The 119,946-nt window shown below is 46.3% G+C and overlaps 3 protein-coding genes across 5 annotated transcripts in view; 1 reads left to right on the plus strand and 2 right to left on the minus strand.

The window, feature by feature from the left end:
* LOC112246890 (ras-associated and pleckstrin homology domains-containing protein 1) overlaps positions 1-23,518 on the plus strand; it is a 123,192-nt gene extending 99,674 nt beyond the window's left edge. The window contains 9 exon segments of the mRNA XM_042320056.1: positions 3,579-3,689; positions 14,721-14,819; positions 15,956-16,076; positions 17,041-17,174; positions 20,947-21,099; positions 21,101-21,221; positions 21,224-21,920; positions 21,922-21,964; positions 21,967-23,518. Coding sequence (XP_042175990.1) covers positions 3,579-3,689; positions 14,721-14,819; positions 15,956-16,076; positions 17,041-17,174; positions 20,947-21,099; positions 21,101-21,221; positions 21,224-21,920; positions 21,922-21,964; positions 21,967-22,989 — 2,502 coding nt within the window. The 3' untranslated portion in view covers positions 22,990-23,518.
* Positions 23,519-44,926: 21,408 nt separating this feature from the next.
* LOC121846249 lies at positions 44,927-50,478 on the minus strand. The gene is made up of 3 exons (XM_042320115.1): positions 50,437-50,478; positions 48,391-48,606; positions 44,927-48,348 (listed from the first exon to the last, which is right to left on the minus strand). The coding sequence occupies exons 1-3, from the start codon at positions 50,476-50,478 to the stop codon at positions 47,491-47,493; spliced, it is 1,116 nt and encodes a 371-aa protein (XP_042176049.1). The 3' UTR covers positions 44,927-47,490.
* LOC121846223 (abl interactor 2-like) lies at positions 48,601-103,811 on the minus strand. 3 transcript variants are annotated; one of them, XM_042320058.1, is made up of 9 exons: positions 103,529-103,811; positions 82,540-82,707; positions 80,422-80,598; positions 79,686-79,786; positions 72,045-72,188; positions 54,788-55,428; positions 54,385-54,513; positions 51,846-51,956; positions 48,601-51,444 (listed from the first exon to the last, which is right to left on the minus strand). In XM_042320058.1, exons 1-9 carry the CDS (start codon positions 103,643-103,645, stop codon positions 51,269-51,271), a joined length of 1,764 nt encoding a protein of 587 aa, XP_042175992.1. In that variant the 5' UTR covers positions 103,646-103,811; the 3' UTR covers positions 48,601-51,268. The 3 variants fall into 3 exon arrangements, with proteins under 3 accessions (XP_042175992.1, XP_042175991.1, XP_042175993.1); XM_042320057.1 differs by having other exon boundaries at positions 54,788-55,431; XM_042320059.1 differs by lacking the exon at positions 54,385-54,513 and having other exon boundaries at positions 54,788-55,431.
* Positions 103,812-119,946: the final 16,135 nt, after the last annotated feature.

Genomic DNA, 119,946 nt, shown 5'->3' on the forward strand with positions numbered 1-119,946 from the left:
TGGCTCACTGGAGAGACGCTATCGGAGGCGGTGCAGCCAGCGGGTTTCTCCACGCATCGCGCCGACAGAAACAAACATCTTTCTGGTAAGAAGAGGGGCGGGGGCGTATGCCTTATGGCTAACGAGACATGGTGTGATGAAAGAAACATACAGGAACTCAAATCCTTCTGTTCACCTGATTTAGAATTCCTCACAATCAAATGTAGACCGCATTATCTACCAAGAGAATTCTCTTTGATTATAATCACAGCCGTATATACCCCCCCCCAAGCAGACACATCGATGGCTCTGAACGAACTTTATTTGACTCTTTGCAAACTGGAATCCATTTATCCGGAGGCTGCATTCATTGTAGCTGGGGATTTTAACAAGGCTAATCTGAAAACAAGACTCCCTAAATTTTATCAGCATATCGATTGCGCAACCAGGGGTGGAAAAACCTTGGATCATTGTTACTCTAACTTCCGCGACGCATATAAGGCCCTGCCCCGCCCTCCTTTCGGAAAAGCCGACCACGACTCCATTTTGTTGATCCCTGCCTACAGACAGAAACTAAAACAAGAGGCTCCCACCCTGAGGTCTGTCCAACACTGGTCCGACCAAGCTGACTCCACACTCCAAGACTGCTTCCATCACGTGGACTGGGAGATGTTTCGTATTGCGTCAGATAACAATATTGACGAATACGCTGATTCGGTGTGCGAGTTCATTAGAACGTGCGTTGAAGATGTCGTTCCCATAGCAACGATTAAAACATTCCCTAACCAGAAACCGTGGATTGATGGCAGCATTCGCGTGAAACTGAAAGCGCGAACCACTGCTTTTAATCAGGGCAAGGTGACTGGTAACATGACCGAATACAAACAGTGCAGCTATTCCCTCCGCAAGGCTATCAAACAAGCTAAGCGTCAGTACAGAGACAAAGTAGAATCTCAATTCAACGGCTCAGACACGAGGCATGTAGCAGGGTCTACAGTCAATCACGGACTACAAGAAGAAATCCAGCCCAGTCACGGACCAGGATGTCTTGCTCCCAGGCAGACTAAATAACTTTTTTGCCCGCTTTGAGGACAATACAGTGCCACTGACATGGCCTGCAACGAAAACATGCGGACTCTCCATCACTGCAGCCGAGGTGAGTAAGACATTTAAACGTGTTAACCCTCGCAAGGCTGCAGGCCCAGACGGCATCCCCAGCCGTGCCCTCAGAGCATGCGCAGACCAGCTGGCCGGTGTGTTTACGGACATATTCAATCAATCCCTATACAAGTCTGCTGTTCCCACATGCTTCAAGAGGGCCACCATTGTTCCTGTTCCCAAGAAAACTAAGCTAACTGAGCTAAACGACTACCGCCCCGTAGCACTCACTTCCGTCATCATGAAGTGCTTTGAGAGACTAGTCAAGGACCATATCACCTCCACCCTACCTGACACCCTAGACCCACTCCAATTTGCTTACCGCCCAAATAGGTCCACAGACGATGCAATCTCAACCACACTGCACACTGCCCTAACCCATCTGGACAAGAGGAATACCTATGTGAGAATGCTGTTCATCGACTACAGCTCGGCATTCAACACCATAGTACCCTCCAAGCTCGTCATCAAGCTCGAGACCCTGGGTCTCGAGCCCGCCCTGTGCAACTGGGTACTGGACTTCCTGACAGGCCGCCCCCAGGTGGTGAGGGTAGGCAACAACATCTCCACCCCGCTGATCCTCAACACTGGGGCCCCACAAGGGTGCGTTCTGAGCCCTCTCCTGTACTCCCTGTTCACCCACGACTGCGTGGCCACGCACGCCTCCAACTCAATCATCAAGTTTGCGGACAACAAAACAGTGGTAGGCTTGATTACCAACAACGACGAGACGGCCTACAGGGAGGAGGTCAGGGCCCTCAGAGTGTGGTTTCAGGAAAATAACCTCACACTCAACGTCAACAAAACTAAGGAGATGATTGTGGACTTCAGGAAACAGCAGAGGGAACACCCCCCTATCCACATTGATGGAACAGTAGTGGAGAGGGTAGCAAGTTTTAAGTTCCTCGGCATACACATCACAGACAAACTGAATTGGTCCACTCACACAGACAGCATCGTGAAGAAGGCGCAGCAGCGCCTCTTCAACCTCAGGAGGCTGAAGAAATTCGGCTTGTCACCAAAAGCACTCACAACCTTCTACAGATGCACAATCGAGAGCATCCTGGCGGGCTGTATCACCGCCTGGTACGGCAACTGCTCCGCCCACAACCGTAAGGCTCTCCAGAGGGTAGTGAGGTCTGCACAACGCATCACCGGGGGCAAACTACCTGCCCTCCAGGACACCTACACCACCTGATGTTACAGGAAGGCCATAAAGATCATCAAGGACATCAACCACCCGAGCCACTGCCTGTTCACCCCGCTATCATCCAGAAGGCGAGGTCAGTACAGGTGCATCAAAGCTGGGACCGAGAGACTGAAAAACAGCTTCTATCTCAAGGCCATCAGACTGTTAAACAGCCACCACTAACATTGAGTGGCTGCTGCCAACACACTGACACTGACACTGACTCAACTCCAGCCACTTTAATAATGGGAATTGATGGGAAATGATGTAAATATATCACTAGCCACTTTAAACAATGCTACCTTATATAATGTTACTTACCCTACATTATTCATCTCATATGCATACGTATATACTGTACTCTATATCATCGACTGCATCCTTATGTAATACATGTATCACTAGCCACTTTAACTATGCCACTTTGTTTACATACTCATCTCATATGTATATACTGTACTCGATACCATCTACTGTATCTTGCCTATGCTGCTCTGTACCATCACTCATTCATATATCCTTATGTACATATTCTTTATCCCCTTACACTGTGTATAAGACAGTAGTTTTGGAATTGTTAGTTAGATTACTTGTTGGTTATTACTGCATTGTCGGAACTAGAAGCACAAGCATTTCGATACACTCGCATTAACATCTGCTAACCATGTGTATGTGACAAATAAAATTTGATTTGATTTGATCATTACAGGGAGGTGAGTTAGGGCTCTATTGTCCCTCTAACCACTGAGTACCAGGCCATTAGGACCTGATGGAGGGACAATAGAGCCCTGAGTACCAGGCCATTAGGGACAATAAAGCCCTGAGTACCTGATGGAGGGACAATAGAGCCCTGAGTACCAGGCCATTAGGACCTGATGGAGGGACAATAGAGCCCCAAGTACCAGGCCATTAGGATCTGATGGATGGACAATATAGCCCCAAGTACCAGGCCATTAGGACCTGACGGAGGGACAATAGAGCCCTGAGTACCAGGCCACTAGGACCTGATGGAGGGGCAATAGAGCCCTGAGTACCAGGCCATTAGGGACAATAGAGCCCTGAGTACCAGGCCATTCGGAGATTACTGTGACTCAAGGTTACTGCGATTACTGTCATGACTGCCAGTGTGGTAGTATGGTCACCACAACAGCCCTAGTGCCACTCTGTGGATGGTGAAGTGAAACACATGACGGTCAACTCTAAATCTTTAATTTCTTCCCTCCTCCTCTCCTTCCTCCTCTCTGGCTGGCAGGCTTCCAGAGATCTGGTGTGTTTCCTGCAGCTGGATCATGTTAATGTGTACTACGGACAGGACTACCGCAGCAAGTACAAGGCCCCCACAGACTACTGCCTGGCCCTCAAGGTGAGAACAACAGCCCAGCTTGTACCGCATTAACTACCACCTAACCCCACAGAGTACTGGCCCTAACCCCACAGACTACTGCCTGGCCCTCAAGGTGAGAACAACAGCCCAGCTTGTACCACATTAACTACCACCTAACCCCACAGAGTCCAGGCCCTAACCCCACAGAGTCCAGGCCCTAACCCCACAGAGTCCAGGCCCTAACCCCACAGAGTCCAGGCCCTAACCCCACAGAGTCCAGGCCCTAACCCCACAGAGAAATGCCTAGTCCTCAAGGTGAGAGCAAAGGCCTCCACACCATTACCATCTGACCTCTGTTGCCTTTACTAACACCTGAACACTATAGGATCCCAAATGTCACCATATTCCCAATATCAGGGCTCTAAGAAGCCGCCGAAGAACATGACTGATGATTTTGTTCGTTTTTGTGCGTTTTGTGTAACTTTTAAAAAAAAAACTAATTGTGTACATAATGTTGCTGCTATACTGTCCTTTTATGACCGAAAAGAGCTTCTGGATATCAGAACAGAGATTACTCACCGCGGACTGGAAGAAACCTTTTCCTTTCAACAAGTCCGACGAGAAGGATATCCTGCTTTCACTGAAACAGGCCCAGATCCCCGCCTTTTGCGTGAACACAAGACGCAGGGAAAGGGGCCGCGGATCGGGGCTCCTTCTGAGAATCCACAGGCGAGCGAGTAAACTCCCACTGCCATCCCTTCTTCTAGCTAACGTGCAATCATTGGAAAATAAAATTGATGATCTACAATTTAAGATCATCCTACCAATGGGACATTAAAAACGAACATCTTATGTTTCGTGGCTGAACAACGATACGGACAATATAGAGCTACCTTCGCTTTATAGAGTTACCTTCGCTTTATAGAGTTACCTTCGCTTTATAGAGCTACCTTCGCTTTATAGAGCTACCTTCGCTTTATAGAGCTACCTTCGCTTTATAGAGCTACCTTCGCTTTATAGAGCTACCTTCGCTTTATAGAGCTACCTTCGCTTTATAGAGCTACCTTCGCTTTATAGAGCTACCTTCGCTTTATAGAGCTACCTTCGCTTTATAGAGCTACCTTCGCTTTATAGAGCTACCTTCGCTTTATAGAGCTACCTTCGCTTTATAGAGCTACCTTCGCTTTATAGAGCTACCTTCGCTTTATAGAGTTACCTTCGCTTTATAGAGTTACCTTCGCTTTATAGTTACCTTCGCTTTATAGAGTTACCTTCGCTTTATAGAGCTACCTTCGCTTTATAGAGTTACCTTCGCTTTATAGAGCTACCTTCGCTTTATAGAGCTACCTTCGTTTTATAGAGCTACCTTCGTTTTATAGAGCTACCTTCGCTTTATAGAGCTACCTTCGTTTTATAGTTACCTTCGCTTTATAGAGCTACCTTCGCTTTAGAGCTACCTTCGCTTTATAGAGCTACCTTTGCTTTATAGAGCTACCTTCGCTTTATAGAGCTACCTTCGCTTTATAGAGTTACCTTTGCTTTATAGAGTTACCTTCGCTTTATAGAGCTACCTTCGCTTTATAGAGCTACCTTCGCTTTATAGAGTTGCCTTCGCTTTATAGCGTTGCCTTCGCTTTATAGAGCTACCTTCGCTTTATAGAGCTACCTTCGCTTTATAGAGTTACCTTCGCTTTATAGAGCTACCTTCGCTTTATAGAGTTACCTTCGCTTTATAGAGTTACCTTCGCTTTATAGCGCTGCCTTCGCTTTATAGAGTTGCCTTCGCTTTATAGAGCTGCCTTCGCTTTATAGAGCTACCTTCGCTTTATAGAGCTACCTTCGTTTTATAGAGTTACCTTCGCTTTATAGAGTTACCTTTGCTTTATAGAGCTACCTTCATTTTATAGAGCTACCTTCGCTTTATAGAGTTACCTTCGCTTTAACTCCAACCCTGTTCCTGGAGAGATACCCTCCTGTAGGTTTGAACTCCAACCCCAGTTGTAACTAACCTGATTCAGTTTATCATCCAGCTAATTATTAGACTCAGGTGTGCTAGATTAAGTTTGGAGTTAACACCTCCAGGAGGGTCTCTCTCCAGGAACAGGGTTGGAGTTAAAACCTACAGGAGGGTTTCTCTCCAGGAACAGGGTTGGAGTGAAAACCTACAGGATTTCCTAATATTTAGCAAACCACACGGGCACACTCCAACACTAACATAATTTACACACACAGTATTTGTGTTTAGTGAGTCCGCCAGATCAGAGGCAGTAAGGATGACCAGGGATGCTCTCTGTTTCGTAAGTCCTCCAGATCAGAGGCAGTAGGGATGACCAGGGATGTTCTCTGTTTAGTGAGTCCTCCAGATCAGAGACAGTAGGGATGACCAGGGATGTTCTCTGTTTAGTGAGTCCTCCAGATCAGAGGCAGTAGAGATGACCAGGGATGCTCTCTGTTTCGTAAGTCCTCCAGATCAGAGGCAGTAGGGATGACCAGGGATGTTCTCTGTTTAGTGAGTCCTCCAGATCAGAGACAGTAGGGATGACCAGGGATGTTCTCTGTTTAGTGAGTCCTCCAGATCAGAGGCAGTAGGGATGACCAGGGATGTTCTCTGTTTAGTGAGTCCTCACGAGTAAACTCACTGTAGCTAGTTAGCAGCACCTGTAAACTCACTGTAGCTCGTTAGCAGAACCTGTAAACTCACTGTAGCTAGTTAGCAGAACCTGTAAACTCACTGTAGCTAGTTAGTACCACCTGTAAACTCACTGTAGCTAGTTAGCAGCCCCTGTAAACTCACTGTAGCTAGTTAACAGCACCTGTAAACTCACTGTAGCTAGTTAGTACCACCTGTAAACTGACCGTAGCTAGTTAGTACCACCTGAACACTCACAGTAGCTAGTTAGTACCACCTGAACACTCACAGTAGCTCCAGCTGGAATCATGCCTACTGCCCAAGGCATTGCTGGTGCTTTGAAAATACTGTATTCCAAATGTCTTCATGTTATGTTAGCCAGGGTTGGTTCTTGTTGTTGAAGAGAATAGTAGGGACAGGGTTAGGGTTAGGGTTATGTCTTCATGTTATGTTAGCCAGGGTTGGTTCTTGTTGTTGAAGAGAATAGTAAGGACACTGCTCGCTCCAAAATACCTTCTCATATACTTCACTTCCTGAAAGGGAGGAAAATAGATTTCCTTGTATCCTTTTGTGCCTCATCTTTCAAAACTTCACAGTCCCAGATTTTTAAAAACAGACTAGGAGCTTTAAAGAGGGGAGAGGTGGAGGGAGACTGGGGAGATGGGGGCTTCCGTTTGCCTAGTTGTTTTGGAACAACTGCAGTTGAGCAGTGATGGTGTTTGGGACAGATTCCCTGCAGTGATGGTGTTTGGGACACAGATTCCCTGCAGTGATGGTGTTTGGGACAGATTCCCTGCAGTGATGGTGTTTGGGACAGATTCCCTGCAGTGATGGTGTTTGGGACAGATTCCCTGCAGTGATGGTGTTTGGGACAGATTCCCTGCAGTGATGGTGTTTGGGACAGATTCCCTGCAGTGATGGTGTCTGGGACAGATTCCCCGCAGTGATGGCGTTTGGGACAGATTCCCTGCAGTGATGGCGTTTGGGACAGATTCCCTGCAGTGATGGTGTTTGGGACAGATTCCCTGCAGTGATGGTGTTTGGGACAGATTCCCTGCAGTGATGGTGTTTGGGACAGATTACCTGTAGTGATGGTGTTTGGTACAGATTCCCTGCAGTGATGGTGTTTGGTACAGATTCCCTGCAGTGATGGTGTTTGGTACAGATTCCCTGCAGTGATGGTGTTTGGGACAGATTCCCTGCAGTGATGGTGTTTGGGACAGATTCCCTGCAGTGATGGTGTTTGGGACAGATTCCCTGCAGTGATGGTGTTTGGGACAGATTCCCTGCAGTGATGGTGTTTGGGACAGATTGCCTGCAGTGATGGTGTTTGGGACAGATTCCCTGCAGTGATGGTGTTTGGGACAGATTCCCTGCAGTGATGGTGTTTGGGACAGATTCCCTGCAGCGATGGCGTTTGGGACAGATTCCCTGCAGCGATGGCATTTGGGACAGGTTCCCTGCAGCGACTGCGTTTGGGACAGATTCCCTGCAGCGACTGCGTTTGGGACAGATTCCCTGCAGTGATGGTGTTTGGGACAGATTCCCTGCAGTGATGGTGTTTGGGACAGATTCCCTGCAGTGATGGTGTTTGGGACAGATTCCCTGCAGTGATGGTGTTTGGGACAGATTCCCTGCAGTGATGGTGTTTGGGACAGATTCCCTGCAGTGATGGTGTTTGGGACAGATTCCCTGCAGTGATGGTGTTTGGGACAGATTCCCTGCATTGATGGTGTTTGGGACAGATTCCCTGCAGTGATGGTGTTTGGGACAGATTCCCTGCAGTGATGGTGTTTGGGACAGATTCCCTGCAGTGATGGTGTTTGGGACAGATTCCCTGCAGTGATGGTGTTTGGGACAGATTACCTGTAGTGATGGTGTTTGGGACAGATTCCCTGCAGTGATGGTGTTTGGGACAGATTCCCTGCAGTGATGGTGTTTGGGACAGATTCCCTGCAGCGATGGTGTTTGGGACAGATTCCCTGCAGCGATGGCGTTTGGGACAGATTCCCTGCAGCGGTGGCGTTTGGGACAGATTCCCTGCAGCGATGGCATTTGGGACAGTTCCCTGCAGCGACTGCGTTTGGGACAGATTCCCTGCAGTGATGGTGTTTGGGACAGATTCCCTGCAGTGATGGTGTTTGGGACAGATTCCCTGCAGTGATGGTGTTTGGGACAGATTCCCTGCAGTGATGGTGTTTGGGACAGATTCCCTGCAGTGATGGCGTTTGGGACAGATTCCCTGCAGTGATGGCGTTTGGGACAGATTCCCTGCAGTGATGGTGTTTGGGACAGATTCCCTGCAGTGATGGTGTTTGGGACAGATTACCTGCAGTGATGGTGTTTGGGACAGATTCCCTGCAGTGATGGTGTTTGGGACAGATTCCCCGCAGTGATGGTGTTTGGGACAGATTCCCCGCAGTGATGGTGTTTGGGACAGATTCCCCGCAGTGATGGTGTTTGGGACAGATTCCCAAAGCCATGACTACAAAGCCATGTCAATTATGAACATAATATTTAACTTTCTTTTCCTCAGGAAAGTAACCTAGTAAACAGAGAAGTTGATCTGTTCTGGTCTGATGGTAATGTTTCCATGTACTCCCTGATGGGAGTAACTGGGTAGAGCAGAGGGATTGAGGATGTTGGATCCAGTGATGATTTCAGCATTTAAATCTTGGTGAGCCAACAACAACAACAAAAAACCAAGTGGGATGCAAAGCCACAACACAACACAACACAACACAATACATTAATTGCACTATAACGGTGACAAGCGGTGCCCACAAACTGTTAGGGCCGACATAAAGCTGTCCCAACAGGAGTACCAACACCTTACCACTGTTACACCTGGCTATCAACAGAGTACCAACACCTTACCACTGTTACACCTGGCTATCAACAGAGTACCAACACCTTACCACTGCTACACCTGGCTATCAGCAGAGACCCAACACCTTACCACTGTTACACCTGGTTATCAGCAGAGACCCAACACCTTACCACTGTTACACCTGGCTATCAGCAGAGTCCCAACACCTTACCACTGTTATACCTGGTTATCAGCAGAGTCCCAACACCTTACCACTGTTACACCTGGCTATCAGCAGAGTCCCAACACCTTACCACTGTTATACCTGGTTATCAGCAGAGTCCCAACACCTTACCACTGTTACACCTGTCTATCAGCAGAGTCCCAACACCTTACCACTGTTACACCTGTCTATCAGCAGAGTCCCAACACCTTACCACTGTTACACCTGTCTATCAGCAGAGTCCCAACACCTTACCACTGTTACACCTGGTTATCAGAGTCCCAACACCTTACCACTGATACACCTGACTATCAGCAGAGTACCAACACCTTACCACTGATACACCTGGCTATCAGCAGAGTCCCAACAACATTCCCAACACCTTACCACTGCTACACCTGGCTATCAGCAGAGTACCAACACCTTACCACTGTTACACCTGGCTATCAGCAGAGTACCAACAGCAGTACCAACACCTTACCACTGCTACACCTGGCTATCAGCGGAGCTTTGTCTGGCAGCGAAGCAGTTCATTCAGCCTCATTTACTGCCTTTTAAAAAAACAAATTATTCGGGTGAGGCACATGGGATACTAACATCTTACTACACAACATACGCTTAGTATTACTTTTTTAGCTACAGTATACATATCTCCCTGGTATATTACATAATTTATGCAACAGCATACAAGACATTTTTGGACTCACCTTGTTGTGCTGTTCTCACTTGAACAGGAAGGTGGCGCGGCGGTCTTTCGTGGGCAAATTTAGTCATTGAACTCTGCCATTCTCTGGATTTACAGTGCTTTCAAAAACAACTGGACGCAGGATTTACAATTCAAATCATATTTTATTGGTCACATACATGTGACTAGCAAGTGAGTCTACGGGTGGCAGGTAGGGTGGAGGTGATATGATCCTTGACTAGTCTCTCAAAGCACTTCATGATGACAGAGGTGAGTGCTGCAGGGCGATCGTCATTAAGTTTAGTTATCTTTGCTTTCTTGGGTACAGAAACAATGGTGGCCATTTTGAAGCATGTGGGGACAGTAGACTAGGATAGGGGGAGATGGAATATGCCTGTAAACACACCAGCCAGCATGCTCTGAGGATGCGGCTGGGGATGCCGTCTGAGCCGGCAGCCTTGCGAGGGTTAACACGCGTAACTGTCCTACTCACGTCACGGAGAAAGAGAGCCCACAGTCCTTGGCAGCCGGCCATGTCAGTGGCACTGTGTTATCCTCAAAATGGTGATGAAAGTGTTTAGTTTGTCCGGAAGCAAGACGTCAGTGTCCGCGACATGACTGGTTTTCCCTTTGTAGTTTGTGATTGTCTGTAGACCCTGCCACATACATCTCATGTCTGAGCGGTTGAATTGCGAATCCACTTTGACTCTATACTGACATTTTGCTTGTTTGATTGCCTTGCGAAGGGAATAACTACACTGTTTCTATTCAGCCATATTCCCAGACCTCTTTCCATGGTTAAATGAAGTGGTTCACACTTTCAGTTTTGCGCAAATGCCGCCATCTGTCCACGGTTTCTGGTTAGGGTAGGTTTTAATTGTCACAGTGGGTACAACATCTCCTAAACACTTCCTAATAAACTCACTCACCGAATCAGTGTATACGTCAATATTATTCTCGGAACTTATCCAGGCCACGTGATCAAAATCTTGAATCTTGAAGCGTGGATTCCGATTGGTCAGACCAGCGTTGAATAGTCCTTAGCACGGGTACTTCCTGTTTGAGGTTCTGCCTATTGGAAGGGAGGAGCAAAATGGAGTTGTTGTCAGATTTGCCGAAAGGGTGGCGAGGGAGGGCCTTGTAGGCATTACGGAAGTTAGAGTAGCAGTGCTCTGGTGTTTTTCCTGAGTGAGTGCTACAGTCGATATGCTGATAGAATTTAGGTAGCCTTGTTCTCATATTTGCTTTGTTAAAATCCCCAGCTACAATAAATGCAGCATCAGGATATGTGGTTTCCAGTTTGCATAAAGTCCAGTGAAGTTCTTTGAGGGCCGACAAGGTTTTCGTAAACGGTGGGATGTAAACGGCCGTGGCGATGACGGAGGAGAATTCTCTTGGGAGATAATATGGTTGGCATTTAATTTTGAGGTATTCTAGGTCGGATGAACAAAATGACTTGAGTTCCTGTATGTTCCTAGAATTACACCATGAATCGTTAATCATGAAACACACCCCTCAGCCCTTCTGCTTCCCAGAGAGATATTTATTCCTGTCTGCAGAATCCTGTTGGCTTTACCGACTCTGACAGAGTATCCCGAGAGAGCCATGTTTCCGTGAAACAAACTACGTTACAAGCCCTGATGTCTCTCTGGAAAGAAATCCTTGCTCTAAGCCCATCAACTTTGTTATCCAAAGATTGAACATTAGAGAGTAATATACTCGGAAGCGGTGGGTGGTGCTCCTACTAAGTCGAACCAGCAGGCCGCCTCGAGTGCCTCTCCTCCGCCGGTGATGTTTTGGGTCGGCCTCTGTAATAAGTTCAATTGCTCTGGTGAGAGTGAACACAGGATCTGCTCAAGGGAAGACGTATTCCTGGTCGTAATGCTGGTAGTTCTGGTGAGTTACCGACGCTCTAATATCCAATAGTTCTTCCCAGCTGTATGTAATGACACAAAACATTTCCTGAGCTAATAATGTAAAAACAATTACATAAAAACAACATACTGCAAAGTTTTCTAAGAGTTGTGATGCTGCGTCTCCGTCGGCGCCATCTTCCGAGTTGAATGACCGTTCAAAACCTATTTTCACAGTCTTAGAAAGTTCCCAGTTGTCTTGAACACACAGTCTTAGAAAGTTCCCAGAGTTCCCAGTTGTCTTGAACTCACTGAAGTCAAGTTTTCATGGTTCAGAGTTAACAGTTGTTTTGAGTGCAGCACAAATCATGCTTCATTGACAGCCAATGTTGAATGTTTATCATTTTAAACTTGGAAAAGAGATACTTAATCCCAGATTTCGGACCACACAGCTGCTGGCACTGATTCCTTCCAAACCCCTCATCGTTGAATTTGCGATTTCCAACTTGTTGTGTAATGTTTATGTCCAATGGCCGATAAGCACCGATACGTTTTATCTATAATTTCTCTTCATTATTTATCTTCATATGACAACGATTAAAAAGGATTTGCCAGTAGATTGTCGACTTGATTGAGGATGATGACTGCTAACTAAGATTGTGAACATATGATGTTGACATGATCAGTCCAATCAAAGCTACTGTACATATAACGTGATTTGACATTTTATCTGTGGCCAATGACCTTGAGTCTTCTTGGATGGGCACTTCTAATGTAAATCTATGGCAGCACCCGATGGGCTCTCCTCTTATACTTGGCAGTGACATAGTCCCCATGAGTGACAGAACACTGAGCCAATCACAGCGCAACACACTGTATTTTCTGCTGGCTTTCCCCACCACCACAGAAAGCACTGAGCTAGACTGAAACACCTGAGTTTTGGAGCTGCCTTACTCAAGAAAACAAAAAATAGAACAATAAGATGTTTGTATGCGACTTTATTATTAACTCAATGATTTACATTATTTACAAACTGATATGTGACACAATTTAATGCCAAAATAACATGCAAAACAGGCAGAGCCCCACCTGCCCTGAATGACAGATCGTCAACTGGTTGGATCTCTACCTAGTCTGCCTTTCAGAGGAGCATATACAGCGTCACACTGCCATCTAGTGGCACAGTGTATAAACCTACTGAGAAATCATCTCTGCATTGCCTCAACTCACATCTCTGGGCTTTTAGCCCAATTTATCTATCAAGGTCCAAACCTAGGTAATCTTTTCTAATTTAAAAAATTATCTAAAAAAAATCTGTGCAGCCCAACACCGTGCAGGACGTTTGGCATTCGCCACTGACGCCCTGTGCTCTTCACAGATGAAAGCAGGTTCACACTGAGCACATGTGACAGTCTGGAGACGCCGTGGAGAACATTCAGGGGCAGAACGACAGATTTGTACCTTGTCAGCTCGGGGCTTGAACTTGCAACCTTTCGGTTACTAGTCCAACACTCTAACCACTAGGCTACCCTGCCGCCTCTACACTCTAACCACTAGGCTACCTGCCGCCTCTACACTCTAACCAGTAGGCTACCCTGCCGCCCCAAACAAGTTGGGTGTAAAAACATGCTTCAAAAGGAAACCGGGATGACTTCATTAAAATATAATTCAGTTATATTACCAGGTAAGTTGACATTCACAGCAACGACCTGGGGAAATACAATTTGATTTGATTTGATTTGGAATAGTTATTTGGGAGAGAAATAAGCCAAGCTGGGGATGATTAGGTGACCGTGATGGTTTGGGAATTTAACCAGGACACCGGGGTTAACACCCTTCTCTTATGATAAGTGCCATGGGTTCTTTTAGTGACCACAGAGAGTCAGGCCACCGGGGTTAAAACCCCTTCTCTTACGATAAGTGCCATGGGTTCTGTTAGTAACCACAGAGTCAGGACACCTGTTTAGATCATCCCATCCAAAAGACAGCACCCTACACAGGGCAATGTCCCCAATACTGCACTGGGATATATATTTTTTAGACCAGAGGAAAGAGTGCCTCCTACTGGCCCTCCAACACCACTTCCAGCAGCATCTGGTCTCCCATCCAGGAACTGACCAGGACCAACCCTGCTTAGCTTCAGAAGCAAGCCAGCAGTGGTATGCAGGGTGGTATGTTGCTGACCAGGACCAACCCTGCTTAGCTTCAGAAGCAAGCCAGCAGTGGTATGCAGGGTGGTATGCTGCTGACCAGGACCAACCCTGCTTAGCTTCAGAAGCAAGCCAGCAGTGGTATGCTGTGTGGTATGCTGCTGGCTTGTAGACTACTGTCTGTAATTTGTCTCAACATATTTCATGATGTTCCAAATCTGTGAATTGTTTATTGAGTAAGCGTTAGAATAAGCCGCCTCAACATTTGCAGCAGTCGGTGATAATATCTCTCTAGGAGCCGATCCGTCGTCAGTGTTGTGAAATAACTATAATGTTAACAAAATATTTTAATGGAGCTCTGATCCAAGAGCAGAGCCCCCTTTCTTTCGGTGGGATCTGCATCGCCACATGCTCCAACAACGCACTTAGCGACCATTCCCTCTGCGTGTTGTTTGGGGAAACGCATGTTACATATTTTGTCCGTTGTAGGAAATGTGCCATCGTTAAAAAAAACTCGTAAGTTCCATCGCTATCGAGAAACCGTGCCCAGATCTCAGTTAACCCAGAACTAAAACCTTGCATAATTTGGTCAGCAGAATCTGTCCCATGAGAGATTAAAGACACAAATCCAAACATGTTATCGTTGTGATGCATCGTCGTTACATGTTCTGTATCTATGCTGTCATTCATCATTAACATGTCCTACTGTCTGTCTGTTCAGCATCCTCAGATCCAGAAGAAATCCCAGTACATCAAGTACCTGTGTTGTGATGATGTCAGAACCCTACACCAGTGGATCAATGGGATACGCATCGCCAAGGTAACGTTACGTTTCCTCAGCAACAACGTAACGAGAGAGAGAGAGAGAGTCGAGGAAAGCAGAGCCATAGTCTGGGTACTCAAAGAACATCTTGGACAGAATACCTCAATGGCCAAACTTGATGTATTTGGCTGTGACTGAAAGCTGTGGGAACATTTGAGAAAGCTGGGCTGTATTCACGATCAACCAAACGGAACAAACCAGGGAGGGACCTATCTGAATTTGTTAAATAGATGCTCTAGTTTTCGTTGCAGAACGTTTTGCGCTTGGTGTAAACAGTTTCCGATGCAAACCATTTTGCTACGTTGCAAACCGACAAATGAATACACCTCTGATGTCTGTTGACTGACTAATGAATACACCTCTGATGTCTGTTGACTGACTAATGAATACACCTCTGATGTCTGTTGACTGACTAATGAATACACCTCTGATGTCTGTTGACTGACTAATGAATACACCTCTGATGTCTGTTGACTGACTAATGAATACACCCTGATGTCTGTTGACTGACTAATGAATACACCTCTGATGTCTGTTGACTGACTAATGAATACACCTCTGATGTCTGTTGACTGACTAATGAATACACCTCTGATGTCTGTTGACTGACTAATGAATACACCTCTGATGTCTGTTGACTGACTAATGAATGCACCCTGATGTCTGTTGACTGACTAATGAATACACCCTGATGTCTGTTGACTGACTAATGAATACACCCTGATGTCTGTTGACTGACTAATGAATACACTCTGATGTCTGTTGACTGACTAATGAATGCACCCTGATGTCTGTTGACTGACTAATGAATACACCCTGATGTCTGTTGACTGACTAATGAATACACCCTGATGTCTGTTGACTGACTAATGAATGCACCCTGATGTCTGTTGACTGACTAATGAATGCACCCTGATGTCTGTTGACTGACTAATGAATACACCCTGATGTCTGTTGACTGACGAATGAATACACCCTGATGTCTGTTGACTGACTAATGAATGCACCCTGATGTCTGTTGACTGACTAATGAATACACCCTGATGTCTGTTGACTGACTAATGAATACACCCTGATGTCTGTTGACTGACTAATGAATGCACCCTGATGTCTGTTGATCTCTGTGTCTCCAGTATGGGAAGACCCTGTATGTGAACTACCAGGAGGCTATGAAGAGGACTGAGGCAGCCTACGACTGGTCTTCTCTCTCTAGCTCGTCTATCAAGTCTGGATCCAGCTCCTCCAGCCTGCCTGGTGAGTGGTGGTGGACAGACACACACTCAGCTACAGCATAGCAGGGTCTATTTTTATTTCAATTCAGTCATTTCAGGAAGTACAATTCCAGGAATTTCAGTTTACTTCCTGTAATGACAGATTTGAAATGGATTAGTCCCCAACGCTGCAGCAGTTACCCACGTTCTTAGCCACAGTATATTATTTATAAGATTTGTAGTTGCGGGGCCTCCCGAGTGGTGCAGCAGCCTAAGGCACTGCATTGCAGTGTTGCAGTGTCACTACAGCCTGAGGTTCAATCCCAGGCTGTGTCATTACCGGCCGTGGGGTGCTCTAGCGACTCCTTGTGGCAGGCGCCTGCAGGCTGACCCTGTCGGTCAGTTGAACGGTGTTTCCTCTGACACATTGGTGCGGCTTTAGCAGGTCATGTTTCGGAGGACTCATGACTCGACCTTCGCCTCTCCCCAGCCCGTTGGGGAGTTGCAGTGATGAAACCTTCGCCTCTCCCCAGCCCGTTGGGGAGTTGCAGCGATGAGTCCTTCGCCTCTCCCCAGCCCGTTGGGGAGTTGCAGCGATGAGACCTTCGCCTCTCCCCAGCCCGTTGGGGAGTTGCAGCGATGAGACCTTCGCCTCTCCCCAGCCCGTTGGGGAGTTGCAGCGATGAGACCTTCGCCTCTCCCCAGCCCGTTGGGGAGTTGCAGCGATGAGACCTTCGCCTCTCCCCAGCCCGTTGGGGAGTTGCAGCGATGAGACCTTCGCCTCTCCCCAGCCCGTTGGGGAGTTGCAGCGATGAGACTAGATTGTAATCATGAAATTGGGGGATAAAATATTTAAAGAATAAATAAGAATATTGGTTCTTGCTATAACACTCCTCTCTCCAGCCTCTCACTTTCTTTCTCCTTGCTCTCCTCTCGCTCCCTCCCTCCCCCCTCTTCAATCTCTTTCTCTCTCTTTCTCCCTCCCTCCCTCCTCTCTCTCCCTACAGAGTCCCAGTCGACCCACTGCAGTAGTGATAGTGGTGTTGCTGTGTCAGAGAACAACCTGTCAGGCCACAGCCGCTCTCAGAGCCAGGTCAGCTCCATCTTCTCCGAGGCCTGGAAGAGAGGCACCCAGGATGAGGTACCAGCTCCTCCTGTACTGACACCCTCACCTTACCCTGTCACCTGTCTCTATTGACCTGCCTCAGTATTCCTCAACTGTCTCTATTGACCTGCCTCAGTATTCCTCACCTGTTACCTGTCTCTATTGACCTGCCTCAGTATTCCGCACCCGTCACCTGTCTCTATTGACCTGCCTCAGTATTCCTCACCTGTCATCTGTCTCTATTGACCTGCCTCAGTATTCCTCACCTGTCACCTGTCTCTATTGACCTGCCTCAGTATTCCTCACCTGTCATCTGTCTCTATTGACCTGCCTCAGTATTCCTCACCTGTCTGTCTATTGACCTGCCTCAGTATTCCTCACCTGTCTCTATTGACCTGCCTCAGTATTCCTCACCTGTCTCTATTGACCTGCCTCAGTATTCCTCACCTGTCTCTATTGACCTGCCTCAGTATTCCTCACCTGTCTCTATTGACCTGCCTCAGTATTCCTCACCTGTCTCTCACCTGCCTCAGTATTCCTCACCTGTCTCTATTGACCTGCCTCAGTATTCCTCACCTGTCTCTATTGACCTGCCTCAATATTCCTCACCTGTCACCTGTCTCTATTGACCTGCCTCAGTATTCCTCACCTGTCTCTATTGACCTGCCTCAGTATTCCTCACCTGTCTCTATTGACCTGCCTCAGTATTCCTCACCTGTCTCTATTGACCTGCCTCAGTATTCCTCACCTGTCTCTATTGACCTGCCTCAGTATTCCTCACCTGTCTCTATTGACCTGCCTCAGTATTCCTCACCTGTCTCAATTGACCTGCCTCAGTATTCCTCACCTGTCACCTGTCTCTATTGACCTGCCTCAGTATTCCCCATCTGTCACCTGTCTCTATTGACCTGCCTCAGTATTCCTCACCTGTCATCTGTCTCTATTGACCTGCCTCAGTATTCCTCACCTGTCATCTGTCTCTATTGACCTGCCTCAGTATTCCTCACCTGTCACCTGTCTCTATTGACCTGCCTCAGTATTCCCCATCTGTCACCTGTCTCTATTGACCTGCCTCAGTATTCCTCACCTGTCACCTGTCTCTATTGACCTGCCTCAGTATTCCTCACCTGTCACCTGTCTCTATTGACCTGCCTCAGTATTCCCCATCTGTCACCTGTCTATTGACCTGCCTCAGTATTCCTCACCTGTCATCTGTCTCTATTGACCTGCCTCAGTATTCCTCACCTGTCTCTATTGACCTGCCTCAGTATTCCTCACCTGTCTCTATTGACCTGCCTCAGTATTCCCCATCTGTCACCTGTCTCTATTGACCTGCCTCAGTATTCCTCACCTGTCACCTGTCTCTATTGACCTGCCTCAGTATTCCTCACCTGTCATCTGTCTCTATTGACCTGCCTCAGTATTCCTCACCTGTCACCTGTCTCTATTGACCTGCCTCAGTATTCCTCACCTGTCATCTGTCTCTATTGACCTGCCTCAGTATTCCCCATCTGTCACCTGTCTCTATTGACCTGCCTCAGTATTCCTCACCTGTCACCTGTCTCTATTGACCTGCCTCAGTATTCCTCACCTGTCATCTGTCTCTATTGACCTGCCTCAGTATTCCTCACCTGTCTCTATTGATCTGCCTCAGTATTCCTCACCTGTCTCTATTGACCTGCCTCAGTATTCCTCACCTGTCATCTGTCTCTATTGACCTGCCTCAGTATTCCCCATCTGTCACCTGTCTCTATTGACCTGCCTCAGTATTCCTCACCTGTCTCTATTGACCTGCCTCAGTATTCCTCACCTGTCATCTGTCTCTATTGACCTGCCTCAGTATTCCCCATCTGTCACCTGTCTCTATTGACCTGCCTCAGTATTCCTCACCTGTCACCTGTCTCTATTGACCTGCCTCAGTATTCCTCACCTGTCATCTGTCTCTATTGACCTGCCTCAGTATTCCTCACCTGTCTCTATTGACCTGCCTCAGTATTCCTCACCTGTCTCTATTGACCTGCCTCAGTATTCCTCACCTGTCTCTATTGACCTGCCTCAGTATTCCTCACCTGTCTCTATTGACCTGCCTCAGTATTCCTCACCTGTCACCTGTCTCTATTGACCTGCCTCAGTATTCCTCACCTGTCATCTGTCTCTATTGACCTGCCTCAGTATTCCTCACCTGTCTCTATTGACCTGCCTCAGTATTCCTCACCTGTCTCTATTGACCTGCCTCAGTATTCCTCACCTGTCTCTATTGACCTGCCTCAGTATTCCTCACCTGTCACCTGTTTCTATTGACCTGCCTCAGTTTTACCCCTAGGAGGAGTGTGACTGACATTCTGTCATGCCCGATTCCCACTGTAGGGTCAAACCGAGCCAGGCCGAGCTGTACTGGCCTGGTTGCACATCCACCATAGTGTCTGGAACCATACAGGGAAGGACAATATCATAGCCAGCACAGTGAGGTCCGGGTTGACCCTAGAATGTAGTCGGGACATCAGTGTTGCGGTGTCCAACGTGGACACTGTCATTTCATGGTCCGTTCCAGGGGTGACTGACTGTCTGTTGTCTCTCCCCTCCACTGTTCTCCCCAGGAGAGGAAGGTCAAGTTTCATACGGTGCCCCTGTGCACTGGAGGGACGGAGGTTTGAGGTTGGGGGGGTTACTCTCGTTTTAACATTAGACTTCTGTAATCCGCACGTTTCTTCAGAACACTAACAGAACTGGGTCACCCTTGGTAACAAGTGGTTTAATGTGTGGTCACTCTTGGTAACAAGTGGTTTAATGTGTGGTCACCCTTGGTAACAAGTGGTTTAATGTGTGGTTAATGATGTTTGCTAACTGAGGCTGTGAGACTCGTAACGGCCTGTTTCTGACCACACAGCACTGGTGTGTTACTGTGTTACTGTAAAGCACTGGTGTGTTACTGTGTTACTGTAAAGCACTGGTGTGTTACTGTGTTACTGTAAAGTACTGGTGTGTTACTGTGTTACTGTAAAGCACTGGTGTGTTACTGTGTTACTGTGTTACCACACAGCACTAGTGTGTTACTGTGTTACTGTAAAGCACTGGTGTGTTACTGTGTTACTGTAAAGCACTGGTGTGTTACTGTGTTACTGTGTTACCACACAGCACTAGTGTGTTACTGTGTTACTGTAAAGCACTGGTGTGTTACTGTGTTACTGTGTTACTGTAAAGCACTGGTGTGTTACTGTGTTACTGTAAAGCACTGGTGTGTTACTGTGTTACTGTGTTACTGTAAAGCACTGGTGTGTTACTGTGTTACCACACAGCACTGGTGTGTTACTGTGTTACTGTAAAGCACTGGTGTGTTACTGTGTTGAATGTACAGGTGGTCTGTTGAATGTACAGGTGGTCTGTTGAATGTACAGGTGGTCTGTTGTGGTCTGCTGAATGTACAGGTGGTCTGTTGTGGTCTGCTGAATGTACAGGTGGTCTGTTGAATGTTATGCATCAATGCAGTGCTACCAAAATAGGACACAAATGTCTTCCAGTGTTTTACCCAGTCTGGCAGTTTAAAATAACAATGTTTGCTTTCTACCATCTTAATAGTACTAATGTAACCACTTCTATATCATAATCTAACTCAGATTTCTCTCTCTTGTTTTCTCTCGCTCCCTCTCTCCTTCTCTCAATCTTCCTCTCGTTCTCTCTCTCCTGTTCTCCCTCTTTCGTTATCTCTTTCCCTCTCTCCCTCTTTCTCGTTCTCTCTCTTTCCCTCCCTCCCTCTCTCGTTCTCTCTCTCTCTCGTTCTGGCTCTCTCTCGTTCTCTCTCTCTTTCTAGTTGAGGATGGAGTCAGTGAGCAGACCCTACCCTCTGACGCTGCCCCCCATGCACCAGTCAGCCCCCCATCCCGAACCAGCTACACCAGTGTCTCCCCTGAATCCTCGCCCTCTCCCCCGACCCTCCCCTCCTCCTCCTCCTCCTCCCCCCCTCTCCCCAACCCCCTCACCAGGCTGCCCCCACCCTGTTTGTTAAGTACAGCACCATTGCCCGCCTGCAGGGTGGCGCCAACCAGACTGCCAATCATTACAATGTCCAGCCAATGGGGCAGCAGCAAGGCCCTCCAGCCCCCCTCCAGTCTGTCAAACCCAACTACAACACCATGCCATTGGCTCCCACTCTCCATAACCCTCCCCTCCTCCTCCCCCTGCTCCATGCCTTCTCCAGGCTCTGCCATGGCCTCTCTGAGACTTGGCCCCCAGCCCTGTTCCTCAGTTCATCCCCCTCCCTCCCCCAGGCCCAAACCCTGCCCCCCTCCCCCCCAGAAGAGGACCACCAGTGCCCCCTCTCAGTAACACTGGGCTGCAGCAGTTCCTGGCCCAAAAGTTCCCCAATATGAACTACGACTTCTCCGACCTGGATGGCCAACCTGTGTCCCCTCCTCCTCCTGCCCTCTCCCCCCCCATGTCACCTTCTGCACCTCCCAGAACCTTCTCTGGTGTTTTCCCACCCCAGACTGCTCCTAAGACCTTTGGTCCAGGGATTCCCCTGTCCCCAGTCTCACCCTCCCCTCCTTCTGGTCCAATGAAAAAGCAGCAGAGCTTCTCGACAGGTCATTCACCCAATCAGCCGCCTCCCACCATGCCCAAACAACACAGCTTCTCCTCTAAGACCCTCCCCCTGTCCGCCCCAATCTCCCCGACCCCCTCCCTGGTCAAACAGATAGTCAACCAGTTTCCCGGAGCTCCCCTGCCCCCCAGTCCCCCGGCCGTCAAGACCAAACCAAGATGGCAGCCAGGGGGTCAGATCCCCAGTCCCCAGAGTTCCCCCTCCTCCCCCTGAGGACAGCCTGGACTTCCCCCTCCTCCTCCCCACTCCGTCCCCACCCCCCGCTCCTCCCCTCTCTCCCCTGCCAAGATGGGCTCTCCTATTAAGAAGTCTCCCTCTTCCACCTCAACTGGCTCCTTCGGGAAGAGGGGGCCTCCTCCCACCCCCCAGCGCGCCTCCTCCATCAAGTCTAACTCCTCAGGGGAGTACCAGGAAGAGGCCCAGGTCCAGAGGCAGCCTAAGAAGGTGGAGTCTCTGGTCAGTAAGTTTGCCCAGCCTGGCCTCGGCTCCTGCAACTCCTCTGCTGCCTCCTCCTCTGGATCTCTTGCTAAGGACTTGGGGCCTCCTGCTCCTCCTAAACCAGGCAAGCTGAACCTGTCAGCTCTCCCTCTAGTCCTCCAGGGTCTACAGACAGGGCAGCACTGCCAGCCCAGTGGAGACTTCCCCTCTCCTCCTTCAGAGCTCGATTACTTCCCCCCACCTCCTCCCGACTCTGAGCTGCTCCCACCGCCCCCCCTCCTCTCTGAGCTCCACCCGGGGGCCCCCAGGGTCGCAGTCGTCAACCCCCAACCGCAGGCCACGCCCATCTCCCACCCTGTCAGCCAATCATCATGGAAGACCCAGTCTCTGAAGAAGACTCCGCCTCCGACACTGCACAGGCTGTCCCGGAGCAACACGGTCCAAGACCCCTTACCCCTGTCCCCCCCGCCTTTTGCCTGTCCCCTGCCCCCCACCTCCCCCGGGGTACCTAAGGGGGGCGGTACCCTCTCCTCGGTCCAACCCAACTTCCTGGAGGACCTGAACCGGACCTTGAAGAGGAAGTCCATCACGCGTCACGGCTCCCTCACGCGGCACGGCTCCTCCCGGCTGGAGCCCGTCTCCATGGACGACATGGCCCTCCCCCCTCCTCCCCCAGAGCTGCTGCTGGACCAGCAGAGGGGTGGACAGGGCGGGGGCCACGGGTACATGTCCTCAGGCTATGCAACGTTACGGCGGGGGCCGCGCCCTGCCCCGCCCAAACGGGACCAAAGCACCAAACTGACGGGAGAGTGGTAGCTAGGAGGTAGCAGGGGAAAGATGAGGACTAGGGCTGAGCTACCCAGGCTATAGACCCATCAAGGCTACAGACTGACTACAGGCTATAGACCCAATCAGGCTACAGACTGACTACAGGCTATAGACCCATCAAGGCTACAGACTGACTACAGGCTATAGACCCAATCAAGGCTATAGACTGACTACAGCCTATAGACCCAATCAGGCTACAGACTACAGACTGACTACAGCCTATAGACCCAATCAGGCTACAGACTGACTACAGGCTACAAACCCAATCAGGCTACAGACTGACTACAGGCTATAGACCCATCAAGGCTACAGACTACAGACTGACTACAGGCTATAGACCCAATCAGGCTACAGACTGACTACAGGCTATAGACCCAATCAGGTTACAGACTGACTACAGGCTATAGACCCATCAAGGCTACAGACTGACTACAGGCTATAGACCCAATCAGGCTACAGACTGACTACAGCCTATAGACCCAATCAGGTTACAGACTGACTACAGGCTATAGACCCATCAAGGCTACAGACTGACTACAGGCTATAGACCCAATCAGTCTACAGACTGACTACATGCTATAGACCCATCAAGGCTACAGACTACAGACCCTATCAGGCTACAGGCAACAGACTGACTACAGGCTATAGACCCAATCAGGCTACAGCCTATAGACCCAAACAGGCTACAGGCTGACTACAGACTATAGACCCAATCAGGCTACAGACTGACTACAGGCTATAAACTGACTACAGGCTATAGACCCAATCAGGCTACAGACTACAGACTGACTACAGGCTATAGACCCAATCAGGCTACAGACTATAGACCCATCAAGGCTACATGCTACAAACTGACTACAGCCTATAAACCCAATCAGACTACAGACTGACTACAGGCTATAAACCCAATCAGACTACAGACTGACTACAGGCTATAGACCCAATCAGACTACAGACTGACTACAGGCTATAGACCCAATCAGGCTACAGACTGACTACATCCTAAAGACCCAATCAGGCTACAGACTGACTACAGCTTAAAGACCCAATCAGGCTACAGACTGACTACAGCCTAAAGACCCAATCAGGCTACAGACTGACTACAGCCTAAAGACCCAATCAGGCTACAGACTGACTACAGCCTAAAGACCCAATCAGGCTACAGACTATATGGAGCCCACAGGCCGCTCTCCCCCAGGCCACGGTCGTATTCACTAGACACCAAACGGAAGAAAAAGGACTGAAACTGGGACTGAGGGACTGCCTGAACTTGTCCAATAAGAAACTATTTTTTGTTGCAAAAACGTTTCATTACGGTGAACACTAATGAGTACGACCCTGAACTCAGCCCGTCTCCTCTTCACTCCTCTTCTCTCAAGCCACACAGACAGGACTGAGCTAGAAGAAGAATCTTGTTCCTTGTAATCGCAGATTGTTATTCCTTTACTCTGTCTACATTATAATAACTCTATGAAAAGAGAGCGAGCCCCACCTATCAAGCTTTTCCACGTGTTTGTGGCGCTTTGCATTGAAATCTAACACAATATAAACAGGTACCATTTGGGGTTTGGAAGGGATGTCATGTGGGGAGTGGGGAGGAGGGTACATTTTGTGTTTTTATATCAGATTATTTAATACCTGAAAGATATTATTTTAAAGTTACGTTTTTAAAGCGTAGTGAGTGAATATGAACTGTGAGTAGTAGAGACTAGGGTTGATGTGGAGATGTCTCTGGTCCAGGGTGTTATGTGTGGCAGGTTCAGCTTCAGCAAGCCACACGTAATACCCTGGACCAGAGCTGGTCTAGAGACAGACGTGTGTGTGTATAGGAGCAGTATACAGGGAGGATCCCTGGTGTAGTTGGATATGGGACAGACAGACACTAGTGTAGTTGGATTTGGGACAGACAGACACTGGTGTAGTTGGATATGGGACAGACAGACAGACACTGGTGTAGTTGGATGTGGGACAGACAGACACCAGGCTAACACCCCCCATTTGGTTGTGTTTGAAATGGCTGCCTATTCCCTACGTAGTGCAGAGGGCCCTGGACTATAGTAGTGCACTATATAGGGAATAGGGCTCTGGTCTATAGTAGTGCACTATATAGGGAACAGGGCTCTGGTCTATAGTAGTGCACTATATAGGGAATAGGGCTCTGGTCTATAGTAGTGCACTATATAGGGAATAGGGCTCTGGTCTAAAGTAGTGCACTATATAGGGAATAGGGCTCTGGTCTAAAGTAGTGCACTATATAGGGAATAGGGCTCTGGTCTAAAGTAGTGCACTATATAGGGAATAGGGCTCTGGTCTAAAGTAGTGCACTATATAGGGAATAGGGCCCTGGTCTATAGTAGTGCACTATATAGGGAATAGGGCCCTGGTCTATAGTAGTGCACTATATAGGGAATAGGGCTCTGGTCTATAGTAGTGCACTATATAGGGAATATGGCTCTGGTCTAAAGTAGTGCACTATATAGGGAATAGGGCTCTGGTCTATAGTAGTGCACTATATAGGGAATAGGGCTCTGGTCTAAAGTAGTGTACTATATAGGGAATAGGGCTCTGGTCTAAAGTAGTGCACTATATAGGGAATAGGGCTCTGGTCTAAAGTAGTGCACTATATAGGGAATAGGGCCCTGGTCTATAGTAGTGCACTATATAGGGAATAGGGCTCTGGTCAAAAGTAGTGCACTATATAGGGAATAGGGCTCAGGTCTAAAGTAGTGCACTATATAGGGAATTAGGGCTCTGGTCTAAAGTAGTGCACTATATAGGGAATAGGGCCCTGGTCTATAGTAGTGCACTATATAGGGAATAGGGCTCTGGTCTATAGTAGTGCACTATATAGGGAATAGGGCTCTGGTCTAAAGTAGTGCACTATATAGGGAATTAGGGCTCTGGTCTAAAGTAGTGCACTATATAGGGAATAGGGCCCTGGTCTATAGTAGTGCACTATATAGGGAGTAGGGCTCTGGTCTATAGTAGTGCACTATATAGGGAATAGGGCTCTGGTCTATAGTAGTGCACTATATAGGGAATAGGGCCCTGGTCTATAGTAGTGCACTATATAGGGAATAGGGCTCTGGTCTATAGTAGTGCACTATATAGGGAATAGCTTGCTGTTTCAGACACAGCCTGTTTCTGTCCATCCATCTGTCTGTAGAATTCACAGATACATTGTGTTAATTCTATTCAAGATGTTTTGCAAAATGGTTAAAAGGCAGATGATTGGCTTATGTTTTAATGATCCTCTCAGATATTCATGGCTTTGATTGGACAAGATTAAACGGTGCACAGTGAAGGTCAAGCTGTACGATTGTCTTATGTTGATGGTGACGGGTCTAACCTGCTCTGTCTCTTTAGGTCACATTAGCTGTCCGTCTGTCTGTATATACAGCTGCAGCTCCTGTCTCCAAGGGCCTCCTTTGGCCCTGCAGACAGACAGACAGACAGGAAGTACACTAAACTACAGGAAGTGCTAGGACAGCCAGGTCATGTGACAGAAAATATTCTAGAATGAAGTGAATGTTCTAGAAGCATCTCTAGACCAGACCAGATAGCCATGTAGCTCCTGAGGGTGGACGTACGGAACGCCGTTTGGGTCAAAAAAGATACACTTTTAATTTGACACGTTAAATGACACAATTATATTATAGAATGTTGTGTGCTCTGAATTTACATGCGCAAGACAAGCTCACTACTCTTGACGTGTTTCTTGCGCTGTACCCAATGATTTATGAAAGCTCGGTCGGTCGATGTCCTCATTGTGGTTTAACAGACGTGTTTAATACGTACACTTTATTCTAATATTTATGAAATGCATATTGTTATATTTGGTAGCACTTATTTGTTTTCCCCTCGACTTCAATCCCATTCGATGGAACGGATGTGGGCGGGGCTAGGTCTACATAACGGTGCTAATTTAAAAAACTCACAAAAGCTCAGACGGAGGCCGATACGTAAAGCTCAGACGGAGGCCGATACGTAAAGCTCAGACGGAGGCCGATACGTAAAGCTCAGACGGAGGCCGATACGTAAAGCTCAGACGGAGGCCGATACGTAAAGCTCAGACGGAGGCCGATACGTAAAGCTCAGACGGGGGCCGATACGTAAAGCTCAGACGGGGGCCGATACGTAAAGCTCAGACGGGGGCCGATACGTAAAGCTCAGACGGGGCCGATACGTAAAGCTCAGACGGGGCCGATACGTAAAGCTCAGACGGGGGCCGATACGTAAAGCTCAGACGGAGGCCGATACGTAAAGCTCAGACGGAGGCCGATACGTAAAGCTCAGACGGAGGCCGATACGTAAAGCTCAGACGGAGGCCGATACGTAAAGCTTATTAAAGAGCAGTGTGCAGGTTTCTTGTTTTTTCTTTAAAACACAGCATTGGTAATAAGTCATTATTTGTTTGACCAAATGGGAAACATCTGCATGAGCATTTGAATTATGATCGGGATCAAACATGTTAGCTATGTAGTACAATATTCTCCCATGTAACCATTCCATAGGCAAGGGAGAAAGGATGGTGATGCTGCCGCCAGCCAGCTAGCCAGCCATATCCCAAGCAGTTATACCTGATTCATCCTAGCTAGTCAAAATACTGAATAATCAAGGAGGAAGGGGGGGAACATCCATCAGCTAGCTTTGTTTCTGACCTGTACTTTCCCAGAGTGAACTAACTAGGTATGCTTCACGTGGCAGGTGTGCGAGACAACACTTTACCAGCATCAATTAACCTCTCCTGCACCAGTGGGACGGTAGCGTCCCACCTCGACAACAGCCAGTGAAATTGCAGGACGCCAAATTCAAAACAACAGAAATCCCATAATTAAAATTCCTCAAACATACAAGAATTATTATTATTATTATTATTATCCACCGTTTTAAAGATAAACTTCTTGGAAATCCAACCACAGTGTCTGATTTCAAAAAGGCTTTACTGCGAAAGCACACCATGCGAATATGTTAGGTCAGCGCCTAGTCACAGGAAACCATATAGCCATTTTTCCAGCCAAAGAGAGGAGTCACAACAAGCAGAAATAGAGATAAAATGAATAAAAATGAATCATTAACCTTTGATGATCTTCATCAGATGGCACTTCATGTTACACAATACATGTATGTTTTGTTCGATGAAGTTCATATTTATATCCAAAAATCTCAGTTTACATTGGCGCGTTATGGTCAGAAATGCATCATCTCAAACAAACATCCGGTGAAAGTGCAGAGAGCCACATCAAATGACAGAAATACTCATAATAAATGTTGGTAAACGATACAAGTGTTATTCATGGCAATATAGATAAACTTCTCCTTAATGCAACCGCTGTGTCAGATTTTCAAAAACGCTTTACGGCGAAAGCACACTTTGCGATTATGTTAAGTCAGCTCCAAGCCACAGAAACCCATATAGCCATTTTCCAGCCAAGGAGAGTGTCACAAAAGTCAGAAATAGCATTAAAATGAATCACTTACCTTTGATGATCTTCATCTGGTGGCACTCCCAGGCCTCCATGTTAGACAATAAATGTTTGTTTTGTTCAATAATGTCCCTCTTTATGACCAAAAACCTCAGTTTTGTCCAGTAATCCAGTAATAGGTGTGTACACTCCAGACAAAAAGTTTTTTTAAGTACAATTTTAAGTACAATAAAAGTTAGAAACATACCAAACGATGTTTAAAATTAATCCTCCAGTTGTTTTTGTCATAAATAATAAATAATATTTCAACCGGACAAAAGCTTCATCAATAGGAAAGGAGAAACAAGAAAGGTGCGTTCACAATCAGACGCATGGCTGATGAATGGAGATTTCCACTGGCCACTGATTGAAAGTGCTGTATCTCCCTAATTTTTCAGAGTAAAAGCCTGAAACAATGCCTAAAGACTGGTCACATGTTGAGGAAGCCATAGAGCTCGTGAACTGGGTCCTAAGTCTTTGTATGGTGGATAGGCTTTCAATGGAAAAACAGCCTTTCAAAATAATAGTACTTCCTGGTTGGATTTTCCTTGGGTTTTCGCCTGCCATATCAGTTCTGTTATACTCACAGACATTATTTTAACAGTTTTGGAAACTTTAGTGTTTTCTATCCAAATCTACTAGTTATATGCATATCCTATCTTCTTGGCCTGAGTAGCAGGCAGTTTAATTTGGGCACGCTTTTCATCCAAAATTCCGAATGCTGCCCCCTAAATGTTTAGTAACAACTTTTTTAAAGTGATGAACGTTCAATTATAATGTGACTTGCAGTCATATTCAGGTCCTGATTGGTCAACAAGTAGTGTTATTTGACCCAAACGGCATTCCATTTGACACGCAGTGACCCAAACGGCATTCCATTTGACACGCAGTGACCCAAACGGCATTCCATTTGACACGCAGTGACCCAAACGGCATTCCATTTGACACGCAGTGACCCAAACGGCATTCCATTTGACACGCACATTGTTGTTTCACACTAATGCCTTCTCTTTTAATGTCATTAGGTCCCAAATTGCACCCTATTCCATATGCCGGCCCATATGCCCTGTTCCAGCGGGTTGTTATTGTACATCAAGCTGCCTCGATACAGAAACAGGAGATTGGCTCTAGCTCCTATGGTCCTTTCTGGCTCTGACCAGGTTTGCTTATTAAGTAAGGGAAAGGAATATTGCGCCCAGTGTTTCATTTATAGATCGAGAGGTGCCGTAACAAAAAGTGAGCTCGAGAGGGGGGTGACCTGGGGAGTTCTGAGGTACCAAGAACAAAAAGTTATTAACAAAAAGCATTGCATGCAGATCACATTTGTGGCATAGAGCAGTAGAGGAACTTACAGGAATTGCACACATGGAAAAACATGTTTAGTAGCCTTGGGTTCAGGAACTGCCTCATAAACGCATTTCATGCCATTCCTGACATTTCACCAGACTGGAGACTTTGGCATAATTTGTTATTGATGCTGCTTTCAAAAGAACTGAGAACTCGGAGCAAATCTCCAACTTCCAACTTCAGCGTGATCAAAACAACTGGGGGGAAAACGAGTTTTGAACAGTCATCGAACTAGGAACTCTGGCCTCTTTCTAGAGCTCTGACTTTCCGACCTGAAAATGACTGACGTCATGATTCAATCCTAGTTTTTTCCCCCACAGTTCCCAGTTGTTCTGAAACCACAGTGTTGTCTTGAATCCATCAATAGCCCGGCCTAGATGTGTGGAGACACAGTGTAGGCTACAATATGAGGAAGAAAGTATAGTCCTAAAAATGCTTTCCAATTTTACTGACTCACCCCCCATGATGCACAGCTCACTCACTGCTGATGGCTTATGGGCTCATGCCAAAAGCCTCTATCTCTCGTTTCAAAACAATATTTGGAAGTTGATCTAATATGTTGGTTGATTAAAGCAGACAGAGTATGGTCTTCTCTTTTCAGCAGGAGCCATTTTCTTTCCAACCAGTGTTTTTCCGTGGTTGTGGTTGGGAACGGACTAGTTTTTACATTCTTAGTAGTAAGAAGAGGCTGTAGCATGAACTAAGACCACATATGGCTGTGGTGATCTGTCTGTCTGTGTGTTGTTTGGTTAAAACCAGGCATGCCCATTGGTTCATCTAGTAAGTCAGTACCTAGAAATCTACAATCCACATTGAGGTCATTAGAGATCAGCCAAACTGAAATGATTTGTAGACTGGAAGGTGAACGTGTGTACTGCATCATACACAACGTTGTGTAGACTGGAAGGTAAACATGTGTACTACATAATTATACCGCTGCCTTTTACGTCTGTCAACAGGAAGTGACATCAGCAGCATTTAAACAGTTCTGTCCTTAATTTCAGGTCACGAACAACCAGATAAATGGTGAAAAACAACCTAAACATTATTAACTGAAGGTCAAAGGAGCTCTATAAAGTCAACAATATTCTTAGATACATTGCTGTAATGGGGGAAAATAAAAACCTAAAATGCATTTAAACTGAATAAAAATGTGCAAATCATACCAGTGCATTTTTGTGTCTGACCGAGTGTTTCTGTTTATATATGTAGTCACAGTTTAAACTTGCATTGTATTTGTTCCGATGAGGCTATGATGGGGAGAGCTGTGTGTATTGTGAAGTGTGTGTGTAGATCAATTAGTGGGAGTCAGGGTGACCTACACTACATTCCACTGTGCTGACAGAGGATCCGGCTCCCCATCTGACATTGGCTCCTGTGTGTCACCTGACCCCTTATTGGAGTTGTGATTGGCTCCTCACTGAGCCTGGATTTACAGTGTGTTCGGAAAGTATTCAGACCCCTGGACTTTTTCCAAATGTTAAGTTACAGCCTTATTCTAAAATGGATTTTAAAAATTAAAACATCTCAATCTACACACAATACCCTGTATAAATAGATATATTTTTTAAATGTAGCCTTTATATAACTAGGCAAGTCTGTAATGACGAAGTGATAACAGGTTTTTAGAAATGTTTGCAAAAAAAAACAGATACCTTATTTAAATAAGTATTAAGACCCTTTACTATGAGACTAAATTGATCTCAGGTGAATCCTGTTTCCATTGATCATCCTTGAGATGTTTCTACAACTTGTTTGGAGTCCACCTGTGGTAAATTCAATTGATTGGACATGATTTGGAAAGACATACACCTGTCTATATAAGGTCCCACAGTTGACAGTGCATGTCAGAGCAAAAACCAAGCCATGAGGTTGAAGAATTGTCCGTAGAGCTCTGAGACAGGATTGTGTCGAGGCAAAGATCTAGGGAAAGGTACCAAAACATTTCTGCAGCATTGAAGGTCCCCAACAACACAGTGGCCTCCATCATTCTTAAATGTAAGAAGTTTGGAACCACCTCTTCCCAGAGCTGACAGAAACATAAACCTTTTACCTCATAAGTAGACATTTGTGCAAATGATTAACAAAGTCCCTTCCACCAGGTGGCTGATGAGATGTGTTGGCACGACTGCCATATTGCATCTCCATCCCAAAGCCCTTGCATGGAAATGTACTTCGCCAGACTGCCAAGAACCTTGCCCTCTTCCAGGCCAAGGTGGTGAGACACGGCAGTGATGACACCATAGGCCTTGTTGATCTCTGCACCAGACAGGATGCTCTTGCCAGCATACTTGGGATCCAACATGTACGCTGTGACGTGTTTGGGCTTCAGGCAGAAGTCTTCACGCTTTTTGATGTATTTCAGAACTGCAGTTTCCTCTGCTTGGAGCAACAGTGAAGTGGGCAGGGCAGTAGGGATTTCTTACATCTGCAAGCACAGTCTGAACATCAGACAGGACGGCATTGTCTCCCTTAATCTGTGAAATGGCTACTGCTATAGGTTTCATCCTGCTTACCACTCTCTCCCAAAATACATAATCCAGGAGGATCCTCTTGATGGGGCTGTCCATATCGGCAGACTGTGATATGACCATTTCTTAGAGAGGCTCCTTCCCCTCCAGGAGACTGTCAAACATGAACATGATGACAACACCACCCCGATGGGTGTTTCTGGGCAGCTTCAATGTGGAGCTCTTAATCTTCTCACTTTGCTTGGTGAGGTAGATTGCTGCTATAACTTGATGACCCTTCACATACCTAACCATTTCCTTGGCTCTCTTGTAGAGTGTATCCATTGTTTTCAGTGTCATGATGTCCTCGAGGAGCAGATTCAATGCATGAGCAGCAGATTAGGGGAAAAAATGAGTAAAAAAACAAATACAATTCCATGTACAGATAAATAGTTAAGCGGTTAGATTAAACAACTCCTTTGTAAGATACATGTTTTAAAATGAAACGTATGGAAACAGGTGAAATAACACTCCTCAGTTAGCAGGCTCAAGCAAGCTAAAACCCACATGGTAGCAAAAACCAACTAGCAGAAATTGTTAACAAGTTAGAAATTATTTAAACACTCTTTGCTTTAGGCTACTATTTACTAGTTAACAAAAAATCATGTATGTCATATAAAATATATTCACCCCACCCAGTACTAAAATCAAAACTTACCAGAAAGCATGCAGTCCTTGGCTCAGACAGTGTACTAGTGTGGGCTCAATAGGATCTCATTAGTGTGCAAGATCTTGAGAATCAGCTGTACATGTGATGGAAGAATGCACTGTGCATGCAGAGGGTTGCAATTCCATTGAATTGGGGCTAGTTTAACCAGAATATGCCACAAGACCTAGAATTGCCTTATGTGTATCCCACAAAAAGGTTCACTGTTATAAGCTAACCTTTTTTGATGAATTTCAGCAAAATGTCCGAGATTAACTTCCCATGGAACATTTCCATAACCTTTCCGACTCTTTGCAACCCTAGTCAGGATCGAGAGAAAGATGAACAGAGCAAAGTGCAGAGAGATCCTTGATGAAAACCTGCTCCAGAGCGCTCAGGACCTCAGACTGGGGCGAAGGTTCACCTTCCAATAGGACAATGACCCTAAACACACAGCCAAGACAATGCAGGACTGGCTTCTTAAACGAGTCTCTGAATGTCCTTGAGTGGCCCAGTCATAGCCTGGACTTGAACCCGATCAAACATCTCTGGAGAGACCTGAAAATAGCTGTGCAGCAACGCTCACCATCCAACCTGACAGAGCTTGAGAGGATCTGCAGAGAAGAATGGGACAAACTCCCCAAATACAGGTGTGCCAAGCTTGTAGTGTCATACCCAAGAAGACTCGAGGCTGTAATCACTGCCAAAGGTGCTTCAACACAGTACCGAGTAAAGGGTCTGAATACTTATGTGAAATTTTAATTGTTTTATTATACATTTGCAAACATTTCTATGAACCTGATGTTGCTTTGTCATTATGGGGTATTGTGATGTCATTATGGGGTATTGTGATGTCATTATGGGGTATTGTGATGTCATTATGGGGTATTGTGTGTAGATTCATGAAGGGGGAAAAAACTGTTTAATCCATTTTAGAATAAGGCTGCAACGTAACAAAATGTGGAAAAAGTGAAGGGGTCTGAACACTTTCCAAATGTGCTGTAAATAGAGATACAGGGCTCATCGGCATCCTGCAAAAGACACAGAGAAAGAGCCTTCATTGTTACTTTATTTGCATTCAGATGGGAAGACAGGCAGACAGGAAGTGTTTAAAGCCTGAGTGTCCTCAACTCTCTGTGTACTTAATAATCGATAGGATAAGCTCTTTCTCTCTCCTCTCTCTCTCAATCTCTCTTCCTCCTCTCTCTCTCTTTCTCCCTCCTCTCTCTTTCAATCTCTCTCCTTCCTCTCTCTCAATCTCTCTCCCTCCTCTCTCTCTTTTTCCCTCCCTCCTCTCTCTCTCCTCCCTCCTCTCTCTCTCCCTCCCTCCTCTCTCTCTCTCTCCCTCCTCTCTCTCTTTCTCCCTCCTCTCTCTCTTTCTCCCTCCTCTCTCTCTTTCTCCCTCCTCTCTCTTTCTCCCTCCCCTCTCTCTTTCTCCCTCCCCTCTCTCTTTCTCCCTCCCCCTCCTCTCTCTTTCCCCCTCCTCTCTCTTTCTCCCTCCTCTCTCTCTTTCTCCCTCCTCTCTCTCTTTCTCCCTCCTCTCTCTCTTTCTCCCTCCTCTCTCTCTTTCACCCTCTTCTCATTCCTTTCTCAAAATTCCTCCATCTTTTGTTGATCTGTGGAAGCAGAACATCTAGATCATCAGAACCTTTCACCACAAAATGACATGTCTTTTCACTCTGTGAGGTCTATGAATAAACGGACAACATAGCTGTCTGCCAAGTGTACTGCATCATACTAGAGTTTTTAAAGGGTTGTCTGTTCTATTAGCAAACTATTTGATTAATTTAGGCCAATAATAAATAGTTTACAGATCAAATTCAATTTAGAAAAATAATGTTAGTGTGTAGTCTTTGTTGTGCAAAAACATGGCCTTTGGCAGGTACGTTCCATATGAAAGGTATTCCCACAGGGGGGGAATTCCCACCCGAGTACATTCCATATGAAAGGTATTCCCACAGGGGGGAATTCCCACCCGAGTACGTTCCATATGAAAGGTATTCCCGAGTAACTGGAATGCAATTCCCTTTATATGCACTTTTCCCCCTACGCGTATTCTTACCTTGAACTTCAGCATACTATTCGCGCTATTTGTTTGGGGTGTAAATATATACAAATGAAGGTGTGTCTACTAGAGGTCGACCGATTATGATTTTTCAACGCCGATACCGATTATTGGAGGACCAAAAAAAAGCCGATACCGATTAATCAGCCAATAAATAAAAAAATATTTAAAAAAAATGTAACACTTATTTTAACTTAATATAATGCCTCAAATAAATAATTAAACATGTTCAATTTGGTTTAAATAATGCAAAAACAAAGTGTTGGAGAAGTAAAAGTGCAATATGTGCCATGTAAAAAAGCTAACATTTGAGTTCCTTGCTCAGAACATGAGAACATATGAAAGTTGGTGGTTCCTTTTAACATGAGACTTCAATATCCCAAGGTAAAGGTTTTACGTTGTAGTTAATATAGTATTTATAGGACTATTTCTCTCTATACCATTTGTATTTCATATACCTTTGACTACTGGATGTTCTTATAGGCACTATAGTATTGCCAGTGTAACAGTATAGCTTCCGTCCCTACCTGGGCTCGAACCAGAAACACATCGACAACAGCCACCCTCGAAGCAGCGTTACCCATCGCTCCTTGCAGAGCAAGGGGAATAACTACTCCAAGCCTCAGAGCGAGTGACATTTGAAACGCTATTAGCGCGCACCCCGCTAACTAGCTAGCCATTTCACATTGGTTACACCAGCCATTAGGCTGATAGGCTTGAACTCATAAACAGCACTGTGCTTGCGAAGAGCTGCTGGCAAAACGCACAAAAGTGCTGTTTGAATGAATGCTTACGAGCCTGCTGCTGCCTACCATCACTCAGTCAGACTGCTCTATCAAATCATAGATTTAATTATAACATAATAACACACAGAAATACAAGCCTTTGGTCATTAATATGGTCTAATCCGGAAACTATCATTTCGAAAACAAAACGTTTATTATTTCAGTGAAATACGGAACCGTTCGGTATTTTATCTAACGGGTGGCATCCCTAAGTCTAAATATTCTTGTTACATTGCACAACCTTCAATTTTATGTCATAATTACTTAAAATTCTGGCAAATGAGTTCGCAATGAGCCAGGCTGGCTAAATTGTTGCATATACCCTGACTCTGCGTGCAATGAACGCAAGAGAAGTGATACAATTTCGCCTGGTTAATATTGCCTGCTAACCTGGATTTCTTTTAGCTAAATATGCAGGTTTAAAAATATATACTTCTGTGTATTGATTTTAAGAAAGGCATTGGTGTTTATGGTTAGGTACAGTCGTCCAACGATTGCTTTTTTTGCAAATGCGCTTTTGTTAAATCATCCCCCAGCGTTGCATCGATTATATGCAAGGCAGGACACGCTAGATAAACTAGTAAAATCATCAACCATGTGTAGTTATAACTAGTGATTATTATTGATTGATTGTTTTTTATAAAGATACGTTTAATGCTAGCTAGCAACTTACCTTGGATTCTACTGCATTCGCGTAACAGGCAGTCTCCTTGTGGAGTGCAACGAGAGAGAGGCAGGTTGTTATTGCGTTGGACTAGTTAACTGTACGGTTGCAAGATTGGATCCCCGAGCTGACAAGGTGAAAATCTGTCGTTCTGCCCCTGAACAAGGCAGTTAACCCACCATTCCTAGGCCGTAATTGAAAATAAGAATGTATTCGTAACTGACTTGCCTAGTTAAATAAAGGTATAAAAAAATATATATTTTTAAATCTGTGCCCAAAAATACTGAATGTTATAAAAACTTGAAATCGGTCCTAATTAATCGGCCATTCCGATTAATCGGTCGACCTCTAGTGTCTATAGATGCACCTTATTCTGACCTTGACTTAATTCCCCTCATAATTCCACCACCTTTGTGTGATGAAACAATGACTAAGGTCTAGCAACCTGTCAATTCCGAGTGCAAAAACATCTAATTTTTTTCTGATAGAAATAACACTATTGTCCATCCACTGCTATTGATAAGAGCTAGGTAAATGAGCGAGCTGTTAGGACCGGGGGATTGTAAACATATAAGACAATTGTTTCAGATCTATTTTACCTTATGATTGCTGGAGACAACTGTGTAAACAGTCATATGGCAGCAAACTGAAGCATATCGACATGGTACCTTTTCCACAGTGAGGTTTATGAAAACAGGGCCGTATAAGCATTTTTAGTCAGATCCTAATTCTGATGTCAACTTTTATGTTCCTTTTGATGGTATAGAATGTCCTTCTTGCCTTGTCTCTCAGATCGTTCACAGCTTTGTGGAAGTTACCTGTGGCACTGATGTTTAGGCCGAGGTAGGTGTAAATCTTTGTCTAGATATAATTTTTATGTGTTGTCCTGGCAACTGGACCTGTTTTGGAACACCATTATTTTTGAATTACTGAGATTCACTGTCAGGGCCCAGGTCTGACAGAATCTGTGCAGAAAGGAAAGGGGGATACCTAGTCAGTTGTACAAGATCTAGGTGCTGCTGTAGGCCCTCCTTCGTTGGGGACAGAAGCACCAGATCATCAGAAAACAGTTGACATTTGACTTCAGTGTAGGGTGAGGCCGGGTACTGCAGACAGTTCTAGTGTCTTCACCAATTCATTGATATATATATATATGTTGAAGAGGGTGGGTCTCAAGCTGCATCCCTATCTCACCCCACAGCTCTGTGGAAAGAAATATGTGTGTTTATTGCCAGTTCTGACCACACACTTAGTGTTTGTATTCATTGATTTTATAATATTGAATATTTATACAATTCTAGGTTCCCCCCCAACACCGCTTTCCATCAGTTTGTACACCTTTCTTGAAATCAATAAAACATGAGTAAACTTTTGTTTTGTTTGTTTGTCTATAAGGGTGTGCAGATTGTATACATGGTCTGTCGTACGTTATTTTCATAAGAATTCAATTTGACATTTGCTCAGGACATTGTTTTCACTGAGGAAATGTTGGAGTCTGCTGTTGATGATACTGCAGAGGATTTTCCCGAGGATACTGTTGACACAGATTCCGCAGTAATTATTGGGATCAAATTTATCTCCACTTTTGTGGATTGGGGTGATCAGACCCAAGCTATAGGCTTCTGTAGCCATGATAGCCAAACAAGTTGATTCATGATTTCTAGAATGTTTTAATTTATGCCCAGTCTTTTCACTGTATTTTTTAAAGTTTCTATCATGTTAAATATTAGCCACTACCGGTAGCCACCATCAGTTATCACTTTAGTGTTAGTTTCCTTACATTTATCATCATTCCATTATATTATTAGTTGACCTTTCTTTCTCCTGTCTAATCTGTGTAGTTGCATTAGTGGATCTTATTAGGCGTATTAAACGTTGGCCAATCATTCGTAGCCTATTGGATTCATTATGGGAACTCTGACCCTACATAGCAGTTTAAACCTGGTTTAACAACAACTGGACCGTTGTCGTCACAGTCACATGAGGATTATTAGTGTTGATTTACAGGACTACTGTTCCAACTACACACTTTTCTCACCTTCCAATATTTCATGGATTGAACAATTTAATATGTCAGCTTTCAGGATGAATCGAACCACTATTTTTGATTCACCAATATATTTGGTGAATATATTAAATATGATATAATATTATATATTTAATATATATTAAAGGCTTTCCAATCCTGTCTTTTCATTATTCAGATTTCCTGAATAATATACAAGATCAGAGTATTTCAATTGGTGCTGAACAGGAGATGAATATGTGTGTATTTACATGACATATTAATACATTAGTTACTTTCTGATCTCTAATATTCTGAACACTTCTCTCCATATATTCTAGAGACAATTATAAATTCAAGTTACACCCAATTTAAAAGGGATTTAGCTTTAGATAAATGTACTCAAACCCCTATTGAATGAAAATGATTTTGCCGGCGGCCAGCAAGTGGGAGGGTTTTCAGTAGTTGAATTATACTGAACAAACATCTAAATGCATACATACAACATTTTAAAAGATGTTATTGTGGTACAGTTCATATAAAGAAATTGTTAGGCCTTAATCTATGGATTTCACATGACTGGGCCACCCACTTGGCAGCCAGGCCCAGCCAGTCAGAATGAGTTTGACGTGGTTACACGTGGGCTTCGGTTGTGAGGCCGGTTAGACGTACTGCCAAATTCTCTTAAACAATGTTGGAGGCGGCTTATGGTAGAGAAATTAACATTCAATTCTCTGGCAACAGCTCTGGTGGACATTCCTGCAGTCAGCATGGCAATTGCACTCTCCCTCCACTTGAGACATCTGTGGCATTGTGTTGTGTGACACAACTGCACATTTTAAAGTGGCCTTTTATTGTCACCAGCACAAGGTGCACCTGTGTAATGACCATGCTGTTTAAATCAACTTGTTGATATACCACACCTGTCAGGTGGATGGATTATATTTTATTTTCAGGGGTGGGTCAGCTTAATATTGCGGAAAGAATATTGGTTCCATCAATGTAATTGTCTGCATCATTTCCAATCCCCCATATATTTTTGGGGTAAATATTTACATACCCATATATACATACACGTACCCATATATACATACACGTACCCATATACACGTACCCATATATACATACACGTACCCATATATACATACACGTACCCATATATACATACACGTACCCATATATACATACACATACCTATATACATACATACAGTGGGGCAAATACTTATTTTCCACCATAATTTGCAAATAAATTCATTAAAAATCCTAAAGTGATTTTCTGGATTTTTTTTCTTCTCATTTTGTCTGTCATAGTTGAAGTGTACCTATGATGAAAATTACAGGCCTCTCTCATCTTTTTAAGTGGGAGAACTTGCACAATTGGTGGCTGACTAAATACTTTTTTGCCCCATTGTGTGTATTAACACCTGAGTCAATACTTTGTAGAAGCACCTTTGTCTTCGGTATGTCTGGATCAGCTTTGAGTCATCTTCGGTATGTCTGCATCAGCTTTTCACATCTGGATTTGGGGATTTTCTATTATTCCTGGCAGATTTTCTTCAGCTCTGTCAAGTTAGTTGGTGGTAGAGAACAGCAATCTAAGTCTTTCCACAGGTTTCCAATGGGATTCAAGTCTGGGCTTTGGCTGGGCCACTCAAGGACTTTCACATTCTGGTTCTGAAGCCATTCCAGTGTTGCTTTGGCCTTATGCTTGGGGTCATTGTCCTGTTGGAATGCAAATCTGCACTCTGAAGCAGGTTCTCATCAAGGATTTGCCTGTAATTGGCTCCATTCATTGTTCCCTCTATCCTTACCAGTCTCCCAGTCCCTGCTGCTGAAAAGCATACCCAAAGCATGATGGGGATGCTTCCCGGTAGGAATGGTGTTAGACGGGTGATGAGCTGTGCCTGGTTTTCTCCAGACATAGAGCTTTGCATTCAGGCCAAAGAGTTTTCAGACAACAGAATGATCGAGTCTTTGTGCCTTTTTGCAAACTCCAGGTGTGTTGTCATGTGCCTTTTTCTCAGGAGTGGCTTTCGTCTGACCACTCTCCCATAAAGCCCAGATTGGTGAAGTGCTGTAGAGACTGTTCTCCTTCTGGCAGGTTCTCCCATCTCAGCCAAGGAACTCTGTAGTTCTGTCAGAGTGGTCATTGAGTTCTTGGTCACCTCCCTGACCAAAGTCCTTTTTGACCGGTGGCTCAGTTTGGTCGGACGGCCATCTCTAGACATAGTCTGGGTAGTTCCATATTTTTTCCCCATTTCCCAATGATGGAGACCACTGTGCTCTTGGAAACTTTCAACACTCTAGGAATGGTTTCATACCCTTCCCCAGATATATGCCTCATCACATCTCTGTGATCTACAGACAGCTCCTTGTACTTCGTGATAAAGTTTCTGCTCTGGCAAGTACCTGTCAACTATGGGACCTTATATAGACAGGTGTGTTTTTCTAAATCCTGTCCAAACAATAGAATTGGCCACAGGTGGAGTCAAGGTGTAGTGACATCTCAAAAGGGGTGTGAATACTTTTGTAAATATGAGATTTCATTCAATACATTTGCAAAAATGTCTAAAAACTTGTTTTCACTTTGCCATCATGGTGTATTGTATGTAGATGATTGAACAAAAAATGGATTTGGAATAAGTGAAGATGGTTGTATGAATTCTTTCTGTAGACGTAGTGGGAGAGCATACTCTTCCCCCCCACACACACACACACACATATACTCCCCCCACACAAACACATATACTCCCCCTAACACACACACACACACACACACACACACACACACACACACACACACACACACACACACACACATATATACTCCCCCCCACACACACACACACACACATATACTCCCCCCACACACACACATATACTCCCCCCACACACACACATATACTCCCCCCACACACACACACACATATACTCCCCCCACACACACACATATACTCCCCCCACACACACACACATATACTCCCCCCACACACACACATATACTCCCCACACACACACACACACACACACACACACACACACACACACACATATACTCCCCCCACACACACACACACATACTCCCCCCACACACACACACATATACTCCCCCACACACACACACACACATATATACTCCCCCCACACACATATATACTCCCCCCCCACACACACACATATACTCCCCCAACACACACACACACATATATACTCCCCCCACACACACATATATACTCCCCCCACACACATTTACTACCCCCCACACACACACATATACTCCCCCGCACACACACACACACACTCTCTCCCCCCACACACTCTCCCCCCACACACACACACACACACACACACACCCCCCCCACACACACATGCATATACTCCCCCCACACACACACATACATATACTCCCCCCACACACACATACATATACTCTCTCCCCCCACACACACACACACACATATACTCTCTCCCCCCACACACACACATATACACCCCCACACACACACATATACTCTCCCCCCACACACACATATACACCCCCCCACACACACACATATACTCTCCCCCCACACACACATATACACCCCCCACACACACACATACATATACTCTCTCCCCCCACCCACACACACACATATACTCCCCCCCACACACACACACACACACACCCCCGAGATGTTTTTGGTCTTTTTGTTTGCTAAAAACCCACTACTTTCTGTTCTGCTTCTGTAGCCAGTGCTTTATTGCGTGAGTAAAATGGCCAGTGGTAAGTTTAATAGGGCTAAATCAGCCGAGTTTGAACCTCCTACTCTGCCCTAGGGCCCTAGGACAGGGGCGGACTGGGACAAAAATTCAGCCCTGGCATTTCAACCACACCAGCTCCCCACTACTTAAAGCCACACAGGCAGTAATGCGGACACATAACATGGGCAACTATAGTACAGCGTTTCTCAGCTTTTACTGGTGAAACATAGTCCTCGGGTCACCGAGCTCATGTTCAAGACAAATACAGCCCTCTGTAATATTTGGGACAGTGAAGAATTGTTTTCTTATTTTGTCACTATGCTTCAAAACTTTTGGGATTTGAAAATCAAACAATGACTAGGAGGTTAAAGTGCAGACGGTCAGCTTTGTGTGTATTTTCATCCACATGGGGTGAACAGCATAGAAATCACATCACTTTATGGACATAGTGTCCCCCATTTTAGGGGAGAAAAAAGTAACGGGACAAATTGACTTGTGTATTAAAGTAGTAAAAAGGATTTGGGCTCATGTTCCTGGTAATGGCTACCTCAAGACTACCTATTTGTTGGATGCATTTTCTGTTTGTTTTGGTTGTTTCAGATTATGTTGTGGCCAATAGAAATTAATGGCCAATAATGTATTGTCAACCGGTAGAGTCTATGGACGTGGGCCACCGTGGTTGATGTTTTGTTTGGGTTACCACAGTTCCCCTGTGGATTTGAGCCGTGGGCTAACGAGCAGACTGCACATTTACAGTATCAAGATTACCACAGTTCTCCTGTGGGTTTGAGCCGTGGGCTGACGTGGTTCATCGACTCTGGTCGATGTTATGCAGTGCTCGTTTTTACCAAGTCACGATAGGTGTTCTGTTGTTTTGAACTGGCGGTTCCCTGTTACGTATAGGGACACTTCACAGAGTAAGTGTTGTTCTTGGAACTGTGGGTTGTAGAGACTTGGGCTGCTGTGGCAGCATGTTCAACACCTCTACATTGGTCGTTGACTCCCCATATCCTAGCTCTACACATCCTCCGTTAAACCTCGTTCCCTCATTCAGGGAACAGTAGGTGTATTCATAACTGTATGTTATACTCTGCACCAGCACAGGTAAACTTAAGAATTCAGCTCATAGAGCTCCTATAGTTTCTATATGTAATTCTGTTTCAGCCATTCAGACACTCACCTGACAGGGCAGAGACGGCAGTAGCACAATGATCAGTCCCCATGATACAATCTCTGAATTTCTCTGCTCTACGTCTTGATCGACCCCTTCAATTCTGTAATGGGTGAACGCAGGTAGTATTTGAACAGTTGTTTCTCAGTTCTGATGATAGCTGGTCTCTTGTGTATTTCTCAGTTCTGATGATAAGATGTGTCGCCAGGTAAACAGTATTGATATCAGACAGACCCTGCAACATGCCCTGTACACACACAGCGTAACCAATCATGCACCTACACACCAGCTCATAATGTCTGGATTGTATAATAAGTATTATAAGTATAATATAATGATATCCAACAGTACTATAAACATACCTGGTTAACCACTAGTTAGTCTGGGGTGTTCATGGTTAACCACTAGTTAGTCTGGGGTGTTCATAACAGTACTATAAACATACCTAGTTAACCACTAGTTAGTCTGGGGTGTTCATAACAGTACTATAGACATACATGGTTAACCACTAGTTAGTCTGGGGTGTTCATGGTTAACCACTAGTTAGTCTGGGGTGTTCATAACAGTACTATAAACATACCTGGTTAACCACTAGTTAGTCTGGGGTGTTCATAACAGTACTATAAACATACCTGGTTAACCACTAGTTAGTCTGGGGTGTTCATAACAGGAGGATGTCATCTCAGGACAGCCATTTTGTTTTTCTATACATTCAACCATCTTAGGTTTAGTAACAACCTTTCACAAGTGTTTAAATGCACTATTCACATGGTTAACCACGGTTCTGGCATGTTCATAATGGACTGCTGCCCGATGACATTAGGAAGTTATTTTTAATGATCTGTGGTTTCCAGGTTTAGGAGACAAGAGGAGACATAACAGGGTGTAAAGTCAGACCTGTGTTCTACACATCCTAGCTCTACAACCATCTGAAGATCTACACATCGTAGCTCTACAACCATCTGAAGATCTACACATCCTAGCTCTACATATCCTACCTCTACAACCATCTGAAGTTCTACACATCCTAGCTCTACAACCATCTGAAGATCTACACATCCTAGTTCTACATATCCTAGCTCTACAACCATCTGAAGTTCTACACATCCTAGTTCTACATATCCTAGCTCTACAACCATCTGAAGTTCTACACATCCTAGTTCTACACATCCTAGCTCTTATCGTCATGCCCGTCCTGGAGCTGCAAGGCTCGGCCAACGTATATAACAGACAGTGAAAACACACAGCTGTAGGAACTGTGCAGCCAAGGGTGTTCAGTTTCAATACTCTCATTGTATTGTAATATTTGATCTGTTTGTGTCTATGATCGACTGGGGGTCACAGGGAATCATGTTAAAATGGCTACAGTCTGCACTCTAAATGGGACCAATTCCTTTTCTAGTGCACTGCAATAGACCAGGGCCCATAGGGGTAGTGCACTACTATAGACCAGGGCCCATAGGGGTAGTGCACTACTTTCGACCAGGGCCCCTAGGGGTAGTGCACTACTTTAGACCAGGGCCCCTAGGGGTAGTGCACTACTTTCGACCAGGGCCCCTAGGGGTAGTGCACTACTTTAGACCAGGGTCCCTAGGGGTAGTGCACTTTCTAGGGAATAGGCTGCCATTTAGGATACATTCACCAGCCTGGGTAGTGTTCATTGGGGCACACAAGGGGAAATGTTTTAAAACAATTTCCCAATAGAAACCGAAAGAGTTTATTGTCCAAGTTGTCTCTCCCTGTTTGGTTGGTTCTGAAGACAGTAGAACAACGAGGTGGGCCGGGATTCAATCCATGGCTCTTTAGTTGGCAACGCGCCATTTAAAAGGTGATTTCTGATTGGGCCAACGTGTGAACGTGGTCTCCTGCCCTTTGAGGGGCCTATAACACGGTCGGATTTGAATCCCAGCCTCGGTCACATGCAGCAGTCACACATCATCAGTCCCCCACTATTTAAAATCATTTGTGTCCAAAATGGCTCCCTAATTAGTGCACTTCTTTTGAGCCATAGTAGTGCACTATATAAGGAAAAGGATGCCATTTGGGGCATGCCCTTCACATTACATACAGTTGAATATAGTCTTTGTGCATAATATAACACTTGCCGAGGCCACAGACAGAATTAGATCAAGTACAGAAGGTTTAAAGTTAGTGCTCTGCATTTTGTCCGATTTGACTTCTTAAAAGAAATATATACCACGGTCAGTTTGTCCTTCAAAGATAAACTAAAACTATATTTGTGTATCAATTTTTGTTATTGCTCTCATCAGTACCGAACAAATACAAAATGAAGTACTTTATTACATTCTACTAGGCATTACTGCGAACATGTGGAGATTGACCCTATTGTTTTTGCACTAGTGACCCAAATATAAAAACACTACCTTGCAATATGTAACAATATTTCTCGGTTTAATGTCCACCACAATACCGTCAAACACTTGTTAGGTAAAAACATTTTTAATCACTTCAGTTAATAAGTTAAACAGTGAAACCTCTGGTTTAGAATGACATCCACACAGGGCCGGCCCTAGGTATAAAGCAACAGAAGGGACTGCTTGGGGCCCGGGCCCCCCCACCAAAAAAATTGGAACTCGGTCAAAACTTACAGTTGAGATTTAGAATACACCAGGTGCAACTTCTAAATGTGGTTGTGTGGCAGTCACTCTATTAGCCCATGTCAGCTAACATTGTTTTAGATTAGTAAATTAGTGATCATGATTGAATCACCGACCGGGCACGCACCCAGGAGCACAAGACCTCCAGTGGGCCCCAATTGATTTTCTTAGTCACTCAACATCATTTTAACATTGCATATCATGGCAAAATGTGTAGAATTTCAGGAAATTAAGTGTAAAACTGTTTCTCTTCGGTGTCGTCCCCCCCCAAAAAAATATATGCTTTAGGTTAGGCCGGCCCTGTCCACACAACAAAATATTCAACACCTTCAGAGTGGAGGTTCATGTTAAAGGCTGAATGCAGACGTTTATGCATCAATATCAAATCCTTTCTGAGTAACAATTAAGTACCTTACTGTAATAGATTTCCATTCAAATGGGCACAAATACCTTTTTAGCAAAAAACTCAAGCAAGAATGTTTGAACTAGCTGTTATTAGCACTCTTTGTTATTGGTCTATTAACCAATTTACAGCATGGTGATGTCACCACGGAAAACCAAAACTCCACTCATGCAAATGTACTGATTAGAAGGTCCTTGTATTTTCAACCAGCAACTATCACCACTGATCACATTTACACAGTGTTAGTGTCATTGTCTGTTGTACAATATAAAACACAGGAAAAACAACCATTTAAGGATGTCCCTAAATATGATAAAACAACCAAATCTGATGGAAGGCAAAGCTCAAAAGTAAAACTGGTGAAATGTCAAACTGAAAAATCTGAACTATTGAAGCATGCAGTCTATGGCGTACCCTATACACAACATACCAGTCTATGGCGTACCCTATACACAACATACCAGTCTAGTCCACGGAGCTCTCCATACCAGTCCATGGAGCGCTCCATACCAGTCTATAGCGTACCCTATACACAACATACCAGTCTATGGCGTACCCTATACACAACATACCAGTCTAGTCCACGGAGCTCTCCATACCAGTCCATGGAGCGCTCCATACCAGTCTATAGCGTACCCTATACACAACATACAAGTCTATGGTGTACCCTATACAAAACATACCAGTCTAGTCCACGGAGCTCTCCATACCAGTCCACGGAGCGCTCCATACCAGTCTATGGCGTACCCTATACACAACATACCAGTCTAGTCCACAGAGCGCTCCATACCAGTCTAGTCCACAGAGCGCTCCATACCAGTCTAGTCCACAGAGCGCTCCATACCAGTCTAGTCCACAGAGCGCTCCATACCAGTCTAGTCCACGGAGCGCTTCATACCAGTCTAGTCCACGGAGCGCTCCATACCAGTCTAGTCCACGGAGCGCTCCATACCAGTCTAGTCCACAGAGCGCTCCATACCAGTCTAGTCCACAGAGCGCTCCATACCAGTCTAGTCCACGGAGCGCTCCATACCAGTCTAGTCCACGGAGCGCTTCATACCAGTCTAGTCTAATCCACGGAGCTCTCCATAGCAGTCTAGTCTAGTCCACAGAGCGCTCCATACCAGTCTAGTCCACGGAGCTCTCCATACCAGACTAGTCCACGGAGCTCTCCATACCAGTCTAGTCCACAGAGCGCTCCACACCAGTCTAGTCCACGGAGCGCTCCATACCAGTCTAGTCCACGGAGCGCTCCATATCAGTCTAGTCCACGGAGCGCTCCATACCAGTCTAGTCCACGGAGCGCTCCATACCAGTCTAGTCCACGGAGCGCTCCATACCAGTCTAGTCCACGGAGCGCTCCATACCAGTCTAGTCCACGGAGCGCTCCATACCAGTCTAGTCCACGGAGCGCTCCATACCAGTCTAGTCCACGGAGCGCTCCATACCAGTCTAGTCCACGGAGCGCTCCATACCAGTCTAGTCCACGGAGCGCTCCATACCAGTCTAGTCCACGGAGCGCTCCATACCAGTCTAATCCACGGAGCTCTCCATACCAGTCTAGTCCACGGAGCGCTCCATACCAGTCTAGTCCACGGAGCGCTCCATACCAGTCTAGTCCACGGAGCGCTCCATACCAGTCTAGTCCACGGAGCGCTCCATACCAGTCTAGTCCACGGAGCGCTCCATACCAGTCTAGTCCACGGAGCTCTCCATACCAGACTAGTCCACACCAGTCTAGTCCACGGAGCGCTCCATACCAGTCTAGTCCACGGAGCGCTCCATACCAGTCTAGTCCACGGAGCGCTCCACACCAGTCTAGTCGACGGAGCGCTCCATACCAGTCTAGTCCACGGAGCGCTCCATACCAGTCTAGTCCACGGAGCTCTCCATACCAGTCTAGTCCACGGAGCGCTCCATACCAGTCTAGTCCACGGAGCTCTCCATACCAGACTAGTCCACACCAGTCTAGTCCACGGAGCGCTCCATACCAGTCTAGTCCACGGAGCGCTCCATACCAGTCTAGTCCACGGAGCGCTCCACACCAGTCTAGTCGACGGAGCGCTCCATACCAGTCTAGTCCACGGAGCGCTCCACACCAGTCTAGTCCACGGAGCTCTCCATACATAACATAATATTCTGAACCAGAAAATAAAGAAAAGATGTGCCGATCCCTTCCACTACTGTCAGAGACAGGAAGAGGGTTGACCGGTGCCTTCCACTACTGTCAGAGACAGGAAGAGGGTTGACCGGTGCCTTCCACTACTGTCAGAGACAGGAAGAGGGCTGACCGATGCCTTCCACTACTGTCAGAGACAGGAAGAGGGTTGACCGATGCCTTCCACTACTGTCAGAGACAGGAAGAGGGTTGACCGATGCCTTCCACTGTCAGAGACAGGAAGAGGGTTGACCGATGCCTTCCACTACTGTCAGAGACAGGAAGAGGGTTGACCGATGCCTTCCACTACTGTCAGAGACAGGAAGAGGGTTGACCGGTGCCTTCCACTACTGTCAGAGACAGGAAGAGGGCTGACCGATGCCTTCCACTACTGTCAGAGACAGGAAGAGGGTTGACCGATGCCTTCCACTACTGTCAGAGACAGGAAGAGGGTTGACCGATGCCTTCCACTACTATCAGAGACAGGAAGAGGGCTGACCGATGCCTTCCACTACTGTCAGAGACAGGAAGAGGGTTGACCGATGCCTTCCACTACTGTCAGAGACAGGAAGAGGGTTGACCGATGCCTTCCACTACTGTCAGAGACAGGAAGAGGGTTGACCGATGCCTTCCACTACTGTCAGAGACAGGAAGAGGGTTGACCGGTGCCTTCCACTACTGTCAGAGACAGGAAGAGGGTTGACCGGTGCCTTCCACTACTGTCAGAGACAGGAAGAGGGTTGACCGATGCCTTCCACTACTGTCAGAGACAGGAAGAGGGTTGACCGATGCCTTCCACTACTGTCAGAGACAGGAAGAGGGTTGACCGGTGCCTTCCACTACTGTCAGAGACAGGAAGAGGGTTGACCGATGCCTTCCACTACTGTCAGAGACAGGAAGAGGGTTGACCGATGCCTTCCACTACTATCAGAGACAGGAAGAGGGTTGACCGATGCCTTCCACTACTGTCAGAGACAGGAAGAGGGCTGACCGATGCCTTCCACTACTGTCAGAGACAGGAAGAGGGTTGACCGGTGCCTTCCACTACTGTCAGAGACAGGAAGAGGGTTGACCGGTGCCTTCCACTACTGTCAGAAACAGGAAGAGGGTTGACCGATGCCTTCCACTACTGTCAGAGACAGGAAGAGGGTTGACCGATGCCTTCCACTGTCAGAGACAGGAAGAGGGCTGACCGATGCCTTCCACTACTGTCAGAGACAGGAAGAGGGTTGACCGGTGCCTTCCACTACTGTCAGAGACAGGAAGAGGGTTGACCGGTGCCTTCCACTACTGTCAGAAACAGGAAGAGGGTTGACCGATGCCTTCCACTACTGTCAGAGACAGGAAGAGGGTTGACCGATGCCTTCCACTGTCAGAGACAGGAAGAGGGCTGACCGATGCCTTCCACTACTGTCAGAGACAGGAAGAGGGTTGACCGATGCCTTCCACTACTGTCAGAGACAGGAAGAGGGTTGACCGATGCCTTCCACTACTATCAGAGACAGGAAGAGGGTTGACCGATGCCTTCCACTACTATCAGAGACAGGAAGAGGGTTGACCGATGCCTTCCACTACTATCAGAGACAGGAAGAGGGTTGACCGATGCCTTCCACTACTGTCAGAGACAGGAAGAGGGCTGACCGATGCCTTCCACTACTGTCAGAGACAGGAAGTCCATTATATTCAGCGCTACAAGGGGGAAAGTACCAATATTCTATGAATGCGTCTCAAATGGCACCCTATTCCCTAAATAGTGCACCCTATTCCCTAAATAGTGCACTACATAGGGAATGTGGTGCTCTGCATCTGCAGACCAGACTCACAGATCCGAGACATATCAGCCAACCCCTACACAGGCAACGTGAACATGGCAAAAAGCCATGAAGATAACCATGGTGACCACTCGTTTCTTTTCCTCAGGATAGAGGAGTTAGCATAACCCCAACACTCGTCTTTCCTTCCAAACACAGGGAATAAAACAGTTTTTTTTAAATTAAAACAGTTTATCCTTCATATGTCTTATAAATGATTGTTATTGGTAGTTATTACTTGTTGAGTTTCGATGGTGTATGGTAGTGTGTCTCTCACTTCACAGTGAGCAGAAGCCCAGTCTTGATTCTCCTCTTCTCTTTTCCTGAGTCAGTAATCAAGTCTCCTCCACCAATTATCTTCACTGTCTCCTTTTTACACCCCAATGCACGAATTAGTCTGCATGGTAGTCTGTACACCCCGTATACAGGTACACTAATTAGTCTGCATGGTAGTCTGTACACCCCGTATACAGGTACACTAATTAGTCTGCATGGTAGTCTGTACACCCCGTATACAGGTACACTAATTAGTCTGCATGGTAGTCTGTACACCCCAATGCACTAATTAGTCTGCATGGTAGTCTGTACACCCCAATGCACTAATTAGTCTGCATGGTAGTCTGTACACCCCAATGCACTAATTAGTCTGCATGGTAGTCTGTACACCCCGTATACAGGTACACTAATTAGTCTGCATGGTAGTCTGTACAACCCGTATACAGGTACACTAATTAGTCTGCATGGTAGTCTGTACAACCCGTATATAGATACATGTTATCCATGCATTGGGTACACAGCTATCTCCTCCCTGTTCTCTTCTGGGATGTGGTTCAGAGTGTGTCTCTGGGGTTGGGGCTTGGAGGGAAGGTGGCCTCAGTCTGCGTTATGCATGAAGGACCCTACGTAGTTACCAGGGAAGAGCCCGGAGGTACCAGTCTTAGTCCCCTCGTACCAGCCATCGTCATTCTTCTTGATCACATAGATGATACAGCCCTCGTTGAACGACAGCTCGTCCTCCTTGTCTGCTGCGTAGTCGTAGATGGCGACAACTGAAGAGGAGAGACGAGGCACAGATCAGTCAGTATTATCAGTTACGACAGCGCCTCATCTGCTGCGTGGTCATAGAGAGGAGTCAACAGGATTAGGTCTGAAGCACCGATGAACCATTTATCAAATCAGTATGATATGAGAACTAACCTATTGATGTCATAGGACAAGGGGTGGAGCTAGGGTTAGGGGTGGAGCTAGGGTTAGGGGTGGAGCTAGGGTTAGGGGTGGAGCTAGGGTTAGGGGGTGGAGCTAGGGTTAGGGGTGGAGCTAGGGTTAGGGGTGGAGCTTGGGTTAGGGGTGGTGCTAAGGTTAGGGTTGGGGCTAGGGGGTGGAGCTAGGGTTAGGGGTGGAGCTAGGATTAGGGGTGGAGCTAGGGCTAGGGGGTGGAGCTAGAGCATACCTTTCTCCAGGTAGGTGTGTGGCGCCCAGGGAGGGTCCTCATCGGCGTAGGGGTCACTGTACTCAATCACGGCCGACTCCTCCTCCTCTGCAGGAGGAGGTGCATCTGAGACTGGAGGAGAGGAGACAGACAGGAAATCGGTACCTGACAACTCTCAGACTGCACCATGCTCTGTCTGTCGGCGTCTGAGGCACGGGGAGGTCGTAACATAGGGCTCCATGCTGAAGGAATGGGATGGAGGAGCAACAAGGGGACAACGTGGACATCTCCACTACAGCTCCACTACAGCTCTCAGCATCACAGAGCTCACCACATGGACATCTCCACTACAGCTCTCAGCATCACAGAGCTCACCACATGGACATCTCCACTATAGCTCTCAGCATCACAGAGCTCACCACATGGACATCTCCACTATAGCTCTCAGCATCACAGAGCTCACCACATGGACATCTCCACTATAGCTCTCAATATAGGAAAGAGACAGAAGCCTCACTGGATACAACGGTAGTAGAACACCAAGAGGACATTGAGATCTTAAATAGAGCCCTCAGCGTGGACAGAGGCAGGTGGACAGACAGAGTATCATAGCGCTACGGGGAGGGGAGGACAACAGGGTGAAGAGAAGTGAAAAAGACAAGATGATGAATGGACAGAGAGACACACAGAACAAGACAAGAGGTTTGTTACTTTAGTGAGCTGCAGAAAAAACGCTGTCAGAAGCGAGCAAGCAGGAATGACACTCTGCAAAAAAATGCGTAATTAAATAGTTGCCAGCGGCAACGCTATGGATTTACGAACGCCCAGAGCGCACTCTGGTACTCCAGATTGAATTTACAAACACACCTGATACTGTAAAATGTCTAGCTAGTCATTTGTTATGCTAACAAGATATCAAGAGGTTGCATAGCAACAGCATCAACTTCCGGTAGACAGGCAAAGCGCTAGTTAGCTCAACTGAAAGGATATCCAGCATACTAAAATGAACTAATAGTATATACAGTGGGGCAAAAAAGTATTTAGTCAGCCACCAATTGTGCAAGTTCTCCCACTTAAAAAGATGAGAGAGGCCTGTAATTTTCATCATAGGTACACTTCAACTTCAAAAAAATCCAGAAAATCACATTGTAGGATTTTTAATAAATTTACACACAGATACCCGCCCGGTCTCCACAGACACGCGCCCGGTCTCCACAGACACCCGCCCGGTCTCCACAGACACCCGCCCGGTCTCCACAGACACCCGCCCGGTCTCCACAGACACCCGCCCGGTCTCCACAGACACCCGCCCGGTCTCCACAGACACCCGCCCGGTCTCCACAGATACCCGCCCGGTCTCCACAGATAGTTGGGTCGTAGTTCACTCCCTACCCTCCGCAGAGAGTGAATCAGTATTCTCAACGGTACTATACTATGTGAGACAAGCGATGGACAGGCCCAGACTGATGATCCAGACCCCCTTCACCAGCTAGCTGGGCCCAGCAGGGGGAACTCTAGAGTAACACAGTCTAGTGCTACTAATTACTGTCACTTGGGACCTCATGCTGGGCCCACACTGGTACAACACCACAGTCAGCAGGAGAGCAATTATAAACCTGCTGTTTCTGAAGGAAGACATGAAACAGCTCTATTAAGAGACATTGTTTCATACCCAACGGTCCCATCTCTGTGGCATACTGAGATTTTAAAAAACTACTTAATGGAAAAGGATGGTTTGAGCTACAGGGACAAAGGAGAAAGGATGCTCCTGAAAGGGGTGAGGAGGGAGTGATGGGAGGACGAGGGGAGAGAGGGTGATGTGGAATAAAGGAGAAAGGATGCTCCTGAAAGGGGTGAGGAGGGAGTGATGGGAGGACGAGGGGAGAGAGGGTGATGTGGAATAAAGGAGAAAGGATGCTCCTGAAAGGGGTGAGGAGGGAGTGATGGGAGGACGAGGGGAGAGAGGGTGATGTGGAATAAAGGAGAAAGGATGCTCCTGAAAGGGGTGAGGAGGGAGTGATGGGAGGACGAGGGGAGAGAGGGTGATGTGGAATAAAGGAGAAAGGATGCTCCTGAAAGGGGTGAGGAGGGAGTGATGGGAGGACGAGGGGAGAGAGGGTGATGTGGAATAAAGGAGAAAGGATGCTCCTGAAAGGGGTGAGGAGGGAGTGATGGGAGGACGAGGGGAGAGAGGGTGATGTGGAATAAAGGAGAAAGGATGCTCCTGAAAGGGGTGAGGAGGGAGTGATGGGAGGACGAGGGGAGAGAGGGTGATGTGGAATAAAGGAGAAAGGATGCTCCTGAAGGGGGTGAGGAGGGAGTGATGGGAGGACGAGGGGAGAGAGGGTGATGTGGAATAAAGGAGAAAGGATGCTCCTGAAGGGGGTGAGGAGGGAGTGATGGGGGACGAGGGGAGAGAGAGGGTGATGTGGGACAATGGGGTGAGGAGGGAGTGATGAGGGGAGAGAGGGTGATGTGGGACAATGGGGTGAGGAGGGAGTGATGAGGGGAGAGAGGGTGATGTGGGACAAAGGGGTGAGGAGAGGGGTGGGTCACTCACCTTCCGCCGAGATTGCTGCAGCAGAGAGAGGATATTGGGCGGGAAGAGGGGCCTCAGCCGATTGGGCCTCAGTGTTAGGGGCGCGGTCAGGTGCGGACGGTGGGGATTGGGTAGCAGGAGGAGAGGTCCCTGTAGCCCCACCAGCAGAGGAGGAGGAGAGAGTAAAAGAGACAAATAAAGGACAGGGAGGGGAGAGAGACAGCGAGAACTGAAAGATAAAGCAGGGTGTTGGACATACAGAGCAACACTGCTGCTGTGGGCGCTGGGAGGGATCCCTTCTTACCTTTCTACCTGCTCTAACAGAGCTTTGTTTCTTTAGCCTCAACCTCCAAAACTCAGGTGTGGTGTGTGTGACCGTGCAGTAGCTGGGTGGCCATAGAGAAGTACCTTTCCTGTGTGTTACCTGTTGGAGAGCCTGTTGGCATAGCGATGGGTACTCCAACAGAGCCACTCCCACTGTTCTCTCCACTGCTGTTGGGGTGACTGCCTCCACTGCTGCTGGGGTGACTGCCTCCACTGCTGCTGGGGTGACTGCCTCCACTGCTGCTGGGGTGACTGCCTCCACTGCTGCTGGGGTGACTGCCTCCACTGCTGCTGGGGTGACTGCCTCCACTGCTGCTGGGGTGACTGCCTCCACTGCTGCTGGGGTGACTGCCTCCACTGCTGCTGGGGTGACTGCCTCCACTGCTGTTGGGGTGACTGCCTCCACTGCTGCTGGGGTGACTGCCTCCACTGCTGCTGGGGTGACTGCCTCCACTGCTGTTGGGGTGACTGCCTCCACTGCTGTTGGGGTGACTGCCTCCACTGCTGTTGGGGTGACTGTTGGGGTGACTGCCTCCACTGCTGCTGGGGTGACTGCCTCCACTGCTGTTGGGGTGACTGTTGGGGTGACTGCCTCCACTGCTGTTGGGGTGACTGTTGGGGTGACTGCCTCCACTGCTGTTGGGGTGACTGCCTCCACTGCTGTTGGGGTGACTGTTGGGGTGACTGCCTCCACTGCTGTTGGGGTGACTGTTGGGGTGACTGTTGGGGTGACTGCCTCCACTGCTGATTAAAAACACACACACACGTTACAGAACACTGCTGATTAAAACACACACACACACACACTGCTGCGTAACACACACATTATAGACACACTGCTGATTAAAACACACACACTACTGTTCAGGGATGAGAGGACAGGACAGGGCTCGCACAACACAACTGACACGAGCTAGTCACCAGACAGTCCAATACTACTATGTAGCATCCGGATTAGTGTCCTTTTATAGCCTCTCTACTGTATATAGGCCAGCAGCATACCACCCTGCATACCACTGCTTGCTTGGCTCTGAAGCTAGCAGGGTTGGTCCTGGTAAGCAACATACCACCCTGCATACCACTGCTGGCTTGCTTCTGAAGCTAAGCAGGGTTGGTCCTGGTAAGCAACATACCACCCTGCATACCACTGCTGGCTTGCTTCTGAAGCTAAGCAGGGTTGGTCCTGGTAAGCAACATACCACCCTGCATACCACTGCTGGCTTGCTTCTGAAGCTAAGCAGGGTTGGTCCTGGTAAGCAACATACCACCCTGCATACCACTGCTGGCTTGCTTCTGAAGCTAAGCAGGGTTGGTCCTGGTCAGCAACATACCACCCTGCATACCACTGCTGGCTTGCTTCTGAAGCTAAGCGGGGTTGGTCCTGGTCAGCAACATACCACCCTGCATACTACTGCTGGCTTGCTTCTGAAGCTAAGCAGGGTTGGTCCTGGTCAGCAGCATACCACCCTGCATACCACTGCTGGCTTGCTTCTGAAGCTAAGCAGGGTTGGTCCTGGTCAGCAGCATACCACCCTGCATACCACTGTTGGCTTGCTTCTGAAGCTAAGCAGGGTTGGTCCTGGTCAGCAGCATACCACCCTGTTGGCTTGCTTCTGAAGCTAGCAGGGTTGGTCCTGGTCAGCAGCATACCACTGCTGGCTTGCTTCGGAAGCTAGCAGGGTTGGCCCTGGTCAGCAACATACCACCCTGCATACCACTGCTGGCTTGCTTCTGAAGCTAGCAGGGTTGGTCCTGGTCAGCAGCATACCACTGCTGGCTTGCTTCTGAAGCTAAGCAGGGTTGGTCCTGGTCAGCAGCATACCACCCTGCATACCACTGCTGGCTTGCTTCTGAAGCTAAGCAGGGTTGGTCCTGGTCAGTTCCTAGATGGGAGACCAGATGCTACTGGAAGTGGTGTTAGAGGGCCAGTAGGAGGCACTCTTTCCTCTGGTCTAAAAAAATATCCCAATGCCCCAGGGCAGTGATTGGGGACACTGCCCTGTGTAGGGTGCCGTCTTTCGGATGGGACGTTAAACGGGTGTCCTGACTCTCTGAGGTCATTAAAGATCTCATGGCACTTATTGTAAGAGTATAGCCGGTATAACCCCGGTGTCCTGGTTAAATTCCCAATCTGCCCCTCATACCATCACGGTCACCTAATAATCCCCAGTTTACGATTGGCTCATTCATCCCCCTCCTCTCCCCTGTAACTATTCCCCAGGTCGTTGTCTAATCATTTCTCCTCTCCCCTGTAACTATTCTCCAGGTCATTGTCTAATCATTCCTCCTCTCCCCTGTAACTATTCTCCAGGTCGTTGTCTAATCATTCCTCCTCTCCCCTGTAACTATTCTCCAGGTCGTTGTCTAATCATTCCTCCTCTCCCCTGTAACTATTCCCCAGGTCGTTGTCTAATCATTCCTCCTCTCCCCTGTAACTATTCCCCAGGTCGTTGTCTAATCATTCCTCCTCTCCCCTGTAACTATTCTCCAGGTCGTTGTCTAATCATTCCTCCTCTCCCCTGTAACTATTCTCCAGGTCGTTGCTGTAAATGAGAACGTGTTCTCAGTCAACTTACCTGGTAAATTTCCTCTACTGTATATAGCCCCTCTACTGTATATAGCCCCTCTACTGTATATAGCCCCTCTACTGTATATAGCCTCTACTGTATGTAGCCCCTCTACTGTATGTAGCCCCTCTACTGTATATAGCCCCTCTACTGTATGTAGCCTCTACTGTATATAGCCTCTCTACTGTATGTAGCCTCTCTACTGTATATAGCCTCTCTACTGTTATAGCCCCTCTACTGTTGTAGCCTCTACTGTATATAGCCTCTCTACTGTATGTAGCCTCTCTACTGTATATAGCCTCTACTGTATGTAGCCTCTACTGTATGTAGCCTCTCTACTGTATATAGCCTCTCTACTGTATGTAGCCTCTCTACTGTATATAGTCCCTCTACTGTATGTAGCCTCTCTACTGTATGTAGCCTCTCTACTGTATGTAGCCTCTCTACTGTATGTAGTCCCTCTACTGTATGTAGCCCCTCTACTGTATGTAGCCTCTCTACTGTATGTAGTCCCTCTACTGTATGTAGCCCCTCTACTGTATGTAGCCTCTACTGTATGTAGCCTCTACTGTATGTAGCCTCTCTACTGTATGTAGCCCCTCTACTGTATATAGCCTCTCTACTGTATATAGCCTCTCTACTGTTGTAGCCTCTACTGTATATAGCCTCTCTACTGTGTATGTAGCCTCTCTACTGTATATAGTCCCTCTACTGTATGTAGCGTCTCTACTGTATGTAGCCTGTCTTTTTACTGTTGTTTTTATTTCTTTATCTACCTATTGTTCACCTAATACCTTTTTTGTACTGTTGGTTAGAGCCTGTAAGTAAGCATTTCACTGTAAGGTCATACCTGTTGTATTCGGTGCATGTGACAAATAAACTTTGATTTGATTTAGTACTACGTAGTACTATGCATACTACCTCTTATTACTTCTAGTGTTAGTCTGACTAGACCTGATTGTTATTGACTAATGAACTGCATTGTTGAGGCAGCCCAGGATCCATAGCTTAGTGATGAGCTTTGAGGGCTCTATGGTGTTGACCGCTGAGCTGTAGTCAATGAATTGCATTCTCACATAGTTATTCCTCTTGTCTAGATGGGTGAGGGCAGTGTGGAGTGCAATAGAGATTGCATCATCTGTGGATCTGTTGGTGCGGTATGCAAATTGGAGTGGGTCTAGGGTTTCTGGGATAATGATGTTGATGTGAGCCATCCAGCCTTTCAAAGAATTGTATGGCTACAGATGTGAGTGCTACGGGGCAATAGTCATTTTAAATTTTTATTTTTATTTTATTTCACCTTTATTTAACCAGGTAGGCTAGTTGAGAACAAGTTCTCATTTGCAACTGTGACCTGGCCAAGATAAAGCATAGCAGTGTGAACAGACAACACAGTGTTACACATGGAGTAAACAATAAACAAGTCAATAACACAGTAGAAAAAAAAAGTCTATATACATTGTGTGCAAAAGGCATGAGGAGGTAGGCGAATAATTACAATTTTGCAGATTAACACTGGAGTGATAAATGATCAGATGGTCATGTACAGGTAGAGATATTGGTGTGCAAAAGAGCAGAAAAGTAAATAAATAAAAACAGTATGGGGATGAGGTAGGTAAAAAGGGGTGGGCTATTTACCGATAGACTATGTACAGCTGCAGCGATTGGTTAGCTGCTCAGATAGCAGATGTTTGAAGTTGGTGAGGGAAATAAGTCTCCAACTTCAGCGATTTTTGCAATTCGTTCCAGTCACAGGCAGCAGAGAACTGGAACGAAAGGCAGCCAAATGAGGTGTTGGCTTTAGGGATGATCAGTGAGATACACCTGCTGGAGCGTGTGCTACGGATGGGTGTTGCCATCGTGACCAGTGAACTGAGATAAGGCGGAGCTTTACCTAGCATGGACTTGTAGATGACCTGGAGCCAGTGGGTCTGGCGACAAATATGTAGCGAGGGCCAGCCGACTAGAGCATACAAGTCGCAGTGGTGGGTGGTATAAGGTGCTTTAGTGACAAAACGGATGGCACTGTGATAAACTGCATCCAGTTTGCTGAGTAGAGTGTTGGAAGCAATTTTGTAGATGACATCGCCGAAGTCGAGGATCGGTAGGATAGTCAGTTTTACGAGGGTAAGTTTGGCGGCGTGAGTGAAGGAGGCTTTGTTGCGGAATAGAAAGCTGACTCTTGATTTGATTTTCGATTGGAGATGTTTGATATGAGTCTGGAAGGAGAGTTAACAGTCTAGACAGACACCTAGGTACTTATAGATGTCCACATATTCAAGGTCGGAACCATCCAGGGTGGTGATGCTGGTCAGGCGTGCGGGTGCAGGCAGCGAACGGTTGAAAAGCATGCATTTGGTTTTACTAGCGTTTAAGAGCAGTTGGAGGCCATGGAAGGAGTGTTGTATGGCATTGAAGCTCGTTTGGAGGTTAGATAGCACAGTGTCCAAGGACGGGCCGGAAGTATATAGAATGGTGTCGTCTGCGTAGAGGTGGATCAGGGAATCGCTCGCAGCAAGAGCAACATCATTGATATATACAGAGAAAAGAGTCGGTCCGAGGATTGAACCCTGTGGCACCCCCATAGAGACTGCCAGAGGACCGGACAGCATGCCCTCCGATTTGACACACTGAACTCTGTCTGCAAAGTAATTGGTGAACCAGGCAAGGCAGTCATCCGAAAAACCGAGGCTACTGAGTCTGCCGATAAGAATATGGTGATTGACAGAGTCGAAAGCCTTGGCAAGTTCGATGAAGATGGCTGCACAGTACTCTCTTTTATCGATGGCGGTTATGATATCATTTAGTACCTTGAGCGTGGCTGAGGTGCACCCGTGACCGGCTCAAAAACCAGATTGCACAGCGGAGAAGGTACGGTGGGATTCGAGATGGTCAGTGACCTGTTTGTTGACTTGGCTTTCGAAGACCTTAGATAGGCAGGGCAGGATGGATATAGGTCTGTAACAGTTTGGGTCCAGGGTGTCTCCCCCTTTGAAGAGGGGGATGACTGCGGCAGCTTTCCAATCCTTGGGGATCTCAGACAATATGAAAGAGAGGTTGAACAGGCTGGTAATAGGGGTTGCGACAATGGCGGCGGATAGTTTCAGAAATAGAAGGTCCAGATTGTCAAGCCCAGCTGATTTGTACGGGTCCAGGTTTTGCAGCTCTTTCAGAACATCTGCTATCTGGATTTGGGTAAAGGAGAACCTGGAGAGGCTTGGGCGAGTAGCTGCGGGGCTGTTGGCCGAGGTTGGAGTAGCCAGGCGGAAGGCATGGCCAGCTGTTGAGAAATGCTTGTTGAAGTTTTCGATAATCATGGATTTATCGGTGGTGACCGTGTTACCTGTCCTCAGTGCAGTGGGCAGCTGGGAGGAGGTGCTCTTGTTCTCCATGGACTTTACAGTGTCCCAGAACTTTTTGGAGTTGGAGCTACAGGATGCAAACTTTTGCCTGAAGAAGCTGGCCTTAGCTTTCCTGACTGACTGCGTGTATTGGTTCCTGACTTCCCTGAACAGTTGCATATCGCGGGGACTATTCGATGCTATTACAGTCCGCCACAGGATATTTTTGTGCTGGTCGAGGGCAGTCAGGTCTGGAGTGAACCAAGGGCTATATCTGTTCTTAGTTCTGCATTTTTTGAACGGAGCATGCTTATCTAAAATGGTGAGGAAGTTACTTTTAAAGAATGACCAGGCATCCTCAACTGACCGGATGAGGTCAATGTCCTTCCAGGATACCTGTGCCAGGTCGATTAGAAAGGCCTGCTCACAGAAGTGTTTTAGGGAGCGTTTGACAGTGATGAGGGGTGGTCGTTTGACTGCGGCTCCGTAGCGGATACAGGCAATGAGGCAGTGATCACTGAGATCCTGGTTGAAGACAGCGGAGGTGTATTTGGAGGGCCAGTTGGTCAGGATGACGTCTATGAGGGTGCCCTTGTTTACAGATTTAGGGTTGTACCTGGTGGGTTCCTTGATGATTTGTGTGAGATTGAGGGCATCTAGCTTAGATTGTAGGACTGCCGGGGTGTTAAGCATATCCCAGTTTAGGTCACCTAACAGAACAAACTCTGAAGCTAGATGGAGGGCGATCAATTCACAAATGGTGTCCAGGGCACAGCTGGGAGCTGAGGGGGGTCGGTAGCAGGCGGCAACAGTGAGAGACTTATTTCTGGAGAGAGTAATTTTCAAAATTAGTAGTTCGAACTGTTTGGGTATGGACCTGGAAAGTATGACATTACTTTGCAGGCTATCTCTGCAGTAAACTGCAACTCCTCCCCATTTGGCAGTTCTATCTTGACGGAAAATGTTATAGTTGGGTATGGAAATCTCAGAATTTTTGGTGGCCTTCCTGAGCCAGGATTCAGACACGGCAAGGACATCAGGGTTAGCAGAGTGTGCTAAAGCAGTGAGTAAAACAAACTTAGGGAGGAGGCTTCTGTTGTTGACATGCATGAAACCAAGGCTTTTTCGATCACAGAAGTCAACAAATGAGGGTGCCTGGGGACATGCAGGGCCTGGGTTTACCTCCACATCACCCGCGGAACAGAGGAGGAGTAGAATGAGGGTGCGGCTAAAGGCTATCAAAACTGGTCGCCTAGAGCGTTGGGGACAGAGAATAAAAGGAGCAGATTTCAGATTTCTACAGGGGTATGGTGGGGTGCGGGTGCAGCGGAGGTAAGCCCAGGCACTGGGTGATGATGAGAGAGGTTGTATCTCTGGACATGCTGGTTGTAATGGGTGAGGTCACCGCATGTGTGGGAGGTGGGACAAAGGAGGTATCAGGGGTATGAAGAGTGGAACTAGGGGCTCCATTGTAAACTAAAACAATTACAACTAACCTGAACAACAGTGTACAAGGCATATTGACATTTGAGAGAGACATACAGCGAGGCATACAGTAATCACAGGTGTTGAATTGGGAGAGCTAGCTAAAACAGTAGCTAAAACAGTAGGTGAGACAACAGCTAATCAGCTAGCACAACAACAGCAGGTAAAATGGCGTTGACTAGGCAGGGAGGGTCGGATTAACTACACACAGAGCCTGAGTGCGGCTGGGACCGACAGATAAAACATAAACAAGCAGAATGGAGTACCGTGATTAATGGACAGTCCAGCATGCATCAGCTATGTAGCCAAGTAATCAGTGTCCAGGGGGCAGCAGTGGATGGGGCAGGGAAGCTGGACTGGCGAGTACAATGACTAAATAGCTTGTAGCTAGTTAGCTGGTTAGCTTCTGGAGGTTCTTGAGTGTGTTCTAAAAATTAAAAATAATAGCGATTCCGTATCACATTGGGTGAGGCAGGTTACCGGAAGGTATAAACAAATTAAAAATTGAAAAGAGATTGAAAGTAAATATGGGTCCAGTGAGTGTTTGTGACACGGCGATTCAGACGGTTAGCAGGCCTGTGCTAACAAGCTAACAGTTAGTAGGCCGGGGCTAAACAAGGTAGCAGTTAGCGGACCGGGGCTAAACAAGGTAGCAGTTAGCGGACCGGGGCTAAACAAGCTAGCAGTTAGCAGGCCGAATTTGCAAGCAGTTAGCCTTTGGGGGGGGCGTCGCGATGGGGTGAGTCTGTTTATGCCTCTTCATGCGGTGACATCGATAGACGATAGACCGGTCGTGGGTCCGGATATTGTAGCCCAGGAGTATGCTTCGGTGGTAGCACTGGAGCTCTGGCCGGGCTAGCTTCAAGCTAAGTGGGTGGAAACGCTAGCCAGGAGTAATCATCCGGGGTTGCGGTTAGCTAGTTAGCTAGTTGTGAAGATCCAGTTGAAAATAGGTTACCTTGGTGTTCTTGGACACAGGGACTATGATGGCCTGCTTCAAACATGTTGGTATTACAGACTGGGTCAGGGAGGTTGAAAAAGTCAGTGAAGACACTTGCCAGCTGGTCAGTACTCGTCCTGTGTAAAGGTCTTACTCACATCGGCTACCGTGTGTGTGATCACACAGTCGTCCGGAACAGCTGGTGCTCTCATGCAAGATTCGGTGTTGCTTACCTCGAAGCCAGCATAAAAGGCATTTAGCTCTGTTAGGCTCGGGTTACTGGGCTGCTCACGGCTGGGTTTCCCTTTGTAATCCGTAGTAGTTTGAAAGCCCTGCCACATCCGAAAAACGCCAGTGCAGGTGTAGTAGGATTCAATCTTAGTCCCGTATTGATGCTTTGCCTGTTTTATGATTAGTCTGAGGGAGTAGCAGGATTTCTTGTAAGCATCCGGATTAGTGTCCCGCTCCTTGAAAGCGGCAGCGCTTTAGCTCAGTGCGGATGTTGCCTAAAACCCATTGCTTCGGTTTGGGATATGTACGTACGATCACTGTGGCGACAACGTCGTCGATGCACTTATTAATGAAGCCGGTGACTATGGCATACTCCTCAATACCATCGGTAACATCCCAGAACATATTCCAGTCTGTGCTAGGGACAATGTAGCATACCATCAGTAACATCCCAGAACATATTCCAGTCTGTGCTAGGGACAATGTAGCATACCATCAGTAACATCCCAGAACATATTCCAGTCTGTGCTAGTCTGATCATATTCCATTCTGTGCTAGTCTGATCATATTCCAGTCTGTGATAGTCTGATCATATTCCATTCTGTGCTAGTCTGATCATATTCCAGTCTGTGCTAGTCTGATCATATTCCAGTCTGTGATAGTCTGATCATATTCCAGTCTGTGCTAGTCTGATCATATTCCATTCTGTTCTAGTCTGATCATATTCCAGTCCATATTCCAGTCTGAGCAACTTCCGGCGCCGACAGAGATGGCCGCCTCGCTTCGCGTTCCTAGGAAACTATGCAGTTTTTTGTTTTTTTACGTGTTATTTCTTACATTAGTACCCCAGGTCATCTTAGGTTTCATTACATACAGTCGAGAAGAACTACTGAATATAAGATCAGCGTCAACTCACCATCAGTACGACCAAGAATATGTTTTTCGCGACGCGGATCCTGTGTTCTGCCTTACAAACAGGACAACGGAGTGGATTCCATGCAGCGACCCAAAAAAACGACACTGAAAAAGAGGGAAATGAGGCGGTCTTCTGGTCAGACTCCGGAGACGGGCACACCGTGCACCACTCCCTAGCATTCTTCTTGCCAATGTCCAGTCTCTTGACAACAAGGTTGATGAAATCCGAGCAAGGGTAGCATTCCAGAGGGACATCAGAGACTGTAACGTTCTATGCTTCACGGACACATGGCTCACTGGAGAGACGCTATCCGAGGTGGTGCAGCCAACGGGTTTCTCCACGCATCGCGCCGACAGAAACAAACATCTTTCTGGTAAGAAGAGGGGCGGGGGCGTATGCCTTATGACTAACGTGACATGGTGTGATGAAAGAAACATACAGGAACTCAAATCCTTCTGTTCACCTGATTTAGAATTCCTCACAATCAAATGTAGACCGCATTATCTACCAAGAGAATTCTCTTCGATTATAATCACAGCCGTATATATCCCCCCCCAAGCAGACACATCGATGGCTCTGAACAAACTTTATTTAACTCTCTGCAAACTGGAAACGATTTATCCGGAGGCTGCATTCATTGTAGCTGGGGATTTTAACAAGGCTAATCTGAAAACAAGACTCCCTAAATTTGATCAGCATATCGATTGCGCAACCAGGGGTGGAAAGACCTTGGATCATTGTTACTCTAACTTCCGCGACGCATATAAGGCCCTGCCCCGCCCCCCTTTCGGAAAAGCTGACCACGACTCCATTTTGTTGATCCCTGCCTACAGACAGAAACTAAAACAAGAAGCTCCCACGCTGAGGTCTGTTCAACGCTGGTCTGACCAAGCTGACTCCACACTCCAAGACTGCTTCCATCACGTGGACTGGGAGATGTTTCGTATTGCGTCAGACAACAACATTGACGAATACGCTGATTCGGTGTGCGAGTTCATTAGAACGTGCGTTGAAGATGTCGTTCCCATAGCAACGATTAAAACATTCCCTAACCAGAAACCATGGATTGATGGCAGCATTCGTGTGAAACTGAAAGCGCGAACCACTGCTTTTAATCAGGGCAAGGTGTCTGGTGACATGACTGAATACAAACAGTGCAGCTATTCCCTCCGCAAGGCTATTAAACAAGCTAAGCGTCAGTACAGAGACAAAGTAGAATCTCAATTCAACGGCTCAGACACAAGAGGCATGTGGCAGGGTCTACAGTCAATCACGGACTACAGGAAGAAATCCAGCCCAGTCACGGACCAGGATGTCTTGCTCCCAGGCAGACTAAATAACTTTTTTGCCCGCTTTGAGGACAATACAGTGCCACTGACACGGCCTGCAACGAAAACATGCGGTCTCTCCTTCACTGCAGCCGAGGTGAGTAAGACATTTAAACGTGTTAACCCTCGCAAGGCTGCAGGCCCAGACGGCATCCCCAGCCGCGCCCTCAGAGCATGCGCAGACCAGCTGGCCGGTGTGTTTACGGACATATTCAATCAATCCCTATACCAGTCTGCTGTTCCCACATGCTTCAGGAGGGCCACCATTGTTCCTGTTCCCAAGAAAGCTAAGGTAACTGAGCTAAACGACTACCGCCCCGTAGCACTCACATCCGTCATCATGAAGTGCTTTGAGAGACTAGTCAAGGACCATATCACCTCCACCCTACCTGACACCCTAGACCCACTCCAATTTGCTTACCGCCCAAATAGGTCCACAGACGATGCAATCTCAACCACACTGCACACTGCCCTAACCCATCTGGACAAGAGGAATACCTATGTGAGAATGCTGTTCATCGACTACAGCTCGGCATTCAACACCATAGTACCCTCCAAGCTCGTCATCAAGCTCGAGACCCTGAGTCTCGACCCCGCCCTGTGCAACTGGGTACTGGACTTCCTGACGGGCCGCCCCCAGGTGGTGAGGGTAGGCAACAACATCTCCTCCCCGCTGATCCTCAACACTGGGGCCCCACAAGGGTGCGTTCTGAGCCCTCTCCTGTACTCCCTGTTCACCCACGACTGCGTGGCCACGCACGCCTCCAACTCAATCATCAAGTTTGCGGACGACACAACAGTGGTAGGCTTGATTACCAACAACGACGAGACGGCCTACAGGGAGGAGGTGAGGGCCCTCGGAGTGTGGTGTCAGGAAAATAACCTCACACTCAACGTCAACAAAACTAAGGAGATGATTGTGGACTTCAAGAAACAGCAGAGGGAACACCCCCCTATCCACATCGATGGAACAGTAGTGGAGAGGGTAGCAAGTTTTAAGTTCCTCGGCATACACATCACAGACAAACTGAATTGGTCCACTCACACAGACAGCATCGTGAAGAAGGCGCAGCAGCGCCTCTTCAACCTCAGGAGGCTGAAGAAATTCGGCTTGTCACCAAAAGCACTCACAAACTTCTACAGATGCACAATCGAGAGCATCCTGGCGGGCTGTATCACCACCTGGTACGGCAACTGCTCCGCCCTCAACCGTAAGGCTCTCCAGAGGGTAGTGAGGTCTGCCCAACGCATCACCGGGGGCAAACTACCTGCCCTCCAGGACACCTACACCACCCGATGTTACAGGAAGGCCATAAAGATCATCAAGGACATCAACCACCCGAGCCACTGCCTGTTCACCCCGCTATCATCCAGAAGGCGAGGTCAGTACAGGTGCATCAAAGCTGGGACCGAGAGACTGAAAAACAGCTTCTATCTCAAGTCCATCAGACTGTTAAACAGCCACCACTAACATTGAGTGGCTGCTGCCAACACACTGACACTGACTCTACTCCAGCCACTTTAATAATGGGAATTGATGGGAAATGATGTAAATATATCACTAGCCACTTTAAACAATGCTACCTTATATAATGGTTACATACCCTACATTATTCATCTCATATGCATACGTATATACTGTACTCTATATCATCTACTGCATCCTTATGTAATACATGTATCACTAGCCACTTTAACTATGACACTTTGTTTACATACTCATCTCATATGTATATACTGTACTCGATACCATCTACTGTATCTTGCCTATGCTGCTCCGTACCATCACTCATTCATATATCCTTATGTACATATTCTTTATCCCCTTACACTGTGTATAAGACAGTAGTTTTGGAATTGTTAGTTAGATTACTTGTTGGTTATTACTGCATTGTCGGAAGTAGAAGCACAAGCATTTCGCTACACTCGCATTAACATCTGCTAACCATGTGTATGTGACAAATAAAATTTGATTTGATTTTATTCCAGTCTGATCATATTCCAGTCTGATCATATTCCATTCTGTGCTAGTCTGATCATATTCCAGTCTGATCATATTTCATTCTGTGCTAGTCTGATCATATTCCATTCTGTTCTAGTCTGATCATATTCCATTCTGTTCTAGTCTGATCATATTCCAGTCTGATCATATTCCAGTCTGTGCTAGTCTGATCATATTACATTCTGATCATATTCCAGTCTGTTCTAGTCTGATCATATTCCATTCTGTTCTAGTCTGATCATATTCCATTCTGTTCTAGTCTGATCATATTCCATTCTGATCATATTCCAGTCTGTGATAGTCTGATCATATTCCAGTCTGTGATAGTCTGATCATATTCCATTCTGATCATATTCCATTCTGTTCTAGTCTGATCATATTCCAGTCTGATCATATTCCAGTCTGTGATAGTCTGATCATATTCCATTCTGTTCTAGTCTGATCATATTCCAGTCTGATCATATTCCAGTCTGTGATAGTCTGATCATATTCCATTCTGTTCTAGTCTGATCATATTCCAGTCTGATCATATTCCAGTCTGTGATAGTCTGATCATATTCCAGTCTGTGATAGGGAAACAGTCCTGTAGCTTAGCATCCGCTTCGTCGGACCACTTCTGTATTGAGCACGTCGCTGGTACTTCCTGTTTTGTAGGCGTTGTATGCATTTCTGTGTGTGGAGTAAAGGTGATCTAAAGTTTTATGTGTGTCTGTGTGTAGTAGAGGTGATCTGGTATTATATGTGTCTGTGTGGAGTAAAGGTGATCTAGTTCACACCTCTAGTTGCAAAGGTGACATGCTGGTGAAAATGAGACGGATTTCAGTTTGGTCGACAGCATATCATAAGGTATTGTAACTCAGGCGAGCAGAACCTCGAAACTTTGTTAAGATTAGAGATCGTGCACCAGCTGTTGTTTCGAGACTCCGCCCTGTCCCCTGAGCTTTTACCCTTCTGTCCTGCTGATGTATAAACAAATAAACCAGATTTGACCTTTTGTTTAACCCTTATTCTGACCAGGTAAGTTGACTGAGAACACATTCTCATTTACAGCAACTGTGTCCTTGTTCAGCCACGACTCAGTGAAACATAACGTGATACTACAGTTCTTCAGATCACGTTGATAGGACAGTCTCAAACAGAGCTTGTCCAGTTTATTCTCCAGTGATTGCACGTTCGCCAATAGAATGGAGGGTAGTGGCGGTTCATCATCTCGCCGACGTAGTCTCGTCGGGTATCCCGCATACCGGAAAATCTTTGCGTTACTTCAACGCTCCCATAAAAGCCAGCCCACCACTAGTTGTTGATGGGCAGATTTCTTCTACCAAACCTGAGCCAAATTAATAGAGCAACAGACGAGCATCGAGCCAGCGAGCCGGGCAGTACGAGCCAGCGAGCCGCACGAGCCAGCGAGCAGGCAGTACGAGCCAGCAGTACGAGCCAGCGAGCCGACAGGACGAGCCAGCGAGCCGACAGGACGAGCCAGCGAGCCGACAGGACGAGCCAGCGAGCCGACAGTACGAGCCAGCGAGCCGACAGTACGAGCCAGCAAAACAGCAGTGACCAGAACCCCAAATCAGTTTTGCTTTCTGATGTTTTTCAGCAGATGGTGCAAAGAGTGTTGCGCAACGTCAAATGTTTTACCAGAAAAAGAAAAAGGCTGCAACCGACTGCAAAGTCAACATTATGAATTAGACTTCAGACATAGGGACTCGTGAATCGACCATTGGTGACCCGGACTCAGCAATAGAGACCTGGGACCTTTTGTGACTCGACTGCACCACTGTGACTACAAGCATTGTAGGCCCCTCTACACCTCTGCTCTAAAGAACCAGCATTCCCTGTTTGTGATGTTATAATGACATCATGAAAGATAGACACCTCACAGAGAGTTAATGGGCGAGACGGCAGGTAGCTAGGTGACTGAAGGGAGAGAGAATCTCCACAATATCTGAGAGACATCTTTTCAGTCAGGAGGATAGGCCTCAACAGCTTTATCCTCAGTCAGGAGGATAGGCCTCAACAGCTTTATCTACAGTCAGGAGGATAGGCCTCAACAGCTTTATCCTCAGTCAGGAGAATAGGCCTCAACAGCTTTATCCTCAACAGCTTTATCTACAGTCAGGAGGATAGGCCTCAACAGCTTTATCTACAGTCAGGAGGATAGGCCTCAACAGCTTTATCCTCAATCAGGAGGATAGGTCTCAACAGCTTTATCCTCAATCAGGAGGATAGGCCTCAACAGCTTTATCCTCAGTCAGGAGGATAGGCCTCAACAGCTTTATCCTCAGTCAGGAGGATAGGCCTCAACAGTCAGGAGGATAGGCCTCAACAGTCAGGAGGATAGGCCTCAACAGCTTTATCCTCAGTCAGGAGGATAGGCCTCAACAGCTTTATCTACAGTCAGGAGGATAGGCCTCAACAGCTTTATCCTCAGTCAGGAGGATAGGTCTCAACAGCTTTATCCTCAGTCAGGAGAATAGGCCTCAACAGCTTTATCCTCAACAGCTTTATCTACAGTCAGGATGATAGGCCTCAACAGCTTTATCTACAGTCAGGAGGATAGGCCTCAACAGCTTTATCCTCAGTCAGGAGGATAGGCCTCAACAGTCAGGAGGATAGGCCCCAACAGTCAGGAGGATAGGCCTCAACAGCTTTATCCTCAGTCAGGAGGATAGGCCTCAACAGTCAGGAGGATAGGCCTCAACAGTCAGGAGGATAGGTCTCAACAGCTTTATCCTCAGTCAGGAGGATAGGCTTCAACAGCTTTATCCTCAGTCAGGAGGGTAGGCCTCAACAGCTTTATCCTCAGTCAGGAGGATAGGCTTCAACAGCTTTATCCTCAGTCAGGAGGGTAGGCCTCAACAGCTTTATCCTCAGTCAGGAGGGTTTCTCAGCTTCTCTACAGGGTAGGGTAGGTCTCAACAGCTTTATCCTCAGTCAGGAGGGTTTCTCAGCTTCTCTACAGGGTAGGGTAGGTCTCAACAGCTTTATCCTCAGTCAGGAGGATAGGCTTCAACAGCTTTATTCTCAGTCAGGAGGATAGGCCTCAACAGCTTTATCCTCAGTCAGGAGGGTTTCTCAGCTTCTCTACAGGGTAGGGTAGGTCTCAACAGCTTTATCCTCAGTCAGGAGGGTTTCTCAGCTTCTCTACAGGGTAGGGTAGGATTCACTAAGCTTCTAACGCCACTGCATTCGTCATCTGTTCAAGATGTTCAGTGACACAATTCTCTCTGAGGCAGATGGGAATAGGAGGTAATATGGCACAGCACGCTCTCCTCCGGTCCAAGGCATAGTTACAACAGCCAGATATCAAGATTGACTGTGTGGGTGGACTTGGACTAAGCTGAGAAAAATCTAAATCTCCATTTCTTTCCAGTGAATTCTCTGAGCTCCTAAAGCTCTCTGAGCAGGTTGGCCCTCTGGAGAGTACTGAAAAGGCTGACACAGCATACAGCAGGAGACAGAGACTTGAGTCCCAAAATGGCACCCTATTCCCTATATAGTGCACTACATTTGACCAGAGCCCTATAGGTCTCTATGGGCCCAGGTAAAACGTAGTGCACTAAATAGAGAGGAGGGTGCCATTTAATGCACAGGCCAAGACAGGGGGGTTCACAGAACCACCTCATATAAACTCAGCAGTGAAGTCACTTCAAAAGAAAAATTAAGGAGAAAAAAAGATTGAGGGCTCTGAGACCAGAAAGACTCCTGCCTCATCTGTTCCTCAGTGTTCAGGTTTCTGTTGAAAGGCTGGGAAAAGTGATTCTAGCAGCCAGTCAGCACTTCTTCATGGCTCAGTAAGTCATCCGTCATTCAGCAGGACAGGTCATGCATATTCCACAAGATCTTCCTGGGTAGTGCCATTCAACAGTAGCCTTTGAACAATACATCGGGTGTTGCAATCCTGCTCCAAGGACCCTGTTTTTGAGATGGGGTCCTGCATTCTTCTCAGCAAGATGAGAAGAATGCAGAATGGGCTCCCGAGGGCTATAAAGACCATAAATCTCTGTATCAGAGAGGCCTATAAATATATTTATTAGGTAGCACCATAAAATACAGAGGTCTAAGGCACAGCATCTCAGTGCAAGAGGCATCACTACAGTCCCTGGTTCGAATCCAGGCAGTATCACATCCGGCCGTGATTGGGAGTCCCACCGGGCGGCGCCGTCATTGTAAATAATAATTTGTTCTCAACTGACATGTTAAATAAAGGTTCAATAAAACAATTAATGAGAGTAGTAACTAATGGTTAAATAGACTTTTAGTGGTCTATGATCACATCGGAACCATGTCTCAGTCTAGAGAACGCAGAGAGAGAGAGGAGGGGTACCTGTAGAACACACACACACACAGAGAGAGAGAGAGAGAGAGACACAGAGAGAGAGGAGGGGTACCTGTAGAACACACACAGAGAGAGAGAGAGAGAGAGAGAGAGAGAGAGGAGGGGGGTACCTGTAGAACACAGAGAGAGAGAGAGAGAGAGAGAGAGAGAGAGAGAGAGAGAGAGAGAGGGGTACCTGTAGAACACACAGAGAGAGGAGGGGTACCTGTAGGTGTGTGTCCGCTGGTTAACTGTAGTGGTGAGTACAGGACTCTCCTGCTGGGCCATGCTGCGTGTGGGGCTGGGGACATAGTCGTTAGGGACCACAGGAGGACGAACGGGCTCCAGCGTCCGATAGGGGGAGTGGCGCCTGGACGAGAGGGGTGAGGGGGCAGTTTAACATCAACATTACACAACTGTAAAAGGAGAGATTGAAAGGTTTTGGTGTTATTGCAAATGAGAGACATTTTACAGTTGTGTAATGTTGAGATCACAGTGGATCATTACAAGGAGGAGAACTGGCAACATGAATATAGCTATGGTAGTGTGGAGGATCATAAAAACAGATACTATAGACTGGAGAACTGGCAACATGAATATAGCTATGGTAGTGTGGAGGATCATAAAAACAGATACTATAGACTGGAGAACTGGCAACATGAATATAGCTATGGTAGTGTGGAGGATCATAAAAACAGATGCTATAGACTGGAGAACTGGCAACATGAATATAGCTATGGTAGTGTGGAGGATCATAAAAACAGATGCTATAGACTGGAGAATCCACTCCTCTGGATCACCTGAGAAACTGTTAGCATCCTGTCTGAATGAATGAACACCTCTCTCTCTCTCTCAATTCAATTCAATTCAAGGGGCTTTATTGGCAAGGGAAACGTGTTAACATTGCCAAAGCAAGTGAGGTAGATAATATACAAAAGTGAAATAAACAATAAAAATTAACAGTAAATATTACACAGAGGTTTCAAAACAATAAAGACATTACAAATGTCATATTTTTATATATATATATATATATATATATATACACACACACACACAGTGTTGGAACAATGAACAAATGGTTAAGGAAAATAAATAAGCATAAATATGGGTTGTATTTACAATGGTGTTTGTTCTTCACTGGTTGCGCTTTTCTTGTGGATCTGTGTAATCTGAGGGAAATATGTCTCTCTAATATGGTCATACATTGGGCAGGAGGTTAGGAAGCGGAGCTCAGTTTCCATCTCATTTTGTGGGCAGTGAGCACATAGCCTGTCTTCTCTTGAGAGCCATGTCTGCCTACGGCGGCCTTTCTCAATAGCAAGGCTATGCTCACTGAGTCTATACAAAGTCAAAGCTTTCCTTAATTTTGGGTCAGTCACAGTGGTCAGGTATTCTGCTGCTGTGTACTCTCTGTGTAGGGCCAAATAGCATTCTAGTTTGCTCTGTTTTTTTGTTAATTCTTTCCAATGTGTCAAGTAATTATCTTTTTGTTTTCTCATGATTTGGTTGGGTCTAATTGTGCTGTTGTCCTGGGGCTCTGTGGGGTGTGTTTGTGGACAGAGCCCCAGGACCAGCTTGCTTAGGGGACTCTTCTCCAGGTTCATCTCTCTGTAGGTGATGGCTTTGTTATGGAAGGTTTGGGAATCGCTTCCTTTTAGGTGGTTGTAGATTTTAACAGCACTTTTCTGGATTTTGATAATTAGTGGGTATTGGCCTAATTCTGCTCTGCATGCATTATTTGGTGTTCTACGTTGTACACGGAGGATATTTTTGCAGAATTCTGCGTGCAGAGTCTCAATTTGGTGTTTGTCCCATTTTGTGAAGTCTTGGTTGGTGAGCGGACCCCAGACCTCACAACCATAAAGGCCAATGGGCTCTATGACTGATTCAAGTATGTTTAGCCAGATCCTAATTGGTATGTTGAAATGTATGTTCCTTTTGATGGCATAGAATGCCCTTTTTGCCTTGTCTCTCAGATCGTTCACAGCTTTGTGGAAGTTACCTGTGGTGCTGATGTTTAGGCCAAGGTATGTATAGTTATTTTTGTACTCTAGGGCAACAGTGTCTAGATGGAATTTGTATTTGTGGTCCTGGCGACTGGACCTTTTTTGGAACACCCATTATTTTGGTCTTACTGAGATTTACTGTCAGGGCCCAGGTCTGACAGAATCTGTACAGAAGATCTAGGTGCTGCTGTTGGCCCTCCTTGGTTGGGGACAGAAGCACCAGATCATCAATAGACATTTGACTTCGGATTCTAGTTGGGGGAGGCCGGGTGCTGCAGACTTTTCTAGTGCCCGCGCCAATTCGTTGATATATATGTATATATTGATATATATGTTGAAGAGGGTGGGGCTTAAGCTGCATCCCTGTCTCACCCCACAACCCTGTGTGAAGAAATGTGTGTGTTTTTTGCCAATTTTAACCGCACACTTGTTGTTTGTGTACATGGATTTTATAATGTCGTATGTTTTACCCTCAACACCACTTTCCATCAATTTGTATAGCAGACCCTCATGCCAAATTGAGTCGAAGGCTTTTTTTGAAATCAACAAAGCATGAGAAGACTTTGCCTTTGTTTTGGTTTGTTTGGTTGTCAATTAGGGAGTGCAGGGTGAATAAATGGTCTGTTGTGTGGTCATTTGGTAAAAAGCCCATTTGACATTTGCTCAGTACATTGTTTTCATTGAGGAAATGTATGAGTCTGCTGTTAATAATAGAGGATTTTCCCAAGGTTACAGAGAGAAACAATGCACACAAGTTGTTGAGATTTATGCTGATATGTGAACCGACACCATGTTAATACAGTGCAATCGGAAAGTATTCAGACCTCTGGACTTTTTCCACATTTTGTTACAACCTTTTGTTCCTCGCCAACCACCACACAATACCCCATAATGACATCACAACACCCATAATGACATCACAATACCCCATAATGACATCACAATACCCCATAATGACATCACAACACCCCATAATGACAAAGGAAAAACAGGTAATAGATTTTTTTGGAAATGTATTTAAAATTAAAAAAAATGGAAACATCACATAAGTATTCAGACCCTTTACTCAGTACTTTGTTCAAGCTTCTTTGGCAGCGATTACAGTCTCCAGTCTTCTTGGGTATGACGCTACAAGCTTGGCAAACCTGTATTTGGAGAGTTTCTCCCATTCTTCTCTGCAGATCCTCTCAAGCTCTGTAGGGTTGCACAGCGATTTTCAGGTCTCTTCAGAGATGTTCGATCGGGTTTAAGTCCGGGCTCTGGCTGGGCCACTCAAGGACATTCAGAGACTTGTCCCGAAGCCACTCCTGTGTTGTCTTGGCTGTATGCTTAGTGTCGTTGTCCTGTTGGAAGGTGAACCTTTACTCCAGTCTGAGGTCCTGATTGCTCTGGAGCAGGTTATCATCAAGGATCTCTACTTCGCTCCGTTCATCTTTCCCTAAATCCTGACTAGTCTCCCAGTCCCTGCCGCTGAAATACATCCCCACAACATGATGCTGCCCCCACCATGCTTCACCGCAGGGATGGTGCCAGGTTTCCTCCAGACGTGACACTTGGCATTCAGGCCAAAGAGTTCAATCTTGGTTTCATCAGACCAGAAGGCCCAAATTTGGCCCAGCGTTGTCCGGGTTAGGGGAGGGTTTGGCCGGCAGGGATGTCCTTGTCCCATCGCGCTTTAGCGACTCCTGTGACGGACCGAGCGCATGCACGCTGACACTGTCGCCAGGTGTACGGTGTTTCCTCCAACACATTGGCTTCTGGGTTAAGCGGCCATTGTGTCAACAAGCAGCGCCAGCCGGAGGGGAAGGCTGCCGTCTTATAGACTCTTAACCAACCACGCCATTTTGTTTGTTTTTTCGTGTTGTTTGTAACTTGTTTTGTACATAATGTTGCTGCTACTGTCTCTAATGACCAAAAAAAAGAGCTTCTGGACATCAGAACTGCGATAACTCACCTCAGATTAGAAAAAATAAATATTATTCAATGACTCGGACGTGAGGGATATACTACAGACACCCGACCAGGCCCAGGTTTGGTGGAAATGAAACAGATTTCACTGAAAAAGATCAGGGTGCGACGAGTGGCTAATCTGCCTTTAACTTACGTCCTGCTAATGTCCAATCGCTGGAAAACACATGGGACGAACTGAAAGCACATTTACCAAACGGGAAAAAAAACGAATATCTTATGTTTCACTGAGTTGTGGCTGAACGACAACATTAAGAACATACAGCTGGCAGGTTATACACTATCAGCAGGACAGCAACCTCTGGTACGACACGGGGCGGGGGCCTATGCAAATATGTAACCAACAGCTGGTGATATCTAAGGAAGTCTCGAGGCTTTGCTTGCCTGAGGGAGAGTATCTCATGATAAGCTGTTGACCACACTAGCTAGAGTTTCTGTGTTTTTCGCTGCTGTCGTCTACATACCACCACAGACCGATGCAACAACAGCACTTAATGAGCTGTATTCCACCATAAGCAAACAGGAAAATACTCATCCAGAGGCGGCGCTTCTAGTGGCCGGGGACTTTAATGCAGGAAAACTTCAATCAGTTTTACCTAATTTCTATGTTAAATGTGCAACCAGAGTGAAAAACTCTAGACCACCTTTACTCCAAACACAGCGACATGTACAAAGCTCTCCCTCGTCCTCCATTTGGCAAATCTGACCATAATTCTATCCTCCTGATTCCTGCTTACAACCAAAAATTAAAGCAGGAAGCACCAGTGACTCGGTCTATAAACAGGTGGTCAGATGAAGCAGATGCTAAACTACAGGACTGTTTTGCAGCACAGACTGGAACATGTTCCGAGATTCTGACGATGGCATTGAGGAGTACACCCCATCAGACCGTACGTACATACCCCAACCAGAAGCCGTGGATTACAGGCAACATATGTACTGACCTAAATGGTTGAGCTGCCGCTTTCAAGGAGCGGGACTCTAACCCGGAAGCTTATATGAATCCTGCTAAGCCCTCCGACATCAAACAGGCATATACAGGACTAAACTCGATTCGTACTACACCGGCTCTGACGCTCGTCGGTTGTGGCATGGCTTGCCAACGATTACAGACTACAGAGGGAAGCACAGCCGAGAGCTACCCAGTGACGTGAGCCTACCAGACGAGCTAAATAACTTCTATGCTCGCTTCAAGGCAAGTAACACTGAAACATGCATGAGAGCATCAGCTGTTCCAGACGACTGTGTGATCACGCTCTCAGCTGCCGATGTGTGTAAGACCTTTAAAAAAGGCCGCAGGGCCGGACGGATTACCACGACGTGTACACTGAGCATGCGCTGACCAACTGGCAGGTGTCTTCACTGACATTTTCATCCTCTCCCTGTATGAGTCGGTAATTCCAACATGTTTCAAGCAGACCACCATAGTCCCTGTGCTCAAGAACACTAAGGTACCTGCCAAAATTACTCCCGACCCGTAGCACTCACATCTGTAGCCATGAAATGCTTTGAAAGGCTGGTCATGGCTCACATCAACATCATTATCCCAGCAATCCTAGACCCACTACAATTTGCATACCGCACCAACAGATCCACAGATGATGCAATCTCTATTGCACTCCACACTGCCCTTTCCCACCTGGACAAAAGGAACACCTATGTGAGAATGCTATTCATTGACTACAGCTCAGTGTTCAACACCATGGTGTCCTCAAAGCTCATCACTAAGGTAAGGATCCTGGAACTCACACCTCCCTCTGCAACTGGATCCTGGACTTTCTGATGGGCCACCCCCGCAGTTTGTAAGAGTAGGTAACACATCCGCTATGCTGATCTTCAACAGGGGGCCCCTCGGGTGCGTGCTCAGTCCCCTCCAGTACTCCCTGTTCACTAATGACTGCACGGCCAGGTACGACTCCAACACCATCATTAAGTTTGCCGATGCCACAACTGTGGTAGGCCTGATCACCGACAACGACAAGACAGCCTACAGGGAGGAGGTCAGAGTCCTGAACGTGTGGTGCCAGGACAACAACCTCTCCCTCAATGTGATCAAGACAAAGGAGATGATTGTGGACTACAGGAAAAGGAGGACCGAGCACGCCCCCATTCTCATCGACGGGGCTGTAGTGGAGCAGGTTGAGAGCTTCAAGTTCCTTGGCGTCCATATTACCAACAAACTAGAATGGTCCAAGCACAGCAAGACAGTCGAGAAGAGGGCACGACAAAGCCTATTACCCCTCAGGAGACTGAAAAGATTTGGCATGGGTCCTCAGATCCTCAAAAGGTTCTACAGCTGCAACATCGAGAGCATCCTGACTGGTTACATCACTGCCTGGTACGGCAACTGCTCAGCCTCTGGCCACAAGGCACTAGAGGGTAGACTATCCCCCCATACACTGCTTCTACTCTGTTATTATCGGGCCAGTACATCGCTAGGGCCAAGCCATCCAGGACCTTTACACCTGGCAGTGTCAGAGGAAGGCCCTAAAAATTGTCAAAGACCCCAGCCACCCCAGTCATAGACTGTAATCTCTGCTACCGCATGGCAAGCGGTACCGGAGCGCCAAGTCTAGGACCAAAAGGCTTCTCAACAGCTTTTACCCCCAAGCCATAAGACTCCTGAACAGGTAATCAAATGGCTACCCAGACTATGCATTGTGTCCCACCAAACCCTCTTTTATGCTGCTGCTACGCTCTGTTTATTATCTATGCATAGTCACTTTAACTAATCCTATATGTACATATTACCTCAATTAGCCCGACTAATCGGTGCCCCACACATTGACTCTGTACCGGTACCCCCTGTATATAGCGTCCACAATGACTCTGTACCGTAATACCCTGTATATAGCCTCCACATTGACTCTGTACCGGTACCCCCTGTATATAGCCTCCACATTGACTCTGTACCGGTACCCCCTGTATATAGCCTCCACATTGACTCTGTACCGGTACCCCCTGTATATAGCCTCCACATTGACTCTGTACCGGTACCCCCTGTATATAGCCTCCACATTGACTCTGTACCGGTACCCCCTGTATATAGCCTCCACATTGACTCTGTACCGGTACCCCCTGTATATAGCCTCCACATTGACTCTGTACCGGTACCCCCTGTACATAGCCTCCACATTGACTCTGTACCGGTACCCCCTGTATATAGCCTCCACATTGACTCTGTACCGGTACCCCCTGTATATAGCCTCCACATTGACTCTGTACCGGTACCCCCTGTATATAGCCTCCACATTGACTCTGTACCGGTACCCCCTGTATATAGCCTCCACATTGACTCTGTACCGGTACCCCCTGTATATAGCCTCCACATTGACTCTGTACCAGTACCCCCTGTATATAGCCTCCACATTGACTCTGTACCGGTACCCCCTGTACATAGCCTCGCTATTATTATTTTCACTGTCATTTTACTTTACATTTTTTCTCCCTTTACTTATCATAGACTGTAATCTCTGCTACCTATTTTTTACCTAATAATTGCACTGTTCGTTAGGGCTTGTAAGTAAGCATTTCACTAAGGTCCACACCTGTTGCCAGACTGTGACGTTATTCCTCCTAGAGTATAGCTGTAATAGCACAGCCTTTTGAGACGCTCCGTCATCCCTTTAGCCAATCAGAGATCACAACACAGAATATCACTTCAGGATGTACATGTTGAGATGTTCCGTCATCCCTTTAGCCAATCAGAGATCACAACACAGAATATCACTTCAGGATGTTGAGATGTTCCTCTTCCCGCCCAAGTCACAGATGAGGAAACACAGTAGAGAAAACAACAGGACAGTTGGCCCTTCCACAATTTCCAATAGAAATAGGATTCTTGTTATTGCTATGGTTATGCCACCATCATGGATAGGGACATCACATACCCAATGGTTCCCATCCCTGGCATGGGGGGGCTGGGCGGTTTCTGGGTTGGGGGGTTGGTTCGAGGGAGACCTCCACCCATCTTCATATTCTGGCTGTTGACCTGTGAGGAGAGTCATATAGGAATCATTCAGCGCCCACACAGGAGTCAGTTATGACATCAGAAACCTTGCTACCACAGACACATCGCTATCAGAATATCCTTACCTTGAACCATAGCAACAGACATCCTTACCTTGAACCTTAGCAACAGACACATCCTTACCTTGAACCTTAACAACAGACACATACATTGCTGTCAGAACATCCTTACCTTGAACCTTAACAACAGACACATACATTGCTGTCAGAACATCCTTACCTTGAACCTTAGCAACAGACACATCCTTACCTTGAACCTTAGCAACAGACACATCCTTACCTTGAACCTTAGCAACAGACACATCCTTACCTTGAACCTTAGCAACCACTTAAAGCAGGAAACAAGAGAAGAGTGAGAAAAGGGAGAGCAGTGGGGAGGTTAGCGAGGAGAAGGAAGCCATTATAGAGAAATAACAATATCTAGTTATGAGAGTATGCAACATTAGCAGTTAGATAAGCAGTGAAAATGATGACTTATTGTCCATCTCTAAGAAGAGCTCTAAGCATGCAACTATTGAGAAATATACCACGGCATCGTATTCACACCCGAAGCATTACATGAGTAATAATCAATTATATTGTGTTCTTTCAACCTACCTTGACTCCATGGCCGATGTCATCCAGCACATTGTACTCTATAGGTTTACGGATGTAGCGTACTGGCCTCTCCGGATTGGCTGGAGCAACGATTTTGTGGGTGCGAGATGTGTTCTTATTGGTAGTCAGGATTCCAATCTCTCTCCTTGCCACCTTTTCCTTGTGGATGTCCACCGTCTGTATGGAGAGAGACAGACAGAGAGCGGTGGAGAGAGTGAAAGGTGAATGAGTTAAAAAATGGTCCTCAACATCCTGTGTCATAACCGGGCCCACCGAGCAGTGTCATAACCGGGCCCACCGAGCAGTGTCATAACCGGGCCCACCGAGCAGTGTCATAACCGGGCCCACCGAGCAGTGTCATAACCGGGCCCACCGAGCAGTGTCATAACCGGGCCCACCGAGCAGTGTCATAACCGGGCCCACCGAGCAGTGTAATATCCGGGCCCACCGAGCAGTGTAATAACCGGGCCCACCGAGCAGTGTCATAACCGGGCCCACCGAGCAGTGTCATAACCGGGCCCACCGAGCAGTGTCATAACCGGGCCCACCGAGCAGTGTCATAACCGGGCCCACCGAGCAGTGTCATAACCGGGCCCACCGAGCAGTGTCATAACCGGGCCCACCGAGCAGTGTCATAACCGGGCCCACCGAGCAGTGTCATAACCGGGCCCACCGAGCAGTGTAATAACCGGGCCCACCGAGCAGTGTAATAACCGGGCCCACCGAGCAGTGTAATAACCGGGCCCACCGAGCAGTGTATCCCAGGCATCCCAGGCTAGAGAGATGGTAATGATGTCAGTGTGGTTTAACCAGGCTAGAGAGATGGTAATGATGTCAGTGTGGTTTAACCAGGCTAGGGAGATGGAAATGATGTCAGTGTGGTTTAACCAGGCTAGGGAGATGGTAATGATGTCAGTATGGTTTAACCAGGCTAGAGAGATGGTAATGATGTCAGTATGGTTTAACCAGGCTAGGAAGATGGTAATGATGTCACAGGGTGGTTTAACCAGGCTAGGGAGGTGGTAATGATGTCAGTGTGGTTTAACCAGGCTAGGGAGACGGTAATGATGTCACAGTGGTCCAGCTGCCCTGTGAGAGTGGGATATCCCCGGGCTACTGTAGAGTAGCTAGTCACTTTATAACCCTGGTCCAGCTGCCCTGTGAGAGTGGGATATCCCCGGGCTACTGTAGAGTAGCTAGTCACTTTATAACCCTGGTCCAGCTGCCCTGTGAGAGTGGGATATCCCCGGGCTACTGTAGAGTAGCTAGTCACTTTATAACCCTGGTCCAGCTGCCCTGTGAGAGTGGGATATCCCCGGGCTACTGTAGAGTAGCTAGTCACTTTATGACCCTGGTCCAGCTGCCCTGTGAGAGTGGGATATCCCCGGGCTACTGTAGAGTATCTAGTCACTTTATGACCCTGGCCCAGCTGCCCTGTGAGAGTGGGATATCTCCAGGCTACTGTAGAGTAGCTAGTCACTTTATAACCCTGGTCCAGCTGCCCTGTGAGAGTGGGATATCTCCAGGCTACTGTAGAGCCTGTGTAGAGCCTGTGACGATAATGATGTCACAGTGGTCCAGCTGCCCTGTGAGTGGGATATCCCCAGGCTACTGTAGAGTAGCTAGTCACTTTATAACCCTGGTCCAGCTGCCCTGTGAGTGGGATATCTCCAGGCTACTGTAGAGCCTGTGTCACAGCTCAGAGGAGGAGCAGTAGCCTGTGTGCTCAGATGTGTGGCCATGGGGTGTCGTTCTCAGAGTGAGGGAGAAAGGGGAGGCGGCTTGACAACAGGAGAATAGATCAAAGTTCATCTGAAACACTGCCTGACTTGTCTCTTTCATCCGTCCCTGACTAGAACACATAACAGAGGAATGGAAAGATCAGGACAACTACCTATGACGTCAGAGTTGCGGATGTGTTCGACATGCAAGAGTGTCAAAATCGCTTTGTTGCTCCAACTGTTTTAGTCAAATAAATGTTATCCTCATCACTGTGTTTCTGCTTGCTTGTTTCGGGTCTAAGCCATATTACTGTAAAACACACAAAGACCACTGATAGTGTAGAAAACAGATTTATAAATCCATTTGACTGATTCATTAGATGATTGAAGATCTTACCTGAGAGATATGGTTGATGGAAGACTCCATGCGTTGGAGCTGCGACGCCTGGATATCAAGCATTTGGAGGACATTATTAGCCAAGGTGTTGATCAGATAGGCTACACTGGCCAGGGACTGGGACGTATAGTCCTTAGTCTCCTCCAGGGCTCGGTGCTTATCTGGGGACTAGACAGACAGAGAGCGAGAGAGAGACAGAGAGGTTACGTAATTGTCCACAAGGTCCAATGAATATTTGATGAGCGAAGGCGCAGGGGGACCTAGAGAAAGAAGGAAGGAGCGGGGGGACCTAGAGAAAGAAGGAAGGGGCAGGGGGAGCGAGAGAAAGAAGGAAGGAGCGGGGGTGGCCTAGAGAAAGAAGGAAGGAGCGGGGGAGCGAGAGAAAGAAGGAAGGAGCGGGGGGAACCTAGAGAAAGAAGGAAGTAGCGGGGGGGACCTGGAGAAAGGAGGAAGGAGCGGGGGGGACCTAGAAAAAGAAGGAAGGAGCGGGGGGACCTAGAGAAAGGAGGAAGGAGCGGGGGGACCTAGAGAAAGGAGGAAGGTGCGGGGGGACCTAGAGAAAGGAGGAAGGAGCCGGGGGGGACCTAGAGAAAGGAGGAAGGAGCCGGGGGACCTAGAGAAAGGAGGAAGAAGCGGGGGACCTAGAGAAAGAAGGAAGGAGCAGGGGGACCTAGAGAAAGAAGAAAGGAGCGGGGGGGACCTAGAGAAAGAAGGAAGGAGCGGGGGGGACCTAGAGAAAGAAGGAAGGAGCGGGGGGACCTAGAGAAAGAAGGAAGGAGCGGGGGGGACCTAGAGAAAGAAGGAAGGAGCGGGGGACCTAGAGAAAGAAGGAAGGGGCAGGAGGGGACCTAGAGAAAGAAGGAAGGGGCAGGGGGACCTAGAGAAAGAAGGAAGGAGCGGGGGGGACCTAGAGAAAGAAGGAAGGAGCGGGGGACCTAGAGAAAGGAGCGGGGGAGGACCTAGAGAAAGGAGGAAGGAGCGGGGGACCTAGAGAAAGGAGGAAGGAGCGGGGGACCTAGAGAAAGGAGGAAGGGGCAGGGGGAGCGAGTGAAAGAAGGAAGGGGCGGGGGTGACCTAGAGAAAGAAGGAAGGAGCGGGGGGACCTAGAGAAAGAAGGAAGGAGCGGGGGGGACCTAGAGAAAGAAGGAAGGAGCGGGGGGGACCTAGAGAAAGAAGGAAGGAGCGGGGGACCTAGAGAAAGAAGGAAGGAGCGGGGGGACCTAGAGAAAGAAGGAAGGGGCGGGGGGGACCTAGAGGAAGGAGCGGGGGGTACCTAGAGAAAGGAGGAAGGAGCGGGGGGAGCGAGAGAAAGAAGGAAGGAGCGGGGGGGACCTAGCGAAAGAAGGAAGGAGCGGGGGGACCTAGAGAAAGAAGGAAGGAGCGGGGGGGACCTAGAGAAAGAAGGAAGTAGCGGGGGGGACCTAGAGAAAGAAGGAAGTAGCGGGGGACCTAGAGAAAGAAGGAAGTAGCGGGGGACCTAGAGAAAGAAAGAAGGAGCGGGGGGGACCTAGAGAAAGAAGGAAGGAGCGGGGGACCTAGAGAAAGAAGGAAGGAGCGGGGGGACCTAGAGAAAGGAGCGGGGGGGACCTAGAGAAAGGAGGAAGGAGCGGGGGGGACCTAGAGAAAGAAGGAAGGAGCGGGGGACCTAGAGAAAGAAGGAAGGGGCGGGGGGGTACCTAGAGAAAGAAGGAAGGGGCGGGGGAGCGAGAGAAAGAAGGAAGGAGCGGGGGGGACCTAGCGAAAGAAGGAAGGAGCGGGGGACCTAGAGAAAGAAGGAAGGAGCGGGGGGGACCTAGAGAAAGAAGGAAGGAGCGGGGGGGACCTAGAGAAAGGAGCGGGGGGGACCTAGAGAAAGGAGGAAGGAGCGGGGGGACCTAGAGAAAGAAGGAAGGAGCGGGGGGACCTAGAGAAAGGAGGAAGGAGCGGGGGACCTAGAGAAAGGAGGAAGGGGCGGGGGGAGCGAGTGAAAGAAGGAAGGGGCGGGGGGGACCTAGAGAAAGAAGGAAGGAGCGGGGGACCTAGAGAAAGAAGGAAGGAGCGGGGGACCTAGAGAAAGAAGGAAGGAGCGGGGGGGAGCGAGAGAAAGAAGGAAGGAGCGGGGGAGCGAGAGAAAGAAAGAAGGAAGGAGCGGGGGGGACCTAGAGAAAGAAGGAAGGAGCGGGGGGAGCGAGAGAAAGAAGGAAGGAGCGGGGGGAGCGAGAGAAAGAAGGAAGGAGCGGGGGGGACCTAGAGAAAGAAGGAAGGAGCGGGGGGGAGCGAAGAAAGAAGGAAGGAGCGGGGGGGAGCGAGAGAAAGAAGGAAGGAGCGGGGGACCTAGAGAAAGAAGGAAGGAGCGGGGGGGACCTAGAGAAAGAAGGAAGGAGCGGGGGGACCTAGGAGCGGGGGGGACCTAGAGAAAGAAGGAAGGAGCGCGGGGAGAGAGAGTAAGAAGGAAGGAGCGGGAAGGAGCAGGGGGAAGAGGGCGTATCAGATGCTCAACATGCTCTGCTCACACCTACTGTAATGGTCAGGCCCTAAACCACACAAAAACAACACTAGACTCTATGGAACACAAAGCTTTTACTTTCTCATCCTGGAATATACAAGGTCAGAGGTCATCTGCCTTTGGCCTAAAGAGCAGGAAACCAGACTTCAAAGAAATTGGAAATATAGACATTGTCATCCTATAAGACACATGGTATAGAGTAGATGGACCCACTGGTTGCCCTCTAGGTTACAGAGAGCTGGTAGTCCCATCCACCAAACTACCAGGTGGGTGTTATAGAGGAGATGGACCCACTGGTTGCCCTATAGGTTTCAGAGAGCTGGTAGTCCCATCCACCAAACTACCAGGTGGGTGGTATAGAGTAGACAGACCCACTGGTTACCCTCTAGGTTACAGAGAGCTGGTAGTCCCATCCACCAAACTACCAGGTGTGGGACAGGGAAGAGACTCAGGGGGTTTGCTAATTTGGTATAGATCAGACCTAACTCACTCTGTTAAATTAGTCAAAACAGGAACATTTTACATCTGACTAGAAATTAATAAGGAAATTGTCTCAGAGAAAAATGTCTTCCTGTGTGCTACCTATATCCCCCCACTAGAATCCCCATACTTTAATGAAGACAGCTTCTCCATCCTGGAGGGGGAAATCAATCATTTCCAGGCCCAGGGACATGTACTAGTCTGTGGCGACCTAAATGCCAGAACCGGACAAGAACCTGACACCCTCAGCACACAGGGGGACAAACACCTGCCTGGAGGTGACAGCATTCCCTCCCACATATGCCCCCCTAGGCATAACTACGACAACATAACCAACAAAAATGGGTCACAACTCCTGCAGCTTTGTCGCACGCTGGGTATGTACATAGTCAATGGTAGGCTTCGAGGGGACTCCTATGGTAGGTACACCTATAGCTCATCTCTTGGCAGTAGTACTGTAGACTACTTTATCACTGACCTCAACCCAGAGTCTCTCAGAGCGTTCACAGTCGGCCCACTGACACCCCTATCAGACCACAGCAAAATCACAGTCTACTTAAACAGAGCCATACTCAATCATGAGGCATCAAAGCCAAAGGAACTGAGTAATATTAAGAAATGGCAACAACAAATTCAATCCCTTTTAGACAACTTCCTGGACAAAACGTTCCACTGTAATAGCGAAGTTGTAAACTTGGCAGTAGAAAATCTAAACAGTATATTTGACCTCTCAGCTTCCCTATCAAATCTAAAAATGTCAAGCAGACAATCTAAGAAAATTAACAACAATGACAAATGGTTTGATGAAGAATGTAAAACCCTAAGAAATAAATTGAGAAAACTGTCCAACCAAAAACCGAGAGACGTACAGTCAATAACACATTAGAAAACATTGTACATTGTGTAAGGCAATAAATAGGCCAGAGAGGAGAAATAATTACAATTTAGCATTAACACTGGAGTGATAGATGTGCAGATGATGGTGTGCAAGTAGAGATACTGGAAAAGAGCAAAAAAATAAATAACAATATGGGGATGATGTAGTTGGGTGGGCTATTTACAGATTGGCTGAGTACAGGTACAGTGATTGGTAAGCTACTTAAAGTTAGTGAGGGAGATATGAGTCTCCAGCTTCAGTGATTTTTGCAGTTCGTTCCAGTCATTGGCAGCAGAGAACTGGAAGGAAAGGCGGCCAAAGTATGAGTTGTCTTTGGGGATGACCAGTGAAATATACCTGCTGGAGCACGTGCTACGGGTGGGTGTTGCTATGGTGACAAGTGCGCTGAGATAAGGTGGGGCTTTACCTAGCAGAGACTTGTAGATGACTTGGAGCCAGTGGGTTTGGCGACGAATATGTAGCGAGGGCCAGCCAACGAGAGCATACAGGTCGCAGTGGTGGGTAGTATATGGGGCTTTGGTGACAAAACGGATGGCATTGTGATAGACTGCATCCAATTTGTTGAGTAGAGTGTTGGAGGCTATTTTGTAAATGACATCGCCGAAGTCGAGGATCGGTAGGATGGTCAGTTTTTCGAGGGTATGTTTGGCAGCATGAGTGAAGGAGGCTTTGTTGCGAAATAGGAAGCCGATTATAGATTTAATTTGGGATTGGAGATGTTTGATGTGAGTCTGGAAGGAGAGTTTACAGTCTAACCAGACACCTAGGTGTTTGTATTTGTCCACATATTCTAAGTCAGAACTGTCCAGAGTAGTGATGCTAGACGGGCGGGCAGGGGTGGGCAGCAATTGGTTGAATACCATGCATTTCGCTTTACTTGCATTTAAGAGCAGTTGGAGGCCACGGAAGGAGTGTTGTATGGCATTGAAGCTCGTCTGGAGGTTAGTTAACACAGTGTCCAAAGAAGGGCCAGAAGTATACAGAATGGTGTCGTCTGCGTAGAGGTGGATCAGAGACTCACCAGCAGCAAGAGCAACATCATTGATGTATACAGAGAAGAGAGTTGGCCCATCATTGCACAGCATTTCAACACTGTATTATCACACACACACACACACACACACACACACACACCATTTAAAATGTCTATTCCTTTGGAACTCGTGAGTGTAAACAAACAACAAATTATCTATTTAACTTGTTTTGGATAAACATGTATGTTTGGCATGCCAATAAAGCCCATTGAATTGAGAGAGAGAGAGAACAGTGTCAGTCAGTGAAAAGAGGTAAATGGAGACAGTTTCCTGGTTCTCTTCTCCGTCTCTAACACTCCACAGCTGTGATCTTATCAAACCTCTCATTAATCAACTCCATATTAGATCCATTGTGACAATTGTACCAAGCAGCAAAAGCTTTAGAATAAACCCTCCATTCTTTAGCACGTGATAATTAAAATCTTAACTTCCTATTAAGAAACACGTTCAGCTTCTGTTCATTATTTTTGTTATCTTCTCTTTAATAAGGGAAACCCATTGATGACATTTCCAAATGGTGTCCTGAGAACAGTTCAAGCCATGTGAGCAATAATTTCACTTACACCACTTTAAATAAATGACTTTAGAAACAAACCTACCATCAAAACAAGTGCACTTTTCATCGCTTTGTTTATCAGAGCCCTAAATTCACCTTTTGGGACCAAAGAATCCAGTTTTAGAGTGACCTGTTGGTCACACGGTCATTACCGTCACAGCCCTACGTCAACCCTGATCTCAGTACAGGCCTTAACCCTGATCTCCTCCTCTCAGCCTGATCTCAGTACAGGCTTTAACCCTGAGCTGTTCTCCTCCTCCCAGCCTGATCTCAGTACAGGCTTTAACCCTGATCTGTTCTCCTCTCAGCCTGATCTCAGTACAGGCTTTAACCCTGAGCTGTTCTCCTCCTCCCAGCCTGATCTCAGTACAGGCTTTAACCCTGAGCTGTTCTCCTCCTCTCAGCCTGATCTCAGTACAGGCTTTAACCCTGATCTCCTCCTCTCAGCCTGATCTCAGTACAGGCTTTAACCCTGATCTCCTCCTCTCAGCCTGATCTCAGTACAGGCTTTAACCCTGAGCTTTTCTCCTCCTCCCAGCCTGATCTCAGTACAGGCTTTAACCCTGAGCTGTTCTCCTCCTCCCAGCCTGATCTCAGTACAGGCTTTAACCCTGATCTCCTCCTCTCAGCCTGATCTCAGTACAGGCTTTAACCCTGATCTCCTCCTCTCAGCCTGATCTCAGTACAGGTTTTAATCCTGAGCTTTTCTCCTCCTCCCAGCCTGATCTCAGTACTGGCTTTAATCCTGAGCTGTTCTCCTCCTCTCAGACTGATCTCAGTACAGGCTTTAATCCTGAGCGATGTGCTGTCGGAGCAAGGCTCTCTCTCTCTCTCTCTCTCTCTCTCCTCTCCAGCTCTCCCTCTTTCACCATCTACCCTACCCCCCCTCATTAAGTCAACACACAGACCAATGAATCAGCATGGTTGAGTAATGAGCTGGACAATGTGCTGGGTAAGTATAACAACCTCAACCCTTTACACCTGATAAGGTATCAACACTGAAGACACCAGGGCAAATGTTATTTACAGATCAATCAATATACAGTATTATGCTACTCATAAGTATTTTTTTTTACCAAGAATACTTGTCTGGAGGGAGAGGGGGAGCAGCACATTCATACCCCAAGTCATACGACTACTAAATAGTTCAATATAAATCAACAAAAGTATTCAAACGCAACATGTAAAAAGTGTTGATCCCGTTTTTTCATGAAATAAAATAAATAAGTCCCAGAAATGTTCAATTCCCATAAAAATATTGTGCTAAAAAATGTGCTTCCTGTTAGTCATTTCTCCTTTGCCAAGATAATCTATCCACCTGACAGGTGTGGTATATCAAAAAGCTGATTAAACAGCATCATCATTACACAGGTGCACCTTGTGCTGGGGACATTAAAAAGGCCAGTAAAATGTGCAGTTGTGTCACAACACAATGCCACAGATGTCTCAGGTTTTGAGGGGGCATACGACTGGCAATGCCCGACTGCAGGAATGTCCACCAGAACTGTTACCAGATAATTTAATGTTTATTTCTCTACCATAAGCCGCCTCCAACATAATTTTACAGAATTTGGCAGTAAGTCCAACCGGCCTCAAAAGACCAAGTGTAACCACGCCAACCCAGGATGTCCACATCCGGCTTCTTCACCTGCAGGATCGTCTGAGACCAGCCACCCAGACAGCTGATCAAACGGAGTATTTCTGTCTGCAATAAAGCCCTTTTGTGGGGAAAAAGGGGCTTTACTGAGGACTTGGTTTACAAGACAAAACATGTCTCAGAGCCTACTTAAAATACAAGGAGGAAGTGACTAAGGGTAGACAGGAGGAAGTGATTCAGGGTAGACAGGAGGAAGTGATTCAGGGTAGACAGGAGGAAGTGATTAAGGTTAGCGACACCTTTAGTGTGCTGTATATTTCTGTCATTTAGATCCCCACGGGTGTTTCAGATACACAAACACAGCATCCCAAATGGCACTCTATTCCCTATATCGTACACTACTATATACCTGAGCCCTATTCACTATATACTACACTACTATAGACCAGAGCCCTATTCACTATATACTACACTACTATAGACCAGAGCCCTATTCCCTATATAGTGCACTACTTTAGACCAGAGCCCTATTCCCTATATAGTGCACTACTATAGACCAGAGCCCTATTCCCTATATAGTGCACTACTATAGACCAGAGCCCTATTCCCTATATAGTGCACTACTATAGACCAGAGCCCTATTCCCTATATAGTGCACTACTGTAGACAAGAGCCCAAAATAGTGCACTACTATAGACCAGAGCCCTATATAGTGCACTACTTTAGACCAGAACCCTATTCCCTATATAGTGCACTACTATAGACCAGAGCCCTATTCCCTATATAGTGCACTACTATAGACCAGAGCCCTATTCCCTATATAGTGCACTACTGTAGACCAGAGCCCTATATAGTGCACTACTGTAGATCAGAGCCCTATTCCCTATATAGTGCACTACTTTAGACCAGAGCCCTATTCCCTATATAGTGCACTACTTTAGACCAGAGCCCTATTCCCTATATAGTGCACTACTTTAGACCAGAACCCTATTCCCTATATAGTGCACTACTATAGACCAGAGCCCTATTCCCTATATAGTGCACTACTATAGACCAGAGCCCTATTCCCTATATAGTGCACTACTATAGACCAGAGCCCTATTCCCTATATAGTGCACTACTGTAGACAAGAGCCCAAAATAGTGCACTACTATAGACCAGAGCCCTATATAGTGCACTACTTTAGACCAGAACCCTATTCCCTATATAGTGCACTACTATAGACCAGAGCCCTATTCCCTATATAGTGCACTACTATAGACCAGAGCCCTATTCCCTATATAGTGCACTACTGTAGACCAGAGCCCTATATAGTGCACTACTGTAGATCAGAGCCCTATTCCCTATATAGTGCACTACTTTAGACCAGAGCCCTATTCCCTATATAGTGCACTACTTTAGACCAGAGCCCTATTCCCTATATAGTGCACTACTTTAGACCAGAACCCTATTCCCTATATAGTGCACTACTATAGACCAGAGCCCTATTCCCTAAATAGTGCACTACTATAGACCAGAGCCATATTCCCTATATAGTGCACTACTATAGACCAGAGCCCTATTCCCTATATAGTGCACTACTATAGACCAGAGCCCTATTCCCTAAATAGTGCACTACTATAGACCAGAGCCCTATATAGTGCACAACTTTAGACCAGAGCCCTATTCCCTATATAGTGCACTACTATAGACCAGAACCCTATTCCCTATATAGTGCACTACTTTAGACCAGAGCCCTATTCCCTATATAGTGCACTACTATAGACCAGAGCCCTATTCCCTATATAGTGCACTACTATAGACCAGAGCCCTATTCCCTATATAGTGCACTACTATAGACCAGAGCCCTATTCCCTATATAGTGCACTACTATAGATCAGGGCCCTATGCCCTCTATTCCCTATATAGTGCACTACTATAGACCAGAGCCCTATTCCCTATATAGTGCACTACTATAGATCAGGGCCCTATGCACCCTATTCCCTATATCGTACACTACTTTAGACCAGAGCCATATTCCCTATATAGTGCACTACTATAGACCAGAGCCATATTCCCTATATAGTGCACTACTATAGACCAGAGCCATATTCCCTATATAGTGCACTACTATACACCAGAGCCCTATACCCTATGTAGTGCACTACTTTAGACCAGAGCCCTATACCCTATGTAGTGCACTACTTTAGAATTTAGGGTGCCATTTGGGACGTACTGCGCCTAACTATCAAGTGTTCTGTTGCACTGTGGTTTCCCTGGTTACCAACCACACAAACACTGAGTACCACACCTACACAGCTCCTCTCCAATCTCAACCCCACACCCCCGTCCCCCTTTCCCAGCATCCCAACAACAAGTCAGCCCGGTTTCAATTACCTGTGGGAGTCTCCAGTGGGAGGTAACCTAAAACAGATGTAGAGGTTGAGAGGAGCCCGTTCTAACCGAGCTGGAGAGGAAACCCCCAAACCAGACGCCATGGCAATGGAGAGTAGGCGTAAAGAAGAAATGTGGAGACCCCCCCCTTTGCCCCCCAAGCTGGAGGGGAAGCAAAGCCTTCCCACCTCCCTCCCTGACCAGACCAGATGCCAGGGCTATGGAGAGAGGGGGTTTACTGGAAATGTGGAGCATTTAGGCCTATGTGGGCGAGAAATTGGGGAAAGTTTCAAGACACTTAGTCAGGATCAGAGGTTCTCCTATCTAAGACTGGTGCAGTAATCAACAGTCAGTTCTGCAGATAAGAGTGAGGAATGCATTGATAAGACCAGGAATACAGGACCCCACCAGACTACTCTGGTGATATGACCAGGAATACAGGACCCCACCAGACTACTCTGGTGACAGTGATATGGACAGGATAAGACCAGGAAGACAGGACCCCACCAGACTACTCTGGTGACAGTGATATGGACAGGATAAGACCAGGAATACAGGACCCCACCAGACTACTCTGGTGACAGTGATATGGACAGGATAAGACCAGGAAGACAGGACCCCACCAGACTACTCTGGTGACAGTGATATATGGACAGGATAAGACCAGGAAGACAGGACCCCACCAGACTACTCTGGTGACAGTGATATGGACAGGATAAGACCAGGAATACAGGACCCCACCAGACTACTCTGGTGACAGTGATATGGACAGGATAAGACCAGGAAGACAGGACCCCACCAGACTACTCTGGTGACAGTGATATATGGACAGGATAAGACCAGGAAGACAGGAAACAACAACTTCCTGGAAGTGTGTCTTTATGGACCAACAGGGCTGCCTGCCTCTCTCCTCTGCTCCCACTTCCTGTCCTCTAGAGCCCCATGATAGAACCTAGTCCTGTCTCAGTCCTCTTCTGCCCTTCAGAGCCCCCCTGGAATTTTCCCTGCCTCCCCTCGCCTTAGACCGCTGTGATACAGCCTGGAATGGAACCGTGGTCTTAGAACCAGGGTCTTAGACCGCTGGGATACAGCCTGGAATGGAACCGTGGCCTTAGACCGCTGGGATACAGCCTGGAATGGAACCGGGGCCTTAAAACCGGGGCCTTAGACCGCTGGGATACAGCCTGGAATGGAACCGGGGCCTTAGAACCGGGGTCTTAGACCGCTGGGATACAGCCTGGAATGGAACCGGGGCCTTAGAACCGGGGCCTTAGACCGCTGGGATACAGCCTGGAATGGAACCGGAACCTTAGACCGCTGGGATACCGCCTGGAATGGAACCGGGGCCTTAGACCGCTGGGATACAGCCTGGAATGGAACCGGGGCCTTAGAACCAGGGCCTTAGAACGCTGGGCCACTCGGTGTCCCGACAGATACCTGCCGCACCTAACCACTAGGCTACCTGCCGCACCTACACTCTAACCACTAGGCTACCTGCCGCCTCTACACTCTAACCACTAGGCTACCTGCCGCCTCTACACTCTAACCACTAGGCTACCTGCCGCCTCTACACTCTAACCACTAGGCTACCTGCCGCCTCTACACTCTAACCACTAGGCTACCTGCCGCCTCTACACTCTAACCACTAGGCTACCTGCCGCCTCTACACTCTAACCACTAGGCTACCTGCCGCCTCTACACTCTAACCACTAGGCTACCTGCCGCCTCTACACTCTAACCACTAGGCTACCTGCCGCCTCTACACTCTAACCACTAGGCTACCTGCCGCCTCTACACTCTAACCACTAGGCTACCTGCCGCCTCTACACTCTAACCACTAGGCTACCTGCCGCCTCTACACTCTAACCACTAGGCTACCTGCCGCCTCTACACTCTAACCACTAGGCTACCTGCCGCCTCTACACTCTAACCACTAGGCTACCTGTAAAATAAAGTGACAGTTGAAATAAAGAATGTGATCTGTTTTATCTCCTAACGTATTGCACAAGTTGGCTGCAGGTATTTACTACAGATATTAAAATGTATTGAAAAATCATTCTGTGGCTATTTCCAAATACCCCGGTACACGGTATGCCGCCCAAGCCTAGCATGTGAGCTAATGAGGGAGTCTACACTGAGGTTACACAACCATCGACTTGACTCACTACACTACAGTAGACCATCGACTCACTACACTACAGTAGACCATCGACTCACTACACTACAGTAGACCATCGACTCACTACACTACAGTAGACCATCGACTCACTACACTACAGTAGACCATCGACTCACTACAGTAGACCATCGACTCACTACACTACAGTAGACCATCGACTCACTACACTACAGTAGACCATCGACTCACTACACTACAGTAGACCATCGACTCACTACAGTAGACCATCGACTCACTACAGTAGACCATCGACTCACTACACTACAGTAAACAACACAGGAGTGTTCAAGTCTGAATGTCCTTGAGTGGCCCAGCCAGAGCCCGGACTTGAACCCGATCAGGTCTCTCCAGAGATGTTCGAAATTAGCTGTGCAGCAAACCTTCCCATCCAACCTGACAGGGCTTGAGAGGATCTGCAGAGAAGAATGGGAGAAACTCCCCAAATACAGGTGTGTCAAGCTTGTAGTGTCACACCCAAGAAGACTGGAGGCTGTAATCGCTGCCAAAGGTGCTTCAACAAAGTACTGAGTCTGAATAATTATGTAAAGTAAGGGTCTGAATAATTATGTAAATGTGATCTGTTTTTTTGTTTTATAAATTTGAATAAATAAAATAAAAAATAAGAATGTGCTTTGTCATTATGGGGTATTGTGATGTCATCATGAGGTATTGTGATGTCATTATGGGCTATTGTGATGTCATTATGGGCTATTGTGATGTCATTATGGGCTATTGTGATGTCATTATGGGCTATTGTGATGTCATTATGGGCTATTGTGTGTAGATTGATAATTGTTTTGTTTTAATCCATGTTAGAATAAGGCTGTAACGCAACAACATTGGTGTTACGTTCCCCAGATTATGTGTTGTAGTTTGTGTATTTACATGTGTTTATTTCAGGAAATGGCTTCCTGAAATCCCTCAAGCAGCTGATTGGTCGACTCCAGGGCTAATTGGAGAGCTGACCCCGCCCCCTCGTCAAGACGCAGCTGTCTCCAATTACCCATTCCTTCAGAAGCTATATAAAAGCCAGTGTTCTGTTCAGGAGATCTCTTTTTTTTTTTGTAGAGGATTTTGCTGGAGGTAGATTTGCTAGAGAGATATTTTGCTAGAGGTTGATTTTGCTGGGAGTTCATTGCTGAGAGTTGGTATGTTTTGTGAGTTTGTTGCTCAGATAGAACTTATTTGATGTCCTTTGTCTCTTAGTTTGTTTGTGAAATTGTTTAATATTCTGTTTCATTTGTTCCCAGGGGGAGGGGAAGGCACCTAGACTGCACTATCAGTACAGGGATACTTACTCATGGAGTCTCTTAGCAGTGTGTCATGACTATGACAATTATATATACTGAATCAAGGGAGGAAAAACTAATGTTACCTCAGTTGTTGTGATTGATGCTCCTAGTAGAATCTCAATCCTCGTGTACTCTCCCCTCACCACCTCCTCAAAACCCACTGGAGGAGAAGGTCAGAGGGGAGGGACATTTGGCTTTTTCAGCCAATGGGTTTTGAGAAATTTGGCCCTAATAATTACAGTGGAATCTGAGTCAACAGCAATTTCAGAAAAATCCTCTGCAGTGTCATCAACAGCAGACTCCATTTCCTCAGTGAAAACAGCAGACTCCATTTCCTCAGTGAAAACAGCAGACTCCATTTCCTCAGTGAAAACAGCAGACTCCATTTCCTCAGTGAAAACAGCAGACTCCATTTCCTCAGTGAAAACAGCAGACTCCATTTCCTCAGTGAAAACAGCAGACTCCATTTCCTCAGTGAAAACAGCAGACTCCATTTCCTCAGTGAAAACAGCAGACTCCATTTCCTCAGTGAAAACAGCAGACTCCATTTCCTCAGTGAAAACAGCAGACTCCATTTCCTCAGTGAAAACAGCAGACTCCATTTCCTCAGTGAAAACAGCAGACTCCATTTCCTCAGTGAAAACAGCAGACTCCATTTCCTCAGTGAAAACAGCAGACTCCATTTCCTCAGTGAAAACAGCAGACTCCATTTCCTCAGTGAAAACAGCAGACTCCATTTCCTCAGTGAAAACAGCAGACTCCATTTCCTCAGTGAAAACAGCAGACTCCATTTCCTCAGTGAAAACAGCAGACTCCATTTCCTCAGTGAAAACAGCAGACTCCATTTCCTCAGTGAAAACAGCAGACTCCATTTCCTCAGTGAAAACAATGTCCTGAGCAAATGTCAAATTGAATTCTTATGAAAATAACATACCACAGACCATGTATACAATCTGCACACCCTTATAGATGCATCCGATGTGAAAAGGCTAGCTAGTTAGCGGGGTGCGAGCTAATAGTGTTTCAATTGGTGACGTCACTCGCTGTGAGACCTTGAAGTAGTTGTTCCTCGGGTTTTGTGGAGCGATGGGTAACGATGCTTCGTGGGTGTCAGTTGTTGATGTGTGCAGAGGGTCCCTGGTTCGAGCCCAGGTAGGGGTGTGCAGAGGGTCCCTGGTTCGAGCCCAGGTAGGGGTGAGGAGAGGGTCCCTGGTTCGAGCCCAGGTAGGGGTGAGGAGAGGGTCCCTGGTTCGAGCCCATGTAGGGGTGTGCAGAGGGTCCCTGGTTCGAGCCCAGGTAGGGGTGTGCAGAGGGTCCCTGGTTCGAGCCCAGGTAGGGGTGTGCAGAGGGTCCCTGGTTCGAGCCCAGGTAGGGGTGTGCAGAGGGTCCCTGGTTCGAGCCCAGGTAGGGGTGTGCAGAGGGTCCCTGGTTCGAGCCCAGGTAGGGGTGTGCAGAGGGTCCCTGGTTCGAGCCCAGGTAGGGGTGTGCAGAGGGTCCCTGGTTCGAGCCCAGGTAGGGGTGAGGAGAGGGTCCCTGGTTCGAGCCCAGGTAGGGGTGAGGAGAGGGTCCCTGGTTCGAGCCCAGGTAGGGGTGTGCAGAGGGTCCCTGGTTCGAGCCCAGGTAGGGGTGAGGAGAGGGTCCCTGGTTCGAGCCCAGGTAGGGGTGAGGAGAGGGTCCCTGGTTCGAGCCCAGGTAGGGGTGAGGAGAGGGTCCCTGGTTCGAGCCCAGGTAGGGGTGTGCAGAGGGTCCCTGGTTCGAGCCCAGGTAGGGGTGAGGAGAGGGTCCCTGGTTCGAGCCCAGGTAGGGGTGAGGAGAGGGATGGAAGCTATACCGTTACATAGACAAACAAACAAAAGCAAAGTTTTGTTGATTTCAAGAAAGCTTTTGACTCAATTTGGCATGAGGGTCTGCTATTCAAATTGATGGAAAGTTGTTGGGGGAAAAACATATGTCATCAGAAAATTCATGTACACAAACAAAAAGTGTGCTGTTGAAATTGGCATAAAACACAGATTTCTTTCCTCTGGGCTGTTGGGTGAGATTTGGATGCAGCTTGAGCCCCACCCGCTTCCATAGATCAATGAATTGTAGAGGGCACGAGAACAGTCTGCAGCACCCGATCTCACCCTAACAGAATCTGAAGGGTCTTCTATGCCATCAAAAAGAACAGAAAAAAACTCAACATCCCAATGAGGATCTGGCTAAAATGATTCAGTTCCAGAACCCATTGCCCTCTATGGTTGTGTCATGACGTTGCCCTGTTGGGGGAGGTTTATGAACCCCCCCCCCATAAATACCTTCCCCCCTTTTTCTCTCCACTCTACAGAATGGACCCTTGGAAAGCCCTTTGTTAATATAGAGAGAGTATTGTAACATCAAAAGGTTGGGGAATGGAACCATCTCTAGGTAATCCAACCAGTTGAAAATATGAGTTGGTACTTAAAGAATATGATGTCAGATCAGTTGTTGTCTGGGACATTATTACTGATGACAGGATGACAAACTGTATCTTGGAAAGTCTACACATTCTGGGTATCAGATTCACATGGAATTGTTGTACAATTTAAATGTTAAAATATTAAACTATTTGTGAAAATATTCAATTTAATTTTAGTTTTTAAAATGAGAGAATAGTTTTCATAAGTGAAATCAGTGGCCATTTCTGTATGAGCCTCTGTGATCCAGAACTAAACCAACCTCAGCGTGAGCTCTGATTGAACGACTACAACCAAACTAAATTAACATTGTATTCCCGACAACGTGAGGACTGCTGTCCATACGTTTAGAAGGGCGAATTTCAACGTGGAGGTGATGATCGACATGCTGGAAGGATGAATTTGACTACACCAGCCAGAATATAGCATGAGCTTAAATTATGGCAACTTGGTATGAACTTTGAACTCTTATTCACTAAAGAAGTGATACATCCTAGACGTTGAGTTAGCAACAGCAGCTGTAAATGTGGGCTAGGAAAGGACAGACAATCTCTTCAGAAAGACATGGTACTACAACGTAATCGTTCTACCACAAGATGACAGACTACAACATATCTGCCCAGAATATTGTAACCTCTTGAAGCTAGGGGGCACTATTTTTATGTTTGGAAAAATAACGTTCCCAAAATAAACGGCCTATTTCTCAGGACCAGATGCTAGAATATGCATATAATTGACAGATTAGGATAGAAAGCACTCTAAAGTTTCCAAAACTGTCAAAATATTGTCTGTGAGTATAACAGGACTGATATTGCAGGCGAAACCCTGAGGAAAATCCAATCAGGAAGTAGCTTCTATTTCGAAAACACCATAGCCTGCCTTTGCGCCATTTAAAGGGATATCAACCAGATTCCTTTTCCTATCGCTTCCTCAAGGTGTCAGTCTTTAGACATAGTTTCAGGCTTTTATTTTGAAAAATGAGCGAGAAAGACAACATCGCGTCATTGTATGGCCGGGTGCCAGCAGCGTTTTGCTTGGCGCAACAGAGTTTGGGCAGCCATTGCCTTTCCCTCTTCTACTGAGAAAGACAGTTGCGGTTGATATATTATCGATTATATATTTTAAAAACAACCTGAGGATTGATTATAAAAAACGTTTGACATGTTTCTGTGGACATTACGGATACTATTTGGAATTTGTCTGCGTTGTCGTGACCGCTCTTTCCTGTGGATTTCTGAACATAACGCGCCAAACAAACGGAGGTATTTTGGATATAAAAATAATCTTTATGGAACAAAAGGAACATTTGTTGTGTAACTGGGAGTCTCGTGAGTGAAAATATCCAAAGATCAAAGGTAAACGATTAATTTGATTGCTTTTCTGATTTTCGTGACCAAGCTACTTGATGCTAGGTGTACAGAATGTTTTGTCAAGCGATCGCTAAACTTACAAAAACTTGGATTGCTTTCGCGGTAAAGCATATTTTCAAAATCTGACATGACAGGTGGATTAACAAAAGGCTAAACTGTGTTTTGCTATATTGCACTTGTGATTTCATGAATATAAATATTTGTAGGAATATTATTTGAATGTGGCTCTATGCAATTCAGCGGTTGTTGATGACAACCGCTAAAGGGATGGGTAGCATCAAGAAGTTAAAGGACAAGGGAGATCTCTGCTGGGCAACCCAGCCTTCCATCTTTGACCAATCTATCGAAGCGCAGCTCAGAGTAAATATATTTCTTGCATTTTCCTTTTCCGAATGGGCGGTTATTTAGAATGCATGAGATTCTGTATTTACGATAGCTTCATATGGTCCGATAGAGACCCAATCCTTTTGTTCCTCAGTCTTCCCGCGTTTTTATTCAAACCCAACCCCCTTTCTTTGAGTAACCAGCCGTCATATCGGCTTCGTCGGCCAGGGACGTTTTCTTTTATAACAAAATTAGTAGTCCATCCTGTGTATGTGTAATTCTGTGTGATTATTTAGGTATTTAGTAAATAAATAATTAAACCAAATTTTGTATTGCTGATTCAACTTGTTAGCCAGGGTTCTTGAAGATAACCAAGAATTTACAACTTTCAGTTGAGACTGAAATAAGGTGACGATTAATATTGACTGCTATTGATGTAAAATATTACTAGATCTTTAAGGTCTTTAAGAGTTTACTCAGAAGATAACAGCTCTATTAACATTCTTCCGTGGTGCCCTGACTCTCTAGTTAATTACATTTACATGATTAGTTTAAACAGGTAATATTAATTACAGAGAATTGATTTGATAAAATAGCATGTCATATATCACTTAATCCATTGTAAAGACAACAGTTGTGATGTCTGGGGTAGAGGTCGACCGAATATGATTTTTCAACGCCGATACCGATTATTGGAGGACCAAAAAAGCCGATACCAATTAATCTGCCGATTTTTTTCAATTTATTTATTTGTAATAATGACAATTACAACAATATTGAATGAACACTTATTTTAACTTAATATAATACATATAATACATCAATAAAAATCAATTTAGCCTCAAATAAATAATGAAACGTTCCATTTGGTGTAAATAATGCAAAAACAAAGTGTTGGAGAAATAAAAGTGCAATATGTGCCATGTAAAAAAGCAAACGTTTAAGTTCCTTGCTCAGAACATGAGAACATATGAAAGCTGGTGGTTCCTTTTAACATGGGTCTTCAATATTCCCAGGTAAGAAGTTTTAGGTTGTAGTTATTATAGGATTATTTCCCTCTATACGATATGTATTTCATATACCTTTGACTATTGGATGTTCTTATAGGCACATTAGTATTGCCAGTGTAACAGTATAGCTTTCGTCCCTCTCCTCGCTCCTACCTGGGCTCGAACCAGGAACACAACGACAACAGCCACCCTCAAAGCAGCGTTACACATGCAGAGCAAGGGGAACAACAGAGCGAGTGACGTTTGAAACGCTAACTAGCTAGCCATTTCACATCGGTTACACCAGCCTAATCTCGGGAGTTGATAGGCTTGAAGTCATAAACAGCGCAATGCTTGAAGAATTGCAAAGAGCTGCTGGCAAACGCACGAAAGTGCTGTTTGAATTCATGCTTACGAGCCTGCTGCTGCCTACCATCGTTCAGTCAGACTGCTCTATCAAATATCAAATCATAGACTTAATTATAACATGATAACACACAGAAATACGAGCCTTTGGTCATTAATATGGTCGAATCCGGAAACTATCATTTCGAAAAAACAAAACTGTTCCGTATTTTATCTAACGGGTGGCATCCATAAGTTTAAATATTGCTGTAACATTGCACAACCTTCAATGTTATGTCATAAATCTGTACAATTCTGGCAAATTAATTACGGTCTTTGTTAGGAATAAATGGACTTCACACAGTTCCCAACGAGTCAGGTGGCCCAAACTGCTGCATAAACCCTGACTGCTTGCACGGAACGCAAGAGAAGTGACACAATTTCCCATGTTATAAGAAATTCATGTTAGCAGGCAATATTAACTAAATATGCAGGTTTAAAAATATATACTTGTGTATTGATTTTAAAGAAAGGCGTTGATGTTTATGGTTAGGTACATTGGTGCAATGACAGTGCTTTTTTCGCAAATGCGCTTGTTACATCATCACCCGTTTGTCGAAGTAGGCTGTGATTCGATGAGAAATTAACAGGCACCGCATCGATTATATGCAAAGCAGGACACGCTAGATAAACTAGTAATATCATCAACCATGTGTAGTTAACTAGTGATTATGTTAAGATTGATTGTTTTTATAAGATAAGTTTAATGCTAGCTAGCAACTTACCTTGGCTTCTTGCTGCCCTCGCGAAACAGGTAGTCAGCCTGCCACGCAGGCTCCTCATGGAGTGCAATGTAAGGCAGGTGGTTAGAGAGTTGGACTAGTAACCGGAAGGTTGCAAAAACGAATCCCCTGAGCTGACAAGGTAAAATTCTGTCGTTCTGCCCCTGAACAAGGCAGTTAATCCACCATTCCTAGGCAGTCATTGAAAATAAGAATGTGTTCTTAACTGACCTTCCTACTTAAATAAAGGTGTAAAAAATATATATATATAATTAATTAAAAATTATTTATTTAAAAAATGTATCGGCAAATCGGTGTCCAAAAATACTGATTGTTATGAAAACTTGAAATTGGCCCGAATTAATCAGCCATTCCGATTAATCGGTCAACCTCTAGTCTGGGGTCCACTCACCAACCAAGAATTCATAAAACAGGACAGCAACACAATTAGACCAAATTATGAAAAAGTAAATACTACTTGACAGTGGAAAGAATCTCAGCCAAGAAAACAGAGAACTAGAATGCTATTTGTCCCTAAACAGAGAGTACACAGCAGCAGAATACCTGACCACTGTGACTGACCCAAACTTAAGGAAAGCGTTGACTATGTACAGACTCAGTGAGCATAGCCTTGCTATTGAGAAAGGCCACCGTAGGCAGACCTGGCTCTCAAGAGAAGACTGGCTATGTGCTCACTGCCCACAAAATGGGGTGGAAACTGAGCTGCACTTCCTAACCTCCTGCCCAATGTATGACCATATTAGAGAGACATATTTCCCACAGACCTACAAAGAATTCAAAAATAAATCAAACATTGATAGGTGAAATACCGCAGTGTGCCTCACAGTAGCAAGATTTGGTGCCTGTTGCCATGAAAACAGGGCAACCAGAGGAGCATAAACAACATTGTAAATACCACAAATATTTATCTGTTAATTTATCTTCCGTACTGTTCATACTACGACTATTTGCACATTGCTAAAACACTGTACATAGCTGATAACACTTGAAATGTCTATATATATTTTTAGCTTTTTGACCACAATATTTACTGTTAAATTCGAATGTTTTTTTTGTTGAGGTTTCGTCATTTCACTTTTGCTTATTTCACTTGCTTTGGCAATGCAACACGTTTCCCAAGCAAATAAAACCCGTTGCATTGAATTAAGAGGCGAGAGGACGCGAGGAGTCTGCAATTGAGATCCTCCCTGTGTGTGTGTGTGTGTGTGTGTGTGTGTGTGTGTGTGTGTGTGTGTGTGTGTGTGTGTGTGTGTGTGTGTGTGTGTGTGTGTGTGTGTGTGTGTGTGTGTGTGTGTGTTCTTCATACAACGGTGTGATGTGAGAGGAATGTCCATAGACTGTGTGTGTAATATGACCGATTTAATCATACCCGAATGCAGTTTATTCTGCGGCCAAATATCTCGCATTGGCGGACAAGATAATCACAGTAACTAGACAGGATTAAATCTCTGTCGGAAATGATCTGGTTACTGTTGTATCTGTGAGTGGAGTGGTCTCTGCCGGCACCAACCTCCAACACGGTCCATTCACAAATACTTTCTATTGGACTCGCTACCCACGTCAACGTGTAAGCAATGCTGACAATACACACGTTATTGGTAGTACACATAACTAACATACTGCAATTATTAGCCAAGAGTAGTCTTAGGTAAAAAGCAACTACAGAAACACAATAAACAAGCAAACGGGTGTGGTAAACGAGCCTGGCCGAAACAGTGCGGCTGTCTGCGGTAAAGAGGTCCGCTACAGTAAACCCCGTTTAGCTTGTCATTCTCTGAGTTAAACAGCCGAAACATAACCGATAGTTTTATTATAAATCATATATTTACCTGCACATAGTTGCTTTCGCAGTAATCAGCAACTCTTTCGAGATTCGTAAAACTATCCAGTAACGCTCTCCGACCGGCTGGGATTTCTTCTTCCAAAAGCATTTGTAGCTCCGCCATCTTTACATCATTATTCTACACTGATGCGGTCCTGGATACAAGATCTCACGACTTGACCGAGTTCTCTTCAGATTCTGACGTTTCTCCAAAAGTTTTGGGCACCCTGAGTTGCGCCTCTTCTTCTACTTCTTCTTCTTTGGAGTGTAACGGCGGTTGGCATCCAATATGGGCCATTATCGCCTCCAGCTGGACTAGAATATAAATATATTCACATTTGTGATACAAAAAAATGAAGAACGAACAATGAATGAAGAACAACAAACTATTAAAAAATATATAAAACACCCTTCCAACTAACCTACACTAATTTAAAAACCCCTACCACATTCAATGACCTTGACCCTGTCTGCTCCTGCACCATGCCAACTAACCTACACTCATTAAAAAAAACCTACCACATTCAATGACCTTGACCCTGTCTGCTCCTGCACCATGCCAACTAACCTACACTCATTAAAAACCCCTACCACATTCAATGACCTTGACCCTGTCTGCTCCTGCATCATGCCAACTAACCTACACTCATTAAAACCCCTTCCAACTAACCTACACTCATTAAAAAAAACTACCACATTCAATGACCTTGACCCTGTCTGCTCCTGCACCCTTCCAACTAACCTACACTCATTAAAACCCCTACCAACTAACCTACACTCATTAAAACCCCTACCAACTAACCTACACATTAAAACCCCTACCACATTCAATGACCTTGACCCTGTCTGCTCCTGCACCATGCCAACTAACCTACACTCATTAAAAAAACCCTACCACATTCAATGACCTTGACCCTGTCTGCTCCTGCACCATTCCAACTAACCTACACTCATTAAAAAAAACCTACCACATTCAATGACCTTGACCCTGTCTGCTCCTGCACCATGTCAACTAACCTACACTCATTAAAAACCCTACCACATTCAATGACCTTGACCCTGTCTGCTCCTGCACCATTCCAACTAACCTACACTAATTTAAAAACCCCTACCACATTCAATGACCTTGACCCTGTCTGCTCCTGCACCATGCCAACTAACCTACACTCATTAAAAAAAACCTACCACATTCAATGACCTTGACCCTGTCTGCTCCTGCACCATGTCAAGGGGTAAAGTGACCAGACAACAGGATAGATAATAGACAGTAACAGCAGTATACTGTAGGTAGGGGTAAAGGATAGATTATAGACAGTAACAGCAGTATACTGTAGGTAGGGGTAAAGGATAGATAGACAATATCAGCAGTATACTGTAGGTAGGGGTAAAGGATAGATAATAGACAGTAACAGCAGTATACTGTAGGTAGGGGTAAAGGATAGATGATAGACAGTAACAGCAGTATACTGTAGGTAGGGATAAAGGATAGATAATAGACAGTAACAGCAGTATACTGTAGGTAGGGCTAAGGATAGATAATAGACAGTAACAGCAGTATACTGTAGGTAGGGGTAAAGGATAGATAATAGGACAGTAACAGTAGTATACTGTAGGTAGGGGTAAAGGATAGATAATAGACAGTAACAGCAGTATACTGTAGGTAGGGGTAAAGGATAGATAATAGACAGTAACAGCAGTATACTGTAGGTAGGGGTAAAGGATAGATAGACAGTAACAGCAGTATACTGTAGGTAGGGGTAAAGGATAGATAATAGACAGTAACAGCAGTATACTGTAGGTAGGGGTAAAGGATAGATAATAGACAGTAACAGCAGTATACTGTAGGTAGGGGTAAAGGATAGATAATAGACAGTAACAGCAGTATACTGTAGGTAGGGGTAAAGGATAGATAATAGACAGTAACAGCAGTATACTGTAGGTAGGGGTAACAGCAGTATACTGTAGGTAGGGGTAAAGGATAGATAATAGACAGTAACAGCAGTATACTGTAGGTAGGGGTAAAGGATAGATAATAGACAGTAACAGCAGTATACTGTAGGTAGGGGTAAAGGATAGATAATAGACAGTAACAGCAGTATACTGTAGGTAGGGGTAAAGGATAGATAATAGACAGTAACAGCAGTATACTGTAGGTAGGGGTAAAGGATAGATAATAGACAGTAACAGCAGTATACTGTAAGTAGGGGTAAATGATAGATAGACAATAACAGCAGTATACTGTAGGTAGGGGTAAAGGATAGATTATAGACAGTAACAGCAGTATACTGTAGGTAGGGATAAAGGATAGATAATAGACAGTAACAGCAGTATACTGTAGGTAGGGTGTCAGGGTTTACCAGAATTGGACCCAGAAGCAGACCAGGACAAGGTGAGAATAAAGATGGTGAGTATTTATTAAGTAATGAGAACGTGGAGGTAGATAGTTCAGGGTGGAGGAGCGGGCAGCTGAGGTGGGTTGATGGGAGTGGATAGGCAGATCCAATGGATAACAACACACTGCGACGAGCAGACAGGGATGGGGTATGGGTTCCGGGTGAATGGCTGTAGACAAAACAAACGGCGGTAAGTTAAAGGCAAGCAAGACGTACAAAACAATAAAACAAAACAAACTCTATAAACTGGAGGCTGGTTCGTGGGCACAACATACTGTTCATGGCTAACGATCCGGCAGGGAATGGATGTCAGGTCAGAGCTTTTGAAGGGGAGAGGTGATGATCAGGACAGGTGTGCAGATTACTGATGGGATACAGGTGCGGGTGAACATCGATCTCCCAACAAGCTAATTCGCCCGGCAACCAGACAGGGTGCGTTCCAGGACACCGGAAATACACTCCAGGACAGAAACACAGGCAAACACAGACTCAGGAAGCGGGATTCGTGACATAGGGGTAAAGGATAGATAATAGACAGTAACAGCAGTATACTGTAGGTAGGGGTAACAGCAGTATACTGTAGGTAGGGATAAAGGATAGATAATAGACAGTAACAGCAGTATACTGTAGGTAGGGGTAACAGCAGTATACTGTAGGTAGGGGTAACAGCAGTATACTGTAGGTAGGGGTAACAGCAGTATACTGTAGGTAGGGGGTAACAGCAGTATACTGTAGGTAGGGGTAACAGCAGTATACTGTAGGTAGGGGTAACAGCAGTATACTGTAGGTAGGGGTAACAGCAGTATACTGTAGGTAGGGGTAACAGCAGTATACTGTAGGTAGGGGTAACAGCAGTATACTGTAGGTAGGGGTAACAGCAGTATACTGTAGGTAGGGGTAACAGCAGTATACTGTAGGTAGGGGTAACAGCAGTATACTGTAGGTAGGGGTAACAGCAGTATACTGTAGGTAGGGGTAACAGCAGTATACTGTAGGTAGGGGTAACAGCAGTATACTGTAGGTAGGGTAACAGCAGTATACTGTAGGTAGGGGTAACAGCAGTATACTGTAGGTAGGGATAAAGGATAGATAATAGACAGTAACAGTAGTATACTGTAGGTAGGGGTAAAGGATAGATAATAGACAGTAACAGCAGTATACTGTAGGTAGGGGTAACAGCAGTATACTGTAGGTAGGGGTAAATGATAGATATTAGACAGTAACAGCAGTATACTGTAGGTAGGGATAAAGGATAGATAATAGACAGTAACAGCAGTATACTGTAGGTAGGGGTAAATGATAGATAATAGACAGTAACAGCAGTATACTGTAGGTAGGGGTAACAGCAGTATACTGTAGGTAGGGGTAACAGCAGTATACTGTAGGTAGGGGTAACAGCAGTATACTGTAGGTAGGGGTAACAGCAGTATACTGTAGGTAGGGATAAAGGATAGATAATAGACAGTAACAGTAGTATACTGTAGGTAGGGGTAAAGGATAGATAATAGACAGTAACAGCAGTATACTGTAGGTAGGGGTAACAGCAGTATACTGTAGGTAGGGGTAAATGATAGATATTAGACAGTAACAGCAGTATACTGTAGGTAGGGATAAAGGATAGATAATAGACAGTAACAGCAGTATACTGTAGGTAGGGGTAAATGATAGATAATAGACAGTAACAGCAGTATACAGTAGGTAGGGGTAAAGGATAGATAATAGACAGTAACAGCAGTATACTGTAGGTAGGGGTAACAGCAGTATACTGTAGGTAGGGGTAAATGATAGATAATAGACAGTAACAGCAGTATACTGTAAGTAGGGGTAAATGATAGATAATAGACAGTAGCAGCAGTATACTGTAGGTAGGGGTAAAGGATAGATAATAGACAGTAACAGCAGTATACTGTAGGTAGGGATAAAGGATAGATAATAGACAGTAACAGCAGTATACTGTAGGTAGGGGTAAAGGATAGATAATAGACAGTAACAGCAGTATACTGTAGGTAGGGGTAAAGGATAGATAATAGACAGTAACAGCAGTATACTGTAGGTAGGGGTAAAGGATAGATAATAGACAGTAACAGCAGTATACTGTAGGTAGGGGTAACAGCAGTATACTGTAGGTAGGGGTAAAGGATAGATAGTAGACAGTAACAGCAATATACTGTAGGTAATGTGACTAGACAACAGGATAGATAATAGACAGTAACAGCAGTATACTGTAGGTCAGGCTAAAGTGACAAGACAACAGGATAGATAATAGACAGTAACAGCAGTATACTGTAGGTAGGGGTAAAGGATAGATAATAGACAGTAACAGCAGTATACTGTAGGTAGGAGCAAAGGCTAGCTTGGCTTGTATTGATACTAGCAAGTTCCGTTATGGCTGAATTAATCAGCAAATTGTACTGTACTGAACAACACTGCCTTGTGTAAAAAGAGAGGTTATATTTCTAGCTAGCTACAGACACCAAAACAATTTACTCGTTTGTCATTTGCCCTCCTGTGTCTTGATTCAGCTGGTCTAGGCTGCATCGTATTCTAGTCCTGGTTCAGCTGGTCTAGGCTGCCACTCTATTCTAGTCCTGATTCAGCTGGTCTAGGCTGCCAATCTATTCTAGTCCTGGTTCAGCTGGTCTAGGCTACCACTCTATTCTAGTCCTGGTTCAGCTGGTCTAGGCTGCCACTCTATTCTAGTCCTGGTTCAGCTGGTCTAGGCTGCCACTCTATTCTAGTCCTGGTTCAGCTGGTCTAGGCTGCCACTCTATTCTAGTCCTGGTTCAGCTGGTCTAGGCTGCCACTGTATTCTAGTCCTGGTTCAGCTGGTCTAGGCTACCACTCTATTCTAGTCCTGGTTCAGCTGGTCTAGGCTGCATTGTATTCTAGTCCTGGACCTGGTAACCCTAACCCTAAAGGACTCAGACCATGAGAAACAAGATTCTCTGGTCTGATGAAACCAAGATTGACCTCTTTGGCCTGAATGCCAAGCATCACATCTGGAGGAAACCTTGCATCATCCCTATGGTGAAGCATGGTGGTAGCAGCATCATCCTTTGTGGATGTTTTTCAGCAGCAGGGACTGGGAGACTAGTCAGGATCGAGGGAAAGATGAACAGAACAAATTACAGAGAGATCGTTAATGAAAACCTGCTCCAGAGGCCTCAGGACCTCAGACTAGAGTGAAGGTTCACCTTCCAACAGGACAACGACCTTAAGCACAAGTCTCTGAATGTGCTTGATTGGCCCAGCCAGAGCCCGGACTTGAACCCGATCGAACATCTCTGGAGAGACCTGAAAATAGCTGTGCACCGACGCTCCCCATCCAACCTGACAGAGCTTGAGAGGGTCTGCAGAAAAGAACAGGAGAAACTCCCCAAATACAGGTGTACCAAGCTTTTAGCATCAAACCCAAGAAGACTGGAGGCTGTAATCACTGCCAAAGGTGCTTCAACACAGTACTGAGTAAAGGGTCTGAATAGTTACGTAAATGTGATATTTTGCAAAAAATTCTAAAACCCTATTTTTTCTTTGTCATTATGGGGTATTGTGATGTCATTATGGGGTATTGTGATGTCATTATGGGGCATTGTGATGTCATTATGGGGCATTGTGTGTAGATTGATTTTTACCCAGGCCCTGCATGTCCCCAGGCACCCTCATTTGTTGACTTCTGTGATCGAAAACGCCTTGGTTTCATGCATGTCAACATCAGAAGCCTCATCCCTAAGTTTGTTTTACTCACTGCTTTAGCACACTCTGCTAACCCTGATGTCCTTGCCGTGTCTGAATCCTGGCTCAGGAAGGCCACCAAAGATTCAGAGATTTCCATACCAAACTATAACATTTTCCGTCAAGATAGAACTGCCAAAGGGGGAGGAGTTGCAGTTTACTGCAGAGATAGCCTGCAAAGTAATGTCATGTCATACTTTCCAGGTCCATACCCAAACAGTTCGAACTACTAATTTAGAAAATTACTCTCTCTAGAAATAAGTCTCTCACTGTTGCCGGCTGCTACCGACCGCCCTCAGCTCCCAGCTATGCCCTGGACCCCATTTGTGAATTGATCGCCCCCCATCTAGCTTCAGAGTTTGTTCTGTTAGGTGACCTAAACTGGGATATGCTTAACACCCCGGCAGTCCTACAATCTAAGCTAGATGCCCCCAATCTCACACAAATCATCAAGGAACCCACCAGGTACAACCCTAAATCTGTAAACAAGGGCACCCTCATAGACGTCATCCTGACCAACTGGCCCTCCAAATACACCTCCGCTGTCTTCAACCAGGATCTCAGCGATCACTGCCTCATTGCCTGTATCCGCTACGGAGCCGCAGTCAAACGACCACCCCTCATCACTGTCAAACGCTCCCTAAAACACTTCTGTGAGCAGGCCTTTCTAATCGACCTGGCCCAGGTATCCTGGAAGGACATTGACCTCATCCCGTCAGTTGAGGATGCCTGGTCATTCTTTAAAAGTAACTTCCTCACCATTTTAGATAAGCATGCTCCGTTCAAAAAATGCAGAACTAAGAACAGATATAGCCCTTGGTTCACTCCAGACCTGACTGCCCTCGACCAGCACAAAAATATCCTGTGGCGGACTGCAATAGCATCGAATAGTCCCCGCGATATGCAACTGTTCAGGGAAGTCAGGAACCAATACACACAGTCAGTCAGGAAAGCTAAGGCCAGCTTCTTCAGGCAGAAGTTTACATCCTGTAGCTCCAACTCCAAAAAGTTCTGGGACACTGTGAAGTCCATGAAGAACAAGGGCACCTCCTCCCAGCTGCCCACTGCACTGAGGCTAGGTAACACGGTCACCACCGATAAATCCATGATTATCGAAAACTTCAACAAGCATTTCTCAACAGCTGGCCATGCCTTCCGCCTGGCTACTCCAACCTCGGCCAACAGCTCCGCCCCCCCCGCAGCTACTCGCCCAAGCCTCTCCAGGTTCTCCTTAACCCAAATCCAGATAGCAGATGTTCTGAAAGAGCTGCAAAACCTGGACCCATACAAATCAGCTGGGCTTGACAATCTGGACCCTCTATTTCTGAAACTATCCGCCGCCATTGTCGCAACCCCTATTACCAGCCTGTTCAACCTCTCTTTCATATCGTCTGAGATCCCCAAGGATTGAAAGCTGCCGCAGTCATCCCCCTCTTCAAAGGGGGAGACACCCTGGACCCAAACTGTTACAGACCTATATCCATCCTGCCCTGCCTATCTAAGGTCTTCGAAAGCCAAGTCAACAAACAGGTCACTGACCATCTCGAATCCCACCGTACCTTCTCCGCTGTGCAATCTGGTTTCCGAGCCGGTCACGGGTGCACCTCAGCCACGCTCAAGGTACTAAACGATATCATAACCGCCATCGATAAAAGACAGTACTGTGCAGCCGTCTTCATCGACCTTGCCAAGGCTTTCGACTCTGTCAATCACCATATTCTTATCGGCAGACTCAGTAGCCTCGGTTTTTCCGATGACTGCCTTGCCTGGTTCACCAATTACTTTGCAGACAGAGTTCAGTGTGTCAAATCGGAGGGCATGCTGTCTGGTCCTCTGGCAGTCTCTATGGGGGTGCCACAGGGTTCAATCCTCGGGCAGACTCTTTTCTCTGTATATATCAATGATGTTGCTCTTGCTGCGAGCGATTCCCTGATCCACCTCCACGCAGACGACACCATTCTATATACTTCCGGCCCGTCCTTGGACACTGTGCTATCTAACCTCCAAATGAGCTTCAATGCCATACAACACTCCTTCCGTGGCCTCCAACTGCTCTTAAACGCTAGTAAAACCAAATGCATGCTTTTCAACCGTTCGCTGCCTGCACCCGCACGCCTGACCAGCATCACCACCCTGGATGGTTCCAACCTTGAATATGTGGACATCTATAAGTACCTAGGTGTCTGGCTAGACTGTAAACTCTCCTTCCAGACTCATATCAAACATCTCCAATCAAAAATCAAATCAAGAGTCGGCTTTCTGTTCCGCAACAAAGCCTCCTTCACTCACGCCGCCAAACTTACCCTAGTAAAACTGACTATCCTACTGATCCTCGACTTCGGCGATGTCATCTACAAAATTGCTTCCAACACTCTACTCAGCAAACTGGATGCAGTTTATCACAGTGCCATCCGCTTTGTCACTAAAGCACCTTATACCACCCACCACTGCGACTTGTATGCTCTAGTCGGCTGGCCCTCGCTACATATTCGTCGCTATACCCACTGGCTCCAGGTCATCTACAAGTCCATGCTAGGTAAAGCTCCGCCTTATCTCAGTTCACTGGTCACGATGGCAACACCCATCCGTAGCACGCGCATCTCACTGATCATCCCTAAAGCCAACACCTCATTTGGCCGCCTTTCGTTCCAGTTCTCTGCTGCCTGTGACTGGAACGAATTGCAAAAATCGCTGAAGTTGGAGACTTTCATCTCCTTCACCAACTTCAAACATCTGTAATCTGAGCAGCTAACCGATCGCTGCAGCTGTACGTAGTCTATCAGTAAATAGCCCACCCATTTTTACCTACCTCATCCCCATACTGTTCTTATTTATTTACTTTTCTGCTCTTTTGCACACAAATATCTCTACCTGTACATGACCATCTGATCATTTATCACTCCAGTGTTAATCTGCAAAATTGTAATTATTCGCCTACCTCCTCATGCCTTTTGCACACAATGTATATAGACTCTCTTTTTTTCTTCTACTGTGTTCTGACTTGTTAATTGTTTACTCCATGTGTAACTCTGTGTTGTCTGTTCACACTGCTATGCTTTATCTTGGCCAGGTCGCAGTTGCAAATGAGAACTTGTTCTCAACTAGCCTACCTGGTTAAATAAAGGTGTTCTCAACTGGCCTACCTGGTTAAATAAAGGTGAAATAAAAAAATTAAAATTAAAAATGTATACATTTTTTATTTGACCCTTTACGACCTGGGAAGAGGGGGGAGATGAATGAGCCAATTGTAAACTGAGGATTATTAGGTAAATCTGGACCAAATTGTTAATTTAGCCAGGACACCAGGGTTAACACCTCTACTCTTACAATAATTGCCATGGGATCTTTAGTGACCACAGAGAGTCAGGATACCCGTTTAACTTCCCATCCGAAAGACGACACCCACAGGGCAGTTGCCCCAATCACTTCCCTGGGGAAATTGGGATGTTATAAAAAAAACTATTGGGGACCAGTGGAAAGTGTGCCTCCTACTGGCCCTCCAACACCACTTCCAGCAGCATCTGGTCTCCCATCCAGGAACTGACCAGGACCAATCCTGCTTAGCTTCAGAAGCAAGCCAGCAGTGATGAGAAAAAAATCATTTAGTCCATTTTAGAATAAGGCTGTAACATAAAATAACATGTAACGTAACATGGAAAACATCAAGGGGTCTGAATACTTTTCGAATGCACTGTATTGCTGTCCTATACTGAAAGGTGAGAAGGAGAAGTGCAAGCATCCCAAATTATCTTTTTAATCATTGATGAAATGTCTTTCAGTGACCCTTGGATCCCTAAGGGGCCCCAGCTGGTAGTATGATGAACAGCTCAAAGATCTCTTCTTATTGATTTATCAACAGATCAAATGTCTATTTATTGATTTGGAGTCTCAGTCTGTCTGTGCTCAGTTGGCTCAGACTCAAAAACGGTTTATTTCTTCTGGTTCAATAGAAAGTTATGCTCACAGTCTCAGAAATTTCACATCATCAGGGACACACACACACACACACACACACACACACACACACACACATCATTGCAGTATCAGATGATCCCACTAGAGGGCAGCAGTACTTCATTGCAGTATCAGATGATCCCACTAGAGGGCAGCAGTACTTCACTGTAGGATCAGATGATCCCACTAGAGGGCAGCAGTGAACCACAAACACGTCAGTGGCAGTCATCACCTTTTTTGATGTTTGAATCTGTGATAACGAAGTTGAGCTCTCACCCTCGGTGTAGTCCCTGTCTGGTTGTGTTGAGACGAAGGCCCAGGCCCACTAACAGGGATATCACCAGATTGACCACAATCTAGGGGTGTAGGATCTGGTGCTCTAAGCCAGGAGAACAAGGACAAACAGGGATAAAGACTAGATCAAATCAAATGTCACTGGCCACATGGTCAGCAGATGTTACTGGTCACATGGTCAGCAGATGTTACTGGTCAGCAGATGTTACTGGCCACATGGTCAGCAGATGTTACTGGTCACATGGTCAGCAGATGTTACTGGTCACATGGTCAGCAGATGTTATTGGTCACATGGTTAGCAGATGTTAATGGTCACATGGTCAGCAGATGCTAATGGTCACATACACATGGTCAGCAGATGTTATTGGTCACATGGTCAGCAGATGTTACTGGTCACATGGTCAGCAGATGTTACTGGTCACATGGTCAGCAGATGTTACTGGTCACATGGTCAGCAGATGTTACTGGTCACATGGTCAGCAGATGTTACTGGTCACATGGTTAGCAGATGTTATTGGTCACATGGTCAGCAGATGTTAATGGTCACATACACATGGTCAGCAGATGTTACTGGCCACATGGTTAGCAGATGTTACTGGCCACATGGTCAGCAGATGTTATTGGTCACATGGTCAGCAGATGTTATTGGTCACATGGTCAGCAGATGTTATTGGTCACATGGTCAGCAGATGTTACTGGTCACATACACATGGTCAGCAGATGTTATTGGTCACATGGTCAGCAGATGTTATTGGTCACATGGTCAGCAGATGTTACTGGTCACATGGTCAGCAGTTGTTACTGGTCACATGGTTAGCAGATGTTACTGGCCACATGGTCAGCAGATGTTATTGGTCACATGGTCAGCAGATGTTAATGGTCACATACACATGGTCAGCAGATGTTACTGGCCACATGGTTAGCAGATGTTACTGGCCACATGGTCAGCAGATGTTATTGGTCACATGGTCAGCAGATGTTATTGGTCACATGGTCAGCAGATGTTACTGGTCACATACACATGGTCAGCAGATGTTAATGGCCACATGGTCACATGGTCAGCAGATGTTACTGGTCACATGGTCAGCAGATGTTACTGGTCACATGGTCAGCAGATGTTACTGGTCACATGGTCAGCAGATGTTACTGGTCACATGGTTAGCAGATGTTATTGGTCACATGGTCAGCAGATGTTAATGGTCACATACACATGGTCAGCAGATGTTACTGGCCACATGGTTAGCAGATGTTACTGGTCACATGGTCAGCAGATGTTATTGGTCACATGGTCAGCAGATGTTACTGGTCACATACACATGGTCAGCAGATGTTAATGGCCACATGGTCAGCAGATGTTATTGGTCACATGGTCAGCAGATGTTACTGGCCACATACACATGGTTAGCAGATGTTACTGGCCACATGGTTAGCAGATGTTACAGGCCACATGGTTAGCAGATGTTACTGGCCACATGGTTAGCAGATGTTACTGGCCACATACACATGGTTAGCAGATGTTACTGGTCACATACACATGGTTAGCAGATGTTACTGGTCACATACACATGGTTAGCAGATGTTACTGGTCACATACACATGGTTAGCAGATGTTACTGGTCACATGGTTAGCAGATGTTATTGGTCACATGGTTAGCAGATGTTAATGGTCACATACACATGGTTAGCAGATGTTAATGTGAGTGTAGCGAAATGCCTGTGCTTCTAGTTCCAACAATGCAGTAATATCCTACAAGTAATCTAACCTAACAATTTCACAACTACCTTATACACACAAGTGTAAAGGAATGAATAAGAATATGTACATATAAATATATGGATGAGTGATGCCCGAGCGGTATAGGCAAGATGCAGTAGATGGTATAGAGTACAGTATATACATATGAGATGAGTAATGTAGGGTATGTAAACAAAGTGGCATAGTTTAAAGTGGCTAGTGACACATGTATTACATATGTAAACATTATATTAAGTGGGATTGTTCCATTATTAAAGTGGCTGGAGTTGAGTCAGTGTGTTGGCAGCAATTGTGTGTTGGGTGGACCAATTCAGTTTGTCTGTGATGTGTACGCCGAGGAACTTAAAACTTTCCACCTTCTCCACTACTGTCGATGTGGATAAGGGGGTACTTTGTCCTTTGTTTTGTTGACGTGGAGTGAGAGGTTATTTTCCTGACACCACACTCCGAGGGCCCTCACCTCCTCCCTGTAGGCCGTCTCGTCGTTGTTGGTAATCAAGCCTACCACTGTTGTGTCGTCTGCAAACTTGATGATTGAGTTGGAGGCGTGCATGGCCACGCAGTCGTGGGTGAATAGGGAGCACAGGAGAGGGCTGAGAATGCACCCTTGTGGGGCCCCAGTGTTGAGGATCAGCAGGGTGGAGATGTTGTTACCTACCCTCACCACCTGGGGGAGGCCTGTCAAAAAGTCCAGGCCCCAGTTGCATAGGGCGCGGTCGAGAGCCAGGGTCTCGAGCTTGATGACGAGTCTGGAGGGGACTATGTTGTTAAATGCTGAGCTGTAGTCAATGAACAGCATTCTCACTTAGTTATTCCTCTTGTCCAGATGGGTTAGTGCAGTGTGGTTGAGATTGCATCGTCTGTGGACCTATTGGGGCAGTAAGCAAATTGGAGTGGGTCTAGGGTGTCAGGTAGGGTGGAGGTGATATGGTCCTAGTCTCTCAAAGCACTTCATGATGACGGAAGTGAGTGCTACGGGGCGTTAGTCGTTTAGCTTTCTTGGGAACAGGAACAATGGTGGCCCTCTTGAAGCATGTGGGAACAGCAGACTGGGATAGGGATTGATTGAATATGTCCGTAAACACACCAGCCAGCTGGTCTGCGCATGTACTGAGGACGTGGTTAGGGATGCCGCCTGGGCCTGCAGCCTTGCTTTAAATGTATTACTCACGTCAGCTACAGTGAAGGAGAGCCTGCATGTTTTGGTAGCAGGCCGTGTCAGTGGCACTGTATTGTCCTCAAAGCGAGCAAAGAAGGTTTTTAGTCTGCTTGGGAGCAAGACATCCTGGTCCGCGACGGGGCTGGTTTTCTTTTTATAATCCGTGATTGACTGTAGACCCTGCCACCTACGTCTTGTGTCTGAGCCGTTGAATTGTGACTCTACTTTGTCTCTATCTTGACGCTTAGCTTGTTTGATTGCCTTTCGGAGGGAATAGCTACACTGTTTGTATTCGGTCATGTTTCCGGTCGCCTTGCCCTGATTAAAAGCAGTGGTTCGTGCTTTCAGTTTTGCGTAAATGCTGCCATCAATCCACGGTTTCTGGTTGGGGAAGGTTTTAATAGACGCTGTGGGGACATCACCAATGCCCTTGCTAATAAACTAGCTCACCGAATCAGCGTATTCATCAATGTTGTTGTCCGATGCTATCCGGAACATATCCCAGTCCACGTGATCGAAGCAATCTTGAAGCGTGGAATCAGATTGGTCGGACCAGCGTTGAACAGACCTGAGCACGGGTGTTTCCTGTTTTAGTTTCTGTCTATAGGCTGGGAGCAACAAAATGGAGTTGTGGTCAGATTTGCTGAAGGCAGGGCAGGGGAGGGCTTTGTATGCGACGTGGAAGTTAGAGTAACAATGATCCAGAATTCTCCAGCCCGGGTAGCGCATTCGATATGCTGATAAAATTTAGGGAGCCTTGTTTTCAGATTAGCCTTGTTAAAATCCCCAGCTACAATAAATGCAGCCTCAGGATATATGGTTTCCAGTTTACATAGAGTCCAATGAAGTTCTTTCAGGGCTGTCAAGGTGTCTGCTTGGAGGCTGTGATTATGATCGAAGAGAATTCTCTTGGTAGATAATGCGGTCGGCATTTGATCGTAAGGAATTCTAGTTCAGGAGAACATAAAGGACTTCAGTTCTGTATGTTGAGTTCCTCTGTAAAGTCCACTAGAAACAGACAGGATGAGCTCTGTAAAGTCCACTAGAAACAGACAGGATGAGCTCTGTAAAGTCCACTAGAAACAGACAGGATGAGCTCTGTAAAGTCCACTGGAAACAGACAGGATGAGCTCTGTAAAGTCCACTAGAAACAGACAGGATGAGCTCTGTAAAGTCCACTGGAAACAGACAGGATGAGCTCTGTAAAGTCCACTAGAAACAGACAGGATGAGCTCTGTAAAGTCCACTGGAAACAGACAGGATGAGCTCTGTAAAGTCCACTAGAAACAGACAGGATGAGCTCTGTAAAGTCCACTAGAAACAGACAGGATGAGCTCTGTAAATTCCACTAGAAACAGACAGGATGAGCTCTGTAAAGTCCACTGGAAACAGACAGGATGAGCTCTGTAAAGTCCACTAGAAACAGACAGGATGAGCTCTGTAAAGTCCACTAGAAACAGACAGGATGAGCTCTGTAAAGTCCACTGGAAACAGACAGGATGTGCTCTGTAAAGTCCACTGGAAACAGACAGGATGAGCTCTGTAAAGTCCACTGGAAACAGACAGGATGAGCTCTGTAAAGTCCACTAGAAACAGACAGGATGAGCTCTGTAAAGTCCACTAGAAACAGACAGGATGAGCTCTGTAAAGTCCACTAGAAACAGACAGGATGAGCTCTGTAAAGTCCACTGGAAACAGACAGGATGAGCTCTGTAAAGTCCACTTTTCTCTAGGCCTCATCTCCCAGAATATGTTTCGTCTTTGTCTAGTACGTGGTTAACTAACAGAAGAGGCTACAGATCATAGGATGTTGTTATGAACTAGTAAGAAGAGGAACCTACAGAAGGAGGCCAGAGCAGCTGGGTCCAGAGTGAGGAATCCCCTCAGAGCCATGGAGGCCTTCGCCAGGTTCACCCTGCAACACAGAGCATGGAGATCAGACAACGGAGGAACAGTATAGAAACTAGACTACCGGAACAGAAACTAGACTACAGGAATAGTACAGAAACTAGACTACAGGAACAGGATAGAAACTAGACTACAGGAATAGTATAGAAACTAGACTACAGGAACAGTATAAGAACTAGACTACAGGAATAGTATAGAAACTAGACTACAGGAACAGTATAGAAACTAGACTACAGGAACAGTATAGAAACTAGACTAGACTACAGGAACAGTATAGAAACTAGACTACAGGAACAGTATAGAATACAGTCAGTATAGAAACAGGGACATGTGTAGTAGTATAGTGGGGACTGTGTTGAAACCACTAGACCAACCTGTTGAGGGACTGTGTAGTCCAGGGGGACTGTACAGTTTTAGGGACATGTGTAGTCCAGGGACTGTGTTGACCACTAACCACTAGAGTTGAGGGACATGTGTAGGAGGGACTGTGTTGAACCAGAGGGGACTGTGTTGACCACTAAGTCTGAGGGGGATGAGAGGGGACTGTGTTGATCTTCCATGTGTAGTCTGAGGGTAGTTTTAACCACTTTGAGTCCAGCATCCTTCCTGAGTCTGAGGGTGGTTTGAAGTCAGGGACATGGTAGTTGACTTCCTAATCTGAGGGTGGTTTGACATCTTCCTAAGTCTGAGGGTGATTTGAACCTTCCAAAGTCTGAGGGTAGTTTTAACCTTCCTGAGTCTGAGGGTAGTTTGACATCTTCCTGAGTCTGAGGGTGGTTTGATCCTTCCTAAGTCTGAGGGTAGTTTGACATCTTCCTGAGTCTGAGGGTAGTTTGGCATCTTCCTAAGTCTGGGTGATTTTAGCCTTCCTAAGTCTGAGAGTGGTTTGACACCTTCCTAAGTCTGAGGGTAGTTTGACATCTTCCTGAGTCTGAGGGTAGTTTGACATCTTCCTAAGTCTGAGGGTAGTTTGGCATCTTCCTAAGTCTGGGTGATTTTAGCCTTCCTAAGTCTGAGAGTGGTTTGACATCTTCCTAAGTCTGAGGGTGATTTTAACCTTCCAAAGTCTGAGGGTAGTTTTAACCTTCCTAAGTCTGAGGGTAGTTTTAACCTTCCTAACTCTGAGGGTAGTTTTAACCTTCCTAAGTCTGAGGGTAGTTTTAACCTTCCTAAGTCTGAGGGTAGTTTTAACTTTCCTAAGTCTGAGGGTAGGTTTAACCTTCCTAAGT

This window comes from Oncorhynchus tshawytscha, linkage group LG03 (genome assembly GCF_018296145.1).
Source record: "Oncorhynchus tshawytscha isolate Ot180627B linkage group LG03, Otsh_v2.0, whole genome shotgun sequence".
NCBI lineage: Eukaryota > Metazoa > Chordata > Actinopteri > Salmoniformes > Salmonidae > Oncorhynchus > Oncorhynchus tshawytscha.

Coding starts and splice junctions, on each gene's coding strand:
- LOC121846223 (XM_042320057.1), bottom strand. CDS start 103,645: ATGGCGGAGCTACAAATGCTTTTGGAAGAAGAAATCCCAGCCGGTCGG. Junction 82,708..103,528: donor GCGAAAGCAACTATGTGCAG/GTAAATATATGA, acceptor CTGTCTGTCTAG/TCCCCAGATAAGCACCGAGC. Junction 54,514..54,787: donor GCCAACAGGCTCTCCAACAG/GTAACACACAGG, acceptor GTGGGGCTACAG/GGACCTCTCCTCCTGCTACC.
- LOC121846249 (XM_042320115.1), bottom strand. CDS start 50,478: ATGGTTATCTTCATGGCTTTTTGCCATGTTCACGTTGCCTGT. Junction 48,607..50,436: donor GCCATGTTCACGTTGCCTGT/GTAGGGGTTGGC, acceptor CTCTGACAGTAG/TGGAAGGGATCGGCACATCT. Junction 48,349..48,390: donor GCGCTCCGTGGACTAGACTG/GTGTGGACTAGT, acceptor TGGACTAGACTG/GTATGGAGCGCTCCGTGGAC.